The sequence below is a fragment of the Salmo salar genome, chromosome ssa03 (assembly GCF_905237065.1).
Source record: "Salmo salar chromosome ssa03, Ssal_v3.1, whole genome shotgun sequence".
Lineage (NCBI taxonomy): Eukaryota > Metazoa > Chordata > Actinopteri > Salmoniformes > Salmonidae > Salmo > Salmo salar.
The window spans coordinates 17,142,110-17,264,005 of record NC_059444.1 but is presented as its reverse complement, the minus strand read 5'-3'; the positions used below and the strand labels follow the sequence as shown (position 1 = coordinate 17,264,005).

Sequence of the window (121,896 nt, the reverse complement as noted above, 5' to 3'; positions counted from 1 at the left end):
GTCAGTTGCTAGGAGCAGATAAAAAGAAGCTTCATTACAGCTAATCAATATAAACCGGAGCTGCCATGGCAACAAATCGTGCAAAGCTGCAAAGTAAATGTCTCGTTGAATATTAATTTCAAATATTGAACACATTTTCTATTTACTATGCCACTGACTTTCTTTCCAGAAATCCTAGATGATTTGGAGTAGTCGGCCTATAATTTACATACAATATATAAAGTTGTATTAACGGAATCCATATTAGGAAGTCATCAGATAGTTTTGCTTCATATATGAAGTCCTAATATGGATGCCGTATCAATAGTATGGGATTTCAAACCACTATTATGAGCCACATTCACAATAGTTTAAATTTAGGTAACTGTACATGTTCTTTGTCAAGGGCATTTGTTCCACTGCTGTATAGCCCACATATAGGATTGGTTGTGAATTAAATTGGCCTAACCTTTTGGGTTGTGCAGTACTTGGCCCTACACCTTTTCTTTTCAATATATGTTTTGCTCTGTCATCATCACCAGTCTGATACATATTCAACACAACAAACATGCCTGAGTAGAACATATTTATTTAGATTAGATTATATTCAAATACATTTCACCCCACAACTTTCTCACGGTTTGGTTCTTTTACATGTTTCTACAGTGTAAGAGGTGCTGCTGCTGGGCTACTGTTACTCATAGTGACAAGATCATTAAACAAAGATCAGGTAGAATGGGACAATATCAAAACAGAAGTTAATAGTAACAAAACAGAAGAGTCTTAGGAGGTTAGAATAGTAACACAATCTGTACAAAGGAAAAACCAACACTCAGAAACTAAAATCAAAACAATACACAAATCGAACTTTAATATGATATATTTGATATTATATATAATAATTAATATATCTTTACATCTTTTTGAAAGTACCATAATGGTTGACAGTGAACATCTCCAGAATCATTCAAATGTCCCATACATTTCTAGAAAAACTAGGACAAAGTATGAAAATGTTTTTTTTTTTTTTAAATGTTAAATGCATAAAAACCATATAATCAAACTGTACATGGATAGAAACCTTTTTCTAACGGCCCATGAATACCGAAACTCTCAATGTTCAGATGATATCTATGAGACATTGAGGGGACATACAGTAAGACATTTAGGGAAACAGTACAGTCACATACAGTATAAGGGTATAAAAATGGTGTAAAAATGTCATCATGGAGAAGAACATACAACAGGAGATTTCATCAAACTGTGGTGGTATAAAAACAACTCCAACCACAATGCATTCGGGAAACTGACGTCTAGTCGTGCATCAACTATGAATCTCATTGCTGGCCTGTGAGTTTAAAACAATACTCCATATTGTACTAAACAAGTATCTGCCATATCAACATACAGTATGAATCAATACACAAAACATATAGCATATCAATTGAATGACATTTTCAAAATATACAAAAATATCAATGCTTCCACAACACATTAAAATAGAACTGAGGAATAAAAAAACACCCTCTAAAAAAACATCTTTATATTTCCATCTTACTTCCATAATAGCTCCGTTGCCTGACCGTGGCAATATTATGCTTGTTGATTGTCTGGCAAGCCCTAAGCAACATCCTTCAATCCACAAGAGAAAATTATGTTGAAACGTTTACCAAGCACACCTACAGTACACATGCACACACATGTACGGATCCATTCGCACACGTACACACAGCCGCACACCCACTTACCCACGTATTTCTAGCTAATCGCAAGAGGGATTCCTCTGAAAACTACCAATAAAGACTATACTAAAATGTCAGTGATCTTTGGATCTTCATTCTCAGGTTGGGAAAATCTAAACAGAAATAAACCCACAGAGTGACTCTGACAACATACAGTTTGGATTGCACTGGTTACAATACATAAGAAATAAACATAATACAGGTTTACACATTTGGGCTTTAGGATTCGTAATCTTTGAGGAAATAAAAATGCATATACAGCAGTATTATGTTTGTTTGATACAGTATATAAAATAAGGAATACTTTTGGGGAATTCAATGAACGCCAATAATCAGCAGAACAGAAGAGCAGCTTGGCATTTTATTGGGATGACTCATGTTCTGGAGGCAGCTCTGCAGAGTGCTCACTTGCTGGCACAGTCATAAAGTCAAACAATCGGATTTGAAACCTAAACTTAACAATAATGTTAACCAGACTGCTAACCCTAATGCCTAACCTTAAATTAAGACCAAAAAGCAAATGATTGTTTTCATGAATTTTTACGAAATAGCCAATTTTGACATTGCAGCTTGCACATCTAGAGGAAATCACTCACTTCTGCCGCCAGGGAAAGATTCATGACAATAAACGTCAAACTGCAACAGGAGAGAGAGTAGAATGAAGAGGAAGAAAGAAGGAGTAGAGAAAATGTTGATTGAAAAAATAAAATAAACTTGTAAAGCTACAGAAATATCTACAATTCCTTTGGAATGATCAGGGTGAACATAATGTTTGATTGGAAATAGTGTCATACTGTATAGATCAGGGTTGGGGTCAATTATAATTAAAGTCACTCAGTTAATTCTGGAAGTTATTTAAATATACAATTCAAAAACTGAAAATGTTTTCAGTTTACTGAGAAGTAAATTATTGAATTTCAGTTTTATGCCTGAATTGAAATGTAATTGATCCCCAACCCTAGTATAGATACACATCAACATCAGGATCTGTGTGGCCCTCCCTCTCTCTGGCGACCATGATGACTGATAAGCGAGCAGCAACCACGTCCAAACAATGTGTCATGTGACACATTCATTGTCATGTAACCTCGGCAAAAGTAATAGGATTCTAAAGAGAAAAGAAGAAGAAAAAAATGTAAAGAACAGCGAGATATCTTCAATGATTAAACACATTCCAGGATTAGACCAGAAATGCCATGCTGAAGCATTTATTAAGTATACTGATTCAGACAGATCAAACAGTAGGCTACTTGGTATCATGATGATAATTGCGGTCTCGATTTAACGGAAGAACAAGATTGCTTAAATTATTGGTCAATTTACTATAAAGTAAAAAAAAAAAAAAAACTTCTGACAAGATACAGTATAGTATTGGTCCAATTATATCTTCATCCCCAATATCTCCACCTTTCCTTTCTTCAATGATGTAACAACCCTTACATAACCATCAGCTAATGAGTCAGTTGCTTTTATTTGACCAGCTGAGGTGCTTGTAGGGCTGGATGCCACACACAAACACACGCACACACGTAGAGGTACACACGCACGCAGACACACACCAGGGTTTCCGTTAAGCAATTCTGGCTTTTGGCTGATTAAAAAAACATTTAAAGCCGATAAATAAAACTGTTGCTGGCCAAAATTAGGAAAAAAAAAGCCAAAATAATGCCTTTTAATCATTGATGGAAATACCAGTGGATGGAAATACATTTGACCATCATGCTCATCTGTCTATTGGTTGATTAGCATCTTTTAGTGGAATAAACTTGGCCTGTGTATACTTGCATTAGTCATCATGCATCTTATTTATCCAACACAACTATCACATGCGCACAGCATACAGAGCCCATCTTGAGCGGGATTTCTCCTGCTGCTACTCAGCTGGTTGCTGCTGGAGTAAAATATGTTTTTATAAGCCCATTCATTTCACAACAATTCTAAATACAATCCTGTGTTAAAAACTGTTTTGGTGCACGATTAAAAAGAGCTACTATTTTATTTCTCAACTGGTAATTGAAGCGCGCCTCCCATTCACCATTCAAGTGCAGGCAACAGGATATCAGCGCGTCACCCACCCCTTTACAATGTGAGCTGGAGGCAGTATGCATTTTGAAAACATACTTAATTGTTTGAAACCTGAATGTTTTATTTCATATTATGAGGAATTATGAGTTTTAACTTTCTTCAAAGTAGCCTATAGGCTAAATGGGACCATGGAAACACGAATGCAATTATTTTATAAAGACTTTATAGGCAGCGCGTGAGTTTCAAGTCTGGGGTAGCTTACAATTTATCATACCATTTCTTCTGTTCTGAGTGCCAGTTCTGATTTTCATATGCACATTTTTATGGAACAGTTTCATTTCAATAATAATGTTTTAGTTTCTCAAAATCATTGTAATGTGATTAATCATAAGAATTAAAATTATATTAATCAAAAAATGTGAGATCACCAGCCTCTGCGGCTAAAGAAATGAGCGCATGGAACTTATAACCTATAGGTCAATGCAGCAGTAAGACCATAACTTCCATTGCTCTTTCACACCAAGGATTGGTGATTATCGAGGGGGAGATGGTTGGAAAGCTTTTTCAAATAGCCTACTGTGAGGATGTATTAGTTTTAATATACTATCATTTGAAATGGATGTACTTGTATGCATGCTCAGGCGTGAGCGCTCCTTCAACATTATCAGGACAGAGAAACCAGACATGCTCATTGCTCACACGTAGCACTCCAAACAAACAATGAAAAAAATTGACAAAACTCGTAAATGATGGTTATGAAATAAACCAAAACATGTTTCTTACAAGTCTAGCAGGGTGTGAACTCTGCAAACAATATTTCCACTCCAAGAATGAGAACGGTAAATGACTGTAATTAATACATGCCTTAACAGAAATGAATGTAACCAAATAACGGGGATTAACGGTACATTTACTACCGGTGACATATGTAATGGGGAATTGATCAAATAAATGTATAAAAACGGCAAATAATTCACACAATAAAACAATGAATCTCCCGAGTGGCACATGGGTCTAAGGCACTGCATTGCAGTGTTGCGGCGTCACTACATGGCGGCGCACAACTGTCCCAGCGTCATCCGGGTTAGGGGAGGGTTTGGCCCGGGGGGCTTTACTTGGCTCATCGCACTCTAGTGACTCCTTGTGGTGGGCCGGGCACCTGCAGGCTGACCTCAGTCATCAGTTGAACGGTGTTTCCTCAGACACATTGGTGCAGCTGGCTTCCGGGTTAAGCGAGCGGGTGTTAAGAAGCGCGGCTTGGCGGGTCATGTTTTGGAGGACGCAGGACTCGACCTTCGCCTTTCCCGAGCCCGTTGGGGATTTGCAGCGATGAGACAAAATCGTAATGACGAAATTGGGGAAAAAAAGGGGTTAAAAATTACAACAAAAAAAACAATGAATGCGCAAGAATTGGCAGGAGACAGACTTGCCTATACCTTCGTCACTTACCCCTTCCCTTCTTCTTGTCTCAACATTTTCAATTATACTCAAGACACATTTTCCTCACACGTTTTAGATGCTTTTCACTGACAGTAACAACTCAATAATTAGCTAGGTCTATTGCCAGGTGCACTGCACAAATTGAGGGCTCAACAAATAGGCATCAACCTAGGAGCTTGTTATTTGAAACAATCCACAGTCATTTAAAATACGTTAATGATCCTCGATTCCTCTGTGGCTAAGTCATGCTTTCTGGTGAGCTATTTTTAATGATTTTATTTCCATATAGACAGGAGTAATTAAATAATTTTGGCAAATTTACAGAGCCTTTAAAAAGTATTTTGACCCCTTGACATATTCCACATTTTGTTGTGTTGCAGCCTGAATTAAAAATTGATTGAATTGATTTAGTTTCTCATCCATCTACACAAAACACCCCATCATGAAAAAGTCAAAACATGCTTTTAGAAATGTTTGAAAATGTATTGAAAATGAAATACAGAAATATCTAATTTACATAATTATTCACACCCCTGAGTCAATACATGTTAGAATCACCTTTGACAGGGATTACAGCTGTGAGGCTTTCTGGGTAAGTCTCAAAGAGGTTTACATACCTGGATTGTACAATATGTGCCCATTATTCGTTTCAGAATTCCTCAAGATCTGTCAAATTGGATGTTGATCATTGCTAGACAACCATTTTCAAACTTTACCATAGATTTTCTAGCATATTTAAGTCAAAACTGTAACTCAGCCACTCAGGAACATTCACTGTCTTCTTGGTAAGCAACTCCAGTGTAGATTTGGCCTTGTGTTTTAGGTTATTGTCCTGCTGAAAGATCAATTAATCTCCCAGTGTCCAGTGGAAAGCAGACTGAACCAGGTATTCCTCTAGGACTTTGCCTGTGCTTAGTACCATTCCGTAAATGTTTTTATCCTGAAAAGCTCCCAAGTCCTTAACTATTACAAGCATACCCAAAACATGACGCAGCCACCACTTGAAAATATGGAGAGTGGTACTCAGTAACACGTTGTATTGGATTTGCCCCAAACATAAAATGTATTCAGGACAAAAAGTGAATTTCTTTGCCCCATTTTTTGCAGTATTACTTTAGTGCCTTGTTGCAAACAGGATGCATGTTTTGGAATATTTATTCTATACTTCTTTTCACTCTTTCAATGATGTTAGTATTGTGGAATAACAACAATGTTGCTTATCCATCCTCAGTGTTCTATCACAGCCATTAAACTCTATCACAGCCATTAAGCGGTTTCCTTCCTCTCCGGCAATTGAGTTAGGAAGAACGCCTGTATCTTTGTAGTGACTGGGTTACACCATCCAAGGTGTAATTAATAACTTCACCATGCTGAAAGGGATATCAATGTCTGCTTATTTTTTTTTGACCCATCTACCAATAGGTGCCCTTCTTTGCAAGGCATTGGAAAACCTCTCTGGTCTTTATGATTGAATCTGTGTTTGAAATTCACTGCTCGACTGAGGGACCTTACAGATGTGTGGGGTACAGAGATGATTTAGTCAATAAAAAAAGAAGAGAGTCCATGTAACTTATGTGACATTGGCACTTTTTAGTCCTGAACGTATTTAGGCTTGCCATAACAAAGGGGTTGACTACTTACTGACTCTTGACATTTCTGCTTTTCATTTTTAATTAATTTCCCAAAAATTCAAAAAAGCAGTATTTCACTTTGACACTATGGGGGAGTGTGTGTAGGCCAGTGACACGAAAATCTAAAGTTAATCAATACTAAATTCAGACTGAAACACAATAACATGTGAAAAAAGTCAAGGGGTGTGAATACTTCCTGAAGGCACTGTATTTTCATTTACTTCCCTACTGGACCCACCGCTATGCCATTTCTTTCCTGTTCTATTGGTTTTCATATCGACTTTCTTTTGTTGTCTGGAAGCCAAAGGCGCAATCCTAGTCATATTAGCAACTCATTGTAGTTGTTGCATCTTTAGATCTTCCCTCTTTCTAAGTTTCAAACAGACATTTTTATCTCTGTCACATATGGAACCACTTTAAGGTGCACTGTTAAGAATGGTGTTTTCCTGTGAATTGCATTTTGGCAATTAGTTGCATGTTCTGTCAAGATGCATTACCATGCACATGGGTCCGTTAAATTTCTCAAATGGCCAGTAAATTAAAATCTTCCCGGTCCCTCTGACACACACACACACACACACACACACACACACACACACACACACAGGGCCTGCATGAAGTTGAAGCTAACATACTGTACAGCTTCTGGTTTGCCTCTAAGCATATAACAAAGCTCCTGGAGATGAATGATTTAGTCTTTGGAGGCCCTATAGTGGTAAGGAATGCTAGGCCAAATAATGTCGCTGACCACCTTGGTAGTCTTGATGAAGTGCCTTGTGGAGACCAGGTGCTCCACCTATATGAATCCACAATGAGTCCAGGGGAAGTTACATTGGGCCATTCGTCAAAGCAAAAGAGGATGCCTTCATCTCGCTAACATGAGGTGTGTGAGGTGAATAAGGAGGCGGATATGTGGAGAGGTGTGTGTGTGTGCGTGCATGCGTACGATGAACAAAGCCTTAATGGCAAGAATGATCAAATTTGTAGTAGGTTAGGTTTGAGGGACAAGATGTACTTTAGGTGTACTATAGAAATCAAACATCCAATGGAAAGCAGTTTCACTCAGTGTACAATGTAGAGTTGCGGCAAGGAGGATATATCTAAATGCATTTCCACACTGAATGCATTGCCACACTCAACATCAACATGGCCATAGGCCATCTGGAAACAGAGTACAGAAGGTGACCCAAATACATCTGACACATTAGGATGTTTTAGAAAATCCTTTAGAGACAGGCTCACTGCTCCCCAGACTGCCTGACTGCCTGGCTGCCTGACTTCCTGCTACAGCATTCAGAGATTTGAACTGAGTTCATTAATAAACATCCCATAATCAAGCCAGTTGTTAGTACTGAAGGATATCATGTCTTACTACTAATACAAAAAGTAATACTAATATTGAAAAGGCAAAATTTGTATTTTAAAGGGCATTATATTTTCATCCGGAAAAAACTATCATTTCATATGGGATACATGAATTCAACTGAAAACAATAAACAAAACAGAATTATGTCATTAGACAAAAACTTGGTGTTGTGAAACATGTATCCCCATCCATCTACAAACACTGTGTATTCCAGCAGTGTCACGGCTGTTCAAAGGAGCGGACCAAAGCGCAGCGTTTTCGTAGTTCCACATCTTTATTTAATAGTGAAACGTGATGCAATACATAAATACTTAAACTAACCAGAAAACAACAAACCGTGACGCAGAGAGGGAAAAAACACACTACTCAAAATATAATCACCCACAAGGACAGGTGGGACAAACATCAACTTAAATATGGCCTCCAATTAGAGACAACAACAACCAGCTGCCTCTAATTGGAGGTCATGCCAAACAACGACCAACATGGAAATACAAATACTAGAACTGAACATAGACATACAAAAACAGATAAACACCCCCTGTCACGCCCTGACCACTCTACCATAGAAAATAACAACTTACTATGGTCAGGACGTGACAAGCAGAGTGTTCTTCTCTCCTGTCAGTTATAGGGTTACTCTAGCTTCCAATGGTCTGAACAGTGATCTCCTGTCAGTTATAGGGTTACTCTCGCTTCCAATGGTCTGAACAGTGATCTCCTGTCAGTTATAGGGTTACTCTAGCTTCCAATGGTCTGAACGGTGATCTCCTGTCAGTTATAGGGTTACTCTAGCTTCCAATGGTCTGAACGGTGATCTCCTGTCAGTTATAGGATTACTCTAGCTTCCAATGGTCTGAACAGTGATCTCCTGTCAGTTATAGGGTTACTCTAGCTTCCAATGGTCTGAACGGTGATCTCCTATCAGTTATAGGATTACTCTAGCTTCCAATGGTCTGAACAGTGATCTCCTGTCAGTTATAGGGTTACTCTAGCTTCCAATGGTCTGAACGGTGATCTCCTGTCAGTTATAGGGTTACTCTAGCTTCCAATGGTCTGAACAATGTTCAAATCAATAAACAGCAAATGGGCAACTTAGTCCAATTTCTCTCACTCACACACACACACACACACACACACACACACACACACACACACACACACACACACACACACACACACACACACACACACACACACACACACACACACACACACACACACACACACACACACACACACACACACACACAGTTTATACCAGCATGGCTTTTGTAGTTATCAAAACACTTTGTACAGACAGGGAACAGAGCCAGGTTTATACACCGTGTGTGGTTCCCCCAATGTAACACCGTGTGTGGTTCATCCCAATGTAACACCGTGTGTGGTTCATCCCAATGTAACACCGTGTGTGGTTCATCCCAATGTAACACCGTGTGTGGTTCATCCCAATGTAACACCGTGTGTGGTTCATCCCAATGTAACACCGTGTGTGGTTCATCCCAATGTAACACCGTGTGTGGTTCATCCCAATGTAACACCGTGTGTGGTTTATCCCAATGTAACACCGTGTGTGGTTTATCCCAATGTAACACCGTGTGTGGTTTATCCAATATATCCAGTACCCACCACGCACTAGGCTTCCAGTGCGTCAGCCCAGTCCAACCCGTCCTGTTTCCGCTCCACGCACTAGCCCTAAGGTGTGTGTTTCAAAGCTGGCATATCCAGTACCAGCACCACGCACTAGGCTTCCAGTGCGTCAGCCCAGTCCAACCCGTCCTGTTTCCGCTCCACGCACTAGCCCTAAGGTGTGTGTTTCCAGTCTGGCATATCCAGTACCAGCACCACGCATCAGGCTTCCAGTGCGTCAGCCCAGTCCAGTACGTCCTGTTCCCGCTCCACGCACTAGCCCTAAGGTGTGTGTCTCCAGTATGGTACCTCCATTACCAGCACCACAAACCAGGCTTCAGTGCGTCAGCCCAGTCCAGCACGTCCTGTCCATGTTCCTCGTACTAGCCATGTGGTGCGTGTCCTTAGTCTGGCACGTCCTAAGCCAGCCCCACGCACCAGGCCTTCCGGCAACAGTGCCTCGTCCAGAACTTCCGGCAACAGTGCCTCATCCAGAGCTTCCGGCGACAGTGCCCCGGAGAGAGACGGCCCACTGTTCAGAGCCAGGTGAGTCACCCTACAGTCCAGAGCTCCTAGAGTCACCCTACAGTCCAGAGCTCCTAGAGTCACCCTACAGTCCAGAGCTCCTAGAGTCACCCTACAGTCCAGAGCTCCTAGAGTCACCCTACAGTCCAGAGCTCCTAGAGTCACCCTACAGTCCAGAGCTCCTAGAGTCACCCTACAGTCCGGGGTCGACAGAGAGGGACATCACTGTAGAGACAGTTTATGAGGGGAGTGAGCCAGGGGTGGAGTGGGGTCTGTGTCCGGCTCCTGAGCCACCTCCTGAGGGGGGAGTATTGGGGTTAGGGGGGGGTGTTGCAGGAACACCGTCGGTGACGGTGGCCACCCTCCCTTCCCTCCCATGTACTGTTGGGGATTTATTCGTGTTTTGGGGGTTATTTGTTGTTGTTTTTGTGTGTGAGGTGCATCCGGGGTCTGCACCTTTGGGGGAGGGGGGGAGGGGGGGGTAATGTCATGTTCTGACCAGTATGAGGGTTATTTTGTTAGTGTAGACTGGTCAGGACGTGGCAGAGGGTATTTGGTTTATGTGGTTCGGGGTGTGTGTATTATGTAGAGGGTAGTTGATTTATGTATTCCTGGGTTTTTTGGTCACTGCTCTGTTAGTCTATGTTCTTTCTAGTTAGTCTGTTTCTATGTTTAGTTAATTGGGGTGTGGACTCTCAATTGAAGGCAGGTGTTGTCTAGTCCTATATATTAGGGTGTGTTTGTGTTTGTAATTTGTGGGAGGTTGTCACTTGAATTGCTGTTGTTTGCCTTTAAGTCTGTATTCGTCGTCCATCGTTTTGTTTTGTTTGGTATAAGTGTTTATTAAAAAGTTAATTATGAGCACTCAACCCGCTGCGCCTTGGTCCATTCCTGACGACCGTCGTTACACAATGTAACAATGTGTGTGGTTTATCCCAATGTAACACCGTGTGTGGTTTATCCCAATGTAACACCGTCTGTGGTTTATCCCAATGTAACACCGTCTGTGGTTTATCCCAATGTATCAATGTGTGTGGTTTATCCCAATGTAACAATGTGTGTGGTTTATCACATTGTGTGTGGTTTATCACATTGTGTGCGGTTTATCCCAATGTGTGTGGTTTATCCCAATGTGTGTGGTTTATCCCAATGTAACAATGTGTGTGGTTTATCCCAATGTAACAATGTGTGTGGTTTATCCCAATGTAACAATATGTGTGGTTTATCCCAATGTAACAATGTGTGTGGTTTATCCCAATGTAACAATGTGTGTGGTTTATCCCAATGTAACAATGTGTATGGTTTATCCCAATGTAACAATGTGTATGGTTTATCCCAATGTAACAATGTGTATGGTACAGTATGATCATGATCACCTGTATGAATCTATTTAGGAAGATAGACATTAGCAGACAGACACTGTCTCCCTCAGGGACTGGGATTGTGGACTCTTGGCTGAGACATTGAAAGAGCTTAAAATAATTGTACCTGCACAAGATATAACTCCATAAGACTCAAGTTAGACACAGTACTTTGTATTCCAAACACACATGTATATTGTTTTTATCCATTTTCATACACCCTCACACCACGGAAATGGTGGAAATGTTGATATTTCTATACAGAGAATGGAAAATAGAATGCATCTGATGTGTCTTTCTGTATGGTGGGCACAGGAGAATTGGCTGACGCTAAAATGCAAAGTACACTAGGAAAGTGTACCTAGCAGAGCCGGGAGGGAGCACAGTATGTTGTACTTAGCCTACTACAGTTAAATGTGTCTGCCAGTACCTGTGAGGCTATGTACTTCTCCATTGTGTTGTCCATGATCCTGGGCTGGCCCATCATAGGAATACTGCTGACCACGCTCTCCTCCGGCGGGATCTCATTCAGCAGGCTCTTCCCTTTGAAGTTCTGCACCACCCCTAGAACCTACACTCACATCCACAGCAGAGACAAAGAGAGGGAGAGAGGGAGAGAGAGAGATAAGGAACATAGATACTGTACAGATATAGGATCTTAATTTGATCACCCTGTTGCAGAAAACATATTTTATGTGTAGTATGAGGTTTAAAAAGGCTTCTGATGTTTTAATTTCCACTTTAAAATGACAGACTTGATTTTCCCTTACAAAAAATGTATCAACCCCTACAAAAATGTACATTAATTCACATTTCCTGTTACTGGCTTGCTGCAGGATTATTTTCCTGCTGTAGCAAACTGGCTCCTACATCTGTAGTTAGTAAGTAAGTTAGTTAGGAGGATATGGAGATAGAGAGACCCTATGGCGTTTTTTTGCAGAGCAGATTTCCTTTCTCTTCTCGTAACAAGGGTTACATAAGTCCTTTTTCCAAAGATAAAGGATTCGCATGACTTGCCCAAAAATATGAATTCAATCAGAGCTGTGTGTGCGTGTGTGTGTGTGTTTGAATGCATGCGCGCCTGTGTGTGTGTGTGTGTGTGTGTGTGTGTGTGTATGTGTGTGCATGCGTGTGTCCTCAAGGAGTTCCATCCATTACCAGAGCCCAAATGAGCTTTTTGTATTTGACTACTATCTAAGGCAATGTTCAGACAGAGTAGAAATGCAACTCAGAGAACAATATCATCTAAAGGGACTCTTCCATTACCATTACAGGCCAAAGAGCCCCGCAGTCATTTGTTGAATTACATCCCAAATAAATAAATAATACTGTATACGTGGTAGTTATTTTCAGTATGTGTTCAGCACACTTCCATTATCTCAGCAGGTTGCTGTAGCACGCAGCATAAAAACCTGCCTCAGCTTGAGATATGGCATGTTATACAACTTCAAATGTGGTAATAACCGTTTGTGCGAAAATTACGATCTCACACCACAGCACTAAATTCTCCAGACACAGGCGTGACTGAACATTGCATGTGAGAGTGGATAACACAAGCAGGGTACAAGCATATAGCCAGTGAACAAATATAGTGCACATCAGAGGTAAAAGACATGTGTGCGGTAATGTGAGATACATACAGTATGTTGTGTACACACCCAGAAAGAACACACTCTACATATAAACACATCAAATCTGCTAATCCCATTTTCACGTGAAATAGCTGTTTTCACATGTTCAGTTTAAATTTCAGACGTGAAACCATAATTATAGTTCACATGTTAACGCCACCTATTCACATGGGAGAAGAATAACATTTTCACCTCAGATATGAAATTTGCAGTTTTACATGTTAAAAACATTCACGTGAAATCGGATATGAAGTTTCACAAGTGAAAATCTCACTTTCACATGTGAAATTGCAAGTTCACATGTGAAATTCAATCACATTTGAAAATCAAATTCACATGTAAGAAAACTCCACAGATGTGAAAAACACTCACATGTAAAAATCACATTTACAGTTTCACATGTGAATAACTTCCACTTGTGATTGTTTTTTACACGTTAACTTTGTGGTGGTTAATTTCTGTATTATCAAATGAGGAGAGAAACTTATCACACAAGTCAGAGTTATACTTAAACTGAATCTTTATTAGTGAGAGCTTTGCAATAGCGATGGCTGGTCGACGAATCACCCTCAGATAATTAATTGAGAGCCACAACACAAAGGCTACTGAGATCTTTAATAGCAAAGATCCACCCCCTAGTCTACATAATAAACAACAGATGTTTGGAATGGGTCACAATGTGAGACTTTTTAAATGAGAAAGGAGTATCCCGTAGCCAGATAGCATTCACTATAAATTATCGTTCAGTTTGGTCCCTAAGACGAGGTTCCGATCTAGTTCCTAGTACTTCATAGCACAAAAACACCAACTCATCCAACGGCATAAATCAATTGTCAACTCCAGATACTCCCATCTCAAGTAAAACCCTTCTTGACCACACACCTGGACAAGCTCACTGAGGGGAGTGAGCCTTTAGGTCATACACTATCCCAGGATAAGTGCAACATCAGAGATGACATACAATGGTTCCAGATACTACCACACACATCCCCCAATGCCAAAGGAGGGAGTGACTGGCACACAGACATTGTGGAGACAAGTAATTTGTTCCCCATTAATCACGCCATCCCTTCACGGTTTAAGAATAGGTAAAGATATATTCACATATGAAGACAATGTTCCCTCCTGTCCTCTTCCCTTTCTGATATTCTGCATAGCACCAGGGACATGTGAAAGACAAGCCTGACCTCTCCCCTCTCTGGGCCCCAGGTGACTGAGCACCAGCTGAGGGAAGAAGTGCAACTGCCAACACCAGAGTCCGAAAGTATACATTCTAATAACAAGTATATCACATCAGCATATTATGCAGATAAGACATCTTAATTATCTATGTTACCCAACTAATTCTGATTCTTCCGCCACAACTTGCAATTCCAGATGTAAAAGTGAAACTGATTTGCATTTCTATATGTAAGAAAATCTCACTTTCACATGTGGAATTGCAAGTTCACATATGGAGTTGAAATAATGTTATTCTCCACACGTGAAAAGATGGTGTTAACATGTTGCAGTTGCAATGTTTTTACTGGTAGAATTTGGGTGACCACATCTAAAAATCGCAAATGCGGGACAAGGGAACGGTTTTGCAAAGCAGGGTCGGTCCTGGTCAGTCCCAAGATGGGAGACCAGATGTAGCTGGAAGTGGTGAAAATAAACGAGGGGTCAAAACATTTTTACAAGGGAAAACTGTCTGACTTTCAATCACAAAAACATTTTTGTGAATTGTTCACACGTGTCCCGAAAACCATATATTTATTTTTTCAAGTTCTTTACACCTGTGCTTTCTTGCTGATAATGCGTGATAAGCGTCTGCTAGCCTGTTATTTGATCTCAGAAATCCCATGCTGGTCCATAGCCACGTATCCCCTTTCCCCTTTCAGTCTAGTTAACTAGGCCATACTAGGTTAGTGTCCCGAATGGAACCCTATGCTCTACATTGTGCACTACGTCTGACCAGGGCCCATAGTGTAGTTTATCATTTTGGACAGAACCTAGCACAACCCTCCACCTCTCTTCTACCCAGGGAAAAACTACACTACAACTCTCCATCTATGCTGGAAAAAATGTATGATTTGCTAGTCTTTGAAGTATGTGCTAGTAGTAATTTGGAGTTGTTGAGGATAAACATGTTGAGAAACAACAACCTAGCGCTAAATGTATCCACACCCAATTTGTAATCCACAACCAGTTCAGCTAGATTTCTCCACAGAATAGTGCTCTGAAATCTGAGAAACGCTTGTTCATACTCACTCTATTAAAAAACACACCATAGAATAACGTTGTATTGCAGAGATATCACAGGAATCCACTCATACAGGAGCTCACTTGAACTGTCCTAAACAGCTCCACAAGGCCCCACTGCATTCACCTGACCCAATTAGCCAGCCATACGAGGAAGAAAACCCTCGCAGGACTGAGCCATTGCCAGGGATATGCAGGGTTTCCATCAACATCTAGATAGTTAAATGAGGATCTCGGTAGTAGATTCAGGATCAGATGGTCATCACAAGTTACCATAGCCACAAAGTCATAAACCCTGACTATTTCGATAATTTCGCTTCTTAAAATGTGATTATAAACCTAACCCTAACTTTAACCATAACCTTAACCACACTGCTAACTTCATGCCTAACCTTAAATGAAGACCAAAAAGCTCATTTTTGTTTTCATGAATATAGCCAATTTTGACTTTGTGTCTAGCTAGTGGAAACCAGATCAAACTAATCCATGTCTTAATCTCAATCATTGGAAGGAAACAGTAAAACAGGCCTTAGATCAGCGCTTAGGGGCAACTTCATCCTACATCTTGTTGTTATCCCTGGCCATTCTCCTCTAAAATAGGAGCCTTGTGGCAATATGAAACAACATGAGTAACCTGTGCCACCTAGGAGATGGTGAGAGAGAAGGGACACAGGCAAGCACAGGGTAATATTCATTTAGTTTCAAATTGAATACACCCCAGGCAGATACACACGTATACTTGTCTGACTCAGTGATACCTGGGGAACCTATTAAAGTTCATAAATTCATCAAGACTAAAATATAAAGCACATCTTTCCATTGTGTTCCCTTCTGGATTCTTCAGAATGAATATGAAACCCCATAACTCCATCTGGTATGTACCGGTACTCTGATGTTTGGTTGTTGTTGTGGTTGGACATATCAACACTGAAAACACCTGATGCCCCCATCATCTATCCAAATGAGTTTTCCCTTGATGTTGGCAGCATGGGAAAATGATTTTGCACCGTCTGTGGCTTTTGAAAGACTTGGACAGGGATTTGACACGGCCTCACAACACACAGAGAAAAACACTGGTCCAAACAAGTCTATCGGTCAAAGGGGGAGATAACAAGTTCCCATTCATCTAATATAAAATATTCATAGAGCCTTCTTTTCTATTGCCTCACCAATGTAAGTTCAAGAACAGAATTACTCCTCACTTTATCATGCAAATGAATATACAGTATGTAGATGACTTGACTTGGACCAGAAAAAAGTAATGACGGCGTGATCATATTTTAGATTAAAATGAAAGAAATTGAAGAACTGACAGTGAGACTGTCATAACATGATTTTACACATGTAGCAAATACAAAACAAACACTTGTACAGAGTTCAAACAACAAACATATACATTTGAAAATGGCGAGGGCCTCATCATGAAGAGAGTGTGTAAAAAAACGTAATATGTAATAAGCATGTTATAAGCATGGCACAAATGTGTAATAAGCATGTAATAAACATGTAATAAGCAGTAATACACATTTAATAAACATGTAATAAGTATGTTAAGCATGTAATAAACATGAGTATGTAATGAGCATGTAACAGGATTTAACAAACACATTCACAGAACTGCTCCTTCTATCTTTAAACAGAAGTCTCTTTAAACATCTAGTATAATCTAGTATAAAGACATTGGTTCACTCACCATGAAGACTGCTATTGCCCCTCCGATGATGAACCCGGCGATGACGTCACACCAGTGGTTGCGGTACTCCACTACCCTGTTGATTCCTGTGAGGAAGGCCAGACACATAAGTCCCAGAGATAGGAGTGGCTTGGCCAGCTTGGTCCCCTTGGCCTTCACTTTTAACGTGATGTACATCTGCAGCAGGGAGACAAACACACACACACACACAACAGTACTCAGTTTGATAGTATGTTAAGTGTTGTCATGATGTTGGCCTGAGTGGGGGAGGTTTATTACCTCCATAAATACCTTTCCCCTTTTTCCTCTCTCTACTCTACCGATGTGACTATTGAAAATCCCTTCGTTAACATTGAGAGAGAGTCTGGTGACATCAAAAGATGGGAACGGAACCATATTTCGGTAATCCAACCAGCTGAAAATATGCGTTGGTACTAAATGAATATGATGCCAGATCAGGTGGCGTCTGAGACATTATTACTGATGATAGGATGACAAACTATCTTGGAAAGTCTACACATTCTAGTTATCAGATTCACATGGAATTGTGCAATTTAAATGTTTAAATATGAAACTATTTGTGAAAAGATTAAATGTAATTTGAGTTTCCAAATTAGATTATTGGGTTTTCATGAGTGAACTATGCTCAACTCATTGGTCCTGCCCATGTGAACAGACATTGGTTCTAAACTATGAAACACGCCATTCTCTCCCCTCCTATATAAGCCCTTGACGAAAATGTAACTTCCTGTTCCAAGGACGTGTGGACTTGAGGTCCCCACATTGAAAGGACAAAGACCACCTACAGAACTAAGCCAACCTCAGCAAGAATCTAACGAAATTAGCATCGAATTTCAATGTGAAGGTGACGATCTACACGCCGGAAGGATGAATTTCGACTATACCGGACAGAATATAGCATGAGCATATAGCATGGCAACTTGGTATGACCTTTGAACTCTTTCACTAAAGAAGTGATATCTTCTAGCTGTCGCATTAGCGCAGCAACTGTAGACGTGGGCTAGGAGAGGACGGACAGTCTCTGTTCTACCATACAACGACAGTACTACCAAGTATCCATTGTACCACGCTCCAATTCACCACTAAACATTCTTCAGAGGACCAGAGATCCATAAAGGACAAACCGGTCTTCCATCGATGACCAATCTACTGAAGCGCAGCTCAGAGTAAATATTTATTGCATTCTCCTTTTTCAAATGGACGGTTATTTAGAATGCATAAGATTCTGTATTTACGATAGCATAGCTTCTCCCTTTGTTACTCAGTCTTCCCGCTCTTTCACTCAAACCCAACCCCCTCTCTTTGTGTAACCAGCCGTCGTATCTGTTCCGTCCACCAGGGACGTTTTCTTTATGGCATAATTTGGAATCAATGTATGATCAATGTGTGATTATTTAGATATTTCGTAAATAAATAATTAAACCAAATTTTGTATTGCTGATTCAACTTGTTAGCCAGGGTTCGTGAAGATAACCAAGAATTTACAACTTTCAGATGAGACTGAATAAAGTGACGATTAAATATTGACTGCTATTGATGTAAAATATTATTAGGTCTTTAAGAGTTTATTCGGAAGATAACAGCTCTATAAACATTCTTTCGTGGTGCCCCGACTTTCTAGTTAATTACGTTCACCTGATTAGCTTAATCAGGTAATATTAATTACAGAGAAATGATTTTATAGAATAGCATGTCATATCACTTAATCCGGCATAGCCAAAGACACGACAGTGTGTAAGGGGGAGATACTCAAGGGTAATTTGCAATGAGCATTAATTATTAAGAGACCATCACATTTTTGGGAGGGCTTATAATTTAACTATAAGATAATTGGTCACGTTCAAGATCCTCAAATCAGTGATGCATTGTGGATAAATTGTGACTGACCTACAAATAATAATGAGTAGTTATTAATGAAGCAAGGTGATTTGTTGATCAGTCAGTTGCGACTCGCCTGCAATGCCGGCTGCAATTTCGAACAACTTCATTGTCTCTGTAGTTCATTTGCTGAAAGAAAGGTACTATTGCTGAATCTGCCACTAAAGGTTAATTACGTTTACATTTTAAATGATTTTGCAGTTTCAATTTAGTTGGATATGAGAGAAACTTTTGCTCCAGTAACATTTGGAAACGACTTGCTGCGTCATTGTTTCTGCCCTTCCAGCTCACCTCCAGTCCTTCGCTCCTTTAGCAACCAGCACTACTCTAGCGAAAACATTGGAAATAATTAAGCGAATAGAAATATTGTCTTCTAGGCATTCCAATGTTATTCTGGACACATCAGCCACTCATCTACGGTAGAGTTAAAGTTAATTCGCCCCGAAGCCCCATGTTAAGTAGAGGTCCAATTTCATTGAGAGAAACGTGCATTCGGAAAGCATTCAAACCCCTTGAATTTTTACACATTTGGTTACATTACAGCCTTATTCTAAAATTGATTAAATTGTTTTCCCCATCATCAACTTACACACAATACCCCATAATGACAAAGCAATTTTTTTTAATCTCAAATGAATCACAAATAAAAAACTGAAATATGATGTATTCAGACCCTTTACTCAGTACTTTGTTGAAGCACCTTTGGCAGCGATTAAAGCCTTGAGTCTTCTTGAATATGACACTACAAGCTTGGCACACCTGTATTTGGAGAGTTTCTCCCATTCTCCTCTGCATATCCTCTCAAGCTCTGTCAAGTTGGATGGGGAGCTGCGCAGCTACAGTATTTATAAGTCCGGGCTCTGGCTGGGCCACTGAAGGAAATCCAAAGACTTGTCCCAAAGCCACTCTTTGCTGTGTGCTTAGGGTTGTTGTCCTGTTGGAAGGTGAACCTTTGCCCCAGTCTGAGTTCCTGAGCGCTCTGGAGCAGGTTTTCATCAAGGATCTCTCTGTACTTTGCTCCATTCATCTTTCCCTCGATCCTGACTAGTCTCTCAACCCCTGCCGCTGAAAAACGTGCCACCACCATGCTTCAACGTAGGGTTGGTATTGGCCAGGTGATGAGGAGTGCCTGGTATTCTCCAGACGTGATGCTTGGCATTCAGGCCAAACAGTTCAATCTTGGTTTCATCAGACCAGAGAATCTTGTTTCTCATTGTCTGAGAATTGTTTAGGCGCCTTTTAGCAAACTTCAACCGGGCTGTCATGTGCCTTTTACTGAGGAGTGGCTTCCATCTGGCCACTCTACTATAAAGGCCTTTGGTGGAGTGCTGCAGAGATGATTATCCTTCTCGAAGGTTCTCCCATCTCCACAGAGGAACTCTGGAGCTCTGTCAGAGTGACCATCGGATTCTTGGTGACCTCCCTGACCAAGACTCTTCTCCCCCGATTGCTCAGTTTGGCCGGGCGGCCAGCTCTAGGAAGAGTCTTGGTGGTTCCAAACTTCTTCCATTTAAGAATGATGGAGGCCACTGTGTTCTTGGGGAACTTCAATGCTGCAGAAATGTTTTGGTATCCTTCCCCAGATCTGTGCCTCGAAACAATCCTGTCTCGGAGCTCTACGGACAATTCCTTCAACGTGCACTGTCAACTGTGGGACCTTATATAAACAGGGGTGTGCCTTTCCAAATAATGTCCAATCAATTGAATTTACCACAGGTGGACTTCAATCAAGTTGTAGAAACACCTCAAGGATGATCAGAGGAAACAGGATACACCTCAGCTCAATTTTGAGTCTCATAGCAAAGCAGTGACGCACCGATATGACATTTTTGGCCGATTCCGATATCCAATATTTTCCTTGACAAAAATACTGATGCAGATAACCGATATTTAACATTTTAGCGGCCTTTTAAGCATTCTAGTACAGTTAAATAGTTAACACACACACATGGACACAGCGGTCTAAGGGACTGCATCTCAATGCAAGAGGCGTCACTACAGTTCCTGGTTCCAATCCAGGCTGTATCACATCCGGCCGTGATTGGGAGTCCCATAGGGCGGCGCACAATTGGCCCACCGTCGTCTGAGTTTGGCCAGGGAAGGCCGTCATTGTAAATAAGAGTTTGTTCTTAACTGACTTGCCTAGATAAATAAAGGTTGCACACACACACACACCACACTGACCAAAAAGTTATTTTGTTGGCATTTAGGCATGTCCCCATTACCAGTAAAACATAATCAAAACCTATTTCTTTCACTTACTTGCTGTGCTGTTTCATTGTTCATTTATTCAGTCATTTCATTCTCAACCAGGATTTCTATGGAACGCTGTTTGGGTCTTTGTGTGTCAAAAAAGATACGTGTCAAATTACACTATTTGACGTGTCAAATAAGCTTGTTGATAAATCAGGACCTGAATATGACTGCACGTCACTAATAATTTAACGAGTTCATACATTTTCTACATCGTTTTTACACATTGATTACACTATCACTCGTATTTCATATGTCACAACGATTCATCGATATGTATGCTATGATGCTGGTAAAGTTGTCTCGCGCACCTTCAGTGCTGGTCATAAAAAAAGCTAGCTATCTGATGGATGCAAACAATGTTCTTCCCCAAAAACATAGCAAAACAACATAATCTGTTTCAGTAGCTATAGTTAGCCAGCTAACTATATAGCTAGGTGTCATCATCTAAAATAACCCTAATTTATAAGACAGTTCTTATTTAATGGTGGTCGGACCCATCTATGTGAAGCTAGCCACAATAAGGATTAGCCACAATAGTGGACTTTGCGGTTAGCCTTCAAAATAAAAGTATGTAATTGACAGTGATGCAAATGAAAACAAATAGTAGAATTATGCTATAATTGAATAGATCATGCTAAAGGAGGTTGGAATGTTGTTATATAAAATCAACAAAAGACAATCATGTTTTTATTTGACAAAAATCTGTTGAAATCACACTGGATGTATTATACTTTAGAATTGCATGGGGGCATACTTATTTCACTGTACAGCCTTACCTATGGATTGTGGGTCAATGACATGGGGTATCAGTCTACTCAGTGACACCCAGAGAACATTAGCGTCATAGCTCTTATTGTGGGACTCTGAAACTGTGAATTGAGCCACATTTATTGTCAACCTATGTGTATTGAACACTGTTCCCAAGGAAAAACAATAATGCGTGGGTGTTTTGGAGTCTGATAACTCTGTGGAGGACGTTGGGAAAAAATAGCTTGGGTATTGAGTAGATTGATATCCCATTTCATTGAGCCCCAGTCCTTAGGTAAAGCTGTACAGTGCAATATGAATGTCAATACACACAATAGGCTGACTGGGGAGGTGATTTCACAGTCACAGTCCCGTGATAAGAGCTACAACGCTAATATTTGCGTAACTCTTCACAATTGTGTTATGTGCGTGTCACTGAGTAGACTGATACCCCATTTCACTGCTTCACATTCCAACCTTGATTAAAATGATCTAGTCTAAATATGGCATGATTCCACCAATTGCAACCTTCTGCATCACTTTCAAAGAGGTACCTTAATTTTGAAGGCAAACCGCAAATTCCACTATTGTGCCTAATCCTTATTGTGGGTAGCTTGACAACACATAACGCGGTCCGGTCGAGCCTCACTAGCCAGATGAAGCTAGCTGGCTGCTTACAACGTTAGCTTTGGGCAACAGGGTTAAGTAGCCGGCTAGCTATTTATTTTCATGAACTGAAGTTCAATTTCAATAGGCTAACAACAAGTGGCTACCTAGCTAATGCTTCCTAAATCATTGCTAAGAATAATGAACATGACTGCAGTTTCTACTGGTTATTGTTTTCAGGCTGGTTGTATTGGTGCTAGCTAGGTACCAAGCTAAAGCTAGCTAGCTACCCCAGAAGTTGCGGTCAAACAAATAATGCTTTATTACTAACACGGTATTGTAAACACATCGTTCGTGGCCGGTGTTTGCTAGTTTGCAGACTTTTTTGTACAGCTTTGACAGTGCTACTGATAGTGGTGGCGCTTGGCTTGCACGTGCAAATTCACAACACAACATTCTATAATAGAACTGTGTTATTTTACATGTCAAACGACAAGCTTATTTAACGTGTCAAATAGAGTTATTGTCAAATAGTGTTATTTGACACGCAAAGACCCAAACGGCATTCCATAGTATGTCGTGAAGCTAATAGCTGTGACGCTATTACTGTGTAACTCCGGTAAGGCAACATCTGAAAAATAGCGCACTTGGTAGTGTGTACCGGTGCTCGACCAGTTGCAAAAGCCAACATCACCTACGACAGAGAACAGTTGATTGTCAAGGGCAATGAATTCCATTATCTTGGCGTTAATGGATTTCACCCTTGAGTTGTCTCGCTGAAATTTTTACTCCTTCAAATGACTGCTCGACTTGTTGACTGTTCGATCCACACAGCAGACATTGTGAGCTAGGTTAGGAATGCTGTGTTGCACGTGTAGCGCAACATTTTATGTGGCGTCATTACGTCATGTACCTACATTATATAGGTATATCGGTTTTGCACATAGGCGTTAAACTAGACATTGGGCCGATCCCGATGTTGGCATTTTAGCTAATATCGTCCGATTCCGATATGTTCACCGATATATCGTGCATCCCTATAAATAAGGTATTTTTATTTTATTTAAAAAACCTGTTTTTGCTTTGTCATTATGGGGTACTGTGTATAGATTTGATAATAAAGCTGTAACATAACAAAATGTGGAAAAAGTCAAGGGGTATGAATACTTTCCGAATGCACTGACAGTAACATGTCTATCCAACAGACTAATTAAATATGACACTTCCAAAGCAACTTACAGTACAGTGAGCGCATACATTTTTGCTATGCGTGTGGCTGTGATTCCTGCGGAAAATAAACATGAAACCTTGGTGTTAGTCTGCTAGTGCCATCATTGCCATACTCTTACCAACTGAGCCACACAGACCAGACCATTTTCCACTAATCTCCAAGGTTCCATTATCATTAACTGTTATCGTTTCTGAAAAGCATGCCCACCAAACTGCTGTCTAGCCTCTACCCTCAGACTTCACATACAATCCGTTTCTAGGAGAGAACTATTTTCCTCCTTAGAAACATCCAAATCTTAGAGAACTCGCCACTTGAGCTGAATTTGGAAATGAGGGAGCACAGAAGAGGACCGGGTGGTGATGCTGCTGATTTTGCAGCACCCTTCTCCCACCGTCTTCAGAGAGGAAGCTCTTCAATAAGAACTAATTTGATCAAAGTGCTCAATACCAGCGACATCAACAGCAACCCCTCAAAACATCAACAGGGCATTCTGAGCAGAGCAGAATCCAAGCAGAGCATTCTGCTCAGCCTACATCCAACCTTTCATTCAATATCATAGCAGCAGTACAATGTAGGCCCGGGGTGAAAAGCCATGGGCCTACCTTTCTAAATAACAACTGGATACAATTAGGTTCTAAATCTGAACTAAACAGGTAGTCACCACAGAGATATTGCACAACGGTCTACTCAGATCTCCCTTTAAATGAACATAATTTAGCTGTTCAAAAAGTAGTCAAGCCAAACATCTTTCCAATGGAACTTATCCCAGTCTCATACACATCAAATTAATAGGCAAACACTAACATTCGGAAATCAGTTCAGAATTTCATAGCAATGACCTCGCTTTGGTCAAATCAGGGAATATTTTCTATTCTCAAATGATAAAGAGGTACCAGCAGAGTCAACATCAAGCTACTGAAGTAGGACCACCAATAGAAATTCATTATGTATAATAGCCCCATTAAACAAATCAAATTTTATTTGCCACATGCGCCGAATACAACAAGTGTAGACTTTACAGTGAAATGCTTACTTACAAGCCCTTAACCAACAGCGCAGTTCAAGAAGAAAATATTTACCAAGTAGGCTAAAATAAAAAGTAATAATAAAAAGTAACACAATAAGAATAACAATAACGAGGCTAATGTAAATTGTCCGGTGGCAATTTTTATGAATTGTTCAGCTAATGGCTTGGGGGTAGAAGCTGTTGAGGAGCCTTTTGGTCCTAGACTTGGAGCTCCGGTACCGCTTGCCGTGCGGTAGCAGAGAAAACAGTCTATAACTTGGGTGACTGGTGTCTCTGACAGTTTTATAGGCTTTCCTCTGACACCGCCTAATATATAGGTCCTGGATGTGGTGCTCAGTGTAGATTGAGAGCCGGTGTAGATTGGCTACAAACTGTCTTTAGTAGTACATTTGGCGTAGTCTGCAGGATGAGAAACGTAGTTAGCATGACATCCCCCACTTCACACTATGTACTGTATAATAGCAAACTGTGGTGTAATAATACCATCATACATCACCCCTAATAACAAACAAAAACGGTCACTTCTCCAAATTGCATCCCTGATTTACCGCTGTGTAGAGTGCGGCATAGACACTGAGCGCCGCCTCTTTGGAGGGGAAGGATTTGCGGGCGTGCATGATGTCATCCTCGTTGCCCGTGCACGCCCCCTGTTGGTTGACGAAGCGGGCGGTCTGCACGCAACCCAGGGCCGTGTAGTTGGGCTTACACACCGTCAGGAAGTGGGGGGACAGATTCCCCGTCACCACTTGGCCCGCGTTCACAAATATGTCAGTGGAGAAAAGGCCAAAAGCGTACACACCTGGAGAGGGAGGGGGAGAAATAGAGAAAGCGAGAGAGAGAGAGAGAGAGAGAACGGGGGTAGAGACAGCAAGAGAAAGAGAGAGACAAAGGCGGGAAAGAGAGAAAAAGGAGGGGCAGAAAGAGGGAGATTGATGAGGACATCAACAAAGGTCAGAGGTGAGGAAGTGAAGAGACAGAGTGATCAACCACTGTGTCTTATGAGTCACAGACTACTGATGAGCACCATGTAATTATCTTGTCTAGACTATAGTCCTTCACCTTGAATGTGTCCTTTGATGCGTTGATGGTGCAACACTAATCCAGAGAAAATAAACAAACAATTGCTAAATGCTTGACTGCAGTTTCTGATTTTTCTAAAAGTTGAGATGACAAACTACTAGTCATTGAGCTGAGAATCTATTCAACTTAATTACCCAAAGATCTTTAAAATCTCTAACTGAGTGGTAAGAACAAGACAGGATGGTAGTGGGTTTCCATTTACCACTAGGTCTGACACATTTACTTCTAAGCCTGCCATAGCAAGAAAATCAGGTTGGACACACTTAAGCCCCGAGGGTTACACTGGAAATGTGCTTCCTGTCCTATAAGCTGCCACTGGACAAGACTACAGGATCTCTCTGAGGAAATACTCAGAGTCTCACAGTCACTGCAAAAACCAGAGGAGGCTGGTAGGAGGCGCTATGAGGATGGGCTCATTAGGAATGGAATAAAAACAGTAACAAACATCAAACATATGGAATCCACGTTTGACTCCATTCCCATTATTACATTCTAGCCATTACAATGAGCCCGAGCCCATCCTCCTACAGCTCCTCCCACCAGCATCCTCTGGTAAAACATAGCACTACTGTTCATTTTAGGGCTGACTCCACTTAGTTGACTGGACGATTGTTTGGCCGATAGTCGACCGAGATTTATTAAGCCGAGTAGTCGCAATCTTTTTGTTGTTGTTGCATGGTGCACAAGATACCTGTCTGATTTGCATCTGTTTCAGTCTATGCACGCAGCCCCCCTACAGTCTATGCACGCAGCCCCGCTACAGTCTATGCACGCAGCCCCGCTACAGTCTATGCACGCAGCCCCCCTACAGTCTATGCACGCAGCCCCCCCCTACAGTCTATGCACGCAGCCCCCCTACAGTCTATGCACGGAGCCCCCCTACAGTCTATGCACGGAGCCCCCTACAGTCTATGCACGCAGCCCCCCTACAGTCTATGCACGCAGCCCCCCTACAGTCTATGCACGCAGCCCCCCTACAGTCTATGCACGCAGCTCCTATACCCTCCTTATTGTTTTATTTCAATTATTATTATATCATCATTATAATGATAAGTAATGTAGTTATCATTAGTAGGTTTTGTATAGTAGCCTTGTATAACCACCATCGAGCTGTAGCCTGTTAAGTCTTAATACCATAACCTACTTATGCCTATATTTCAATAAATAAGCTACTCTATCAGTCAACCAATCATTAATACGTTCATGCCATCACACAGCATACGAGACATTAATGCTTTGAAATGCAATCAAGCATTTTAGTTATAAAATTAAATAACAAAAGGAGCTTTGAATAATTAGCCTAAACAATAAATAAACCGCAATTCATGAATGCATGCAACTGTTTTTAGACTGCTTTATATATCTTTTTTTGTTAGAACAGACTCTCTGATACACACATTCATTTAGTGTTGTTTACACTGTTAAAAATGGTCTGAAAAAAATATATTATTCAAATCTAACAGCAACTGTTTGTCACACATAATACTCTCACAACGCTTGCTCCTATACCCTAATTTTTCTTGACCTCCAGGCATTTCAGTAACAGAACTTTTCAGTCAGAAACAAGTAAGAAACTAAATGGCTGTAATGATGTTGCAGCTTCAGCACGGATAACGCAATAAACACTTCCTGTGCTGTGGTGCCTTTTCACTGCAGTAGGGAGGAGAGAGAGACAACGTGTGCCAGTCACACTGGCTCTCGCTGTCATCTGGCTCTTTCTTGAGTCATTTTTGTGTCTTAATAATTTAATCAAACAATATGCTTAAAGCATCAGACAAGCTCAGTGCATATGTAGTTGATTTTATTCAAAAACTGTCTGTCTACATATGGAAAAATAAGTTGAAACATTTCAAACAATCGACTGGTTGAAAGAACAGGGTTCCTCTTGATCGACCAAGATGTATTTTAGTCGGCGACAGTCCTAGTACATTTACCATAGTACAGCTACTCAAACTGATTTTATCCAATCAATTCCACTCCATGTCATTTCTACATGTCATTTCTAGAGCATTTGGTAATTTTATTTTCATACAGCATGGGTAAACACCCCAGAGCATTGCTTCAAGCAAGCCCACGGCAAAGACAAACATTCCATTCACCTTTACTGTTGACTGCAGCCAGACATAGGATAGGTTCAACTTTGTTGACACTGATGATAGCTTAGAAGATGTTTCTACGTTGTATTTTACTAGCGGCATTAAATATAGATAAGCATCACTTACCTTATTTTGAGTCAGACCTTTCCTGTTCACCACTTATACCAACAATCGTTGTTTAATTTGAAGTGCAGACCTTTTAAATTATATTGCACCCAAGGTCCTTGCTACCACATCATGAGTTAGGGCAGCCATTTTACATGGGGACAGTAAGCATTCGGCAAATGGTATGGAGGTAGGTTACTGCCAAAATACGTACCCAGGAAGCGGAAGGTCCTGCGCACCAGAGGGTTGAGGTAACAGCAGTCTCCCATGACAATGATTTTCTCCCGATTGTCCAGGTCCTCTGACACATACTGGAGCAGAAACAACAACGACTCTATGGCTGTGATCTAACATACAGGGAGAGAGAGAGAGAGCGAGAGATAGACTCTAATCACTGATAACAGGATCTGAATATTGTGACCTTTTTTTTGCAGAAAATGCCATTCATTTAAATCATGGTCCGTTATGCTAACAAATGCAGCTGATTTTCGAGACATTTCTCTGATATAGCGATGCCTTTGTTCCACTTGAACCAAATATTCCCTTGAGGGCACAAATTAAGACCTATTCTTGTTGTCTCGCTGCAACCAAGAAGAGTCCAGTATATAAACCTAAGGCGGAAGAATACTGCACCAATGAACAATGGAGTTGATTTGGGCTCTGATTCAGTTCAGCTGTAATGCCAGTGTTCCACTACAGCTGTTGGCCTTGATTGGCCCGGTTAGCTCAAATGCCAGAGGTCAATGGGTCGAAACACTGATAAGCGCCTTCAGGAAAAGACACAATGAACTGTGCAGATGCCTAGTATAATGTGTGCAATCATTTCCTGAAACAGGCAACTAAACATTTTGTGGTGGTAGAACGTTAAACCATTGTGTGTGACACAATCATGATAGGTGTGTGACTTAAGCCATCAGCTTTAAGAGTGTGGAACAGTAAAGCTACATTCTAGACCAGTTGGACCATGCATAACGCAGCAGAGAGAGCAGACATGTTCATAACCTTCTGTAACAGCACATCTCTTAGTCAAAAATGGGTTCTGTTCTTCTCTCTCCCTAGTGTCCCTAGACTCTAGACACTATCCTTACCAGACCTATTGAGTATGGAACAATCAAAACCAGAATCATGATGGAATCACACCAGAAAAGTATGCCAACTGGGCCTATGCCTTCTAAATACTTAGATGTTCAGCACTTTGTAAGTTGTTAACATTCATTTTACAAGTCATAATGGCACAGTTCTGAAGCACAAAAAATTTAAAAAAACAGACAGACAGAAATCCAGTAATAACTTCCTTTGTTTCCATCTGGAATGAAGCCAGATCACTTTTCATTATTTATTTTCTGTCTGATGATTGAGTGTGCCACCCTAACTGTGTCACTTTCAATTATATAGTCTTGTTCTAGAACTTTTCCATAGGTAAATGTCAAAGGTTTGGCAAGCTCATGAAATCAATTGTGCATAAAACTGTTTGAGCATTCCTGTCTTCTTCAAAGAAGTTGCTTCAGCTACCTTTACTCTTCCCTTCTGTTCTGTCATCTTCAGTACATCTACTTATTAATAAATGCAACATTATCTCTTTGATCAAATATGTATCAGATATATATTTTAACCCATCAGCACTTCAGCCCAATGCTACCTTCTCATAGGTAGGCCTGCTGTGGAGCACCAACAAACTACTATTCTTTTTGTGCATTCTTCTCTCTAGCCACCCTGTTTCTCCTTGTGACAGTGTGACCTTGTGAAAACAGATTTCCGCTCCATTATCGGCCATGTCTCTGTTCTTGTAACCGTGTGAAAAAGCACATGGAGTGACTGGTCGAACTTGTGAACTCGACCACAAAATGTGACACAGCTATCCACTCGAACCAGGGTGGCTTCGAAGTACAGCACAGTAGGCATTAGCGCAGCTGACGTTACAATGAGAAATCAGTGGGACCATCTCTCTCTCTCTACTACTGGCACTCTTTGCAGCTGGACCTGACCTTCCAGTGAGAGAAAGTGGGAGAGAGAACGACAAAGACCCACTGGGCACACACTGGTTGAATCAACGTTGTTTCTAGGATTTGGCGGTATCCAGATTTTCATGTCGTCATACCATCCTTTTCTCATCCTGGGATTTACGGTATTATCGGCATAGCACACAAGGGGGTGCTAAAAATGCAAGTAAAGCCCATTGGGCCTCTATAACCAGAATGCTAATAAAATGTTCACAAACTAATAGTGAAATCACATAAATGCTAACGAGCGAAACCGAACTTAAACTAATTGCAAAGAGGGGCAAATTCAGCTCATAAAGTTATACAAGCATTTCTAGTAGCTACTGGATGTCATTTTCAGTGAGTGTGGACATTTACAAGTAAAAGTAAACAAAATAAAATGTGCAAATGAACAAAGTTGTGATGCATGTTTTCTGAAGGAAGAGCAGCATGTATACACGGAACAGAGGGGAGAAGAACAGAGGAGAAAAAAAAACTCTAGTAGGAAGCACAGGGAAAAAATGGCAACTGTACAGAACTCATCCAGTCATAAGATATGATGGCAAACACTTAGTAGTGAATTGCATACAGGTGTAACTTCATCACCTCATGTGCGCCGCACAACAGACACTCGCTGATAGATATAGAGCACTAAAGACTCACCAGCTTGCTTTCTCCTGTTGCGCTAATTACAAACAAACACCTGACTGGCTCAGAGAGTGAGAGAGAGAGTGAGAGAGACAGACAAACAGACAGAGAGAGAAAGACAAAGAATGTGAAAAATACATCTCTATCAAATAGTCCAAGCCCCCAATCCATTGAGAAGCAGTTCAAAACATGGTGATGACTAATATCAGCTGATAAAAAAATGATATGAAGGAAACCATTGAATGTGACGGTCAGCCTACTTGAATCAAGCCTTTGGACATGATGTGCCCAGTAGCCTTAGACTTGCTTCCATGAACAAACCATCCATTTAATCTATTCCCACGTTTCTTTTAATGTTGTCGAGCACTCATTATTTAGGAAACCTACAGTAAATAAGACAAGGGTTGGTCAATCTGCTTCATGACAAATCACCAGTCGTTTCAATAAAAAAAACATATAAACGATTGTTCATAAAGGGAGTTATTAATAGTCATTAATTAAACTCTAATATGCTCCCCCCTTTCTTTCCGCAGAGCACAGGGGCCTAAACCCTGTGCAGTGTATTCACGTCTCACTGCAAACCCATCCCCTATTCCCTGGTCCTATACTGTGAACAAGATCGAGCCCGAGCCTTACTCACTGCTCACTAATAATAGCAATCATGCCATCTTTGGCCCATAAACGTCAAACAGTATAACCCTGATGAGTGGGACTGTTCCTCTGGCCGCTTTACAAGGACTACAGCGGGCAATTCTTTTATTCTTGGCCAAATAACGACAGAGCACGCAGGGCACGTGCCCAGGGGGCCAGACCTCCAGGGCCCCGCCATTGATTTTGTTAGTCACTCTCACTCAGATATTATATTAACATGACATAAGTCATGACATAATGTGTAGAATTGCTTTAAACTGCAAAGATTTCTCTCCACCACATGGCATGAAAACTTGTTTTAAATCAGTAACACATTCTCTACACCCCAAAATGTGTAGAATTGCAGGAAATGTACTTTAAAACTTAAATGTTTCTCTCCATCGTGAAGAGGGGTGTCACTAAAATATTTGGGGGGGGGGGGGGGGGGCTCCTAACCAAATCCCGCTAAGGGGACATATGTTTTCATGAGCTTGGGTCCCAGGAAAACGCTGAATTTCTCATTTGGGTCCCAAGGCTGCAAAAGTTTAAGAAACCCTGGTCTAGAGTAATGAGACCAAACCCATACCTGTGGCTTTGTCACAAATTACACATCATTCCCATATGGGGTACAACTTTGGGTGGAATTTGATACTTGCACTATATATGTCTCTCATAAATGTGACTCGTTTCAGGAAACAAGGCATATGTCGCACGTCACTACCTGACAGGTGCTGCATTTGAACGTAAACATACATTTTTGTTATCAAAAAGCGTTTTTTAGCAGAAATGCCTTCTGGAACATGCCTTAATTGGGGCTAGGGGGCAGTATTTTCACGGCGGGATGAAAAACGTACCAAATTTAAACAGGTTACTACTCTGGCCCAGAAAATAGAATATGCATATTATTAGTAGATTTGGATAGAAAACACTCTGAAGTTTCTAAAACTGTTTGAATGGTGTCTGTGAGTATAACAGAACTCATATGGCAGGCAAAAAAACGGAGAAAAATTGAATCAGGAAGTGGGGGAAATTAGAAATGTAGTTTTTCTTTTGAATCCCTTGAAAAACTACAGTGACATAGGATTTACGTTGCACCTCCTAACTCTTCCATTGGCTGTCAACAATCTTTAGGAACTGGTTTTATCCATCACCTGTTACCGGGCAGGAAATTATGGCTCAGTCAATCACTGGCCAGTCTGAGGACAGGTATCTTATGACGCGATCTTCTGGGATGAATACCTATTGCCCAGGTTGTAAAATTATCGCAATTTTACGTTAAAAAATAACCTGAAGGATTGATTGTAAACATCGTTTGACGTGTTTCTACAAACGGTAATGGAACTTTGAACATTTCGTCTATGGATTTGCGTCCACGCCACATGGCATTGTAAAGTGTTCTGGATGGGTCAACAAAATGGACGTATTTGGACATACATTTACATTTTACATTTTAGACATTTAGCAGACGCTCTTATCCAGAGCGACATAAATTATGGACTTTGCAGAACAAATGAACATTTCTCGTGGAAGTGGGTGCCCATCCGAGTGCATTCCGCCGAAGATCAGCAAAGGTAAGTAAATATTTCGAACATATTTTTAGAGATTTGTTGACGTCGTGGTTGTAGGCTAACTGTATAGCTTAGCATTGAAGGCTAAGTTCTGTACTCAGAATATTGAACAATGTGCTTTTTCCATAAAGTTATTTTGAAATCTGACAAAGTGGTTGCATAAAGGAGTAGATTATCTCTAATTCTTTAAATAATTGTTATACATTTTGTCAACGTTTATGAGTTCTTCTGTAAATGTATGTGCCTATTCACCGAAAGTTATGGGGAGAAAACATTTTCTGAACGTCACCAGCCAATGTAAAAATTGGGTTTTTGGATATAAATATAAACTTGATCGAACAAAAAATGCATGTATTGTCTAACATGATGTCCTAGGAGTGTCATCTGATGAAGATTGTCAAAGGTTAGTGCTTAATTTTAGCTGTATATCTGGTTTTGTGACAGCTATCCGTGCTTGGAATTTTTTTACTTTTTTTGCTAATGTACTATGCTAAAATAATCTAATGTTTTGCTTTCACCATAAAGCCTTTTTGAAATCGGACAATGTGATTGGATTAACGAGTAGAGTATCTTTAAAATGCCGTATAATACTTGAATTTTAATTTTGAGATTATTATTGTTTTGAATTTCGCGCCGTGCTATCTCACTGGTTGTTGTCCAACCAATCCCGTTAACGGGATTTTATCCTCTAGAGGTTAATAACAAACTTGTATTCCATCCATCAATACGCATACAATTGTTAAATTAGTTGATTTAGCCACGGAATGGGCTGGACATGCTGGGAGATGAGTTTGAATTGGTCTGCCATGTAGCATGCTTCTGTCTATAACGTGAGCTGTTCAGTATGTGTTGACAGTCCTTTCTATAGCACTGTTTTTGAAAGATATAACGTTAGCCATCGAGAACTGCAAATGTTTTGCTACTTTTCTCAACAACATTGATGCCCTGAATTTAGCAGGTGCTATCAACAGATCAGTTGAAAAAAGTGATGGGCTACTTTCTGCACAAGTGTCAGTGTGAACCGGAGTGACTTGACACAACGCTGGCCAAACAAGATGTAGCTACAAACAAAATGGAGTTAAATTGTGAAGCGTTCATCCATGTATACGGGTAAGAGTCTGGCTACATTTTCAGATATAAGTTTCTAATTTTGTCAAAAAGTAGTTTTTATTGCAAGTTAAAGTGTACTGTCAGTTAGCTAGCAAACGTTAGCTTGCTGGCTCGCTAGCTAACGTTATGTGTATGATCCAGTAATATTATTCGAATCAGAAAACCATTTGCATTGCTAGTTATAGCCTAATGTTAGCTAGCTAACATTGAACCTAGTTTATTAGCTTTAGCTACCTGAAGATTCATACTACAGCTATGACAATGTTTGTATTGGTAGTAGTACGAGTTGGGATTATGCCGGTTAATTGTTTAGCTAGCGAGCTACATGTCTAAACAGAAGACTCCACTTCGGCCAGATTATTACATAATCCATCAAATTAGCTAGATGTGTCTGGGAGTGATTACGGCTATCTATTGTATTTTATGAACATGTGTACATGTCTAGACAATAGTGACACATCCACTTAGCTAGATGTGTCTGGGGGTGATTACAGCCATCTATTGTATTTTATGAACATGTGTACATGTCTAGACAATAGTGACACATCCACTTAGCTAGATGTGGCTGGGGGGGACATTTCCTTCACGTGACCCATCAATTTAGACAAGTGTGTCAGCTAAGCTTCATCTAATAATGATAAAATATTTCTGTTTTTGATATTGCTACTATGCAAGTAACCACTTCACTGTACCTTTTTGGGGTGGCAGGTAGCCTAGTGGTTAGAGGCAGACAGCCTAGTGGTTAGAGCGTTGGGCCAGTAACCAAAAGGTTGCTAGATTGAATCGCCGAGCTGACAAGGTAAAAATATGTGGTTCTGCCCCTGAACAAGGCTGTTAACCCACTGTTCCTAGGCTGTCATTGTAAATAACAATTTGTTCTTAACTGACTTACCTAGTTAAATAAAGGTTAAATAAAACAACAACAATAAATACACCTTCTGTATCCTGTGCATGTGACAATAAACTTATTTGATATAGTGTGTTTACCACATGGCCTCGTATGTGAATCCATAAAAGATGGGTGAGGCTAAGGCTTAAGAGGCTGTGAATGATGCTGAATGGGTTTAGACAAAGAAGAGCTCTCCGGTAGGTGTACCAAAACATTCAAGCGGGCTTAGAAGTTTCAAAGCAGAATTACTTTCCCATTGTTCCTCAACTATAGTGTAGGATATATCATTTTGAGTCTTTACTTTTATCCTATGTAAAAAAATATATATATATCAAATTTTGCTACATAAGACCGAATCAAGGCGGGCGGTCACAAATACACATTTGATTGGGTGAAACATTAATCTCATCATCCATCTCATCCAAATGAAAGGGATCAGCAGGCTTCTGCGTGTACGTCATAGATGACTTTAAACTTTGCAGTTTACACTGCTCATTTAAGGCATCAAATGAAATTGAAATGAGGTGATTATTAGTTAGAGTTTACTCAAACTGTGCGGCTAGTGGTCAATGGGAGCTGGACTGGACAATCAGAGCTAGGCTACATCTGAAAATGATGTGCTAGCATGATACTGCACAGAGGACATTTTGGACAACTTTACATTTTGGAATATCCTCTGCTGTATAACTTAACCAGTATATTGTGTAACTTGTGAAGACATTGAAGAACTGAACAAAGCAGCAGAACAGTGACATGAAAGCCTGAAAGACAAATCTGCATACAACTGCTAAGATAAAAAAAATAAAAGAATGACTATAATAATAAATAAATATCTAATGCCTTGGAGAATTATGGAGAAAGATAGCTGATCCATTCCACGAATCACAAATAAACATATCCACTTAATAAAATAAGTTCTGTGACTACCAATGACCCAAACTCACTCTTTAACAGTTTTGAGATTAGAGAGAGAGAAACTCCCCCTAAACTCACTTGTGAAACTCACACCGAGTCTACCTCCTGGAATCAAATTATTCATGATCTCTTTTAAAGCCAGGCGTTGAGTGGAACATCTCACAAAACAGCACTATGGATTAATACGTGGCCTAGATCTCAAACAGTGTTATCATTAAGCATCCTGACATCCAATCGCAGGGGCCTGAAGTGCTTTAAAAGATATAAGTAATGCTGAAGGAAAAAGCAAGTTCGCTCAATGTGTGGCGACCGTACTACTAATGACAGGTCACATAGTTCCGGTTTTAATGAAATCATCCATCAGAAGAAAAAGGGCGTTGTTGTCCAACAACCAAGGGGAGTAAAAAGTGTGTGTCCAAATGATTGTGTCTGCACGTGTGTGTGAATGCATGGATGTGTTCATGTGTTTTATATGGGCGGTTTAAAATCAATGTAGACTTACTCTAATGGACATGGAGAGAGAATGAGTTCCTGGTTAAGGCCAGGAATGTCAATAGCAGTGCACAATGTATAGAGCTAATGTTTCTTTTCCCATGAACATTAATGCAATGTATGTCATGGTATGAAAATAAAGTTTCCATCCAACATTTTTATGCGAGTTAAGTACATGTTGGATAAAAAATGTCACGACAGGCCTTTATCGGTTAAGTTTCCAAATGTTGACAAAACAAAATACGCTGGCCAAGGTGGAATGTTTTTGTGTCTGTAAAATGTATAATGCAAGAAATGGCAGTGGAAATGCCTTTATGCGAAAATACTGATATAATAACCATTATATCGTAGTAAAGTTGGAGTCACACGATGACATGTTGTGTGGTCTTCCCACCACGACTTGGGGAAAGCATGCAGTTTATTAGGCTACAGATTAAATAAATTATGATGAACTTCACAGGGTGGTGAACGTGCACAGTGATGAGCTTGATGCTCCTTTCCAATAAATATCAAGGGTCTTATTCTGGTGACATGATGATCGATGCTTGGCTGCCATTTGACAAATAAAAATGATCTTTCTCTTGTCTATAATAATCTCATCATGTAGGCTAGCCTATCCTCACTGTGTCTGCAAGCTGTTGGCTAGAGCACACGTACCAAGACCAGTGTGGGCACATTTGCTATTTAGCTCAACAGTTTGTCAAAAAATCATTGGTGGAGTTGAAAATGCGACGGAAACCAATTTAACTTTTGTATTTTTATCCACAACAAGTCAATTTGATGGAAACATCTCTGGTGGGGAAATGTTTGTATGCAGATTTTGGAATATTTGCATGAAAATCTGTCACCAATTGGATGGAAAACTAGCTCATGACAATAATTAAATTGCAGGCATTGACTATTTCACATTGTGGATGATGGATAAGGATGTCAAATCACTGATCAATAATGATCATTACAATGGTAAGGAGGGCCCTGAGTTGTTCCTGGTCCTATCACTACTACAATTTTTATTTTTTATTTTACCTTTATTTAACTAGGCAAGTCAGTTTAAGAACAAATTCTTATTTTCAATGACGGCCTAGGAACAGTGGGTTAACTGCCTTGTTCAGGGGCAGAACGACAGATTTTTACCTTGTCAGCTTGGGGATTCGATCTTGCAACCTTTCGGTTACTAGTCCAACAATGACAGCAGTGGATTCAACTAATATATTGGTTGTGGGGTTGGGTAGTTGGGGAGAGGTACCTGTCAGGATGCTTGATGCTACTAAACATAGTAACACACAGCTATAGAAACTGTATACATAAACATAACTGTCTGTATTAAGACAGCTGACGTTTCCTGATGTTAATTAACCTAAAAATGGCGATCATCAGCTGAAACAATAACAACGTGTTCTCCCCGTTCCTGTTTTGGTATAAAGCTGAGGGATGGGGTTGGAGAAATGTAACCACTCTCAAATTCATTGACCGAGCTATGAATGCAAGGACTGACCATCCATGGTATCAAAATTATAGTTTTAACCATGTTTTATACTGCTCAAAAAATAAAGGGAACACTTAAACAACACAATGTAACTCCAAGTCAATCACACTTCTGTGAAATCAAACTTTCCACTTAGGAAGCAACACGGAATGACAATAAATTTCACATGCTGTTGTGCAAATGGAATAGACAACAGGTGGAAATTATAGGCAATAAGCAAGACACCCCCAATAAAGGAGTGGTTCTGCAGGTGGAGACCACAGACCACTTCTCAGTTCCTATGCTTCCTGGCTGATGTTCTGGTCACTTTTGAATGCTGGCGGTGCTTTCAATCTAGTGGTAGCATGAGACGGAGTCTACAACCCACACAAGTGGCTCAGGTAGTGCAGCTCATCCAGGATGGCACATCAATGCGAGCTGTGGCAAGAAGGTTTGTTGTGTCTGTCAGCGTAGTGTCCAGAGCATGGAGGCGCTACCAGGAGACAGGCCAGTACATCAGGAGACGTGGAGGAGGCCGTAGGAGGGCAACAACCCAGCAGCAGGACCGCTACCTCCGCCTTTGTGCAAGGAGGAGCAGGAGGAGCACTGCCAGAGCCCTGCAAAATGACCTCCAGCAGGCCACAAATGTGCATGTGTCTGCTCAAACGGTCAGAAACAGACTCCATGAGGGTGGTATGAGGGCCCGACGTCCACAGGTCGGGGTTGTGCTTACAGCCCAACACCGTGCAGGACGTTTGGCATTTGCCAGAGAACACCAAGATTGGCAAATTCGCCACTGGCGCCCTGTGCTCTTCACAGATGAAAGCAGGTTCACACTGAGCACGTGACAGACGTGACAGAGTCTGGAGACGCCGTGGAGAACGTTCTGCTGCCTGCAACATCCTCCAGCATGACCGGTTTGGCAGTGGGTCAGTCATGGTGTGGGGTGGCATTTCTTTGGGGGCCCGCACAGCCCTCCATGTGCTCGCCAGAGGTAGCCTGACTGCCATTAGGTACCGAGATGAGATCCTTAGACCCCTTGTGACACCATATGCTGGTGCGGTTGGCCCTGGGTTCCTCCTAATGCAAGACAATGATAGACCTCATGTGGCTGGAGTGTGTCAGCAGTACCTGCAAGAGGAAGACATTGATGCTATGGACTGGCCCACCCATTCCCCAGACCTGAATCCAATTGAGCACATCTGGGACATCATGTCTCGCTCCATCCACCAACGCCACGTTGCACCACAGACTGTCCAGGAGTTGGCGGATGCTTTAGTCCAGGTCTGAGAGGAGATCCCTCAGGAGACCATCCGCCACCTCATCAGGAGCATGCCCAGGCGTTGTAGGGAGGTCACACAGGCACGTGGAGGCCACACACACTACTGAGCCTCATTTTGACTTGTTTTAAGGACATTACATCAAAGTTGGATCAGCCTGTAGTGTGGTTTTCCACTTTAATTTTGAGTGTGACTCCAAATCCAGACCATGGGTTGATAAATTGGATTTCCATTGATTATTTTTGTGTGATTTTGTTGTCAGCACATTCAACTATGTAAAGAAAAAAGTATTTAATAAGATTATTTCTTTCATTCAGATCTAGGATGTGTTTTTTAAGTGTTCCCTTTATTTTTTTTAGCAGTATATAGATATATATATATATATATATGTGTGTAGGATCGTAGACCTTTGACCAAATCGCCCACTAGTGGCCTCATGGGTGGAATGTTATTAATATTTTTCAGAATGTCATCATTACTAAACATTACTTTTAAAAAAGGCTAACGCTTTTGTTCTATTTCAGTCTTCTGTGATATATATTAAGTGTAATATTGGGGTGCAAACTCAAAATGTAGTACATTTCAACTGTATATCTGACATGGTACAGGTGTTTTCTTTTGTTTAAGTCCATAACATGTATGTGAGGTGTATACTTCCGTTTCAAAGTAGATTTGTTTAAGACTACCAAGAAACACTCTGGGTGACCCTGATACAGCCCACTGCAGTAAAATGTTAATTTGATCAATCTTTTGTTGCTGAGAATTTTCCTGCATCAAGTTAGTAATGTACACATTACTAACATGTGTTGTCAAAAATAGAAGTCTTGACTAGGGCTGTGGCGGTCACGAAATTTCATCAGCCGGTGATTGTCAAGCAAATAACTGTCAGTCTCAGGGTAATTGACCATTAATTAACATAAACACATTTAGCATCTCCTGGCTTCCAACAAGCCACTGATACAGACCTTTGGAACATCTACATTTTAAAAAGTCTAATAAATCTTTGTCATATAGCCTACACCTTTACAATAAATTCATTACTTATTTTAGACAGGTCTACAGAAGCATGATATGAAGGAAATGTAGTCTATTTCAGAGAACAGAATAGCATACTCTGAGTTGTCTTAATGTTAGGTCCTGATCTGGCTATGCCAAATGGCTGTGGGCTACACTAGTTCATTTAGCAAATCTTTAGCGGACAAGATTTGCTTAGAATTCCGTGGCATTATTTTATAGTATGAAGAATAGAATTGAACAAAGCTGAATAAAATTGAAATTATATTTTTTCCAAACAATGAGGGAGTGCGCACATGCGGCTATTGTGTGTTGAGCAGTTAACAAAGAAATAGGTATTCCTATATGCCTCATTTAGAGTTATTAATGTAACTTTAGTTGTTCTACAAACTAGGAATGCACCGATATGACATTTTTGGCTGATACCGATACCCGATATCTTCCTTGTCAAAAAAACAGATACCGATACCCAATATAAAAATGTTTTGCGGCCTTTTAGGCCTTCTAGTACAGATAAATAGTTGAAACACACACACACACACACACACACACACACACACACGCACACACACGTACACACACACTGACCAAAAAGTTATTTTGTTGACATTTACGTATGTCCCCATTACCAGTAAAACATACTCAAAACCTATTTCTTTCACTTACTTGCTGTGCTGTTTCGTTGTTCATTTGTTCAGTCGTTTCATTCTCAACCAGGATTTCATCATACATGTCAATCAGTGAAGTTTCAGCTCTGTCTGTCCGTGGCCTCTCTTCCTCGGTGCGCACGGTCACTGTGTCCATTTCCATCTTGTCCAGCTGTGTCTGTAACATTTCACGTAAAACCTGTTTCTTGTCTGCATCGAAGTAGCGGTCCTTGTACCTAGCATCGAGCATGGTGGTGACACAGTAAAAGAGGCTCAGAGAGAATGCCACCGAAAAGCTTGTTCACAGCCTCTAGTAGAGTACTTTTCCAAGTTAACCCCACGGTCTGTGTCGGCTGTTTTGTTGAGCAGGTGTTTCAATGCCATGACAGAGGGTATCACGTCTGCTGCAGATGCAGTTGATGAGATTATTTCTCGAGGCAGTTGTTCGAATGGAGCTAGGAGTGTGTTCATGTTTCCAAGTTTCAAACATATTCTTAAGCGTGCAATACGGCTTTCCTCAGTACGAAATCGACCCACTGTGCTGTCAGACTCAGTATGCTCATGGGGCTGACATCACAGGTCCATATGTCAGTCGTGAAGATAATAGCAGTGACGCCCATAGCAAGTAGCTCATGGATGTGCATTTCAACAATACTGTGTAACTCCAGTAGGGCAACATCTGAAAAATAGTGCCTACTTGGTAGTGTGTACCAGGGCTCAAGGTGCTCGACCAGTCCGCGAAAGCCAACATCATCCACGACAGAGAACTGTTGATTGTCAAGGGCAATGAATTACATTATCTTGGTGATAATGGATTTTGCCTTTGAGTTGTCTCGCTGAAATGTTCTTACTCTTTCAAATGACAGCTCGACTTGTTGACTGTTCGATCCACACAGCACACATTGTTGGCTAGGTTTGGAATGCTGTGTTGTACGTGTAGCGCTATATTTTTCCTGCCGTCATTAAGTCATCTACCTACGTTATATAGGTATGCACGTCAGCTTCACATCGGTTTTGCACATCGGTGTTAAACTAGACATCGGGCCGATGCCGATGTTGGCATTTTTAGCTAATATCGTCTGATTCCGACATGCTTACCGATATATCGTGCATCCCTACTACAAAAGTTGGGCTATGTGTTTTGATTTTTAATACATTGAAAGGCTGCATTATGCGACTCTAATGATGATTTGAAAAAAGTTGCTCTGCTTTGTTTTTCATGCAGGCTGTACACACTACATCAGTCACTCATTCACAATTTGACAAGCTCTTGATAATGCCTAAAATTTCACAGCGGCATCCCCTTGTGTGGCCATAACGCACCCTAAAAAATCCATGCCTTTGCGGCCAGTGGCCATTGTGCCCTTATCCGAGAGCTAAGCACTCAGAATCACCTCTCACATGGCTCTCCATCATGTGCTTGGGTCTTTCTCACAGGCTATAAGTGAAGACAGATACGTCGGGGATGCAACTGCGCGCGTCCTTATCCAATTCCAAGGTACATATTGACGATATTGGAAGAACAGTCCACATTTACTTTTCGTCAGCCAAGAAGATGAGTAGACATAATGAACAGCAAAAGCACTAGCCTATGTCAATCTACTATCCCCCATATACAAAAGCCTACCTATTCTATTCTGTGCGAGAAATAAATATTCCAAACATAGACAGTTGGGACAGTTGTGGGATCCGTTAGATTTTTTACGCAATGTGACTGACGCAACAGATGAGAACGTTTAGCTTAAAATGTTGACCAACTATTAGGCTATTTCTTCACACTATAAGCGCAGCAATGCGCACCTGGTAGTAGGCTATCAGCACGAATGTTCTATTAGCATAAAACACCATTATCAGAAATGACCGCAAATGCAATTATGCATGTAATGCTTTTATTATAAAGGTGCATTTTTATGGTGAAAATTATCTTCCCCAAACTTGAAACTCACGCACTGCTTATGTATGCCAGTTAGGATCTACACCCATTGTAAAGCGGATTAATGTGCTTAATTTTAAGAAGTTATTTGGCTACTTTAGTTGTGATACAAACCGTATGAAAACATATAGGCGTATGGGCTAGGCTACATGAGGGGTGCAACTATGATTAGAAAAAGTCACAAAAAAGGCATTGTTTCTTATGCTGGCCATCAATCACAAGTGATAATATATAATAATATATATTCACAAGTGATAGGCAAATATTGTCACCCATCAGACTATTCTTGATTTAATCTTGTCTTTACATATACAAAATAATATGTGTGAAATTTGTTTTGATTTAGAATGGACCATTATGATGCACCTGTCTCAAAACAGGGGCAGTGGGAAGAAATACATGTCATCTATGCACTTAAATAGCGGATGGAGGACGCTTTTCGCGTGGTTCCTTTTCATGTTAGCCAGGTAGGCTATACTCCTGTTGTAAATATAATCAATTTGCTTAATATTAGGAAGGTTGAGAAAAAATATAATAGGCCTAGCCTATAGAAAGCTGATGGGATCCTCCTCTTTTTAGTAAAGGCCATCACACTGTTTTCTCACGCAATTGCATAGCCTATAAGTGTTTGATTAGATTTCCGATTACATTTGCATTGATGTCAGAGTGATTAGAGGGACAATACAGTGCTGATTACCAGGCAGTTGGAAAGTTTGGTAGGCTACTAATGACCAGCCCCAGCATCAGAGCTTGGAGAAGCCTAATTACCGTGACTAAATGGTCATGACTGGTGACCGCCAGTTTGGCGGTAATACGGTCACCTCAACATCCCTAATCTTGACAACATAGATACTGTATAAAGCTAGCTCATCCTAGCCTGGGTGCCAGTCTGTTCCTGCTCTTGTCAATTCCACAAGGAATACTGCATTGTTGAGGAAGAGCTTGCGAGTAAACATTTCACTGTACTGTTAACACCTGCTGTATCCTGTGCATGTGGCAAATAAACTTTGATTTGATTTAGAGACAGCACAGTGGAAAACTGTGCCATCTCCTTTGATTTAGCTTGAGAAGTCAGTGTTTGAATTGTCTTGTGTTTTTGAGTGAGTGTGTGTGTGTGTGCGTGCGTGCGTGCGTGCGTGCGTGTCTCGATGGTGATGCTTCTGCTGCTACTCTTTTATTGATAGCTGGGTCCGTCAATATCTCGCTCATCACAAATTCCCCCTCAACATTATATAGGGCCATAAGGGAGGTCCAGTGAACTCTAGGGCAAGGCTAAGCCGGTGAGAGACTTCAGTGGATGTTTCTGATTCTAATCTTCCTAGGATTTGGGGGTTGGACTGTGTAAGATATTTACCCCCATCTAATGATAAAATGGAATCCATCCCTGTACAGCCCAGGAACTGACAGAGCCAAGGATTTCTGTACTCAACTCAAAGGTCCACAGACATACGCCTTTGGGCGCATGGTTGAAAAGGATTTGCATTCCCAACAATACGTAAAACCCACAAAGCTACTGACGACCGGTAGCCTACAAAACTATGGCAGTACTTCAGGTCTCAAAAAAAGGTGAGGTCACTGAACAAGCATGGCTAGCTCTCACTAGCTAGTTAACATCTGCAATACTACACTGAGGTGTCAAGTCAGGCTTTTTAATCTAGCTCTCTAGCTCTGGCAGTTTTTCCAAAGCTCAGGTCGGTCTTACAGCAGCTGAGTAAAAGGTATTTTTGTATGATCCTCCTAGCTGTTCCCTATCTATCTGCAATAAAAATGTGTCCTACGTTGGTATTGCTAGATTTTTTCTCACTATCTTACCTCCAGTCTCAAAGGTAACACCTCTGGGGAAATGGATGGTAATGAGAAGGTTGGATAGCAGCGGTTACTTACTCAGTTTGGGATGGGGGAGATGAGGCCTGCCCTGACTCAGTCAATCATAAATTCAGAGTTCTGTTACTACGTTTTTTATTATACACTCTTAGAAAAAAAGGTGCTATCTAGAACCTAAAAGGGTTCTTTGGCTGTCCCCATAGGAGAACTGTTTGAAGAACCCTTTTTGTTTCCAAGTAGAACCCTTTTGGTTCCAGGTAGAACCCTTTTGGGTTAATGTAGAACAATTCTCAAAGAGGATTCTACATGGAACCCAAAAGGGTTCTCCTATGGAGACAGTCGAGGAACCCTTTTGGAACCTTTTTTTCTAAGAGTGTAGGCTGTTTAGTCTAGGAGGACACACAAGCACACAGATACACCCACCCACACAGACTCCTTGAGAAACATGTTGCAGCCTGAGGCGTGTTCTTACTGTTAATGATTTCACATGTCAGAAGTTAAAAATGGCAGCAGGACTACAATGAATGAATACATTTGAATGAATGCATTTTGCTGTAACATCACTGTAGACTAACAGCCTCCGAGGACCACTAAAGATGACGACATCTCAACAAATGGACCGTACCTTTGCAGAGCTAAGAAGAGAGCAGTATTTATAAGAATTCACAGACAGGTTTTGGCTGTGTTTTTGCACAAATAAACTAAATAGGTTTGGCAAATGGAAGTACCCATAATGGAAAATAATTCCATTAATAATCACAAATTGTTATGTTTTCTTGCAACCCAATGCATCTATCTAGCTGTTGTTTAAGCCTAAACCCATACAAGTAGAGTACGGCACCTGCAAGACTATGTTAAAAGTGACATTATACCTCGTGGTTCTAGTTGGCTGTGTGGTGAGTTCACCATTCCTGTCAGGCATCAGCAGCTTGAAGAAAGACATCTATTTATTATATACACAATTCTGAAACACCTGAATACATCCATGGGGACTGTCAAAGGGGAGCAGTAGTGACTACTCCACAGTATCAGACGTGTAAGAGCATGGGAAAATATTGAATGGCTTATCAATAATATATGGCTGGCACAACCAATCTCCATCGATTCTTTACCAACGTTGCAACAACAATTCACCAGGTAGCCTCACTGAGGTTAGATTGCCTCTTTCCAAAGTGATAGCTCTGCAACTGCTGTAACCTAAAGTTTGACATTTGTGTTGTTCATCTCTATACAATCGGTGTGTCCATTAGCTTATGCCTTACTTATCCATACGTTTGTCCATTTCCCAAAACTCACCAGAAGCGACGGCACTCCGCAGACCACTGCATAGAGTATGGCAGGAGGAACAGCGCTGGACGCCTCGGGTCCAAGGTAGGGCTTCGTGTATGCATTGTCATAGCAGAAAAACCCTTGGACGTGCACGTTGAAAGTGTCGGTGTACTCAAAGTAGTAAGCCAACATGACAGTCCCTGCCATGATCACCAGCTGGAAGTAAAGCATGATCACAGAGGTGAAGCGAACCGAGCCACACGAAATCGACGGGCATTAGAAAAGCCCGGTTGAATGGAACCCCCCAGTCGCCCGGTTTTTAGGCTACTGCTGTAACCCGGGCAGTGCTCCGTCTCGCTCCGCGTTCCTTCCACATCTATCTCTCGTTACTACAAGGGAAGATAATCCATAAAACATTGTGTTGGGTGAACAGGCGAGCTTTCAGTCATGACACCACTCAATAGCTCCGCGCAAAAGTGAGGGGAGGGGGGTAGAAAATGCACGCGTGGAATGGAATGGACTCGGTGGCGCGAGAGATATGCGTGGCGTGCAGCCTTCCTCCCGCCTCGAGCAATGATGAGGGACAGCGCGCGCCAACCATGAGCCAATATTGCGCTTATTGTAGTTACAAACACTTGTTAACGTTAATGTGTGAGCTAAATACTAGGCTATGGGTCACTAACACAATTCTCGAAAAAAAAAAAAAACATTGTTTGACATCAGTTTGATGTTTTATGCATGTCAAAAAAGTATACAGGTCAGTAGCAGCCAAATCCTCACCAATGACTCATGCTCTTCAGGTGTTAATAATAGGCTATGATGTGCTCTAGGTAATCTACAAGTGTGTCTGTGTGTGTGTGTGTGTGTGTGTGTGTGTGTGTGTGAATGTGTGTCAGTGTTTTGCAAGACCAAAGGTCCTGATGTTGATGATCTACTATACTGTGCATTTCAGGCCGTGACGTCTTTGATTTAGATAAATCATCCTGTCAGCCAAAATAAATCAAATGGAGAATGTCCTTCACACACACACACACACACACACACACACACACACACACACACACACACACACACACACACACACACACACACACAAACCAGGAACATTCCCAGGACATTAGCTAAAATTCCAATTAAGTTCTAGTTATCGTTTTATCTAACATTAGGATGATAACATCCCAAAAACATTCAAAAAATGTTTTTGATAATAAAATGTTTTTTTATTTTCAGATATTACAAAAAATTATTGAAATGTTCTCCTAAAATGTCTAAAATGTTATCCACAACATCTTTAACAACTACCACAGAACATTCCCCTAAGGTTCTTATTAGGTTTCCAGGTAATGTAATAACAAAATATGTTCTGTGAATGTTCTTGCAACATCAGTCGAATCAGCACAACTGGACAGTTTTTGTGTAATTAGACGTTTTGGGGCAACCTAATGAATGTTCTGGGAATGTTGACAGAACCACTTTTGGTTTGCTATGTAACCTCAAGCACTTGATTACTAGCTAGATAACTACAGATATCTTGAAAAGAGAACGATTTCAAAAAATAATGTTAAGACTAAATGTGACTGTAGTTACTCCTTCCGAAAAGCCTACTTCCTTCCTTTTCATCCATGGACAGAAAATCATTAGAGACAGAGCTCAGTGGGGAGATAATATGAAAATCATTGTAATAGTGCTCAATGCATGCAAATCCTACACTAATAAGATGTCTGTAGAATAATAAGGCAACGTTTGCCCAGTGTGATCTGACGCATAATTTGTGGAGTGGTTGAAAAACAAGTTTTAATGACTACAACCTAAGTGTATGTAAACTTCCGACTTCAACTGTGTATCCAATCTTGTGTTTATGTCCATCCGTCTGTCTGTCTTCTTCTGCTTCTTTTTCAGCAGCAGCAGCAGCATTTCTGTTGTCACTTATCGCCACTGTCCTCCTCACCGTCCTCATAAATCCTGTTGATGTCATCATCTTTGTGTTCCCCTAGTAACCACTGATGTAGAGAGGGTTTCTGATGGTGATCTGATGAGAGTTTGGCTCCTAATAGTCCAACCTAAAATGTGCTAAATGTGCTGTGACTGTCACAATCCCTCTTTCTAAAAGTTGTGGCTCAGCTGAACAAGGTGGATGCTCCATAATTTATTCAGCAACCTCATGATTATTTCAAAGGAAACCAAGTATTGTTCCAGTGGCAACCCTGAATTTCTTTAATATTTTGGTGTATTGCATAATAAACAAGGCACCCTTTCTAAGTAAAAGGGAGCAGATTGGAAGTATCCTACAGTAGCCACATAATTTTGTAGATTATGAATATCAGATTATGGATTACGAAAATCAGATGTTGATACTGTTATGACGTTCCCCTCATCATCTAGATTAAAAGGTTCTTGTGATGCTAAAACTTTCTTGTCTTTTTCTGGTCACCCTTAGATGGTACAGCACAGAAACATTGTACAGTGAATATGGAATGTGTTTACTGTGAATTAATTGAATGTATATGAGGAATGAAATACTGTATGCTACAGTAACATCAAGACTGATAAGGTGTCTTGTTTTCCTTGTATTTACTACTGTCGTATTCACCAAGAAAAGCTGACACTACTCAAATCTAGATCACCTTGACAATCAGGTAGATTTAATAGAAGGGCGATCTAAGCCATATTCAGTACAACTTTATATTGTAGAAATGGTTAACTAAGAACATTTGCCTCTTGATAACAATAATTAATCATGATTTCTTTTAGTTCCCTCGTTTTAACAATATTGTGGCATGCCCGTGCACCCTCTAGTGGAATATGATGAACAGGAAAATATTTGTCTCCTAGTACTAACAACCTGATGACCTCGTTGTCACTGAATGGCACACTAGATTAACTGCTGTTTTTTCATATCCAGTCAAACAAGTCCTATTTCATAACATCAAATCAATGTCACCTTTTCAGTAAAGATCCACTGCCATACACCTGAATATCTTTACTAAATGAATCTTACTCAGGTCGGCACAAAAGCAATAGACAAAGAAATACATACAATCCCCCTAGACCATTTGCAATGAGACAGGGTAACCTAAATCTGACTATAAGATGGTGAGACTTGCCATCCAAATCAGGCATGTGGAGTTGAGACAGAGAGCAGCCTACAAATGGATTTGTCACAGTGCCTAAAATAAAGCAGGGTAGCTCAGTCAGCGAGCGAAACTAAACAGTCATCTTGGTTCAGTTACTGTATTTGTCCTCTATGGACACTCTTGGTGTGATAATTATTTCATGTTTAGGTGGTGGCCCAGACAGGACTGGATTGGAGACAATTTAGGGACAGAGAACTGTGAATAATGTCTTTGACAAAACTATATAATAATAAGAAGAGACAGCAAACACATTCTCCTCCTTTCTCTTCCTAAAGGTCTCATCCTACTAAATAATGAATAATTGAACTAGGAAGCCTTTACATAAAAATGAGGTTGTGTTAATATGAAGGCAAACACATGATTAGCAGCTATGGGACTGGTTTAAGGTTTAGCCTGGTCTTTAACTAGAGGAAACATTGTTTGTTCCTCAAAGGAACCAAAGGATACAACAGTCTTATTCTTCATCTTCACATAGACCTAGAGTTAGCTAGACCCAAGGGAACTACGCAATCTCTCCGTCTACCCTTCTGTGTGGTTAGACTTGCAGTGTACACACCGACTGAGAAGGTCGCGGTGGTGAAATTGGATTTTCAGACACTTCCCTACTGCTAATTATGTCCTCTTTTTCAGGGGTTCTCTAACTTTACCAACTTAGTGACACTCCTGTGGTCACCTTGTTGTCACAATGTAAAAGGTCAGATGTTAAATCAACAAGGTGTAACAGCGACAATCTCCGATTTAGAACGACTGAGGCGGACAACGGCAGAATCACAACTCCAAAGTTCACTACTACAGGACAGTGTACTGTACAGCGACCTTATCAGGAGCAGCCACTTCCCACTGGAGAATCACGAAGGCCTAACCAAAACATAAGATGCCCAAAATCCTGTAAGGGGAAGGCTGTCCTATACGAACTCACATTTTCTTGCCTGTGCAGCCATATTGACTTTTTCAATCCAAACTTTAGAACTATAAATAATAGGGAATAAATTGGAACCAAAGGAAAATAGACCTCTCCATTGTTAAAAAAAAAATCCCAGCCATAACTTCCAAATATTGGGGTCCTAGTCCCCTTGGTTGAGATTCACTGCTACACAATGTTGCATCATAACAATTATGAGAGTGGTTAGGGGCAACTTTTTGTCCCAACACGATCCCCTGTGTGTGAATTGTACCAGGCCACCATTTTGGAAGCTGGTCCAGGACGGGATGTACCCCTTGAGCATTTCTTGTAGTGGACAACTGTTTTAAGCTGTTACAAAATCATTAATAGGAATTAGCTTTTTTTCCCCCATGTGAATAAATTCATTAAGATATAAAGTGGTAACATACTGAAGATACGTTCAACATAATTCATGAGTTGAATAAAAGCCTATGTTTAAACCATTTCTCATGCTTTGAGTCTTCACAGATTTGGCAAAAACCGTCTGACTTAAAACACTAACTTTCTTTCCTTACATTTATGATACTGTTGCTTGTTGTTAAATCATATACTAAGCATTTAACAATTGAATTACACATTGACCTTGATCCTGTGAACCTCTTGTGTGAAAACCAGTGGCGAATTTAACATGAAAATCTTGGTGGGGCAAACAAAACAAAATATGGGATGCATGCCAGCAAAGCCACACAACACAACACTAAGCAATACATTAATTGCATTATATTGGTGGCAAACGGTGCCCACAAACTGTTAGGGCCTACATAAAGCTGTCCCAACAGCAGAGTCCCAACAGCAGTCCCAACACCTGGCTTTCAGCGGAGCCTTGTCTGGCAGCAAAATAGTTCATTTAGCCTCATTTATTGCCTTTAAAACAAACATAGCTGATATGGCAGACTTGCTTAAGCAAATGTGGTTTCTACTGACAACTGAGATGTACAAACTACAGCATAAGGGGACGACAGGCGGATAAGAGGCAATCCGTAATTTCGATTAAGCCATTAATGACCAAGCGACAACGGACATAGTCAATATAACTATTTGTTCAGCACTTTTGAAATGTAAAGTGACAGAATTCAGAACATGGGCCATTCTTACAGTGTACTACTATCAGTAGCACTGTCAAAGCTGTACAAAAAAAGTTTGCAAAACGAGCACACACCGGCAGCGAACGATGTGTTTACAATAGACCGCATTGGTAAAAATAGACCAAATTATTAAGGTGAGGCACATGGGCTACTAACAGCTTACTACACAACATACACTTGTATTATTTTCTTAGCTACAGTATACATATCGCTCTTACATCCTACATAATTTATGAAGCACCATAAGACATATTTGGACTCACATTGTTGTGATGTGCTTGAACAGGAAAGCGGCGCGGCGGTCCTTCTTGGGCAAATTTTGTCATCAAAAAGAAAGATGCCGGATTTACAATTCCGAGTTGAATGAAAGTTCAAAACCTATTTTCCCAGTTTGAGCTGTTTATTCCAGACTTCCCAGTTGCAATGCTTGCAGTTAGCCACTGTCACCGATTAATTACAAACCACTCAGTTGAATTTGCGATATCCAAATTGTTGTGTAATGTTTGTCCAATGAGCACTGATATGTTTTATCTATATTTTCTCTTCATTATTTCTCTTCATATGACAAGGATTAAAAAGGATTTGCCAGCAGACTTAATTCATGATGATGACTACTAGCTAAGATTGTGAAAGTAAGATATTGACATGATCAGTCCAGTCAAAGCTACTGTACATATAACATGATTTGACGTAATTTCTGTGGCCAATGACCTTGAGCCTTCTTGGAAGGGAACTTGTAATGTAACTCTATGGCAGCACCAAAAGGGCTCACATTTTTTATGTCTACCCTTACTAAAGGCGGGTGACGTAGTGTCCCCATAAGTGACATAACACTGAGCCAATCACGGTGCAATGTTGAGCCAATCATGGTGCAATGCTCCTATTTTATGCTGGCCTGCCCCAACACCACAGAAAGCACTGAACTAGGCTGAAACACCTGCATTTTGGAGCTGCCTGTTTGTATGCGGCTTTATTAACTGAATGATATATATTCGTTTTTTTACATTGTTTGCAAACGGATATTAATGCTAAAATAACATGCAAAACAGGCAAGCCCCCCCCCCCCAAAAAAAAACAAATATATATATACACTACCGTTCAAAAGTTTGGGGAAACTTAGACGTTTCCTTGTTTTTTTAAAGAAAAGCTATTTTTTGGTCCATTAAAATAACATCAAATTGATCAGAAATAAAGTGTAGACATTGTTAATGTTGTAAATGACTATTGTAGCTGGAAACGGCTGATTTTTAATGGAATATCTACATAGGCGTACAGAGGCCCATTATCAGCAACCATCACTCCTGTGTTCCAATGGCACGTTGTGTTTATCATTTTAAAAGGCTAATTGAGCATTAGAAAACCCTTTTGCAATTATGTTAGCACAGCTGAAAACTGTTGTTCTGATTAAATAAGCAATAAAACGGGCCTTCTTTAGACTAGTTGAGTATCTGGAGCATCAGCATTTGTGGGTTCGATTACAGGCTCAAAATGGCCAGAAACAAAGGACTTTCTTCTGAAACTTGTCAGTCTATTCTTGTTCTTAGAAAGGAAGGCTATTCCATTCGAGAATTTTCCAAGAAACTGAAGATCTCGTACAACGCTGTGTACTACTCCCTTCACAGAAAAGCGCAAACTGGCCCTAACCAGAACAGAGAGAGGAGTGGGAGGCCCCGGTGCACAACTGAGCAAGAGGACAAGTTTGAGTGTCTAGTTTGAGAAACAGACGCCTCACAAGTCCTCAACTGGCAGCTCCATTAAATGGTACCCGCAAAACACCAGTCTCAACGTCACAGTGAAGAGGCGACTTCGGGATGCTGGCCTTCTAGGCAGAGTTCCTCTGTCCAGTGTCTGTGTTCTATTGCCCATCTTAATCTTTTCTTTTTATTGGCCAGTCTGAGATATGGCTTTTTCTTTGCAACTTTGCCTGGAAGGCCAGCATCCCAGAGTCGCCTCTTCACTGTTGACGTTGAGACTGATCTAAAGATACTCAACTAGCCTAAAGAATGCGAGTTTTGTTGCTTCTTTAATTACCACAACAGTTTTCAGCTGTGCTAACATAATTGCAAAAGGGTTTTCTAATGATCAATTAGCCTTTTAAAATTATAAACTGGGATTAGCTAACACAACATGCCATTGGAACACAGGAGTGATGGTTGCAGATAATGGGCCTCTGTACGCCTATGTAGATATTCCATAAAAAATCTGCCGTTTCCAGCTACAATAGTCATTTACAACATTAACAATCTCTACACTGTATTTCTGATCAATTTGATGTTATTTTAATGGGCCAAAAAATGTGCTTTTCTGTCAAAAACAAGGACATTTCTAACTGACCCTAAACTTTTGAACGGTAGTGTATATATAAAATGTATACACCTGCCCTGAATGACAGGTCGCCACTGATGAATTATGCATAATAGTTGTTGATGGGGTTTGATATCGAGGTGTTTAGTTATGTGGGGACATTATCTAGCAACATCAACTGATTCAGGAAACGATTTTCTGAATGACAGTCAAGTGATAAAGAGCCTGTGTGATACTGCATGCGATTTAAGAACAGCCAAAGTGCGGGAATTAAAGTTTATCTCGAGGATTGACAGAACATTTGTGGTGTTTATGTTGTTACCAGGTCAAGATAATTAGCCTACTTCTTGGACAACATTAAATAAACATTCCTAATAGAAATCGAAAAATACAAAAAAATTCCAAACATTTTCATTTTTGCATGTAAAAGAAAAACTACTTGATATTTCGATGTTCAAATGTAGGTGGGGTTAAATGTGTAATGCCTGGTCAAACGCACAGCCAACACTTCCTGTCCTTTCTAAGTAGGTCACCTTTCTTACTGTGGCGGCAGGTAGCCTAGTGGTTAGAGCGTGTTGGGCTAGTTACCGGAAAGGTGCTGACAGGGTAGAAATCCGTTGTTCTGCTCCTGAGCAAGGCAGGTAACCCACAGTTCCCCAGGCGCTGAAGACGTGGATGTCGATTAAGGCAGCCCCCGCACCTCTCTGATTCAGCGGGGTTGGATTAAATGCAGAAGACACATTTCAGTTGAATACATTTAGTTGGACATAATACTTTTCCCTAACTCTATTTTATGAATCTATTCATCTATTATCTATTAAAGGCCATTTTTTTTCATTGGGCTGCTAAAGAAAACATTTTGTGAAGCACGTACCTTAGTAAGCAACGACCCCTCAAGTGCATGACGCAGCCTGTGATGTTCTTTCAGTTGAAGGCACTGGGGCTGACTGGGGACATCTGGTGAAGATACCGGTTCCACAAACAGGTAGCTTTTACTCCTCGGCCTGAAGTCCTAAAATAAAACAAAAAAATTATATTTTATTCGTGTACATGATTTTTGTTGGTAAAAGGCATGAAGTTGGCATTGCTAGCTGGCTTCTGATTTATTCAATCTACTAGCAACTGGCAAGCTGTATCAGTCCTAAAAAAAATGCCATTAGCTAGCTAGATTGAAACTGCTGGGGGAAAGATAGCTAACATTACTTAACTCCCACCATCTGTCTGAGTTCACCACCTTAGCTAGATAAGTGGACTGAAGTTAGGTTTCTAGAAAATAATGATATATTTGCTAGCTATAATACTGTCTATTGTGAACACTTTTTGTCAAACTACTTCATTCCCCTGCCTGTTCATTGAAGCACTGGTGACTGAAAAAGTAAAATGCCGCTCTTGATTTCACTGCAAATAAGCTGTGTTATTTTGGTATAATTTGGCTGAATAGGCTTTCGCACATTTACATTAGTGTTTCATTAGTTAACTAAGTTACTGACTGACTAGACTAATTGTTATTCATATTTATGGTGTTGCATTTCGGATGGAAGAGGGAGTTAGATCTCAGAGTAGGAGTACTGATTTAGGATCAGTTTAGCCTTTTATATCACAATGAATGATTACATTGACAAAGGGGGGTCCACAAGATGCTTTGTGAATGCGGGCCGGGGAAAAAAGATATTGACCTATACCTTGCACTGCAGTCTTTCACCACAGGACCCTAGCGGTATTACTGTCAATGCTTATGAACTGAATATTTGTATGTGAATTTCCATATATCAATGACACTAACAAAATGGTTGAATTGTTCAGCAACATGTGCAGTGAACATGACTTTAGTGATGAAAGGTACAGTTGAAGTCGGAAGTTTACATACACATAGGTTGGAGTCATTAAAACTCGTTTTTCAACCACTCCACACATTTCTTGTTGACAAACTACTGTTTTGGCATGTCGGTTAGGACATCTACTGTGTGCATGACACAAGTCCCTTTTCCAACAACTGTTTACAGACAGATTATTTCACTTATTATTCACTGTATCACAATTCCAGTGGGTCAGAAGTTTACGTACACTAATTTGACTGCCTTTAAACTGCTTGGAAAATTCCAGAAAATTATGTCATGGGTTTAGAAGCTTATGATAGGCTAATTGACATCATTTGAGTCAATTGGAGGTGGACATGTGGATGTATTTCAAGGCCTACCCTCAAACTCAGTGACTCTTTGCTTGACATCATGGGAAAATCAAAAGAAATCAGCCAAGACCTCAGAAACAATTGTAGACCTCCACAAGTCTGGTTCATCCTTGGGAGCAATTTCCAAACGCCTGAAGGTACTACGTTCATCTGTACAAACAATAGTATGCCAGTATAAACACCATGGGACCACGCAGCCGTCATACCGCTCAGGAAGGAGACGCGTTCTGTCTCCTAGAGATGAACATACTTTGGTGCGAAAAGTGCAAATCAATCCCAGAACAACAGCAAAGGACCTTGTGAAGATGCTGGAGGAAACAGGTACAAAAGTAACTATATCCACAGTAAAACGAGTCCTATATCGGCATAACCTGAAAGACCGCTCAGCAAGGAAGAAGCCACTGCTCCAAAACAACAATAAAAAAGCCAGACTACGGTTTTCAACTGCACATGGGGACAAAGACCGTACTTTTTGGAGAAATGTCCTCTTGTCTGATGAAACAAAAATAGAACTGTTTGGCCATAATGACCATCGTTACGTTTGGAGGAAAAAGGGGGAGGCTTGCAAGCCGAAGAACACCATCCCAACCGTGAAGCACGGGGGTGGCAGCATCATGTTGTGGAGGTGCTTTGCTGCAGGAGGGACTTGTGCACTTCACAAAATAGATGGCATCACGAGGAATTGAAAATGATGTGGATATATTGAAGCAACATCTCAAGACATCAGTCAGGAAGTTAAAGCTTGGTCGCTAATGGGCCTTCCAAATGGACAACAACCCCAAGCATACTTCCAAAGTTTTGGAAAAATGTCTTAAGGACAACAAAGTCAAGGTATTGGAGTGGCCATCACAAAGCCCTGACCTCAATCCTATAGAACATTTGAGGGCAGAACTGAAAAAGCATGTGCGAGCAAGGAGGCCTACAAACCTGACTCAGTTACACAGCTCTGTCAGGAGGAATGGGCCAAAATTCACCTGACTTATTGTGAGAAGCTTGTGCAAGTCTCCCCGAAATGTTTGACCCAAGTTAAACAATTGAAAGGCAATGCTACCAAATACTAATTGAGTGTATGTGAACTTCTGACCCATTTGGAATGTGATGAAATAAATAAAAGCTGAAATAAATCATTCTCTCTACTCTTATTCTGACATTTCACATTCTTAAAATAAAGTGGTGATCCTAACTGACCTAGAACAGGGAATTTTTACTAGGATTAAATGTCAGGAATTCAGTTTAAATGTATTTGGCTAAGGTGTATGTTAACTTCAGCTGTACATAATGCATTTATTGTCATCTCCCTATCAGGCCACTGGATGCTATGACTTGGGCTTGGATGGTGACACACATCTTCTTCAAGCTTCCTGAGTGAATACTGGGGTCTTCAGTGGTTCAAGAAGCAAGGGCCTTACCTGGGTGTACAGTAACAATCTTTTTGTCTTGGATCCATTTTGTGAACATGTACAAACTGCTATGTACACAAGCACCAACTTTGTCCCATTCTTTATTCTTGTCTGGGATATATATTTTAGTTGAGACACCTGTAAGATGTACAATAATACAAATGCATTCACTCTGGACATTAGTCTTGCATTTTTTTCATAACTTTTAAAAAATAAGCTCTAAGTGTATTTGTCTTGATGGTTAAGTTATCACAGAAGTTACAACACTTTATTGCGTTTGGTCATCCACAAAATGTGGCCATTGAAAGTCTGCAGATAGCTGGCAACAGGGTGGCAGTTCTTTTGGTGTGCTGCTCTAGAGTTCCATAGCTCAGCAGACTCACCTGTAAGAAAGGGGGATGGTCACATGTTAGTTTGGATAGAAGTCTGGGAGACTTTTACAGGGAGGAAAGAGCATGAGTTTTAGAGTGAGTACAGTATATCCAATCCAACCATTGGCCCTGGATAATATTCTAGAATCACACGAGCAGACTGCCATAGTGGAGGTTTACATAATGCATCAAGTATACTACACTGCTCAAAAAAATAAAGGGAACACTTAAACAACACAATGTAACTCCAAGTCAATCACACTTCTGTGAAATCAAACTGTCCACTTAGGAAGCAACACTGATTGACAATAAATTTCACATGCGGTTGTGCAAATGGAATAGACAACAGGTGGAAATTATAGGCAATAAGCAAGACACCCCCAATAAAGGAGTGGTTCTGCAGGTGGAGACCACAGACCACTTCTCAGTTCCTATGCTTCCTGGCTGATGTTTTGGTCACTTTTGAATGCTGGCGGTGCTTTCACTCTAGTGGTAGCATGAGACTGAGTCTACAACCCACACAAGTGGCTCAGGTAGTGCAGCTCATCCAGGATGGCACATCAATGCGGGCTGTGGCAAGAAGGTTTGCTGTGTCTGTCAGCGTAGTGTCCAGAGCATGGAGGCGCTACCAGGAGACAGGCCAGTACATCAGGAGACGTGGAGGAGGCCTGTGGAGGGCAACAACCCAGCAGCAGGACCGCTACCTCCGCCTTTGTGCAAGGAGGAGCAGCAGGAGCACTGCCAGAGCCCTGCAAAATGACCTCCAGCAGGCCACAAATGTGCATGTGTCTGCTCAAACGGTCAGAAACAGACTCCATGAGGGTGGTATGAGGGCCCGACGTCCACAGGTGGGGGTTGTGCTTACAGCCCAACACCATGCAGGAGGTTTGGCATTTGCCAGAGAACACCAAGATTGGCAAATTCGCCACTGGCGCCCTGTGCTCTTCACAGATGAAAGCAGGTTCACACTGAGCACGTGACAGACGTGACAGAGTCTGGAGACGCCGTGGAGAACTTTCTGCTGCCTGCAACATCCTCCAGCATGACCGGTTTGGCGGTGGGTCAGTCATGGTGTGGGGTGGCATTTCTTTGGGGGGCCGCACAGCCCTCCATGTGCTCGCCAGAGGTAGCCTGACTGCCATTAGGTACCGAGATGAGATCCTCCGACCCCTTGTGAGACCATATGCTGGTGCGGTTGGCCCTGGGTTCCTCCTAATGCAAGACATTGCTAGACCTCATGTGGCTGGAGTGTGCCAGCAGTTCCTGCAAGAGGAAGGCATTGATGCTATGGACCGGCCCGCCCGTTCCCCAGACCTGAATCCAATTGAGCACATCTGGGACATCATGTCTCGCTCCATCCACCAACGCCACGTTGCACCACAGACTGTCCAGGAGTTGGCGGATGCTTTAGTCCAGGTCTGGGAGGAGATCCCTCAGGAGACCATCCGCCACCTCATCAGGAGCATGCCCAGGCGTTGTAGGGAGGTCATACAGGTACGTGGAGGCCACACACACTACTGAGCCTCATTTTGACTTGTTTTAAGGACATTACATCAAAGTTGGATCAGCCTGTAGTGTGGTTTTCCATTATAATTTTGAGTGTGACTCCAAATCCAGACCTCCATGGGTTGATAAATTGGATTTCCATTGATTATTTTTGTGTGATTTTGTTGTCAGCACATTCAACTATGTAAAGAATAAAGTATTTAATAAGATTATTTCTTTCATTCAGATCTAGGATGTGTTGTTTAAGTGTTCCCTTTATTTTTTTGAGCAGTGTATTATGAGTGGAGCTTACTTCTCTGTGCGCTGGAGAGATCACAGGTAGTTGGTCAGAAGGCTCTGGAGGTCCTTGGACCAGTCTGTCTGGAGAGAGGTGGAATTAAGGTGGTAAATGTGCTTGAAAGAGAGAGCCCTCACCCTGACCTACCACTGGGACAGGGCCTCCTGCCTAACCCTCTAATCGCTGTCTCTCTGACAGGGAGTTACTCCAGCAGTATGTCCATAGGTCTTCTCCACTTATTATACAAGTGTAGTATTAGCTCTTGGAATGGACAAAATAATAGGACTTACTGACAAGGAGTGCTCCATGTTCCTACTGCTAACAAGCCTCAACCTGGATGCAGACATTTCCTGCCTCAGAGTACGGTTGCATCTACACTATATACAGTACATTTGGAAAGTGTTCAGACCGCTTGACTTTTTCCACATTTTGTTATGCTACAGCGTTATTCTAAAATTGATTAAATAAATGTTTTTCCTCAATCTACACACAATACTCCATAATGACAAAGCGATAACAGGTTTAGAATTTTTTGTGAATGTATTATAAATAAGAAAAGAGAAATATCTTATTTTCTTAATTATTCATACCCTTTGCTATTAGACTTGAAATTGAGCTCAGGTGCATCCTGTTTCCATTGATCATCCTTGAGAGGTTGCTTGGAGTTCACCTATGGTTCATGTAATTGATTGGACATGATTTGGAAAGGCACACACCTGTCTATATAAAAGGTCACACAGTTGACAATGCATGTCAGAGCAAAAACCAACCCATGAGGTCTGTCGTGGACGAATCAGAATTAGTTGGGTAACATAGATAATTAAGATGTTTTATTAGTATAATATGCTTATTTGAGGTACTTGTCATTAGAAAGTGTCCATTGGACTCTGGTGTCTTTTCAGTTGCACGTCTACCTTAGCTGGGGCTCAGACACTTGGGGCCCAGAGAGGGGAGAGGTCAGATTTGTCATCATGAGAATGTGTCTTTACCTATTTCTTAAACCATGTGAAGTGATGGCGTGATTAATGGGGAACCAATGACTTGTCTCCACAATGTCTGTGAGTAAGTCACTCCCTCCTTTTCTTTATTGTGGGGAGGATTATGGCATTAAATGGACCCTTGTATGTCCTCTCTTAGATCTCACACTTATCCTGTGATAATATATGGCCTAGAGGCTCACTCCCCCCAGTGAGCCTGTCCAGGAGTGGGGTCAAGAGGGGGTTTGCTTGAGATGGGAGTATCTAGAGTTGACAATTGATATATGCCATTGGATGAAATAGTTCTGTTCAATACCGTACCAGGGAGGGACAGTTCTAAGGAGACCAGATACTGGGCTATACCATTAATCCTGTTGACATAGCAGTTACTGTCTGATGTGTTTTATTGATATCTGTCATACAAAACTTAACCTTTGTGAACTGTTACTAAGTATCTGTGGTTTGTCAATGTACGTTGAAGGGGGTATCGTTGCTATAAAAGATCCCTGTAGCCATTCTGTAATCACCTCATTAAATGATTCATTCGAGAGAGTGCATTATTGGGGGTCAAGAACTTTTGCAAAAGTATCTTAAGTATTAAAGATGTAGTTTAACTCGGACTGGTGTGTTTGTAACTCCTCATTTGGTAATGCGGAAATTAGCCACCACAGGTCGAAGGAATTGTTCGTAGAGCTCCGAGACAGGATTGTGTCGAGACACAGATCTGGGGAAGGGTACCAAAAATGTTCTGCAGCATCGAAGGTCCCCAAGAACACAGTGACCACCATCATTCTTAAATTGAAGAAGTTTAGAACCACCAAGAGCTGGCCGTCCGGCCGGCAAACTGAGCAATCAGGGGAGATAGGCCTTGGTCAGCGAGGTGACCAAGAAACCGATGGTCACTTTGACAGACCTGTTTTTGCTTTGTCATTATGGGGTATTGTGTGTAGATTGATGAGGGGGAAAAAACGATTGAATACATTTTAGAATAAGGCTGTAACGTAACAAAATGTGGAAAAAGTCAAGGGGTTTGAATAGTTTCCGAATGCACTGCATACAAAGGTATGTGGACACCCCTTCAAATGAGTGGATTCAGCTTTATCAGCCACATCCGTTGCTGACAGGTGTATAAAATCGAGCACACAGCCATACAATCTCCATAGACAAACACTGGCAGTAGAATGACCTTACTCAGTGACTTTCAACATGGCACCGTCATAGGATACCACCTTTCCAACAAGTCAGTTCGGCAAATTTCTGCCCTGCTTGAGCTGCCCCAGTCAACTGTAAGTGCTGTTATTGTGAAGTGGAAACGTCTAGGAGCAGCAACGGCTCAGCCGCAAAGTGGTAGGCCACACAAGCTCACAGAACGGGACTGTCGAGTGCTGAAGCGCGTAGCTACCTAGTTCCAAACTGCCTCTGGAAGCAAAGTCAGCTCAAGAACTGTTCGCACACAAGCCTAAGATCACAATGTGCAATGCCAAGCATTAACCTGGAGTGGTGTAAAGCTCGCCTCCATTGGTCTCACGCTTCACCATCTGGCAGTCCGACGGACGAATCTGGGTTTGGTGGATGTCAGGAGAACCCTATCTGCCCCATTGCATAGTGCAAACTGTGAAGTTTGGGGGATGAGGAATAATGTTATGGGGCTGCTTTTCGTGATTCGAGCTAGGCCCCTTAGTTCCAGTGAAAGGAAATCAACCCTACAGCATACCCGCATACCACTATAGACGATTCTGTGCTTCCAACTTTGTGGCAACAGTTTGGGGAAGGCCTACTCCTGTTTCAGCATGACAATGCCCCCGTGCACAAAGCGCGGTCTATATAGAAATTATTTGTCGAGATCAGTGTGGAAGAAATTGACTCTCTTGCACAGAGCCCTGACCTCAACCCCATCGAACACCTCTGGGATGAATTGGTAAGCCGACTGTGAGCCAGGCCTATTCGCCCAACAGCACTAATGCTCTTGTGGCTGAATGGAAAGTCCCCGCAGCAATGTTCCAACATCTAGTGGAAAGCCTTCCCAGAAGAGTGGAGGTTGTTATAGCAGCAAAGGGGGGACCAACTCCAAACTAATGCCCATGATTTTGGCATGAGATGTTCGACGAGCAGGTATCCACATACATTTGGTCATGTAGTGTATTTCCTCCAGGCTCCAATAAATCAGATTACAAAAATGCAGAGATTAACAAATTAAATTAGTACCTGGATGAGGTGTAGTCATAGTTACCACAGCCACAAATCCCACCAATTTCCCAATTCCAATCTTGCAATTCCCCAACAGGCTCAGGAGAGGTTAAGGTCAAGTCATGCAACCTCTGAAACATGACCCGCCAAACCTCGCTCCTTAACACCCACCCACTTAACCTGGAAGCACCAATGTGTTGGAGGAAACACCATTCAACTGACATCAGCCTGCAGGCACCTGGCCCACCACAAGGAGTCACTGGAGTGTGATAAGCCCCCCCCAACCAAACCCGCAGTTAACCCGGATGACACTGAGCCAATTGTGCGCCTCCCAATGGGACCCCTGGTCACAGCCGGTTGTGACAGCCTGGGATCAAACCAGGGTCTGTAGTGACACCAAGTACTGCAATGCAGTGCCTTAGACCACTGCACCACTCAGGAGGCCCTTAAAAACAGATTTGAAACCTAAGCTAACCACAATGATAACTTTATACATAACCTTAAATTCAGACCAAAAAGCAAAACATTTGTTCTCATAAAATTTTGGGATTTGGCCAATTTTACTTTGTGGCTGTGGTAACTAGTTGAAAATGAACATACCTGCTAAAAAGTATGCATGCCATTTTGTGATAATGGTTAAGACAAATTACATGGCATCCATGTGAATTTATAGCTATAATTTACATTATGGCATCACGTATCATTTCACTAACAATTGCTACCTCAACTTATTCCATCATGACATCAACAACAACATGCTCCTTATTTGACTGTAGTTAGCTGCTAGCTTAGCCAGATCCAGCCTGTGATTGAGGCCGGGCTAATTTTGCAGCCAAACTGCTTCAAATAGGGTGATTAGCCTAGGTAGGTATCTAGCTAAATGACAACTCTATTAATTCTAGAAGTATCGACTCAATTTCTTAATTCAGAAAGTAGGCTTCACCTCCTGAGTTACATCGGTAGGCATTAGCTCGCTAGCATGATCTAGCTAACGTGAGCTAGCTAGCCAACATGAATTGTTTCTGACATGCCACAATCCTGCTTACTTAACATCTGATATATATATTAGCTGCTGTAGCTAGCTAGATAATAATGGTTTATGATAGTTCATTATCTAACTACACTTATCTAACTTGCTAAGTGTAAAACGCAGTTATCAAAGACACTCACTTAGTAACTTATACTTTTCTGACCAACTAGACATTACTTTAGCCATCCTCGGCTGACTCCTTCTTGCCTACTCCTGTTTATAGGTCTTCTTCTAGGTTAAAACTATATGGCTGTATTCCAGTGCTTCATTGTCAAAAGAAACCCACTTGAACACTGCCCTGACACGTCGCCACTGATGAAAACTGTTTTCATGGTCACACATATCCAAAATAATGTATGTGATTGCAAAATCCAATGCTTAAACAGAACATTGTGACTTTAGTAAAACAAAAGCCGATACTGTCATTAACGGGGTTCTTCAATAATTATGCATAATAGTTATTTGATGGGGGTTTGATATCTACTGTAGGTGTTTAGTTATGTATTTTTTTTTTCACCTTTTATTTAACCAGGTAGGCTAGTTGAGAACAAGTTCTCATTTACAACTGCGACCTGGCCAAGATAAAGCAAAGCAGTGCGACACATACAACAACACAGAGTTACACATGGAGTAAACAAACATACAGTCAATAATACAATATAAAAAGTCTATATACAGTGTGTGCAAATGAGGTAGGATAAGGGAGGTAAAGCAATAGGCCATAGTGGCGAAATAATTACAATATAGCAATTAAACACTGGAGTGATAGATCCCTTAAGATTGGAAAGCTGCCGTGGTCATCCCCCTCTTCAAAGGGGGTGACACTCTAGACCCAAACTGTTGTCGTGTCTTTGGCTATGCCGTATTAAGTGATATGACATGCTATTCTATAAAATAATTTCTCTGTAATTAATATTACCTGATTAAGCTAATCAGGTAAATAAATAACTAGGAAGTCGGGGCACCACGAAAGAATGTTTATAGAGCTGTTATCTTCCGAATAAACTCTTAAAGACCTGGTAAACTTTTACATCAATAGCAGTCAATATTTAATCGTCACCTTGTTTAGTCTCATCTGAAAGTGGTAAATTCTTGGTTATCTTCAGGAACCCTGGCTAACAAGTTGAATCAGCAATGCAAAATTTGGTTTAATTCTATATTTACTAAATACCTAACCAATCACACAGAATTACATATACACAGAATGAATCATACTTTGATGGACCTGGTGAACGGAGCCGATATAGCGGCTGGTTACACAAAGAAAAGGGGGGGTTTGAGTGAAAGAGTGGGAAGACTGAGTAACAAAGGGAGAAGCTATGCTATCGTAAATACGGTATCTTATGCATTCTAAATTACCAACCATTTGAAAAAGGAGAATGCAATAAATATTTACTCTGAGCTGCGCTTCGGTAGATTGGTCGTCGATGGAACATCGGTTTGTCCAGCATGGATCTCTGGTGGTAGAATGGATACTTGGTAGTACCGTTGTCGTGTGGTAGAACAGATACTCTGTCCTTCCTCTCCTAGCCCACGTCTACAGTTGCTGCGCTAATGCGATGGCTAGGAGGTATCACTTCTTTAGTGAATAAGAGTTAAAAGGTCATACCAAGTTGCCATGCTATATGCTCATGCTATATTCTGGCTGGTATAGTCGAAATTCATCCTTCTGTCGTGTAGGTCGTCACCTTCACATTGAAATTCGATGCTAATTTCGTTAGATTCTTGCTGAGGTTGGCTTAGTTCTGTAGGTGGTCTTTGTCCTTTCAATGTGGGGACCTCAAGTCCACACGTCCTTGGAACAGCTTATTATCTGAGCCCTTTTAACGTAGGACTGTCGCCCTAATGTCCTCGGAACGGAAAGTTACATTTTCGTCAAGGGCTTTATATAGTGGTATGAGAGAGGGCATGTTTCATAGTTTACAACCAATGTCTCTTCACATGGGCGGGGCCACTGAGTGAGCAGAGCTTTAACCTTATGAAAACCCAATTTGGAAGCTAAAATTACATTTAATCTTTTCACAAATAGTTTCATATTTAAACATTTAAATTGCACAACAATTCCATGTGAATCTGATAACTAGAATGTGTAGACTTTCCAAGATACAGTTTATGTCATCCTATCATCAGTAATAATGTCTCAGACGCCAAATGATCTGGCATCATATTCATTAAGTACCAACGCATATTTTCACTGAAATATGGTTCCTTTCCCCCCACCTTTTGATATTTCCAGACTCTCTATGTTTAACAAAGGCTTTTCAAGAGTCTGGCTCAAGAGAGAGGAAAGGGAGAAAGGTATTTATGGGGGGGTCATAAACCTCACCCGCAGGCCAACGTCATGACACTGTTATAGACCTATATCCATCCTGCCCTGCCTCTCTAAAGTCTTTGAAAGCCAAGTTAATAAACAGATCACTGACCATTTCGAATCCCACCGTACCTTCTCCGCTGTGCAATCCGGTTTCCAAGCTGGTCACGGGTGCACCTCAGCCACGCTCAAGGTACTACACGATATCATAACTGCCATCGATAAAAGACAGTACTGTGCAGCCGTCTTCATCGACCTGGCCAAGGCTTTTGACTCTGTCAATCACCGTATTCTTATCGGCAGACTCAACAGCCTTGGTTTCTCAAATGACTGCCTCGCCTGGTTCACCAACTACTTCGCAGACAGAATTCAGTGTGTCAAATTGGAGAGCCTGTTTTCTCCGGACCTCTGGCAGTCTCTATGGGGGTGCCACAGGGTTCAATTCTCGGGCCGACTCTTTTCTCTGTATACATCAATGATGTCGCTCTTTCTGTGGGTGATTCCCTGATCCACCTCTACGCAGACACCACCATTCTGTATACATCTGGCCCTTTGGACAATGTGTTAACTAAACTTCAAACGAGCTTCAATGCCATACAACACTCCTTCCGTGGTCTACAACTGCTCTTAAACGCTAGTAAAACCAAATGCATGCTTTTCAACCATTCACTGCCCGCACCCGCCCACCCGACTAGCATCACTACCCTGGATGGTTCTGACCTAGAATATGTGGACAACTACAAATACCTAGGTGTCTGGCTAGACTGTAAAATCTCCTTCCAGACTCATATTAAACATCTCCAATCCAAAATCAAATCTAGAATCGTCTTTCTATTTAGCATAAAAGCCTCCTTCACTCACACCGCCAAACTTACCCTAGTAAAACTGACTATCCTACCGATCCTCGACTTCGGCGATGTCATCTACAAAATAGGTTCCAATACTCTACTCAGGAAACTGGATGCAGTCTATCACAGTGCCATCCGTTTTGTTACCAAAGCCCCTTATACCACCCACCACTGCGACCTGTATGCTCTAGTCGGCTGGCCCTCGCTACATATTTGTCGCCAGACACACTGGCTCCAGGTCATCTACAAGTCTATGCTAGGTAATGCTCCACCTTATCTCAGCTCACTGGTCACGATAACAACACACACCCGTAGCATGTGCTCCAGCAGGTATGTCTCACTGGTCATCCCCAAAGCCAACACCTTCTTGGCCGCCTTCCCTTCCAGTTCTCTGCTGCCAGTGGCTGGAACAAATTGCAACATTTGCTGAAGCTGGAGACTTATATTTCCCTCACTAACTTTAAACATCAGCTATCTGAGCAGCTAATCGATCGCTGCAGCTGTACATAGTCCATCTGTAAATAGCCCACCCAATCTACCTACCTCATCCCCATATTGTTTTTATTTACTTTTCTGCTCTTTTGCACACTAGTATCGCTACTTGCACATCATCATCTGCTCATTCATCTCTCCAGTGTTAATCTGCTAAATTGTAATTACTTCACTACTATGGCCTATTTATTGCCTACCTCCTCACGCCATTTGCACACACTGTATATAGACAAAAAAATGTTCTATTGTGTTATTGACTGTACGCTTGTTTATTCCATGTGTAACTCTGTGTTGATGTTTGTGTCGCACTGCTTTGCTTTATCTGTCTCACTTTGTGAACTGTTCCTAATATCTGTGGTTTGTTATGTCGACTAGGGGGTGGATCTTTGCTATAAAAGATCTCAGTAGCCATTGTGTTGTCACTCTCAACGGATCATTAGAAAATGGTGAATCGTTGAAAGTCATTGCTATTGCAAAGCTCTTATTATTAAAGATGTGGTTTAAGTATAACTCTGACTTGTGTGTAAAGTTTGTCTCTCCTTATTTGATAGTAAAGAAATTAACCACCACAGGGTTCCGGTTCAAAAGTAAAGAAAATAGCACATCCATACCACATTGGGTGAGGCGGATTGCAGGAGAGTATGTTGAAGTTGAGGTTAAGAAAAATATTTAAAAAATATATGCGAAGAAAAAAGATAGAAAAGATATATACACGGGACGCGACAAGACAAGGACAAAAGACGTCTGACTGCTACGCCATCTTGGATGAGCCGATGTAGGGACATTATCTAGCAACATCAACTGATTCAGGAAAGGATTTTCTGAATGACAGTCAAGTGATAAAATCAACATTCCTGAGGTAAGATTACGGTCTGTCTAGACTTAAAACGGAGCAATCGAGAACATAAAAACGTTCCGGTTATTCGTTTTTGAATAGAAATCGAGAAATACCAAAAATTGCAACAACTAAAAATATTTTTTGCATATACAGTATAAAACAAAAAAACAAGTGACTTATCAGATTCATACATATTTGCACTACTCATATATATATATTTTGTGAAACATGCCATTTAATTAATTGTCAAAGCTCCAAGATGAGGTAAGATTTCTCAATTGCTGCATAAGATTTAGTGCTAATTGACTTAGTAATGAACTGCAGTTACTGTAAATGGTTAGCTGACTGATATATCCTAGCTAACTATTGATAATCTTATTAAATGAGGCTATACAGACAAAACAACAGCATCTATTGCTAGACTAGAGAAATCAGGGGCCTCCCGAGTGACACAGCAGTCGAAGGCACTGCATCGCAGTGCTTGAGGCGTCACTACAGATCCGGGTTCGATCCCGGCCGCGACCTGGAAACCCATGAGGCGGCGTACAATTGTCCCGGGGTCGTCAGGGTTAGGGGAGGGTTTGGCTGGCCAGGATGTCCTTGTCCCATCGTGCTTTAGCGGCTCCTTGTGGCGAGCCGGGTGCATGCATGCTGACGGTTGTGCAGTGTTTCCTCCGACACATTGATCGGCTGACTTAAGCGAGCAGTGTGTCAAGAAGCAGTGCGGCTTGGCAGGGTCATGTTTCGGAGGACACATATTTGTAATAATTTTTTTCTCCCTTTTTCTCCCCGATCTCTAACTAATAAGAAGGAAGAAACTAGAGAATGTACACAAGCCTTGATAAGTTCAATCCATCTTGTGTGATTACCTAGCCAAGGCCAGTGTGCGTCCTTCATAAATATGAGTTCAAATTTCTTACAATTCATGTGTGGTGGACACACTCCTTGGTTATGCTACTTAGCATTTTTACCTAACCCTGTTGGTTCTGTCATCCCATTTCAGACATTTAGCATTTCAGTGTCTAGTCGTATATGCCCTGTGGTTGTATGGATGTATACTGTATAGATTGTGTGGGTATTTTGTTAGCAATGAACTTGTGGATGCATTATACATTGAAATTCATGCAGTTGTGTGAGGATGATGGTGCTCCTCAAGAACTGCTGTGTAGTTTCACTCCTCTGATCATTCATTAGTGAAGTCACAGCCATGTTAGGTTGTATTGCCCTGTGCAGCAGATTACCTATTGTAGCCATATTATTTATAGCTTATGTAATTGGAGGTTGTATTAAGCCTATACCTTCCATTTACTATTGTATTTAATTTCTCCCTTTTCAGAACTGCACACACTCTTGGTTAACACAATTGTCATGCCATACACTCTGCTGTGCTGTGCCATTACTACTCTATGTGAATCAGCGTCATTAAACAACCCCGACTAGATTCCTACCGGTCTGTCATCTGTGCCCTTACAAGCACCTGGAAGAGAGCAACCCTACAGAATATACAGTCCACCAAGTCCTCAACTACAGTAACTACCAATTGGATATAACGAAAAAGTTACAAAAACATATACACCCCCCGTAAAAAAAAATCTAACAAAGACTAGAGATATCCCTACCTATAGCTGGTCAGTGGTTGGGATCCTCTCTCACATTAAAATATACCTGCAGTTGAGAGACAGATGGAGAAAGAGCATGATTTAGCCTTGTGTTTTTTATTCTAACACTGTCTGTCATCATAATCATCAGGAGGTGAAATGCAACACTGACCTTGGATCATTAACTCTGAGACTACTACATCTCTATCTGTATTTCAATGTAAAGCATCTCTTTAATAATACTTCCTGTTGACCCGACCAAGTGACCTCTCACTGATCATGTTGTGCCCTCTATGTAGCCAGTTCAAATGCGGGAGGGGTTCACTGACACAGCTGATATAACCTAGAGGATTTAGGGAGAAGGGGAGAGAGGGATGAGGTGAAGGATAGAGACTGTTATTGAGAAATTAATGTAGTTAAAGAGACAATGTTCAACAGGAATCTGTGTGTGTGGCCTCACCTGGTGTGCACACTAAGTGGTTGCAGAGTACGTTATGCTGAAAAACATGCACAGACACACAAGGACAAGCAATATAGCGTAGTTATAGAAATAATGAAGTGTCTTACTATTCTCCATGGTTAGCACTCTTGCCTGTTCTTTGAAGGTGGAAGGAGCCACAGTTATACACCCGAGCCTGCTTACTGCACAACACAATCCATCAATCAGATTGATACATGATTGTGTAGGTGTGGGTTATAGGGTGTCTAATTGTTCTACATTGTTTCGATATGGGTGACTTAAAATAGCCTGTTTTGTTTTTGTACAGACATCACACCCTTACCTACACAACACCCTCACCTGAGAATTAGAAATCAAAGGGAGAGAAACTGGGAATTGAATAACTGCAGTTGACATAGCTAAGTAAATGGAAGAATACTCTTATTGCAATGTGGATGGCTCTTAAACCTTTTAGGGATAGGGGGCAGCATTGGGAAGTTTGGATGAAAAGCGTGCCCAGAGTAAACTGCCTGTTACTCAGGCCCAGAAGCTAGAATATGCATATAATTGGTAGATTTGGATATAAAACACTCTACAGTTTCCAAACCCGTTAAAATAATGTATGTGAGTATAACAGAACTCATGTTGAAAACCTGAGAAAAATCCAACCAGGAAGTGGGAATTCTGATGTTTGTAGTTTTCAAGTGAATGCCTATCGAATATCCAGTGTCTGTGGTGTCAGATTGCACTTCCTAAGGCTTCCACTAGATGTCAACAGTCTTTAGACGTTGTTTCAGGCTTCTATTCTGAAAGGGGAGCGAATAAGAGCACTCAGAGCAGACGGCTTGGCTGAAAGCCTTTAGTTTAGTCACGCGCGTGGCCGTGAGCGCGATCTCCGTTCCCTTTCCTTTCTAATGAAAACAATATTGTCCGGTTGAAACATTATTGAATATTTATGAGAAAAACACCCTAAGGATTGATTAGAAACATCGTTTGACATGTTTCTACGAATGCAAATGGAACTTTTTTGACTTTTTGTCTAGACTTTGTGCATGCGCTTTGTGCATTTGGATTACTGGACTAAACGCGCAAACAAAAAGGAGGTATTTGGATATAAAGATTAACTTTATCGAACAAAACAAACATTTATTTTCTGACATGGAGTCCTGGGAGTGCCACCAGATGAAGATCATCAAAGGTTAGTGATTCATTTTAATGCTATTTCTGACTTTTGTGACACCTCTCCTTCTTTGGAAAATGGCTGTATGGTTTTTTGTGGCTAGACGCTGTCCTAACATAATTGCATGGTATGCTTTAGCCGTAAAGCCTTTTTGAAATTGGACACTGCGGTTGGATTAACAAGAAGTTTAACCTTCCCAGAAAGGTTAAAAGAGCCTTTGGTTGTGCATAGTATAGTCTATGGTGTTGCCAGGGAACAGCATTATCTTCGAAGAAGTAGGAGGTGAAGATCTCCCGCACACGGATTGCCTCTCTTGCTGCGTTGTTGGACCCCATCCTTGAAACATCCTGCAGAGCAGCAGACTTCTCCTCTGGCACACGGCGGCGAGCTGCAGATCCCCTCCTGGTCCTCGTTTCCATCCTCATGAAGTTACTGTATGCAGGACACAGGTATCAAATCAAATTGTATTAGTGACATGCGCCGAATACAACAGGTGTAGACCTTACAGTGAAATGATTACTTACGAGCCCCTAACCAACAATGCACAAAAAAATACGAATAAGAATAAGAAATAAAAGTAACAAGTAATTAAAGACCAGCAGTAAAATAACAATAGCGAGACTATATACAGGGGGGTACCGGTACAGAGTCAATGTGTGGGGGCACCGGTTAGTTGAGGTAATATGTACATGTAGGTAGAGTTATTAAAGTGACTATGCATAAATGATAACAACAGAGAGTAGCAGCGGTGTAAAAGGGGGGGGGCAATGCAAATAGTCTGGGTAGCCATTTAATTAGGTCTTCAGGAGTATTATGGCTTGGGGTAGAAGCTGTTTAGAAGCCTCTTGGTCCTAGACTTCTCTGCTACCGCTTGCCGTGCGGTAGCAGAGAGAACAGTATGTGACTAGGGTGGCTGAAGTCTTTCATAGGTAACCTTCACATGCCTGAATTCCCCCAGGAGGCTGTCCCAGATGGCCCTGGTCACCCAACTTTGTGCCCTACATGGTAACTGTAGACAATCGTTTTGAAGGAATCTCCAGTTACAAGGTACAGTATCTGTAGGAACAGTGGTGGTTGTAGCTTGTATGGCTCCTGGGCAACCCCCCCCCAGCGACCCCCTGGATTTTGGCACCACACGGCCAGGTCTCTCACCTCCTCCCTATAGGCTGTCGCGTCGTTGTCGGTGATCAGGCCTACCACTGTTGTGTCATCGGCAAACTTAATAATGGTGTTGGAGTCGTGCCTGGCCATGCAGTCAAGAGTGAACAGGGAGTACAGAAGGGGACTGAGCACGCGCCCCTGAGGGGCCCCTGTGTTGAGGGTCAGTGTGGCGGATGTGTTGTTACCTATCCTTACCACCTGGGGGCGGCCCGTCAAGAAGTCCAGGATCCAGTTGCAGAGGGATATGTTTAGTCCCAGGGTCCTTAGCTTATTGATGAGCTTTGAGGGCACTATGGTGTTGAATGCTGAGCTGTAGTCACTGAATAGCATTCTCACATAGGTGTTCCTTTTGTCCAGGTGGGAAAGGGCAGTGTGGAGTGCAATAGAGATTGCATCATCTGTGGATCTGTTAGGGCGGTATGCGAATTGGAGTGGGTCTAGGGTTTCTGGGATAATGGTGTTGATGTGAGCCATGACCAGCCTTTCAAAGCACTTCATGGCTACAGACGTGAGTGCTACGGGTCGATTTCTCTATTGTGTTATTGACTGTACGTTTATTTATCTCATGTGTAACTCTTTGTTGTTTGTGTCGCACTGCTTTGCTTTATCTTGGCCAGATCGCAGTTGTAAACGAGAACTTGCTCTCAACTGGCCTAACTGGTTAAATAAAGGTGAAATAAAAATAAAAAATGAGCCGTCCCACGTTCGCACCGCCCAACGGTCCCACGCCCTCTCCGCTTCTCACCGCTATCCTTCCATTGAAAATGAATGGGAAGCGGTGTTTCACAGTGCGTCACCACGTGCTAGTGTACACGGAGAATTAGAGGGTAAGGTGGAGCTCTCACCATGTCACCACCCATCAATTCCTCTCATATCTCCACAAATGTCTACACTCTTGGCAGTAAGGACTAGGGGTTGTTTCTGGACAGGCCATGTGTATTGTGATTGCTCAGCCAGTCAATCAGTCAGTCAGGCAGTCTGGGCACAGCCCCAAAAAATGTAATAGCTGTCAAATACTTGCTTATTCTGTCCTTGGAAGATTATCTCAATTACATTTCCTTGATTCGTTGCATCCTCATCTCCTTGTCTTCTTCTCATAACCCATTGGATGAGAAGGTCAGTGGTCCCTCCCCTTGATGCAAATAATCAAGGAAATGCAATTGAGATTCTCCCCTTGTTTCCTCCATTCCTCACCTCCCTCTCAAAGCACATTGGGGGACAAGAGTGAAGGTTCCTCCCCTCAGGCCCCAATGCACTTTCAAGGAGAGTCAAGGAGTGGAGGAAACAAGGACAGAAGAAGAAAGAATGTGATGTCTAGTTTTTACACACACACACACACACACACACTGCTTGAAGAGTTTCCTGATTATCATGATGTCGTTATTGGTTATTATTATTGTCCATGATTTTGTTGACAGAACCCATTGTATTATATTATTGTATTCAATTATTATATCAACTATAAAAAAATATAGAAATTCTCTTTTTCATTCTTTTGGAACGCTAAGCATGGCTATAAATGATAGTGAAGTTGACTAAAGCACAAACAGACCTGGCTACTAGGTTCCATATGACATGTCGAATGACATGTAGATGTTTTGTTGTTGCTATGGTCTCATTGTGCTTATCTAGACTGTAACTACACATGTGAAACTGCAAGAAAATCATATTTAAATGTATATCAAACCATTTTGAAAATTTGACTCTAATGTCACACATTGGCCCCTCTATTTATAGAATGACCCTAATGCAGTGCTTGGTCATTTTCGTTCATGGAGAAACCTACCATTAGCACCCATTTGGACCCCATTTAACAGAGGGAGTTGAAGAGACGTGCGCCCGCCCGCCCGCCCGCCCGCCTGCCCGCCCGCCTGCGTTTGTGGGTTTTAAGGACCTTACATGTTTTATAGCACACCATTGGCAATATTCCAGTAATAGCACTATTTCCTAGCTAATCACTGACAGTTGAAATGTCTGGACTGAATCTTTTCAATAATACTTTCAGTTAGAGCCCCTGGATGCTTCCTGAACATGTTACTTGACCAGGAAAAACTCTGTGTTATGCAGTAGATGTACTACAATTACATTTTAGTCATTTAGCAGACACTCTTATCCAGAGCGACTTACAGTAGTGAATGCATACATTTCATCCATTTATTTTTTTCTTCTCCGTATTGGTCCCCCGTGGGAATCAAACCCACAACCCTGGCATTGCAAACACCATGCTCTACCAACTGAGCCACACGGTACTCTATCACAAGGACAGTTTTTCTGGTCAGCTCACATGTCTCAGAAGAACTCAGGTCATTGTTTATCAGGTCCTTGAAGATAATTGGTCGTCAAGGGTAGGTACAGTACTAAGGTAGAGAGGAAAGGAAGCTTTTCATAACAATTGGGATGCTGTCTTCCCTTCTATTGTAATATTAAAGCTCTACCATTAGATGGCAGCAGTTATCTGCTTTGACTTCTGGACACCTGAGGTGAAACACATCTCATCAAACTTTTCTGCAGCCTACACTACAGCTATGCTTAATCCCCAAGCGCTTTTTATCTCATATCTGAAGTAATTCAAGAGAGAGTAAACTGGAGATGAACGCATGTGGGGTTTCCATTTCTGTCTGCACGAAGCTATTGTGGGTTATAAATAAACTGACTGCCCAGTGTTTATTGGAAGGACAGGGCAACTGATGGTGTGCTCTGAAATTCCCAAATGCCTTCCAGATAATGAATAAAGCTGAAATGACAGTCACAATACCATGATGATGCAACTGCCACCACCACATAAGAACATGAAGTGAACTCACTGACCACATGAAGGAGTTAACAGACACTGTGGTTGAGCTGAGCGTTTCAATCCCAGATGGGGTGGCACATTTCAACAAACTGTCTCAGTATTCACTAGGTTGTCATAAGAAAAAGTGGAAGATGGCAGGATTCTCACACTTAAAGACATGTGTGGAATAACACAGAAAGCAAGAGAAAATGGGCAAAACTGGATTGGAAAGCATTCTGTAAAAAGGGGAAAACCAGAGGGAAGTTGAGGATGTGTTTGTGTTGTACAGCAATGAAGTTGGAGGTGGGTATTTGTGTGTGTGTGTGTGTGTGTGTGCGTCTGTCTGTTCCTCTGCCTGCAGCTCTCTGATCTAGACCCCTAGACTACCAAGGCAAAATTGATTTTGTGTTGACATGAAAATGAACAATTAGTGGTGCAACACTAGAGGGTCGACTCTACGATAGTTATATGTGTAGCACATACAAACACTTGTCATGCACCCAGTATTCATTCGGGTATGCGCGTACTCTAATGCGCGCCACCCGTGCGAAAAATAGGTTTTTAGTACACTTGTTCTGACGTCACTTGTATCGATCTTTTTAGCATTTTCCTTCTCGATTCGTTCCACATCGTTGTTGTCATCTGCAAATACTAAATACTCACAAGGAATGTAATGCAATATTTGGAACATGTTTCTCCCCTCTATATACCTAATTACGCACAATGTTTTGAATTTTATCATTTGGTTTTGTGGCTGGTTTCGATACAGTGATTTTTTTGCGCGAGTGACTGGCTGCAGTGGAGCGGTCCCTTCAACACAAGCACGACACTTGGCGATGGAGCTGAAACCACCAGCTACAGAAGCGTAATCTCTTATATTGCCAAAATTACGGGCGGAATTAAATACAACTCTCTGTCTCCGGCCTCTCAAAGGAGAGACAGGAGGTTCATCATGTCTGCAAAAGAGAGATTAAAAGTGAAGGTGACCAAAGACAGCGTTACCTTGCTGCCATGTTTCTATTTCGTTGAGGTAGGTGAGTTAATGCAATTAGGAATTAGAATACTATAATAATAATATAATGTAATAGGATATCTATGGTTTTGAATGAATATGCGGTCACTGACAGCGGAAATGCAACAAAATGCAGCTGTATTTTATTGTATGCACCACATTGCCTACAGGTAGCCGCGCAAAATGTGTGTAATTTTCAGTCACGGCACTGTGCATTGGTATGGCAGTCACGATCAAAGCTAGGATTAATGATGAGGTTGCCATAAATCTACTTATTCAAGGTTAACGAGCTCTCTTCATGTCGTTCTGTCATTTGTGTTATATCACAGATTCATACAGTAGCGATGATGTAAAGTGGCGAACATGATAGAGAATAAATCATTTTAATCTTGTGACCCGAATAGTCACATCTCTCTTGTTTAATCTCTATTTTATTGATCATATAACTCAACACCCACATAATTTAGAGAATGTTCGAAAACTAGTTGGATTATGCAAAAATGACTCCCAAGGGTGCGTTCAAGAAAAAACAGGAAGGAAAATATTTAGCCCTGTTAGTTTTCTCCCACACAGTGATTATAATGAAACTGCAAATCATGAATATTGATATGCCATGCTAGTTTATGCAGCATGTGACGCCTATGTAAAATGACATAAGCCTATACAGCCAATGGATTGATTAATGCATTAGCATTTTCTGTGATTAGAGGCCTAACTGACAAAGACCATAATGTCATCTGCTGAATCTGGGAGCTCTCCATAGTACTGGATTATTATGAGTTTGATGATGCTTCAACAAATATGTAGGTTTTACCATTCATTATAGATCAATTGAAGATTAACCATAGATGATTACCTGAAAGAACATCGGGTGGGTCTCATATGTTTTCCCCTACATAGGCTGCATTTACACAGGCAGCCCAATTCTGATCATTTTTTTACACAAATTGATCTTTTGACCAATCAGCTCTGAAAAAGATCTGAATTGGGCTGCCTGTGTAAATGCATCCATTGAAGGCTATATGGCCTGGTTCTTGGATGTACACATGGGAGAGGGGCACGATGCCCATATTAAGTAGGACAAGCATTATCAGGGGGCTTCTATAGTGCAGGTAAGGAGGGTTGCAATGCAAACATATGTCATTGACAAGCAGAGGTTCTCTCTTCTTTGTCTGTTAACGCTGACTGTTTTGGTTTTACATTTACATTTTTTGTCATTTACCAGACGCTCTTATCCAGAGAGACTTACAGTTTGTGCATTCATCTTAAGGTACAGTTGAAGTCAGAAGTTTACATTCACCTTAGCCAAATACATTTAAACACAGTTTTTCACAATTCCTGACATTTGATCCTAGTAAAAATTCCCTGTCTTAGGTCAGTTAGGATCACCACTTTATTTTAAGAATGTGAAATGTCTGAATAATAGTAGAGAGAATGATATATTTCAGCTTTTATTTCTTTCATCACATTCCCAGTGTGTCAAGAGGTTTACGTACACTAAATTAGTATTTGGTAGCATTGCCTTTAAATTGTTTAACTTGGGTCAAATGTTTCAGGTAGCCTTCCACAAGCTTCCCACAATAAGTTGGGTGAATTTTGGCTCATTCCTCCTGACAGAGCTGGTGTAATGGAGTCAGGTTTGTAGGCCTCCTTGCTCACACATGCTTTTTCAGTTCTGCTCACAAATTTTCTATAGGATTGAGGTCAGGGCTTTGTGATGGCCACTCCAATACCTTGACTTTGTTGTCCTTAAGCCATTTGCCACAACTTTGGAAGTATGCTTGGGTACATTGTCCATTTGGAAGACCCATTTGTGATCAAGCTTTAATTTCCTGACTGATGTCTTGAGATGTTGCTTCAATATATCCACATAATTTTCCTCCCTCATGATGCCATCTATTTTGTGAAGTGCACCAGTCCCTCTTGCAGCAAAGCACCCTCACAAAATGATGCTGCCACCCCCGTGCTTCGCGGTTGGGAAGGTGTTCTTCGGCTTGCAAGTGTAACAGTATAGCTTCTGTCCCTCTCCTCGCCCCTACCTGGGCTCGAACCAGGGACCCTCCGCACACATCAACAGCTGACACCCACGAAGCATCGTTACCAATCGCTCCACAAAAGCCGTGGCCCTTGCAGAGCAAGGGGAACAACTACTTCAAGGCCTCAGAGCAAGTGACGTCACCGATTGAAATGCTATTAGCGCACACCCCGCTAACTAGCTAGCCATTTCACATTGGTTACACTCACCCCCCTTTTGACCTCCTCCTTTTCCACAGCAACTAGTGATCCGGGTCAACAGCATCAATGTAACAGTTTTAGCTTCTGTCTCTTTCCTCGCCCCTACCTGAGCTCGAATCAGGGACCCTCTGCACACATCAACAACTGACACCCACGAAGCATCGTTACCCATCGCTCCACAATAGCCGTGGCCCTTGCAGAGTAAGGGGAACAACTACTTCAAGGTCTTAGAGCGAGTGTCGTCACAGATTGAAATGCTATTAGTACGCACCCCGCTAACTAGCTAGCCATTTCACATTGGTTACACAAGCCTCCCCCTTTTCCTCCAAACATAACGATGGTCATTATGGACAAACAGTTCTATTTTTGTTTCATCAGACCAGAGGACATTTATCCAAATAGTACGATCTTTGTCCCCATGTGCAGTTGCAAACCGTAGTCTGGCTTTTTTATGGCGGTTTTGGAGCAATGGCTTCTTCCTTGCTGAGCGGCCTTTCAGGTTATGTTGATATAGGACTCGTTTTACTGTGGATATAGATACTTTTGTACTTGTTTCCTCCAGAATCTTCACAAGGTCCATTGCTGTTGTTCTGGGATTGATTTGCACTTTTCGCACCAAAGTACATTCATGACGGCTGCGTGGTCCCACGGTGTTTATACTTGCGTACTATTGTTTGTACAGATGAACGTGGTACCTTCAGGCATTTGGAAATTGCTTCCAAGGATGAACCAGACTTGTGGAGGTCTACAATAATTTTTCTGAGGTCTTGGCTGATTTCTTTTGATTGCCCTATGATGTCAAGGAAAGAGGCACTGAGTTTGAAGGTAGGCCTTGAAATACATCCACAGGTACACCTCCAATTAACTCAAATGATGTCAATTAGCCTATCAGAAGCTTCTAAAGCCATGACATCATTTTCTGGAATTTTTCAAGCTGTTTAATGGCACAGTCAACTTAGTGTATGTAAACTTCTGACCCACTGGCATTGTGATACAGTGAATTATAAGTGAAATAATCTGTCTGTAAACAATTGTTGGAAAAATGACTTGTGTCATGCACAAAGTAGATGTCCTAACCGACTTGCCAAAACTATAGTTTGTTAACAAGGAAGTTGTGGAGTGGTTGAAAAACGAGTATAAATGACTCCAACCTAAGTGTATGTAAACTTCCCACTTCAACTGTAGCTAGGTAAGACAACAAGATATCAGTCATCGTACGTCGAACTGTTCATCAATAAAGCAGCTATCAGCAAGGTCAGTGCTGCTCGATAACAACACAAATGTCCTGCTAACTTGTGAGTGAGAGGAAAACAAGATACGAGTAAGGAAAATGGAGAAACCACACAGTATTGCACGATGTCTAATTTGAGCACCAAGCAGCGTTCTCTGCTCCATCCTCTACTTCTTCCTCTACCCTCTTTAGCTGAATATGTCGACTGTGTTTGCTATGCTTCTATGGTTATGGTTGGTATTCGACTTTTGCTACATAACTACAGCAGAAGTGGCTAAAAACAATGGTTGCTCAAACAGAGCCTTCCAGATTTACTGGAATTGCATTTTTGAAATGTACCCTTTGGTGGGGGACAACCTACTGTTCCTCCTTACCTTCAGCCTATTTAGATGGATGTTCCTTTACAACTGCTTAGTGACAGGCAAGATGGTCATGCAGATCATCATTCAGTTATTTGCTTCATGGAGCTCAATTATATAGTTAATTAACTGGTGTCATCACAACAAGCAGAAAGCCTACACATAACCTGGATGTCAGTAATCAAACAGATGCAGGAACAGACTTGCATGATAAGCTCTTATTAAACGAGCACAAGGTTGCAAAATGCTGTCAGTATGGTGGGCAACCAGGCAGCATCCATGTAGCATAGCTCCTAAGGTGTTTGTTTGTGATTAGGTTTATACCAATAGTTTGCTAGGCATTATTTTGATGCCATTGTTTATGTCCGTTTATTTTTTTGCTCATAAATAGTAGGTAAAAATTCTGGTTTTGGTTGTTTTAGTAGTAGTAGTAGTAGTAGTAGTAGTAGTAGTAGTAGTAGTAGTAGTAGTAGTATAGTGGTGGCAGTAATAGTAGTAGTAGTAGTAGCAGCAGTTGTATAGTAGTAGCATTATTAGTATCAGTAGTAGTATAGTAGCAGTACATAGTAGCATTGTCAGCTGTTGTGGTGGTTAGTTGAACCAGTTATTGTAGTATCATATCAATCATGATGATCCTCTTCATTATTTTGTTAATGCCAGTATAGTTTTAAGCAAGACCTTATCGTTTATAGCGCTGGTATATTAGCAGGTTGAAATTGCATGAAGAAATAATCCATTGACCCATACTGGGTTGGCTCTAAATTCCTTCTGGTTGGAGTCTTAAATTACCTGAATTAGTCTAATTTAGAAATAGTGATTCAATCAGATGAAACGTTAACTGGCGATAGCCGACACCTGCATAACTGATGTTTTGGCGGTGTCAGAGGTATAACTGCGTTGGAGCTGTTAAATCAGGGAGCAGCTGCTTGTCACGAACCTACACCCATCCCATTCGCGTTACAAGTTCAGAATGAGAAAGTTTAGGCTATATAGAAATATATATATATATATATAACCTTTATTTAACTAGGCAAGTCAGTTAAGAACAAATTCTTATTTACAATGACGACCTACCCCGGCCAAACTCGGACGACGCTGGGCCAATTGTGCGCTGCCCTATGGGACTCCCAATCACGGTGGGATGTGATACAGCCTGGATTCAAACCAGGGACTGTAGTGACGCCTCTTGCACTGAGATGCAGTGCCTTAGACCAGTACGCCACTCGGGAGCCCTAATAACGAAGCTCAAATCATCCAACTAAATAATTTGGATTTCTAACAGCCTAATGGAAGTGTAGAATACATCTCAAATTCTGGTGTTTCGAAATTGTAAACAAGGCTGCATGGGATTTCTCTTAATATGACTCCATGCAGCTAATGGCAATGTCTGCTTTAGGCATAATGCCAGGAGCCCCTTGTGGATTTGACAGCTCTAACGCAGTTCCACCTCCAACATGTGGATATCGGCTAAAGCGGGTCTGATTGAATTGAGCCCTTAGTCTCCATCATTCAGTGCATGATGGAGAAAGCCTCAGGAGGGAAGAGGGAGGAGTTGTGTAGGGCCAGGAGATTTTCCTTACCTTGTGACCTGGTGCGAGAAACTCCTGGTGCGAGAAAGTCCCATTTGTGTACATTTACTTTAAAGTGTTCCCCCTACTGTAACCCCCGTCCCCAACAGAGAATATTGATCTCACTCATGTAAGATCTGTAAATGTAGCTCCTGAAGACGCCTTTGGTCAGCTGTATAAGATAACATTTCCCTTCAAACGTTACATTTCCATCCTTTTTGATCGCTTGCCCATACTGATCCCCAACAGATCGTATGCTATCCCGTTCTGTTGCTGTTGTAATCATTTGTAATCTCCATTGGTAAGAGGCATATGGAAACTGCCTGTGTGATTGCTGTAGAAATTCAGTTCTCGCAGAGCACTCAGATAATTGCTTTGCTTTGCTGAGGTAGAGAGAACTATAAATGGAGAATGAATGGAAAATCCACCCTGTGTAACTACTGTGCTTTCATAAGCCACTCATGTATGTTCTCTATGTTCAGGTCATGTTCTGCGATACACAGTGTTTTTGTAGTTGGGTAATAGTTTCAAGTTTCATTAGTCGTAGGTACGGGATACACATGGTATACACCTTCCAATGAAATGCTTACTTGCAGGTTCCTTCTCGACAATACAACAACAATAAGAAAATAAGAAAAGATAAGAGTACAAACATAAAGTAACTCAGTTGGTCGTCAACAGGTGCAGGGGTAAAGCTTTTATATAGACTTCCATTCTGTTATGTTAGCCATTACAAATATAATTGGGGTCCAATCACTCTTACTACAATTGTGTATAATATAGAACCACTTATTCCTATTGTATCCTTTATGTTTTTTAGTTTGCCAAATTAAATTGTAGTTCAAGTTATTAAGTCACTGAATGGAAGCATATTCTGATCCTTTGTGGCCCTGTCTGGAAAGAGAATTATAGTTTAAAAGTCCTCAGCACTCAGGAAGTATGAGGATTACTCAGGAAGGATGAGGATTACTCAGGAAGGATGAGGATCACTCAGGAAGGATGAGAATTACTCAGGAAGGATGAGGACTACTCAGGAAGGATGAGGATTACTCAGGAAGGATGAGTATCATTCTGGAAGGATTAGGATTACTCAGGTCAAGATAAGGATCACTCAGGGAGGATGAAGATTACTCAGGAAGGATGAAGATTACTCAGGAAGGATGAAGATTACTCAGGAAGGATGAGGATTACTCAGGAAGGATGAGGATCACTCAGGAAGGATTATGATTACTCAGGAACTATGAGGATTACTCAGGAAGGATGTCATTTTGAAGAATAGTGGGTTGTCTTCTGGATGGCTTGTCTGACAGCGCTCTAATGTTAGTCTGTTTTCGGTCTGCTGCTTGCTATATGTTCTTAAGACAGCTTCTAACCTTTCCCCCTCTTTGTCTCTCATCTCTCACTCTCTTTCTGTCTCAAATATCTCTCTATCACCCTCTGCTTTATATATATCTCTCTCCCTATCTTTATTTTTCTGTCTTCCTCTATCTATCCCCTCATCCTCATCTCTCTGTCTTCCCTACCACTACCCCTCTAAAATCCCCCTCTCTCTCTTTCACTCTCTCTCTTTCGCTCCACCTGTCTCTCTTGTTCTCTTTCCCCCTCTTCTCTCTCTCTCTCTCTCTCTCTCTCTCTTCCTCTAGCTTCCCATCCTGGCCTCCTCTGTGGTCAGTCTGTATTTTCTGGAGCTGACCGATGTGTTCAAACCGGTGCGGTCGGGTTACAGCTGCAATGACCGAAGTCTGAGCATGCCCTACATCGAGCCCGCGCAGGAGGCCATCCCTTTCCTCATTCTCTTCAGTCTGGCCTTCGCTGGACCTGCAGCCACGGTCAGTGTAACCACAAACCTCATTCCTGTGGTGGAATTATTGTAATCAAAAGGAGAGTCTCTCCTTAGATTTCTTCAAAACAATCAAACTTTATTATTTAATTAGTGCAGTAATGGAGCTGGTCGGTAAACACCCCTGGAGGTGATCACTGAGAACTCAACGAGCGGATTTGAGCCACAGCATTTTAGAGCAAAATCCATCCTCCTGGATGTTCATGACAAACAACAGATGTATGGAATGGGTCACAAGGTTAAGATTTGTATAAAAGATACTTATAATTCACAGAGGACAGTATCTCATTGTGTAGAGACCAGGGTTTGGCCCTGGAGTCATCTCTCCCTGGTACCTTATAGAATAGAAACATTAACTCATGCTCATGCTGGAATGCAGTATCACCCAAAGACATCGTAAATCTTCTAGAGGCTCATCCTCAGTAAAACACACACAGATGAGCAATCTTACAACCCCTTATTCGTTTGCATAAAACAACCATTTGATGCAATAACAGCATTATAACATAATCTTGTAATTTCTACCATAATCCCCTATTTTGAGAATTCTCTCAATTTAAAAGAAAATTACAAGATTTAAGAACATTAACTCACATGTAGAAAATGCATACATTCTTCATAAAACAAGAAGCATAAAAGCAATAACTCATTGCATGTGTTCCTGCATGTGACCAGCTGCTATAGCACTGGCTCAGCCTCCTCCCAAGAAGTTTAGCACTGTCTCCCATTTCATCCTCCAACACATATTCTAACCATTCTACCAATTGGTCTGGGGAGGTCACCTGCACGAACCCATGAAGAAAAACAAAAGATGCATACAGATTATGAGGTTCAAAGCTATATCTTCATAGACAGTGAAAAGCACATATTTAATGCATAATGCAGCGCATGCAACAATGGAGTTTAATAAAATAAGCTTTAGTTATCTAGCACACTCCAATGGATCAGCATGGTGGAAATAGCTATTTCCATCCCAGAAACAAAAATTAGCAGATCTTGTTGGACAAATCCAGGTAGTGACTCCTGGTTTAAGTAAAATGTATTCCGTTGATGCCTAAAGAACATGACCCAAGACAAGCATCATGATTCCACTATTTGTAAGGGAATGCCTATAGATCAAATAGATTAGGATCAGTTTTACTCTCCAGATCAGAGTTCACCCTCTCCGTTCACCAGAGCATGCTGAGAATAGTGTCAATGTCTTTAATTCATAACAGCAGTGTGCTCTTACTCTCAAGGGACCCTAATTGCACTACCAAGGGATCACGTCTAAGGCTTTAGGGCCTGTTTGCTGGCAAACTCACTCAGTCCTGGTTTACTCTCTGTGAGTGTGAATAGTCCCCCTCTAAGGGTTCTATATTTAGTGTACCAGCAAAATTCACTCTTCATATTTCACTTCTAAGGGTTACTCACGGCCAGCATACCCTTATACTCATGTGTGTTCCTTCCAAAGGGTTCATCCACATATCAGTGCTCACATCTTATGGTTTATTCATGCTGAATGAGAGTTCACTCCTAAGGGTCCAGGGAGAATCCAAAGGGTTTGCTTACAATGTCTGGGGTTCATTCCAAAAAAGTATCACATTTAATAACTTTGCATTCTCATTTTCCTGGATTTATCAGAAGGGTTTTCTCCCAATGGTATGCTCAGATGTGTTTACTCATGCAGATGAATTCACTCATAGGCTATGGGATCACTTCTGAGGGAAGTGTAAGCTCCCTAGAGTTTTTTCCTGTAGAGTGGTTCCGCTTTTAGGGTCTAGTTAAGAATAGGTTTTCATTGTTTTAATATCTCACTCTTCCAGAAGTGTTCCGCTCTTGGGTGTAGGGGTCAAGTGTCATCATTTTGCTAAAGGTCATGGTTTTGTAATAGTATCTTCTATAAAGATAACATCTCTATGTTGTTCTGTCTATGGTGTCTTCTGTATTCATTACACTAGTAATGTGAGAAAACAGGTGTCTGCGAGACAGGTTCCCATGGACTTTTATGAAAAGTGTTGGCCTAAAATATAATGTCCTGATTTTGCTGGTTGATGATCACCCCAAATCTCCATTAATTTGACATATTATATTCATACAATTCTCCATTAATTTGATGTGTTATATTTAAACAATTCTCCATTAATTTGACGTGTTATATTCATACAATTATCCATTAATTGGACATGTTATATTTGTACAGTTCTTAGCGTTACTCTGCTGCTGCTCTCTCTCAATGCTCCTCAGCAAAAATTCCTCTGACAGCGTCTCGCTCGGCGACACATTCTCTTTCTCTCCTTCGACTGTTATCACCTAGGCAACCTGCGGGGTGGTGCTTCTTGCAGTGTCATGCCTTGTCTTTCAGGCCCGTACAGTTTGGCTGGCGCTGTCAGCTTCGATTGGACTGCCGCCCACCTAGGGCCACTGTCAGAACATCAACACCGACAGACAGAGGGACAGACAGAAAGACAGACAGACAGATTTTATGACTTGTAAAACAGCTTCCTAGTGAAGGGTTTTCTTGTTTTTGTTTATGCTTGAATGATTTGGTTTTGATGTTTGGTCGAAACACAGATTACACTTGGTTTCTCTATGTTGCTTTCTTTGACTTTAGCTATGACGACGTTATCACACTATGACACTGGCTTCGCAGGCAACTTGGATACGGTTCAGATATTTAGCTGCGACTTGTAATCTAATTCCTTTTGTTGAGAAGAAATAGGTCACTAGGTCATCTTTAGTATTACACACAAAAACTACAGACAGCCAAAAATACAAAGCCATACTGAAAACCTTTCAGTATAATGGCTTTGCCTCTAGCAACATGTTCAATGATGGTTAATGCAACTCCTATCGCTCTCCTTGAGTCATTAACTTCATATTGGGTCTCTTCTTTAAGAAATGCAGTATCATCTATATAACATCACTACACTGCAGCAGGAGATATGATTGCCTTGACTATATATACTGCCTGCTTAATTTGTTCCCACTCACTGATCCTCTCATCATTAAAGTAAATGCAGGCATTGCCCTATTAAATGTCATGCACCTCCTACTGTGCCGAACGCACACGTTAATCTGTACAGTATAGGCTATATAGTAGTAATTGATCCTAGAATTTTTTTTTTTTAAACATAGGCTGTTAAAGAACAGTAACAAAATTTGACAATAAATACTAAGTTGTTCAGAGAGGGCGTGCCTACAGTGAGGTAAAAGAGTATTTGATCCCCTGCTGATTTTGTACGTTTGCCCACTGACAAAGAAATGATCAGTCTATCATTTTAATGGTAGGTTTATTTGAACAGTGAGAGACAAAATAACCACACAAAAAAATCCAGAAAAACGCATGTCAAAAATGTTATAAATTGATTTGCATTTTAATGAGGGAAATAAGTATTTGACCCCCTCTCAATCAGAAAGATTTCTGGCTCCCAGGTGTTTTTTATACAGGTAACGAGCTGAGATTAGGAGCACACTCTTAAAGGGAGTGCTCCTAATCTAGGCTTGTTACCTGTATAAAAGACACCTGTCCACAGAAGGAATCAATCAATCAGATTCCAAACTCTCCAGCATGGCCAAGACCAAAGAGCTCTCCAAGGATGTCAGGGACAAGATTGTAGACCTACACAAGGCTGGAATGGGCTACAAGACCATTGCCAAGCAGCTTGGTGAGAAGGTGACAACATTTGGTGCGATTATTCGCAAATGGAAGAAACACAAAAGAACTGTCAATCTCCCTCGGCCTGGGGCTCCATGCAAGATCTCACCTCGTGGAGTTGCAATGATCATGAGAACGGTGAGGAATCAGCCCATAACTACACGGGAGGATCTTGTCAATGATCTCAAGGCAGCTGGGACCATAGTCACCAAGAAAACAATTGGTAACACACTATGCCGTGAAGGACTGAAATCCTGCAGCGCCCGCAAGGTCCTCCTGCTCAAGAAAGCACATATACATGCCCGTCTGAAGTTTTCCAATGAACATCTGAATGATTCAGAGGACAACTGGGTGAAAGTGTTGTGGTCAGATGAGACCAAAATGGAGCTCTTTGGCATCAACTCAACTCGCTGTGTTTGGAGGAGGAGGAATGCTGCCTATGACCCCAAGAACACAATTCCCACCATCAAACATGGAGGTGGAAACATTATGCTTTGGGGGTGTTTTCCTGCTAAGGGGACAGGACAACTTCACCGCATCAAAGGGACGATGGACGGGGCCATGTACCGTCAAATCTTGGGTGAGAACCTCCTTCCCTCAGCCAGGGCATTGAAAATGGGTCGTGGATGGGTATTCCAGCATGACAATGACCCAAAACACACGGCCAAGGCAACAAAGGAGTGGCTCAAGAAGAAGCACATTAAGGTCCTGGAGTGGCCTAGCCAGTCTCCAGACCTTAATCCCATAGAAAATCTGTGGAGGGAGCTGAAGGTTCGAGTTGCCAAACGTCAGCCTCGAAACCTTAATGACTTGGAGAAGATCTGCAAAGAGGAGTGGGACAAAATCCCTCCTGAGATGTGTGCAAACCTGGTGGCCAACTACAAGAAACGTCTGACCTCTGTGATTGCCAACAAGGGTTTTGCCACCAAGTACTAAGTCATGTTTTGCAGAGGGTCAAATACTTATTTCCCTCATTAAAATGTAAATCAATTTAAAACATTTTTGACATGCGTTTTTCTGGATTTTTTGTTGTTGTTATTCTGTCTCTCACTGTTCAAATAAACCTACCATTAAAATTATAGACTGATCATTTCTTTGTCAGTGGGCAAACGTACAAAATCAGCAGGGGATCAAATACTTTTTTCCCTCACGGTATGTGCCAAGTGAAATCTCACACGCTGGTTAGATGGTTCGACCCAGATGTTTAGTGTTTCCACACAGGTCAGTTGTTTCTCCCCAGCAGGTGAGATGGTACGTGCTAGCTGTTTAAGGTTTGTCCCAGCTGTCGTCCAGTTGTAACAGATCTCTACCTCAGCATAGCGTCAGGTGTCACAGGCAGACAGTTAGTGTAGCTGCCCCACAGGCAGACAGTTAGTGTAGCTGCCCCACAGGCAGACAGTTAGCGTAGCTGCCCCACAGGCAGACAGTTAGCGTAGCTGCCCCACAGGCAGACAGTTAGTGTAGCTGCCCCACAGGCAGACAGTTAGCGTAGCTGCCCCACAGGCAGACAGTGAGCGTAGCTGCCCCACAGGCAGACAGTTAGTGTAGCTGCCCCACAGGCAGACAGTTAGCGTAGCAGCCCCACAGGCAGACAGTTAGCGTAGCTGCCCCACAGGCAGACAGTTAGTGTAGCTGCCCCACAGGCAGACAGTTAGTGTAGCTGCCTCAATGTCAGGCTGTCAGTGTAGCTGCCTCATTGTCAGGCTGTCAGTGTAGTTACCTCATTGTCAGGCTGTCAGTGTAGTTACCTCATTGTCAAGCTGTCAGTGTAGTTACCTCATTGTCAGGCTGTCAGTGTAGCTGCCTCATTGTCAGGCTGTCAGTGTAGTTACCTCATTGTCAGGCTGTCAGTGTAGTTACCTCATTGTCAGGCTGTCAGTGTAGCTGCCTCATTGTCAGGCTGTCAGTGTAGTTACCTCTTTGTCAGGCTGTCAGTGTAGCTGCCTCATTGTCAGGCTGTCAGTGTAGCTGCCTCATTGTCAGGCTGTCAGTGTAGTTGCCTCATTGTCAGGCTGTCAGTGTAGCTGCCTCATTGTCAGGCTGTCAGTGTAGCTGCCTCATTGTCAGGCTGTCAGTGTAGCTGCCTCATTGTCAGGCTGTCAGTGTAGCTGCCTCATTGTCAGGCTGTCAGTGTAGTTACCTCATTGTCAGGCTGTCAGTGTAGCTGCCTCATTGTCAGGCTGTCAGTGTAGTTACCTCATTGTCAGGCTGTCAGTGTAGTTACCTCATTGTCAAGCTGTCAGTGTAGTTACCTCATTGTCAGGCTGTCAGTGTAGCTGCCTCATTGTCAGGCTGTCAGTGTAGTTACCTCATTGTCAGGCTGTCAGTGTAGTTACCTCATTGTCAGGCTGTCAGTGTAGCTGCCTCATTGTCAGGCTGTCAGTGTAGTTACCTCATTGTCAGGCTGTCAGTGTAGCTGCCTCATTGTCAGGCTGTCAGTGTAGCTGCCTCATTGTCAGGCTGTCAGTGTAGTTACCTCATTGTCAGGCTGTCAGTGTAGCTGCCTCATTGTCAGGCTGTCAGTGTAGTTACCTCATAGGCGCGTACTGTAGTTTAGCTGATTCACAAGCAGAAGGTTTAGGTGGTGGAGCAGCCCTGCATTGACTTTAGCTGTCTGTCCTTCCCTAACAGCTGCTGCTATCCACAGGCAACTCATAACTGAGATTATGAATAACTTATCTGTCAGTTAGTGTCATTGCCATTTAAATTCCAGCCAATTCAGGAATGGAATTGCACTCCTATTAATAAATTATTAGGTCCAATTATTCAACATGCAGGAATTAAACCCTCACTCTGTCTGTCCTTTCTGTCAAATCTCTCCGTAGATAATGATAGGCGAAGGTATCCTGTATTGCTGTCTGTCCAGGAAAAAGAGTGGGGTCAAAACAGAGGCCAATATCAACGCAGCCGGCTGCAATTTCAACTCGTATATACGGCGAGCTGTTCGGTTTGTTGGTAAGTTTTGGTATTTTCTCAATCATTACATTTTGAAAAACATATGGTCTATCTCACTTCACAAAACATACACTCTGTGGGACCTAGCTGTGTAGTGAACAGCCACATGTTTTGTATAGTGTTTTGTCTTGTCTTTTGGTGATTAGCTGAGTAATATCTCCCTTGCTCTCCCGCTTTCTGTCCCTACCTTTGCGGGTTGTCTCTCCCTCTCCCCTCTTCCTCCCATCTCTCTCTACCAGGGGTTCATGTATTTGGCTTATGCATCACGGCTCTCATCACTGACATCATCCAGCTGTCGACAGGTTACCACGCCCCCTACTTCCTGACAGTGTGTAAACCCAACTACACCACGCTCAACATGACCTGTGACGACAGCTCCTTCATCATAGAGGACATCTGTTCTGATGGAGCAGACCCAGCCGTCATCAACTCTGGCAGGTCAGAGTGCTGATCTAGGATCATTTTTGCGTTAATAAGTAATAATAAATAAGATTACATGGACAGGGAAAATCTGATCCTTGATCAGAATTCCTACCCTGAGACAGTTTATGGATTCGGGCCCAGTAAAGCAGAATGTTCTGAAAATGTATTTAAAATATGCATAGAGATTTGAATGACGCATGCACCATCACCCTCAGGAGAAACTAGATGGTTGGTAGAACATGTGGTTGACCATGGCAGTAAGCATTTATGAATAATCTCCACTGTGTCTGTGGAAACAGGTGTAGGGTGAAGTTGCACCTAGACCAGGGGTGGGAAAATACGGCCCGCGGGAAGTATGACTATTTTTATTTGAAGGGAGGAGGTATTATTAAAAAAACACTCCAGGCCACTCTTGAATGTCTAAAACTTGACAGAAAGTATGTTGAAATTATAATGGACCTGTATATTTTAAAATAACTGTGTCACGTTCCTCGTATTCTCCCTCATCGGAAGATATGTCGAAATCACTCGATGACCAATACGCAGCAGGTTGACTGTTCCACATCATCTTTATTTTAGATGGAAACGACAAAACAAAATAAACACGCAGAGGAGAAAGGTGACAGTTTCACAGGTGAAACGAAACACAGTGCAAAATTACAATTACCCACAAAAATCAAACACAAACACACCCCACTATATGGGACTCTCAATCAAAGGCAGATAGACAACACCTGCCTTCAACTGAGAGTCCCAACCCCAATTAACCAAACAAACATACACTCACTAAACTCCACATAGAAATACCTAACCTAGAACCTACCCCAACACTCACAACCCCACTATACCATAACCAAACATAACTGCCACGTCCTGACCAAATATAATACAAAAAAACCTAAGTATATGGTCAGGACGTGACATTACCCCCCCTAAAGGTGCATACACTGAATGCACAAAACCAACAGAAAAAAACAAAAAAAAAAAACCACACAATTAACCTCCTAACTAAAGGGAGGGAAGGGAGGGTGGCTGCCGTCAACGACGGCACAGTGCTACACCCCCTCCCCAACCCACCTCTATTGGAGGTGGCTCCGGTTCTGGCCTACTGTCCAACAGACCGTAGACAGACCTGTTGGGCTTAGGACAGTAGGCAGACTTCTTTGGTTCTGGTTCGTGGGCCGACTCCGTCGGTCCCAAGCTGTAAGCAGACTCCTTCGGTTCTGGGTTGTAGGCAGAATCATCACAGTCATAGTTAATCAACTTTATTTTAGAATTGTGACCAGACTCACCCGGTTCTGGGTCACAGGCAGCTCCCCTCAGTCCCGGGTCGCAAGAGGTTGTCGGATACTCTGGTCCGCACCCGGTGTCGAATCCTCTGGGCCGCACCCCGGTGTCGGATCCTCCGACGGCCCTGACCCAGGATTCACCAGGCTGGGGAGACATGATGGATGCCTGGCCCTGGGCACAGGCACAGGACTCACCAGGCTGGGGAGACCCACTGAAGGCCTGGTCCTGGGAGGTGGCACAGGATGAACCAGGATGGGGAGACCCACTGGAGGCCTGGTCCGAGGAGGTGGCACAGGACGGACCAGGATGGGGAGACCCACTGGAGGCCTGGTCCTGGGAGGTGGCACAGGATGAACCAGGATGGGGAGACCCACTGAAGGCCTGGTCCTGGGAGGTGGCACAGGACTCACCAGGCTGGGGAGACCCACTGAAGGCCTGGTCCTGGGAGGTGGCACAGGATGAACCAGGATGGGGAGACCCACTGGAGGCCTGGTCCGAGGAGGTGGCACAGGACGGACCAGGATGGGGAGACCCACTGAAGGCCTGGTCCTGGGAGGTGGCACAGGATGAACCAGGATGGGGAGACCCACTGGAGGCCTGGTCCGAGGAGGAGGCACAGGATAAACCGGGCTGTGGGGGAGCACTGGAGTTCTGGTACGGACACTCTTTACCCACACTCCAGGCTGAATGCCCACTTTGGCCCGGCACGGGCGGAGAGCAGGCATTGGGCGAACTGGACCCTCCCAGCGCTCTGGAGACACAGTGCGCAACGCCGGCGCAGGATAACCTGGACCGAGGAGGCGCACTGGAGACCAGACGCGCTGAGCTGGCACCATCCGCCCTGGCTCGATGCCTGCACTCGCATGGCACTTGCGGGGGCTGGTATGTAGCGCACCGGGCTTTGAACGTGCACTGGGGACACCGTGCGCTCCACAGCATAACACGGTGTCTTACCAGTACCACGCTGCTTCCGGTAAGCACGGGGAGTTGGCTTAGGTCTACCACCTGACTCCGCCAATCTCCCCGTGTGCCCCCCCAAAAAAATTGTGGGGCTGCCTCCCGTGTCCGTTGCGCTCCCTCTCCTCATACCAGCGCCTCTCAGCTCTCGCCGCCTCGATCTCCCACTGTGGGCGGCGATAATCCCCCGCTTGAGTCCATGGTCCTTTCCCGTCCAGGATTTCCTCCCAAGTCCATGACTCCAGATAGCCTTTCTCCTGGTGCCTCTCCTTGTGCTGCTCCTTCCTCTGCTGCTTGGTCCGTTGTCGGTGGGTAATTCTGTCACGTTCCTCGTATTCTCCCTCATCGGAAGATATGTCGAAATCACTCGATGACCAATACGCAGCAGGTTGACTGTTCCACATCATCTTTATTTTAGATGGAAACGACAAAACAAAATAAACACGCAGAGGAGAAAGGTGACAGTTTCACAGGTGAAACGAAACACAGTGCAAAATTACAATTACCCACAAAAATCAAACACAAACACACCCCACTATATGGGACTCTCAATCAAAGGCAGATAGACAACACCTGCCTTCAACTGAGAGTCCCAACCCCAATTAACCAAACAAACATACACTCACTAAACTCCACATAGAAATACCTAACCTAGAACCTACCCCAACACTCACAACCCCACTATACCATAACCAAACATAACTGCCACGTCCTGACCAAATATAATACAAAAAAACCTAAGTATATGGTCAGGACGTGACAAACTGCCCTTTTTCTGGCACGCAAATTGCTTTTGATGAACAAATCAGCCCAAATAAAAATCTGTGCGGCCCTCCGCTAAATTTTGAAATCCTGATGTGGCCTCTTCAGCCAAAACATTTGCCCACCCCTGCCCTAGACAGTTTTGCATTTTCCCCACTAATGGTTACGATTAGGACTAGTGGAGGGGAAGCTGATCCTAGATCTGATCCTAGATTTGAACCTAGGGCATACTTAACCTTGGAGCTTGTGAACACAGGCTCTGAAACTGTGCTTTCTAAGTGGCCTGCGAGGTCATCTCTAGTGGGTTACCACAGATGGTCATTAGCATACCTCTGTAATGTAGTAAAGTTTGAAACAGTATACAGTGCCTTCAGAAAGTAAAAAATATTGTAGTAGTATACAGAAACTGTAGTATACTTACTGTAGGATACTTTACTACACACTGTAGTATCCCTCGATTATGTGTAGTACTTATTATAGAATGTTGTATTATACTATACTAAACACTACAGTATTATCCTCAAAATAAAATATCTGCAAAAACACTACAGTCCGCAAAAACACTAAAAGACTATAGTAAATACTGCAGTATTTAATTTGCATATACCCTGCTCATTCCACTCCCCGATATCCCAATTTGTGCCATCCGTCGATGAGAAACCTGCATGCCAAGTATAGACAATATATTGTGTTCCCTGTAGGTTATAGAAAGGAGCAGAAGCTATGAACTATCTATTCAGACCTACTGCTTATGGAAGATTTGCTCTTTTAGTATTTCTTCAGTAGGTTTCCTCAAGGAGAAAGCCCCCCCACTTCTATGCCAAAGATAATAAAACAAAAACACTTTAGTAAATACTACAGTAATGTCCCCAAAAACACTAAAGTAAATAGCACAGTATACTGAACTACAGTCCGCAAAAACACAACAATAAATACTACAGTATACTACAGTCCGCAAAATACTAGAGTAAATATTACAGTATACTATAGTGTGCAAAAACACTACAGTAATTTATTTTGTAGTATACACTACAATTTCTTTAACTACAGTATTTATACTATAGTAAACTGTAATACTACAGTATACTACAGTAAATATTGTAGACTTCAGTCTGTAAAAAAAACTAAAGTGAATACTAAAGTATGTGGGATGACGTGGAAACAACGTTGATTCAACCAGTTTTTGCCCAGTGGGATGTTACAAAATGCTCATTAGCAATGTTAATAACAGTGTAATGTTAATAACAGTCTAATGTTAATAACAGTGTAATGTTAATAACAGCGTTATGTTACTAACAGTGTAATGTTTAAGAACAGCGTAATGTTATAAGTGTAATGTTATAACAGCGTAATGTTATAACAGCGTAATGTTAATAACAGCGTAATGTTAATAACAGCGTAATGTTAATAACAGTGTAATGTTAATAACAGTGTAATGTTAATAACAGTGTAATGTTAATAACAGTGTAATGTTAATAACAGCGTAATGTTAATAACAGCGTAATGTTATAACAGCGTAATGTTAATAACAGCGTAATGTTAATAACAGTGTAATGTTAATAACAGCGTAATGTTAATAACAGCGTAATGTTTAATAACAGCGTAATGTTTAATAACAGCGTAATGTTAATAACAGTGTAATGTTAATAACAGTGTAATGTTAATAACAGTGTAATGTTAATAACAGCGTAATGTTAATAACAGCGTAATGTTTAATAACAGCGTAATGTTAATAACAGTGTAATGTTAATAACAGCGTAATGTTAATAACAGCGTAATGTTAATAACAGCGTAATGTTAATAACAGCGTAATGTTTAATAACAGCGTAATGTTTAATAACAGCGTAATGTTTAATAACAGCGTAATGTTAATAACAGCGCTAGCTTGCGGAAAAACACCCATAGAAGCCTCTACCTCAGGAGTGACTCACTACCAGTCTCAGAGACATTAGTTTGTTAAAGGCACTTAATGTCTCCACTCTCTACCAAGTCACTGGATTAACCTAATGAATACTGAGTCTGACTCACTGAACAATGTAGCAGTCCTAGCTACGGTCTGCTGGTACCGCAATGAGAAGAGAGCGAGGAAAACTGAAGATGGCGTTTCTACAACCCACTCAGTTCATCCCCCGTGCACTTACGAAACAGGGAATGTTGTGGCAGACCTGCTTGCACCCACACACAGCCCAGGCAGCCGAGCGTTTCACAGCTATCATTTTCAGATCTTACCACGGCTGTCACTTCCTGTTGCTCATCAATATGCAGAATGTATACCGTGTCTTCTGTTCTGTCCAGCCTCTCATGATGGGAAGTTGGCCTGTTAACATTTGCCCTAACTATGGCATCGATATTAGAAAGTCCATCAGTTGTCAGACAAAACTCACTTTTAAGTCCTTTAAGGGTGCTGTTTTTGTATTGTACAAATGATGTAGGGTTTGGAAAACTCTAGAAGACAAGTGGGTCTGGACCATAGACAAATGGTGGCTACAGCACAGCCCTGAAATCAGATTGGCCGTAATTTTATTATTAAAGTAAATAAAGGGCTATTTGTTGACTTTATTCCTTGTTGGCAAGCTAGCTCAGGCTTGGTTTATAACAAAGGCCTGCTATGCTTATGTGCTCAAACGACTTATAATATGGTCAGTGATTTGAGGGGCAAATAAAACCAACTCACTGCTGTGGCAATGCGATCATGGGTTGTACCCTTTACGGTGGATTTCCTTTTAGAGTCTGTCTCACTATCTCTCAAGCAGAAGATTAAAATGTCTGTCTCCCTCCCCTGTCGTTCTAGGAAGTCCTTTCCCTCGCAGCATGCTACTCTGGCCGCCTTCGCTGCTGTCTATATCTCTGTAAGTAATCCAGCTACAAACACACACGCACACAAACACACACACACACACGCACACAAACACACACACACACACACACACACACATCTCCTCTGCCTACTGCCTCACAGCAATCTGGTATAACTGATTCTCATCCAAGTGCACTGGATGCTGCTCTACGATGATTATTACTACATTTCCTGCAGTCAAATGACAAAATCACCCTCTAGAGGCCTCATGGGTGGAATGTCATTAAAAAAAAATCCTCATTTCATAATGAATCAACATTTTAAAAATAAGAAAACGCAGGAAATCTGGTGTTTATGTGAAATGGTTTTGTTATATTTAATTATTCTGTGATGTACACTACATGACCAAAAGTATGTGGACACCTGCTCGTCTCATTCCAAAATCATGGGCATTAATATGGAGTTGGTCCCCCCTTTGCTGCTATAACAGCCTCCACTCTTCTATGAAAGCTTTCCTCTAGATGTTGGAACATTGCTGCGGGGACTTGCTCCTATTCAGCCACAAGAGCATTAGTGAGGTCGGGCACTGATGTTAGTCGATTAGACCTGGCTCGCAGTCGGCGTTCCAATTCATCTCGAAGGTGTTCAATTGGGTTGAGGTCAGGACTCTGTAGAGGCCAGTCAAGTTCTTCCACACCAATCTCAACAAACCATTTCTATATGGACCTCTCTTTGCGCATTGTCATGCTGAAACAGCAAAGCACCTTCCCCAAACTGTTGCCACAAAGTTGGGAGCACAGAATTGTCTAGAATGTAATTGTATGCTGTAGCGTTAAGATTTCTCTTCGCTTGAATTAAGGGGCCTAGCCCGATCAATGGAAAACAGCCCAAGACCATTGTTCCTCCTCCACCAAACTTTACAGTTGGCACTATGCATTGAGGCAGGTAGTGCTCTCCAGCTGAGCCGATGTTGCTCCTAGACGTTTCCACTTCACAATAACAGCATTTAGAGTTGACAGGGGCAGCTCTAGCGGGGCAGAAATTTGAGAAACTGACTTGCTGGAAAGGTGGCATCCTATGACGGTGCCACGTTGAAAGTCACTGAGCTCTTCAGTAAGACCATTCTACTGCCAATGTTTGTCTATGGAGATTGCATGGCTGTGTGCTCGCTTGTCAGCAATGGGTGTGGCTGAAATAGCCGAATCCACTCATTTTATACATACATTTTATATATATATGGTGTATATAAAGTGTAACATTGGGATGCAAACTCAAAATGGAATACATTTCAACTCTATATCTGACATGGTACAAGCCCATAACCATGTGTGTGAGGTCTATACTTTTTTTTCAAAGTAGATTGGTTTAAGACTACCAAGAAACACTCCATGTGACGCTGATTCAGGCCACTGCAGTAAAAGGTTGTAATGTTCTCCAAAACATGAGTCATCCTTGTAATGATTGAATTGGACTGCAATCGTAATGCAAATCAAGTTTTGAACAAGGGGCTACCTCCGTTTGAAGTTAAAAGTCCTTTGTTTATAGTATATTGATTCCAGGCCTCTCTACAGACCAGAACAATTTGTTCAGAGTAGAATCCTTAATTAAACTGTATATACAGTGTCTATAGACAACTGTATAGAAGACAGCTGAATTATTAACTGTACGGAATCCATACTAGGAAGTCTTTAGTTAGTTAGTTGGTGACTTCCTGATATGGATGCCGGAGTGTATCGCTCCTCTCTTCTCCAGATGTACTTCAACGCGACGTTGACAGAATCCGCCAAGCTGCTGAAGCCCCTGTTGGTCTTCTCCTTCATCATGGGTGGCATCATCTGTGGGCTGACCCGCATCATCCAGTTCAAGAACCACGCCATTGACGTCTACTGTGGCTTCCTCATCGGAGGAGGGATCGCCGTCTACCTGGTGAGATGCTCTAGTAGATCTCTAGTAGAGCTACAGATGCCGTATCTTAATTTGATCATGCTGTTGTTGCAGGAATTTACCTGAACAGCAGGAAATCCAAATTTGTAGTCCATTTGAGGTTTAAAAAGGCTAATTTTCCCTTAAAAATCTCAGACATGATTAGCCCTAACAAATATTTTATGAACCCCCCCAGAAAATGTCCATTAATTATAATCCATCTATAATCTACAGGATTATTTTCCTTTTGTGAGAAACTGGGTCAAATTAAGGTACAGCATCTGCAGTACATCTCAAGTAAATCTAGTATATCTCTATTAGATCACTGATCTTCTAGGTCTTGATCCATGGACACTATCTGGTGATACACTCTACTATTGTAGATGTAGGCTGCTCTGCCAGTTACACCGTATCCCCTATAAAGGCACCATGTTTTCTGGTCAAAAGAAGTGCACTATATAGGGGATATGGTGCCATTTCGGACACATCCCTAGGCTCTTCAGTCCTGGCCCTGGAGACCGACAGGAGGTGCAGGTTTTTGTTTTAGTCCATGTTGTAACATACCTAGCTGATACATCTAGTTAATGAAATAACAGGTCAAATTGATTAATTGAATTAGGTGTGTTAGTACTGGGATAGAACAAAGCCTGCAAACCCGATATGTCACTAGGACCAGGATTGGAGAGAACTAATCTAAAAATGAATCTTATTGAAACCATTCAAACGAATGAGCTGATTGTGGACTTCAGGACACAGCAGAGGGAGCACGCCCCTATCTACATCCACGGGGCCACAGTGCAGTAGGTGAAAAGCTTCAAGTTCTTCTGTGTACACTTCACTGACAATCGGAAATGCTCCACCCACAAAGACAGTGTAGTGAAGAAGGCACAACAGCGGCTCTTCAACCTCAGGAGGCTGAAGAAATTCGGCTTCGCCCCTAAGACCCTCACAAACCTCTACAGATGCACCATTGAGAACATCCTCTCGGGCTGAATCACCACCTGGTATGGCAGCTGCACAGCCTGCAACCGCTGGGCTCTCCAGAGGGTGATATGGTCTTCCCAACGCATCACCGGGGGCACACTACCCGCCCTCCAGGACATCTACAGCACCCGATGTCACAGGAAGGCAAAAAAAGATAATCAAGGACATCAACCACCCAATGCCCAGCCTGTTCACCCCGCTATCATCCAGAATGCGAGGTCAGTACAGGTGCATCAATGTTGGGACCGAGAGACTGAAAAACAGCTTATATCTCAAGGCCATCAGATTGTTAAATAGTCATCACTAGCCGGCTTCCACCCAGTACCGACCTGAACTTAGTCACTGTCACTAGCCGACTACCACCCGGTCACTCTACCATGCATCTTAGAGCCTGCTGACCTATGTACATAGACATGGAACACTGGTCACTTTAATAATGTTTACATACTGTTTTACTCATTTCATATGTATATACTGTATTCTAGTCAAGGCAATCCTATTCAACTATTGCTGTATACAGTTCAAGTCGGAAGTTTACATACACCTTAACCAAATACATTTAAACTCAGTTTTTCACAATTCCTGTTATTTAATCCTAGTAAGAATTCCCTGTCTTAGGTCAGTTAGGATCACCACTTTATTTTAAGAATGTGTAATGTCAGAATAATAGTAGAGAGAATGATTTATTTCAGCTTTTACATTCCCAGTGGGTCAGAAGTTTACATACACTCAATTAGTATTTGGTAGCATTGCCTTTCAATTGTTTAACTTGGGTCAAACGTTTCAGGGTCATTGTCCATTTTGAAGTGTCACGAGTGCTATCTTCATATTCCCTGTCATAAATTAGCCAAGGCGCAGCATGCCAGTAGTTCCACATCTTTTAATTGTGAACTCGAACAAAACAAGAAAACAGGTGAAAACTGAAACAAACGTGACGTTCTGGGGCTGCTCACACACAGCTGCACAAAAACAAGATCCCACGAAAACACAGGGAAAAACAGGCTGCTTAAGTATGGCTTCCAATCAGAGACAACGATAGACAGCTGCCTCTGATTGGAAACCATACCCGGCCAAAACATAGAAAACAAAACAAAGAATGCCCACCCACCTATCACACCCTGACCTAGCTAAACAGAGAAAACACAGCTCTCCTAGGTCAGAGCGTGACAGGAAGACCCATTTGCGACCAAGCTTTAACTTCCTGACTGATGTCTTGAGATGTTGCTTCAATATATCCACATAATTTCCCCTCCTCATGATACCATCTATTTTGTAAAGTGTAGTCCCTACTGCGGTAAAGCACCCCCACAACATGATGCTGCCACCACCGTGCTTCACGGTTGAAATGGTGTTCTTCGGCTTGCAAGCCTCCCCCTTTTTCCTCCAAACATAACGATGGTCATTATGGCCAAACAGTTCTATTTTTGTTTCATCAGACCAGAGGACATTTCTCCAAAAAGTACGATCTTTGTCCCCATGTGCAGTTGCAAACTGAAGTCTGGCTTTTTTATTGTTGTTTTGGAGCAGTGGCTTCTTCCTTGCTGAGCGGCCTTTCAGGTTATGTCGATATAGGACTCGTTTTCTGTGGATATAGATACTTTTGTACCTGTTTCCTCCAGCATCTTCACAAGGTCCTTTGCTGTTGTTCTGTGATTGATTTGCACTTTTCGCACCAAAGTACGTTCATCTCTAGGAAACAGAACGCGTCTCCTTCCTGAGCGGTATGACGGCTGTGTGGTCTCATGGTGTTTATTCTTGCGTACTATTGTTTGTACAGATGAAAGTAGTACCTTCAGGCGTTTGGAAATTGCTCCCAAGGATGAACCAGACTTGATGAGGTCTACAATATTTTTTCTGAGGTCTTGGCTGATTTCTTTTGATTTTCCCATGATGTCAATCAAAGAGGCACTGAGTTTGAAGGTAGGCCTTGAAATGTATCCACAGGTACACCTCCAATTGACTCAAATTATGTAAATTAGCCTGTCAGAAGCTTCTAAAGCCATGACATCATTTTCTGGAATTGTCCAAGCTGTTTAAAGGCACAGCCAACTTAGAGTATGTAAACTTCTGACCCACTGGAATTGTGATACAGTGGATTATAAGTGAAATAATCTGTCTGTAAACAATTGTTGAAAAATTACTTGTGTCATGCACAAAGTTGATGTCCTAATCAACTTGACAAAACTATAGTTTGTTAACAAGAAATTTGTGGAGTGGTTGAAAAACGAGTTTTAATGACTCCAACCTAAGTGTATGTAAACTTCCGACTTCAACTGTATATACTGTATTTATACTCCGGACTACGTCCTAATATTATATATTTCTTAATTCCATTTGTGTGTATTGTTGTGAATTGTTAGATATTACTGCAATGTCAGAGCTAGGAACACAAGCATTTTGCTACACCTGCAATAGCATCTGCTAAATTACATTTGATTTGATTATTCGCTGATATAAGGTGGTATAATATTGTCTGTCTGTATATTGATGGATGTAATGAATAGTGACATGTTTCGCTATCTTGTTTGTTGAGTCCTGTTGCGCTTTTGTATAGGGTGTTAGAGATATTCAATTATCTTTACGAATGAGAACAGGATGCACTAGTTTGAGCAATATGATTCATGCTATTATAAACTCAGCAAAAAAAGAAATGTCCTCTCACTGTCAACTGCGTTTATTTTCAGCAAACTTAACATGTGTAAATATTTGAATGAACATAACAATATTCAGCAACTGAGACATAAACTGAACAAGTTCCACAGACATGTGACTAACAGAAATTGAATAATGTGTCCCTGAACAAAGGGAGGGTCAAAATCAAAAAAGTAACAGTCAGTATCTGGTGTGGCCACCAGCTGCATTAAGTACTGCAGTGCATCTCCTCTTCATGGGCTGCACCAGATTTGCCAGTTCTTGCTGTGAGATGTTACCCCACTCTTCCACCAAGGCACCTGCAAGTTCCTGGACATTTCTGGGGGGAATGGCCCTAGCCCTCACCCTTCAATCCAACAGGTCCCAGACGTGCTCAATGGGATTGAGATCCGGGCTCTTCGCTGGCCATGGCAGAACACTGACATTCCTGTCTAGCAGGAAATCACGCACAGAACGAGCAGTATGGCTGGTGGCATTGTCATGCTGGAGGGTCATGTCAGGATGAGCCTGCAGGAAGTGTACCACATGAGGGAGGAGGATGTCTTCCCTATAACGTACAGCGTTGAGATTGCCTGCAATGACAACAAGCTCCATCCGATGATGCTGTAACACACCGCCCCAGACCATGACGGACCCTCCACCTCCAAATCGATCCCGCTCCAGAGTACAGGCCTCGGTGTAACGCTCATTCCTTTGACGATAAACGCGAATCCGACCATCACCCCTGGTGAGACAAAACCGCGACTCTTCAGTGAAGAACACTTTTTGCCAGTCCTGTCTGGTCCAGCGACGGTGGGTTTGTGCCCATAGGAGATGTTGTTGCCTGCGATGTCTCGTGAGGACCTGCCTTACAACAGGCCTACAAGCCCTCAATCCAGCCTCTCTCAGCCTATTGCGGACAGTCTGAGCACTGATGCAGGGATTGTACATTCCTGGTGTAACTTAGTCAGTTGTTGTTGCCATCCTGTACCTGTCCCGCAGGTGTGATGTTCAGATGTACCGATCCTGTGCAGGTGTTGTTACATGTGGTCTGCCACTGCGAGGATGATCAGTTGTCCGTCCTGTCTTCCTGTAGCGCTGTCTTAGGCGTCTCACAGTATGGACATTGCTATTTATTGCCCTGGCCACATCTGCAGTCCTCATGCCTCCTTGCAGCATGCCTAAGGCACGTTCACGGAGATGAGCAGGGACCCTGGGCATCTTTCTTTTGGTGTTTTTTGGAGTCAGTAGAAAGGCCTCTTTAGTGTCCTAAGTTTTCATAACTGTGACCTTAATTGCCTACCGTCTGTAAGCTGTTAGTGTCTTAACGACCGTTCCACAGGTGCATGTTCATTAATTGTTTATGGTTCATTGAACAAGCATGGGAAACAGTGTTTAAACCCTTTATAATGAAGATCTGTGAAGTTATTTGCATTTTTACGAATTATCTTTGAAAGACAGGGTCCTGAAAAAGGTCAGTTTCTTTTTTTGGTGAGTTTATGAGTGTATCAATGTTTGAACATTATTTAAATACTGTAGGCTATATGGTAAGTAGGCTATACGGTAAAGGATATGTGACAAAATGAAATGTGCATTGAATTAGCTTAATGTGCAGATACATAACATGATTACGATTGGGAAAGATACTGTCCATTTCAGCAATGTGCTGTAAAATCCAGTTCCATCTTTGACTGTACTGAATCATAGCAAGTTATAAATACCACATATGCACATCCCACACACACACGACACACCGCCTACACACACCCATGCAATATCCTCACATTTAATATTCTTCAATCAGAGGTGCTTGAGGCTGTGATTGTGGCTATGATCGTGCTACTGGTAATTTACCCCAACAGTTTTGTTTGGACTGCTGCATTCTATCTGACTCAATGACCATGACAAATCCACTGTCACAATCTTGCAGTCCTCCTGTTGAACAAATGGCTCTTAGCTCTTGGTTAGGCTATTTATGTCTTATTGTGTCAGATACTGTATATTCACTGTGCTTCAATAGTGCTTGAAAAAACATAATGGAATCCTGGAAGTTTATACTAATGTCTGTCTAGAGACGCCTAAGACCATTTTGTTATAGGTAGATATAGACATAGTAGGAATAGAAAGGTAGGTAGAGGTAGTTCAGGATAGGTCATTCAACCTATAATGAATGGTGTCTTCCCAAAAGAGACTTATTTTAGACAGTTGTAGGTAGATAGATACAGTAGGTAGAGGTAGATATAGGTTATAGATAAGTTGAACCAATAATGAATGCTGTCATGGTCTCTCCTCTTCTCAGGGTCTGTATGCAGTGGGTAACTTCCAGCCCAGTGAGGACACATCCAGACAGCAACCCCAGCCTCCCCCGCTCCGCGAGCCCCCCAGGAGCAACACTGTGCCAAACGTCAGCCAGAATGCAGGTCGCCACCTGCAGCCCAACAGCCTCAACAGCATGAACAGCCTAAATAGCGTGAGCACCGCTGACGGCCTCACCGCGGCCCACCCCGAGACCATTCTGACCCGGGTGCCCTCCTGCCGCGAGTCCAGCTCCCTGAATAATCTGAAGAGGGCCAGCGCCAACTTGGAGTGCATAACCCCGCCGAGTCCCATGGGTAAACAGGACTGTCTGGTGACCTTCAACAGTAGCACGTTACCCAGGTCACATGGTGGCTCACTACCCGAGGAGCACCGCGTCCCTCGCCGCCACGCCAGCATCCACTCCTCCATGGACTCCACACGCTCCAAGCAGCTGCTGTCTCAGTGGAAGAGCAAGAACGAGAACCGCAAGCTCTCTCTTCAGGTGATGGACAGCGGGGTGGTTGTGGGACGCCACCATTCAACGTCCTCCTCCTCCTCGCCTCAGAGGACCATGGAGCTGAGGTGCAGCTCTGAGCCATCTGCCATGGGCCTGGAGGCAGAGCTCCGTGCTCAGGGACACATCCCTGCCCAGTACATGAAGCTGGCTGCCAGCACCGTGCCACTGTCCAACCACCTCCCCCACAACGGGGGCAGCAGCGGCCTGGCAGGGGGGGCCCGCGTGTCCATCCAGTCCCGGCCAGGCTCCTCCCAGCTGGTCCACATCCCAGAGGAGACGCAGGAGCATGTCAACAGCGGCACCTCCAGTAGGGAGGACGAGGATGATGACGACAGGGAGGATAACTATGGCGGCGGTGGGATTCCTGGTGGGGGAGGCTCAATTCGCTCCAAGTGGCTGAAGGAGGGCGCCCCCTGCAGGACTAACAGTCTAACTAACCAGCCACGCATCATGCAGGTCATCACCATGTCCAAGCAGCAGGGTCTGCTCCAGCACGGCAGCCCCAAGAGCTCAGAGGACGGCAGCGTGGTCAGCTGCACAGGCTCCATCCAGTACAAGGCCCTGATGGACCAGGAGCCCGGCCAGGGGATCGTGAGGGTGGAGGCCCATCCAGAGAACAAGCCTGTGATCAAGCCTCCGGACGGCAGTGGCTCCTGGAGGTGGAAGCCCCAGGAGCAGCGTGGCAGCATCCGCCAGGCCTTCGAGCTCAACGACCTCAACCGCGACTCGGAGAGCTGCGACTCGCTCAAGGACGGCTACGGCTCCTTTGATGGCAGGAGGAGCCAGACGGGCACCGACACCGGCAGCGAGCGCGGCGGTGGCGGTGGGGGAGGCGGTCACCCACACGTGCACCACCCTCACTACCACCACCACCACCACCCCCACCAAGGCATCACCACCATCCGTGTGACCCCTGTGGAGGGACTAGGAGGAGGAAGCGAGGCCGCCTCCGACACCCTCTCCATCGCCTCCAGCAGGGAATCCACCCTGCGGAGAAAAGGCAACATCATCCTGCTCCCGGATAGAGGTCAGAGTCCAGACAACTCCAGGAACTATTTCAAAGGGACCTCCCCCACACCGCCCCCCACCCTGGGACTGGCCTATAGAGAATGAACAGCTGCCCCAGTCAGCCCTTACCCTTACCATTCCCCCTTACTGCCCATGTGGTGGCCTATTTGTCCCCCCATGAGTGGCCTTCTACACTGGATCTAGTCTGGAACCCACAATAGGACCATTGAACACATTCAGCTACGACTGTATATTATCAAATCCATCATGGATTCAGTGGTGTTAACTGGGCTGGCTTAACTTTTCCAGTGCCATTCTAAAGGTCATAACTCATTAGCTAGCTCATTGTGTCTAGTACAGTAAGGCCACTACAGTGTTTTTCCATTCTGCAAAAATCAGATTTTTTTTGTTTTCAGCAGTTTATTGTTAGACCTGGTTTGATAGGACCAGATTAAATGTATTGGTGTGTGTTCTTTGAGAAATGCAGTAAATATATTTCTATTTTAAACATTAAATAATGAAGTAAGCTTTATGTGACACATTTTTGAGGGCAAACCCATTACACCTCTTTGTTTGTCTGAATTCGCGGGTTTTACACACCAGCCAAGCGCCATGGTTCTTTTTTGATTTGAAAATGAAACACTATCACACACAAAATGGTCCTTTAAGAATGCAGGAGATGCTGGAATAATCGCCACAAAGTCATTTTGCGCAAACCTTTCAACCCTTATTTCATTACATAAACTTTCATCCATTTGACAAGCACAAGTACTAACTCTTTTAATACAATGGCTATAGTGGTTTGAACTTCGAATTTGATACTATTTGTTATCAACCTGCAAGAGCCTTTGACGGCAATGAACCATGCAAGTTATTAATTAAGTTGATGGACATGATGTTTTGTAGGCCTTTTCCATTGATGTTCTGTGCTCTTTCTCAGCAACATATAAATGTCCTTGGGTAATGTGACCGTGATTGGGTGTTGCACTGCATAGCAACGCTGGAGGGGCTTTTCATAAGACAACTTTCATACATACAGTACCATGACAATTGTGAAAAGAAATGTTTATATTTTTTGCTATGTACATATTTATAGTTCTCCGATTGATCTGCCAACAATATTCAGATGTCTTCATTGGCTTATTACTAATTATTGATAGTCTATTTTAACAAATATGTGTTTATTCAATGTTGTTGTTTTTAGAACTTTTGCGGGATATGAATTGGTTTGGCAGGTGATTTATAACAGAGCAACGTTTTAAGAAATCACCAAATATTATCCATGGGTTGCAAAATTCCGTTAACTTTCCCCAAATTCCTGGTTTGTCCAGAAATCCTGATTGACTTCCCTCATGACTCCGAGGTTCTTCCAACTGGGATTTCTGGAAAACCTGGGAATTTGTGGAAAATTAACAGAATTTTGCAATCCTAATTAGCGCTGTGAACTCACCAGTTTTTCCCTGTGCTTTATCCACACATTGTATCCCTCGAACAGTATAACATGCTTACAAGGGCAGCAAATGAAGTATGTTAATAGACTACCAGGGGCAGTGGATACAGTATGTAAGACAATATATTTCTAGGGGCAGTGGATTAACTATGTAAGATAATTGCTTACCAGGAGCAGTGGATACAGTACCTTAATCAAATTAGTTTTGCTTAAAGACTGGAAATTCAAGAGGGACTTTACACTTTGCATCCTGTATTGCCTTTGAAAAAGTATACTAACAAGTTTTTGCTGTTTTTTGATACAGTGACTTTTTTCCTATTAGCAACATGTATGGTAGTTTAAGAAAATTATTGTTTTTTCTGCAGCTGTACAAGTTGTTAATGCTACTTACTGTGCACTCAAATAATTTGTAAGTAAATGTATCTATTGATGAGTGACATAAAGGGAAACCACTCTCGGCAGAGGCTGCTCTTCCCGGTTCATTGATATGTGCACAATAATTGATTTAATTGTCCAGTTTGATTTTCCTGATTGGACAATGTGGCAGCAGAGCCTGTGCTGGGAACTTTGGTCATGCTGTTAGATTAAAATCAATCATACATTAGTGTTCCTTGGGCTATAATGCACCATGCACGATTCAGGACTGAGGAGAGGTTGTATAACGACAATAGCATCCCTCTCCCTCCCACAAGAGAACAGTAAACAAGTGAGTCATACTCAGTATCCAAACTACGTAAGTGAAAAAATAACATTACTAACACTACCATTGGTTAGTGGCACTGTAATTCAAACATTACTCTATGTGAGGATCCCTATGTGTGTTATATGCTGCCATTGAACAATATAATTGTTCAATGAAAACCTTTCAATGATTTTTATCCAGTTTGTTGTGCAAAGGTAGGGCCATTCAACAATACATGAACGGAAGTGTGGCTTGTACAGTACATATAGTATACTACACTGCAGAGGAAGCTGGTGGGAGGAGCTATAGGAGGATGTGCTCGTTGTAATGACTGGAATGGAATAAATGGAACGGTATCAAACACATCAAAAATATGGAAACCATTTTTTTCATTCCAGCCATTACAATGAGCCCGTCCTCTCAAAGCTCCTCCCACCAGCCTCTGATACGCTGATACCTTTATAAAACTGCCAAGAACTTACTGTTCATATACATCAGGGGTCTCAAAGTCATTTCACCTGGGTCCACATTCTGTCATTAATGAGGTTAAATCGAGGTTAGACAACATAAAATCGGCTTGCTTGAGATCCCTGATATACAGTGCTATGTGCATAGAACACTACCTTTACTCATGACACCTGAGATAGCTACAATAGTGTTTACACTCACTTTTACAGTGGTCATGATATGCCAGTTGCATTTGGATTACCAAGAGAATTAATGTATTGAGCTTGTTTGTGTTTGTACCAGAGGCTGGAACTGAAATTATTTTCCAATCGTTTTGTTCTGAACAGACCCAACCATTCTTTTTTTTTTGTTCCTTTCCACTGTTCCGACCAGCAAAATAAAGTTCTGAACCGGTTCGTACCCCAAAAATTGTTCATATCATTCATTTCTGTTCCTTTTTAAACCTCTGAAATCAAAGTAAAAAAAATACATATATTTAAATGACTTCTTCAATCAGTGGATAGAGCAGCTTGCTATGGAGCTATAGGTGTTTACATTGGACAGACAACTGTAGGGGAGAGAACAAGAGAGGGTGGAAGAGGAGGCTTGGCTTGAAACACTGGGCATCTTGTTAAGACATGCATGATCTGAATTAGGCCTACAGAATTGTACCTACGTAGGAGGGGCTTCTATGGAGGAACATTGAATGTCTTTGAACTTCCGAGAGTTGGCTTAACGTTGGACCAGAGCTAGCTAGCAAGCTTGTGTGCAGAGCGGCACCAGAATAATAAATAACAAACACGTCTTACCTTTTTGTAGTTAATAAATCCAATGTGAAATGCAATTACTATAGTATCCTTAACTACCATTGAAAAAGTTCATCCATTCTTCTCCAATTAAAAATGTCTCTCCCTAGTTTATGAATCATGCTAGTAATGTCAGTAGGCTGCAGTAGCCTATGCTTCAGAGGGCAGGGCAGGTAGCCTACACACGTACCCACACAGGCAAAGATTTTCAGCTGGGTCTCCCGAGTGGCATGGTGGTCTAAGGCACTGCATCGCAGTGCTAGCTGTGCCACTAGAGATTCTGAGTTTGAGTCCAGGCTCTGTCGCAGCCAGCCGTGACCGGGAGACCAATGGGGCGGTGCACAATTGGCCCAGCATCATCCGGGTTAGGGGAGGGTTTGGCCGGCAGGGAAGTCCTTGTCTCATCGCGCACTAGCGACTCCTGTGGCCGGCCAGGCGCAGTGCACGCTGACACAGTCACCAGGTGTATGGTGTTTCCTCCGACACATTGGTGCGGCTGGCTTCCGGGTTAAGTGGGCATTGTGTCAAGAAGCAGTGCGGCTTGGTTGGGTTGTGTTTCGGAGGTCGCACAGCTCTCGACCTTCGCCTCTCTCTCGAGTCCGTACCGGAGTTGCAGCGATGAGACAAGACTGTAACTACCAATTGGATACCACAAAGTACATTTTTTATTTTTTTATTAAGACTTTCAGCTGGCAGTCAGGCAGACACTGGAATACGTTTCTGAGTGAAAGGGTGAGGGCTTTGCATAGGCACTTTGAAGCATTTTTTTGTGGGACAGAAAAAATGCCTGTTGCATAAAATAACGTTATTAAACGGTTCCCATCCTTTTAAAATAAGAGTTATGTTCCGGAACAGTATAAATCACTTTCATTCCCGGTTCTGATTCTGTTCCTTGAAAAATGTTGTTCATTTCCAGTTTTCGGTTCTGTTCCCTGAACTGGTTCCAACCCCTGGTTTGTACACAATAATACAAAAGTAAGACTGGATGTATAAAATTGAAATATTGTTGAACATTTCTATCAATAATCAAGGTTTTCATTTTTTTTTATTTTAACTGAATTGATATTATATAAATATTACACATATTTTTTACGTCTCAAAGGCTTTATTAGCAGCGACAACTGAAGGGGAAAAGTATATTTTCCTGTATACTTGTACCTTCCATGATGGCTTTAAACTGTGGTCATATCTGCATGGTAATTTGATATGTACTGTATCTAAAGGCTTATTTTCTGTATATGACACCTTTTGAAAGTTATGGCTGGTACCTTGATTTATACCTACTCAATTTATCAATCAATCAACCAATTGATTAACTCTTCATTCTTTCTATCACTGTAAATACAATCTTTGTAACTTTGCCATGCAGACAATGCTGTTACAGTGTAGAGTAGGTAGGACAACATATCTACAGAAAGAAATCAGGTTTGGCAGAAGAAGATGTTTGACGTTTAGGCAGAGGATGTATTTGTATAGAGTTGAGAGCATAGAAATAGAATTTATAGAAATATAATCTAGTCATTATATTTCCATGGTTGCTAGGTCAGTTGACTTTATTATACATCTGTAACATTGGCCTGTGTGCATTCAGAATAGACGTGGTGATTGGTGGATAGCTTTGTTGCTAACGAAACCGAAGTCTCAGTCAGAAGTCACTCTGTATTTCACCATTCTATGAGGTTGACAATGTCTAAATATTGAAATAAATGTTTGATATCAAACTAGAGAAAGGTTTGTTGATGGTGATGTATTTTTCTGTCTCACTCTGTGTCACAGAGATGCATAGAGATATAATATACTTTGTCTCACAGGTATGCATTGTGGTGTAATGGTATATCTGCATCACAGTAACATTTTGTGATGTAATTTTTCTGTGTCACAGAATCATATGGAGATATAATTCTTTGTGATGTCATTTCTCTGTGTAACAGCGGGACCTAATTATGACATCACTGCGTCATGGTACATAGTGATGTAATTTCTCTGTATTGCAAGGCACAGTGTGATGTAATTTTTCTGTGTTACAGAATTACAAGGTGATGTCATTTTTCTGTCACAAAGGCACATTGTGATATGATTTCTCTGTGTTGCAGAGGCACATCATAATGTAATTTATCTCTGTCACACAGGCATTTCAAACTTTCAGGTCACTGTGGCACAGAAGCACATACAGTATGTTGACATATAAGGCCTTTTCACACTGCATTGTTCTTAGCCCCAGGCTATCTTAGCCCCAGGCTAAGACTGGTCCTGGGCTAGCTTATCCTGTGTTCACACAAGCATTTGTTAACTTGGCGCTAAGCTTTAGCCCTGGGCTAAGGATTCACACTTGTATTCCAAAGCCCTAGGCTAACGGACAAACGCAATATGCGACCAACAATCTATCTCTGCCATGCGACCAATGTTATAAGTAAGACATTTATTAACAAATGATGTCCTCTTGCTTCTAGCCTAGCATTTGATTTCCAACAGTGAGGGTTGGTAAACCTTGCTGTCTGCCTTTCTGACCTCGGAAACAATTTCTCACTTTTGAAATGCGATCTTGCCCATGCACGGAGAATGCTGTGCACGGACGAGACAAACTTTTCTGATCCAGGCAAAATCATGCAACAATATTATTATCATGGATAGCTATATCTAATTAAATGTGAATAGAAAAGCAATGAAAATAGACTCTTTTATTGCTGCCCTTCCAACTGTAGAGTTTGTGGCTTCAGTTGACTAGCTAGCTATGTGTGAAGACATTAGCCATCCTGCATAGCAACTATTTTTGTTAGCTATAGCAACCAGTGTATTTGCACAGATGAAAGTATTGTATTTTTTTGTCAGGTTTTTGTCCTCAGATGGAAAGATGAAATAGTATAGCTACATTTACTTATCAAAATGGCTGCAGAACGCATCACAATCATATTCAAATTAAGTGAAAGTGCAGCTTTTGTGATTGGACAGTGAAAATTATATGCGTTGTTCTTGACCCCGTTTCACACTGCTTCATCCATAAACAATGGTGATCCTCTTCACTGCCATGACTTGTTCAAGCCTCTGCATTTCCATGACCCCACAGTCAATATTGACTGTTCACCCCTTAACATCCTATTTTCCACACTTTATAATTACTAATTAATAGCATTGCTGTATATATGAAACAAATGCGTGTGCGGGCATGTGATGGTGGAAATGGGCCTAGTTATCACGGCACAGAGAGAGAGAAAGAGAGAGTAATAATCATCAGGAGGTCTTAAGTAGGGCAAGGAGTTGACCTAAATTGAAAGAGAGATATCCTGCTCCTCTCCAGCTTAAACAGCATCCCTGAAGACCAAATGGAATGTGCTGAGGGAGAGAAGAAAGAGAGAGAGAAGAAGGGAGAGAGAGAGAGAGAGAGAGAGAGGGAGGGAGGGAGATGGAGAGAGAGGGAGAGAGAGAGTGAGAGAGCCTGGTGATAGACAACTATGAGAAAAGGAGAGACAGTGTGAAACAGAGGTGCATGCATTTGAGAAGCTTTGGGTGGGAACTAAGGAGTCCAAGAGTTGACACTGAGTTAGAGACTGGCCACTACAGCTTTAGAAGAGATGCAGACGTCAACCGAGTTAGAGACTGGCCACTACAGCTTTAGAAGAGATACAGAAATCAACAGAGTTAGAGACTGGCCACTACAGCTTTAGAAGAGATGCAGACGTCAACAGAGTTAGAGACTGGCCACTACAGCTTTAGAAGAGATGCAGACGTCAACAGAGTTAGAGACTGGCCACTACAGCTTTAGAAGAGATGCAGACGTCAACAGAGTTAGAGACTGGCCACTACAGCTTTAGAAGAGATGCAGACGTCAACAGAGTTAGAGACTGGCCACTACAGCTTTAGAAGAGATGCAGACGTCAACAGAGTTAGAGACTGGCCACTACAGCTTTAGAAGAGATGCAGAAATCAACAGAGTTACCTGGCCACTACAGCTTTATTACAAGGAACCCAAAACGGCTGCGTGCGTGCGCCATCGTGCGCTATCGTGCATACATTTATTTTGTCCCCTTCACCAAAAGCGATCACGACAGGCAGGTTAAAATATCAAAACAAACTCTGAACCAATGACATTAATTTGGGGACAGGTCAAAAAGCATTAAACATGTATGGCAATTTAGCTAGTTAGCTTGCACTTGCTAGCTAATTTGTCCTATTTAGCTAGCTTGCTGTTGCTAGCTAATTTGTCCTGGGATATAAACATTGAGTTGTTATTTTACCTGAAATGCACAAGGTCCTCTACTCCGACAATTAATCCACACATAAAACGGCCAACCGAATTGTTTCTAGTCATCTCTCCTCCTTCCAGGCTTTTTCATCTTTGAACTTATATGGTGATTGGCATCTACACTTTTACCACGACAACCAGCAAAACATTTCGTCTTTCAATCACCCACGTGAGTACCTGATTCTATAAACCAATGAGGAGATGGGAGAGGCAGGACTTTCAGCACGATCTGCGTCAGAAATAGAAAGGAGTTCTATTTCAGCCCTTGGCATCGCAGACGCTCGTTGACGCGCGCGAGCAGTGTGGGTGCAATAATTGAATAACATGGATTTCTAAATTTATTTTGCGACGCTCGCGCACGCGACGTGTCCGGTCTGGTCAGCATGTTAAAAAGAGATGCAGAAATCAACAGAGTTAGAGACTGGCCACAACAGCTTTATAAGAGATGCAGAAATCAACAGAGCTAGAGACTGGCCACTACAGCTTTAGAAGAGAAGCAGAAATCAATGTCCACCTCTCAAGACAGGTAGTGGGCTCTGAAACGGCACTTGGGGACAAAGAGTGGGTTCTGTGGTGGAACGATAGTATGCCTTGTGATGGAACTATGTGACCGAGCAATAGTAGGTCCTCTCATGGAACTCTGTGACAGAGCAATAGTAGGCCCTCTCATGGAACTCTGTGACAGAGCAATAGTAGGCCCTCTCATGGAACTCTGTGACAGAGCAATAGTAGGCCCTCTCATGGAACTCTGTGACAGAGCAATAGTAGGCCCTCTCATGGAACTCTGTGACAGAGCAATAGTAGGCCCTCTCATGGAACTCTGTGACAGAGCAATAGTAGGCCCTCTCATGGGACAAAGGACAGTGATAACTGCCCTTGTGTGTTAGAACCCTGAAACCATTATGCCATCCGAGATTGGAAAATGAGAAATTATTTTCCACTGTGAATGTGAACGGCCTTCAGTTTGATAAAAACATTTTTCAAATTGTCTGTATTTCTGCCATGTTTTTCCTCAGGCACATTAAATGGCGTAGCAACAGGACAATTGCAAAGAGCAAACGGTATGTCCTCTCAACACATCAACATCATACAACATAGATGAATCCTTTATTATTTCAAATCTGTTGTAGGGATTCCATGATTGCAGCAACATTGCAATAGACACAACCCACTGGGCACAGATGTCAATTCAATGTCTATTCCACATTGGTTCAACATCATTTCAATGAAATGACACTGGAACAATGTTGATTCAACCAGTGTGTGCCCAGTGGGAGGGTATTGTGTATAAATCATGCATTCATATTTCAGATCGATTTCAAGACCAGTACATGATTCTTTGGCTCCAGTATCTGAATCAGCCATGTGGAACAATTGAGTCCTGTCGACATCTTGGAGGAACAAGAAAAACCATGAATGTAATAATGTACAACATAAAATCCCAATCTACAGTACATGGAGCTCCATTGGACAGGACTCTTCTTCACCGCATTGTGTGCTTTCTTTTTTCTCTCCCTAGCAGAGCACACACACACACACACACACACACACACACACACACACACACACACACACACACACACACACACACACACACACACACACACACACACACACACACACACACACACACACACACTGGTGTCCTATTTAACTGTCACCAGCAGCCTCTGAATCTGTGCAGAGAGAAGTACCGCAACTTTGCTGTCTCACCCGCGTTGCCATGGTAATTCCGGAGAGGCGAGAGCGGGAGCTCTAGCCCCTGTTCTCCAGATAGAAGAGAGCAAGCGTTACCAATCAATGCTTTTTGTCAAAAGATGGGCATGAGTGTGCAGCATTGTGGACTAGACAGTCCCACACACACACACACATCCAAAAGCAAAACAATCTGACAGTAGATCATGTTGCATTACATCCTTGTGATTAAAGCTGGATGCCCGTCAACACACAGTATTAAAAAGCCAAGACTATCGTGTTGTTTGTAGTTCAAGATGGGGGAGCTGTCAGTCTCTCTGTGTTGCTATTTGTGTTTGAGCTGATGTCACCAAAAAATAGAACCAGACAGTCATCCCTGTATTAGCCTGATCCATCTGTGGCTTATTTTTCCCCAACTCTATGAGGTTTTCAAAATCAGAGGCGGGGAGGGAAGGGAGGGAAAAGAGAAAACAACCCAAGAGCTCTAATGTGCTCTCTGGCCCTGAGGTGGAAAACAAAATGAAAACCCATGTCCAATATCTCTCCTGAGGGGATATGTTGTTTTGTTTCTGAATTTTTGACAAGCCGCTGCAAAGTACTGTATAATGTTGGAGCCTAGGGAGGTATATAAACAGAAGGATATTGTGCGTAGACAAGTCATAAAAGCATAATAGTGATGGCTAGATCAAGGCCTGGGGCGTCGATATGACAACCTACTCTAATTAGGTTGTTTCATTCACTGCTTTTATGTGTCTGGGGCATTCCTTTGAATGTTGAATGAATGGTTGATACGACACTGCAGGGCTTCACTTTATCTTTCTATCTACCTCTCTCTCTCTAGCTTTTTATTTATTTATTTCAATTAATCTCTCTTCTCAGGGCTACTCTCTCTGTCTCTTTGTCTCTCTCTCTCGCTCACTCTCTCTCTCTCTCTCTCTCTTTATTTAAATCCATCTCTCTTCCCTTTCTGGGGTATTCCCAAATGGAGCACTAAGGCAAATTTTCCAATTAGCCGACATGTTGGAACTGCTAATGCACCCAATTATTTATTTATTTCTCTTAATATTTATTTATTTATTTACATATTTATTTATCCCTATATTTAGCCACCCACAGCCTCTGAGCCAAACACATGTGGTCAGGAAAATCTAGCCACTCATTTCTCAATGAGACCTCTCTTCCCAGGTAGAGAGTTGGCACTAATATTGAAATACTATGCTCCGCTGACAAAATCATTTTCCAATATATCTAGTGTCCTCTTCAAGGTAATTTGATGGAGGTCGGCCACAAACATAAAAAACATAGCCTGACAAAATATCTCAGCCTTCACTGTCAGTAACATATTACTTGTTCCATAACGCTTGTGAATAATGTATCATTTTTTTCATTGCTATGTGATTAGTAGGAATAGAAATGTACAGGGAAATGGTGAGAACCATCTTTCTATTAAAGCCGGTGCACAAGTGTGATATTTCTCTCTCATACATGACACACTGTAGTGGAATCTGTTTACTACAGTGTAGGAGACGCAGTTATGACCTTGCCATTGCACTTATGAGCTGCTGAACAGCTGAGTGAAATCCTCAGAGCTCTGCAATAGGGGTCATTCTATGGGTGTGACCTGGGTGCAACACGGAACCATTCAAATCATCTTTCCTGTCAGAGAGTTGAAGACACTGTACTGGAAGGCCTTTAGGTTCAACTCTATGGTCCTTAATTACTCAGTAACTTTCAACAGCTTTATGTTAGCACACATGTTGCTCTGAACTTAAAGGACTGGATTAAGCCTATCCTTGACTAAAAACCAATGGAGAATCTCCAATAAAATCACTTTTTGGTACAGGATTAGGTTTATGAGTCCAGGAACCCCAAAATGGTCCAAATGTCATTCAATATGTTAGGATAAAGAAAGTTATCTTTGTGAAAAGGTTTTTACAGCCGTATTTAAGTAATGCATGTCCTTGGTAGATTTTTACTGCTAATTTTAAATGATGCTTCAACATTGACGCACCACTGCATCATCCGTTCAGTCTGTCTCTCCCCTTAGCTTAGCTCAGACCTTACTCAGCTATCGCTTAGCTATGTAGCTTTTATTTATTTGTATTATACTGTTTTATCCTTTTTTAGCTTTTACTCTCTTGCTGTACAGTGTCCTTGAGTTTCTTGAAAGGCTCTTTAAATCCCATGTATCAACTATATTCGTTGGGCTTTTAACTCCGCACTATTGAGTGATTGTAACGGCTCCAGATTTGCAAATCTTATAATAAAGTTGTTGTTTGAAGAATCTAAAGTATCTCTTCCTTTTGGTTAGAATTTCCAAGACATGACATGAATTCGTTTTGGATTTGGGGACTGTGAAGAGACCCCTGGTGGCATGTCTGGTGGGGTATGTATGGGTGAATGTTATTTGATAATGCAGAAAATCTGGAATTTTTTATCACAGTAATATTTATCATAAAAACTAGAAGAGAAGCAGTTAATCTCTCATCAACCCTCAACCAGGAAAGACTGGCATGCATGTGGTTGATGTTAGTTCTGTATCTGCAGTTAAGGGCAAGGTGTGCTGCTCTGTTTTGAACTTTCTTTGCTGCACTTGACCATATTAGCGGACAGTAATCAAGATGAGACAAGACCAGAGCCTGAACAACTAGTACAGTTTATTTTTGTGTCAAAAACACAGAACATTCTTTTTTTATCATAGAAATACCCCACCCCATCTTCACAACAACTTTGTCAATATGACTTGACCATGATAATTTACAATCCAATGTTACAGCTAGGAGTTTAACTTCCTCAACTTGCACTTTATGCACAACTCCAGTTGAGGTTTAGGTCTTAGAGAATGTTTAGAACCAAATACAATGCTTTTCATTTTAGATGTATTTAAGACCAGTTTGTTATTAATCACCTATTCTGATACTGACTGTAACTCCTTACTTAGAATTTCAGTGGGCTCACTGGCTTTGGGTGCTGACATGTAGAGTGTGGAATCCTCCGCATACATAGTCATTCTAGTTTCTTGTAAGACCAGGCTTGTTATTCCCCTCTCAGTGTGAGGTCATCAACACAGACATGACTGAGAATATGATCCTTCCACTTTCAAGATGGCTCCCCTCTGGGCAGACGTGTGGCACCATGTCTGCCACCTCTCAACCTCCAATCTACAATACAAATCTACAGAAGGCAGGTGTCTGCTGACCCCCAAATACATTCCACTCTGCATGCATGTACACAGACACAGAAACAGACACACATACATACATACATACACATACATACACACACATACACAACACAAATGTGCGCGCGCACACACACACACACACACACACACACACACACACACACACACACACACACACACACACACACACACACACACACACACACACACACACACACACACACACTACGTCATTGCCTGAACTTGTCTGACACTTTATGTGGAGCCACTTCAGTCTCAGAGTCCAGTCCTCTGTTGTTTAGTGAGGTCTATAAGAGATAAGGGCCTCAGAGTCCAGTCCTCTGTTGTTTAGCCTCAGACTGAGTCAGTAATGAAGTGGCACAGTCTATCAGACATCAATCAAGCTCATCTCTGACTTGCTGGAGAGTGAGAGAGAGAGAGAGAGAGAGAGAGAGAGAGAGAGAGAGAGAGAGAGCAGAGCAGAGCAACAGGCCCAACCCCCACTATTACACCCGCCCAAGCCCCATCCTGCGACCTAGGAGGTATGTATCAGATGCTCAACATGCTCTGCTCACACCTACTGTGATGGTCCGGGCCTAAAGCACACAAAAACAACAGTAGACACTATGGAACACAAAGCTTTTACTATCTCATCCTGGAATATACATCTTCCTTTGGCCTAAAGAGCAGGAACCCAGATTTCATCAAAGAAATTGGAAATACAGACATTGTCATCCTACAAGAAACATGGTATAAAGGAGACGGACCCACTGGTTGCCCTCTAGGTTACAGAGAGCTGGTAGTCCCATCCACCAAACGAACAGGTGTGAAACAGGGAAGAGACAGGGGGTATGCTAATTTTCAAAACAGGAACATTTTACATTTGTCTAGAAATTCAAAAGGAAATGATCTTAACATAGAAAAATGTCCTCCTGTGTGCTACCTATATCCCCCCACTAGAATCCCCATACTTTAATGAAGACAGCTTCTCCATCCTGGAGGGGAAATCAATCATTTCCAGACCCAGGGACATGTACTAGTCTGTGGCCCCTAAATGCCAAAACCGGACAAGAACCTGACAACCTCAGCACACAGGGGGACAAACACCTGCCTGGAGGTGACAGCATTCCCTCCCCCATATGTCCCCCTAGGCACAGCTATAACAACATAAATCAACAAGAACGGGTCACAACTCCTGCAGCTCTGTCGCACGCTGTGTATGTACGTAGTCAATGGTAGGCTTCGAGGGGACTCCTATGGTAAGTACACCTATAGCTCATCTCTTGGCAGTAGTACTGTAGACTACTTTATCACTGACCTCAACCCAGAGTCTCTCAGAGCGTTCACAGTCAACCCAATGACACCCCTATCAGACCATAGCAAAATCACATTCTACTTGAACAGAGCAATACTCAATCAGGGGTCATCAAAGCCAAAGGAACTGAGTAATATTAAGAAATGCTATAGATGGAAGGAATGTAGTGTGGAAACCTACCAAAAAAACAATTAGGCAACAACAAATTCAATCCCTTTCAGACAACTTCCTGGATAAAACGTTCCACTGTAATAGTGAAGGTGTAAACTTGGCAGTAGAAAATCTTAACAGTATATTTGACCTCTCAGCTTCCCTATCAAATCGAAACATTTCAAACAGAAAACCGAAGAAAATGAACAATAATGACAAATGGATGATTGATGAATGCAAAAACCTAAGAAAGAAATTGAGAAACCTGTCCAACCAAAAACATAGAGACTACGCCTTCACTATGGTGAATCACCAAAACAATACAGAAATACACTACGTAAAAAGAAGGAACAACACGTCAGAAATCAGCTCAGTGTAATTGAAGAATCCATAGACTCTAACCACTTCTGGGGAAATTGGAAAGCACTAAACAAACATTAACACGAAGAATTATCTATCCAAAATGGAGATGTATGGGTAAACCACTTCTCCAATTTTTTTGATTCTATAACAAAGAACAAAAAGCAAAAACATATACATGATCAAATACAAATCTTAGAATCAATTATTAAAGACTACCAGAACCCACTGGATTCTCCAATTACCTTGAATGAACTACAGGACAAAATATAAACCCTCCAACCCAAAAAGGACTGTGGTGTTGATGGTATCCTCAATGAAATTATCAAATATACAGACAACAAATTCCAATTGACTATACTAAAACTCTTTAACATCATCCTTAGTTCTGGCATCTTCCCCAATATTTGGAACCAAGGACTGATCACCCCAATCCACAAAAGTGGAGACAAATTTGACCCCAATAACTACCGTGTGTCACGTCCTGACCAGTATCAAGATTATTTGCTATTGTAGTTTGGTCAGGACGTGGCAGAGGGTATTTTGTTTATGTGTTTCGGGGTGATGGTTTATGTAGTAGGGTGTTTGATTTATTATTTCCGGGTTTTTTGGTCACTGCTCTATGTTAGTCTATTTCTATGTTCTTTCTAGTTAGTCTGTTTCTATGTTTAGTTAATTGGGGTGTGGACTCTCAATTGAAGGCAGGGGTTGTCTAGTTGCCTTTGATTGAGAGTCCTATATATTAGGGTGTGTTTGTGATTTGTGGGAGGTTGTGCTTGTTTAGCTATGCCTGACAAGACTGTATTTCGTCGGTCATCATTTTTGTGATTTTTGTGTACGTGTTTGTTTGGTTTTCCTTCTTTCTCCTATTAAAAGAAGATGAGTATACAACCCGCTGCGTTTTGGTCCTCCATTCCAGACGACAACCGTGAGATATGTGTCAACAGCAACCTTGGGAAAATCCTCTGCATTATCATTAACAGCAGACTCATACATTTTCTCAGTGAAAACAATGTACTGAGCAAGGGTCAAATTGGCTTTTAACCAAATGATCGTACGACAGACCACATATTCACCCTGCACACCCTCATTGACAAACAAACAAACCAAAGCAAAGGCAAAGTCTTCTCATGCTTTGTTGATTTAAAAAAAGCCTTTGACTCAATTTGAAATGAGGGTCTGCTATACAAACTGACAGAAAGTGGTGTTGGGGGAAAAACATACAACATTATAAAATCCATGTACACAAACACACATTTGTGCGGTTAAAATAGGCAAAATAGGCACACACATTTCTTCCAACAGGGCCGTGGGGTGATATAGGGATGCAGCTTAAGCCCCACCCTCTTCAACATATATACTGCTCGAAAAAATAAAGGGAACACTTAAACAACACATCCTAGATCTGAATGAAAGAAATAATCTTATTAAATACTTTTTTCTTTACATACTTGAATGCGCTGACAACAAAATCACACAAAAATAATCAATGGAAATCCAATTTATCAACCCATGGAGGTCTGGATTTGGAGTCACACTCAAAATTAAAGTGGAAAACCACACTATAGGCTGATCCAACTTTGATGTAAAGTCCTTAAAACAAGTCAAAATAAGGCTCAGTAGTGTGTGTGGCCTCCACGTGCCTATATGACCTCCCTACAACGCCTGGGCATGCTCCTGATGAGGTGGCAGATGGTCTCCTGAGGGATCTCCTCCCAGACCTGGACTAAAGCATCCGCCAACTCCTAGACAGTCTGTGGTGCAACGTGGCGTTGGTGGATGGAGCGAGACATGATGTCCCAGATGTGCTCAATTGGATTCAGGTCTGGGGAACGGGCGGGCCAGTCCATAGCATCAATGCCTTCCTCTTGCAGGAACTGCTGACACACTCCAGCCACATGAGGTCTAGCATTGTCTTGCATTAGGAGGAACCCAGGGCCAACCCCACCAGCATATGGTGTCACAAGGGGTCTGAGGATCTCATCTCGGTACCTAATGGCAGTCAGGCTACCTCTGGCGAGCACATGGAGGGCTGTGCGGCCCCCCAAAGAAATGCCACCCCACACCATGACTGACCCACCGCCAAACCGGTCATGCTGGAGGATGTTGCAGGCAGCAGAACGTT

At 41.9% G+C, this 121,896-nt stretch overlaps 2 protein-coding genes, 1 long non-coding RNA gene and 1 other non-coding gene across 6 annotated transcripts; 2 read left to right on the top strand and 2 right to left on the bottom strand.

The window, feature by feature from the left end:
• Nucleotides 1-550: 550 nt before the first annotated feature.
• On the bottom strand, nucleotides 551-46,556 carry LOC106599133 (phospholipid phosphatase-related protein type 5-like). 2 transcript variants are annotated; one of them, XM_014190221.2, is made up of 6 exons: nucleotides 46,001-46,554; nucleotides 28,525-28,657; nucleotides 25,578-25,828; nucleotides 17,264-17,440; nucleotides 12,129-12,269; nucleotides 551-2,829 (listed from the first exon to the last, which is right to left on the bottom strand). In XM_014190221.2, exons 1-6 carry the CDS (start codon nucleotides 46,202-46,204, stop codon nucleotides 2,800-2,802), a joined length of 936 nt encoding a protein of 311 aa, XP_014045696.1. In that variant the 5' UTR covers nucleotides 46,205-46,554; the 3' UTR covers nucleotides 551-2,799. The 2 variants fall into 2 exon arrangements, with proteins under 2 accessions (XP_014045696.1, XP_014045695.1); XM_014190220.2 differs by lacking the exon at nucleotides 551-2,829 and having other exon boundaries at nucleotides 11,194-12,269; nucleotides 46,001-46,556.
• A 10,403-nt stretch (nucleotides 46,557-56,959) lies between these two features.
• On the bottom strand, nucleotides 56,960-63,672 carry LOC106599201 (uncharacterized). The gene is made up of 3 exons (XR_001327377.2): nucleotides 63,516-63,672; nucleotides 59,197-59,264; nucleotides 56,960-57,410 (listed from the first exon to the last, which is right to left on the bottom strand). It is a non-coding gene; the product is annotated as an uncharacterized lncRNA (long non-coding RNA).
• An 11,926-nt stretch (nucleotides 63,673-75,598) lies between these two features.
• On the top strand, nucleotides 75,599-107,652 carry plppr4a (phospholipid phosphatase related 4a). 2 transcript variants are annotated; one of them, XM_014190215.2, is made up of 7 exons: nucleotides 75,599-76,045; nucleotides 83,064-83,249; nucleotides 89,723-89,852; nucleotides 90,092-90,290; nucleotides 96,076-96,133; nucleotides 97,834-98,007; nucleotides 103,919-107,652. In XM_014190215.2, the coding sequence occupies exons 1-7, from the start codon at nucleotides 75,968-75,970 to the stop codon at nucleotides 105,545-105,547; spliced, it is 2,454 nt and encodes an 817-aa protein (XP_014045690.1). In that variant the 5' UTR covers nucleotides 75,599-75,967; the 3' UTR covers nucleotides 105,548-107,652. The 2 variants fall into 2 exon arrangements, with proteins under 2 accessions (XP_014045690.1, XP_014045694.1); XM_014190219.2 differs by lacking the exon at nucleotides 83,064-83,249.
• Nucleotides 94,040-94,093, top strand: LOC123741936 (U7 small nuclear RNA). Its single transcript, XR_006769460.1, has one exon. It is a non-coding gene; the product is annotated as a U7 small nuclear RNA (small nuclear RNA).
• Nucleotides 107,653-121,896: the final 14,244 nt, after the last annotated feature.

Coding starts and splice junctions, on each gene's coding strand:
- LOC106599133 (XM_014190220.2), bottom strand. CDS start 46,204: ATGCTTTACTTCCAGCTGGTGATCATGGCAGGGACTGTCATGTTGGCT. Junction 28,658..46,000: donor GCGGAGTGCCGTCGCTTCTG/GTGAGTTTTGGG, acceptor CCTGTATGTTAG/ATCACAGCCATAGAGTCGTT. Junction 12,270..17,263: donor GGGCAATAGCAGTCTTCATG/GTGAGTGAACCA, acceptor ATGTGAGTGTAG/GTTCTAGGGGTGGTGCAGAA.
- plppr4a (XM_014190215.2), top strand. CDS start 75,968: ATGTCTGCAAAAGAGAGATTAAAAGTGAAGGTGACCAAAGACAGCGTT. Junction 83,250..89,722: donor TCGCTGGACCTGCAGCCACG/GTCAGTGTAACC, acceptor ATCTCTCCGTAG/ATAATGATAGGCGAAGGTAT. Junction 96,134..97,833: donor TCGCTGCTGTCTATATCTCT/GTAAGTAATCCA, acceptor TCTCTTCTCCAG/ATGTACTTCAACGCGACGTT.